This window comes from Enoplosus armatus, chromosome 7 (genome assembly GCF_043641665.1).
Source record: "Enoplosus armatus isolate fEnoArm2 chromosome 7, fEnoArm2.hap1, whole genome shotgun sequence".
NCBI classification, from domain to species: domain Eukaryota; kingdom Metazoa; phylum Chordata; class Actinopteri; order Centrarchiformes; family Enoplosidae; genus Enoplosus; species Enoplosus armatus.
Window position 1 is genome coordinate 26,629,339 of NC_092186.1, and position 130,214 is coordinate 26,759,552.

The window sequence follows — 130,214 nt, forward strand, 5'->3', positions numbered from 1 at the left end:
ACAGGAACCAGGAAAAGAGATCATATTTTTCCAGTATTAGCTTCTCTGCACCGCTCCCTGTAAAATCCAGAATAGAGTTTAAAATCCTTCTCCTGACCTACAAAGCTCTTAGTGGTCACGCACCATCATATCTTAAAGAGCTCATAGAACCCTATTACCCCACGAGAGCGCTGTCCTCCCAGAATGCAGGGTTGCTTGTGCTTCCTAGAGTCTCCAAAAGTGGAATGGGAGCCAGAGATACATATTCTTATCCCTTTACTAACTCAACATGTTCTCTGTAGCAGTTGTGTGCTTTCACATCTCTCTCTTCACTCTCCTGTTGCTTATTAGTCTTATTATTATTATTATTATTATTGCTATCATTATTAGTACTATAATTATTTACATTCATATTATTACCATTACCATTACTATTACTTTACTACTTCTAACCCTAACGCTAATCCATGATGCTGCAATTCTTTCAAAAGTTAGAAAAGTTGACAGTGAGTGATGATATTGAATACTTTCCTGTTTAGTGTTCTTGTGTTTTGTGCAAATGTCGTTTTGTTTTGTGAAATGTTGTTTTGACTGACCCTCCCTGAGGGTGGTCCTCAACTTGAGCTCAAGCAACATCGTTTTAGTTTTCTAGACGTCTTTCTTCTGTTCCTTGCCTAAAGTCGTTGCTGGGCCAACTCTGACTGCCCGGGAGAACTGTGCCAGCGATGCCTCAGCCAGGAACTTTGCCGCCGACTGGCTAGGAGACCTCATCCGCTCAATGACCTGCTGGGGACTGCCCATTGTTCCAACAGCCCATTATTCCTAAACCCCAACAGTCCGAAAAATATTCCATTGGACCGAAAGCCCATTTGTCCGACAGCCTGTTATCCCGAAAACAAACAGCCATTGTTCCAAAGGCCCATTTGTCCAAAAATACACACTTTCCCTGCACTTGTTAGTTCAGTGACTGCCGGACAGTGCTTAATTTGTAAATCATGAGTCCAGGAACACAGAGAGGGTGCTGGTCCGGCAGGTTAGGGGGGAGAGAAAAAGTCACGGAACGCATCAAAAATCCACAGTGTCTGGAGCACATTGGACAATGCCGGGGTGCTAGCTGTTCAAACTGACATCACAAATGAAGCATTATTTATTTACAGTTATTTATTAATTAATTAATAAGTGTTCACGATAATCACTCAAAATCAGCAGAGGGAGGCAGGTAGAAACAACACAGTTTTAGCAGGTCTGATGCATCTCGGACTCTCTTTGTTGGCCGGCCAGACAACTCCAGCAGAAGAACTGAAATAAAAAACAAAAAAATTAGTTAATGGCACTAATACAGCAAACTTGACAAGGAAAGGTAACTAAATGTGTGCACTTAAAACAGACAACTGTGCCGCTAATAAAACTGTGAGTGTGTTATTTGAAACCACAATCTTTGTGTCCATTTATTTATGTTTGTATATGTGCATTTTGAGTGTCTTGCTAAAAAAAGAAACCTAAACTATGAAACTAAAATTAAAAGAGTTACCCCCATATCCTTTGGATCAGTGTGGCTGCTGGTGTGGCCATCACAGTCCCCCACGCTCCACGGCAATCCCCCAGACAACACACAACAACCATGATCAGATCATAAAGCCAGTGCTTAAAGAGGACCTATTATGCGTTTTCTTATTTTCTGTCATATATGTAATGTTACAATGTCAGATATTGCCAAAAGTTGACAAATAATGAGATAAATGTATGTCCAAGTAATCCCTGTGAGCCAAAAGCTCAGGCTTCAGACTACTCTGAATGCTCCATTTCAGTTTTTTCAACCACGATGTCCTTATATGGTATCTCTGCACAGACGAGATGTTTATGTTTATGTCAACGTTGCTTAGTAACATCAGGTTTACAGTTTGCCTTTGGAAATTCTTCCAAAGACTTCCGGAACTTGGCCGGCCAATCAGAAGAAAATGAGCTCCGGTCTCTTTAAGGCCCCCCTCCCTAAAAGCCCAAACGGCTTGTTTCAGACAGAGGGTGAACTGAGGGGCTGCATGAAGGGCCAGTATTGGATAAATAAGGACTTTTTTGAACTGTGAATCATGTAAAGCTACTCTAGTGGAATCACAATATGAAAATATAGAGCTGGAAATAAGCAATAATAGGTCCCCTTTAAGTGTCTTAAGATGGCAGTTCCTTAAGTGGCCTCTAGATGCTGGCTCCCACTTCAATCCAGAATTGCAAAGTCAGTCATTTTTTTTCCATGAAGACGCTATAGCTTAATAGCTAAATTCACATGTATTCACATGATAGTCCATCCATGCAGTTTTTGTTTTGTTTTACAAATTTTGCTTGAAAGACCTTCTCAGGTCTATTTACACTGTTGATATCCCTCTCACACTGGAATGCTCACACCTTTATTATAGTACGTAGAGTTCGAATGCCCCACATACTTCAAGGCATAGCTTCAATTTGACTTGTGTCATCAGGGGGGGGGGGGCAAGGAGGCTGGGGAGTTGGATTCAACATCAGGCCAGCACAGGTGTGTATATCTGATAACATAAATCACTTGGCATGCTATATGACTATCTTATTACAAAATAAATATACAGTACATCTACAGTTTTAGTGACTTTTAGTGATAGTGTGATCTTTTTCTTTCTTTCTTTTTTTTTTTTTTACCTCGAATTGCATCGCGGAAATGTAATTTGATATACAATTTAGATTTTTGTGAAAACGCTTTTATTCTGAATGATTCGAGGCGGAAGTGTTTTTCCTGTTGCCTCTGGCGGAACACGGTTGACTTGACTGTGGTCCTCAGGAGCAGCAGCGTGGGCTAATTGGATGAGAGGATGCACTGGGAGAGAGGAGTGAGTGAACAGCTGGATGCTGGGATTTAACAGAGACACCTGCCCCGTTTCGCACCAGTTTACAACCGGTGTTGCAGAATCTACCGTCCGACCTGCCGTTGTTTGACGCTCCACCTGGTGTTCCGCTGCTCGTTGCATGATCCCCTTCTGTTTCCATCGGATCTGCTGGAGAATGCGACGGGCCCGCGGTGCTCTGCGCACTGTGGAAGCATCCATCAGCTGCTGTTCTGCTTCCAGATGCTCGGAGCTTCATCTTCAGCGCGGAAAATAAATCTGAATAATTGGGATCCCATCAGTAAGAGGGATTAAGAAAGCGTCGTGCAGGGCAGTCATCATCACCGTCTTCTCCGTCTTTCCTCAACGAGGTATGGAACAACAACAAATTGTCGTTGGAATTATTTCTCCTTGTATAGATACAGCTGGAGCGCTGTCGTTCTGCTTAAGGTTTTTTCTACATTGAGGTCGTGTAAGCACCGATGGGCATGTACAGTGCTGGGATCAGATATTGTTTACTGTTATTGTGTATTGTGGGCTCAGTCTGTGAAGGTGGCCTGCAGCACCGCTGGATATTCAACCACTTCAGCTTCCAGGATGTGCTGTGACTACAGCAACTGCATTTCTACCAATCTGAGATCCAACGGCACATGGCTTTATTGTACTAGTATCAGTCAATGGGAACGGTTACTACTATTCAACATATTATACCTGCAGGTCTGCCTATATAGGGCCCTAATCAGAATTGGATTCTTAAACACTTGAATAAACTGTGAGTGAACGTCAAAATATAAACAGTATAAAAACATAGTTTAATATTAAAGGAGTGTGTTTAACAGATAAATGATCAAAATAAGAAAAATGGTACAAAACAGGCACAAAACAGGCACAAATAAAGTAACAGTAAAATATTAGGTTTGCATTTTTTGTTTTATTATATATATTCTATTTTCATATATGATTTTCAATTTAGACTTTTCCTCTGCTGTAATTAAGGGATGTTCTAGTGCTGAAATGTTTGAATTGAATGTTTTCACTGTATTTCATATTCCATTTGCTTCCGTTACTAGCTTTATGTTATTTTTGTAGGCTGTATCTTATTAGGATTCACTGGTGCACATACCATGCCAAGCTTTTAGTTCATGTCAGACATACCTAGAACTGTCAGAAATAACTGAAAGTAGTCAAAGTAGGTTTAAGTACTTGCCTGTCATTATTAAAGTAATGAGACCAATCTCCAAAAAATGTAATTTACATGTACCACAGACTGTTATCTTAAATCTTATATATATATATATATCTTATATCTTATTTGACTATTCACTTCACCCTCTAATGTCACCAGCCCCTAACAGGTAACTGACACGTACAATTGGTGTAAATGTGTAAAAGGGAAGGACACAAACCATAAATTAAGCCAAAAAACTACAAACCTCACAAATTCACCTTTGAATGCTGGCATATCAAGATCTCTTTGATATCTTAGTATCATCGAAGCTGTCTGGCACATTACATCTCTGATGCCGCAGCTAAACGATGAAGTGAAGCGCCTTGCATGTTTGGACAGTTGTATGTGCATTTTTATCCACACACCAGTTCACAAAGTCATAGAGAATGTTGGGTACATAATCCTGACATGAGCGAAAAGACTATTATATATAGAATTTATAGAATATTTGAATTCCAAATCACTGCATCACGCTCCTTTGTTTCCTTTACTTTGAGTGGAGCAGCCTCCTTCATAGCAAGGCCAATGGATAAACTGGTTGAGCAAACCAAATCAAATTTTCCTTTGTCTTTGTAGTGGTTCAGCAGCTTCTCCTTTAACTTCCATGAAGCATATTTAGTCACGTCAATGAAGAAAATTTTGAGGTTGTTTTGTTGTTCTGTGGGGGAACTCACAGCCATGCCCTGCGATAACAATGTGTGATTACTTTCTTCAATGAGTGCATGGAAGGCCTCATGGGTGGACACCTTTTCCTCATTTAGACGCTTTCGTTTAGCTGTGGCCACATTTCTATCAGAGATGTAATGAGCCAGACAGCTTCGACGATACTTGGTATCCAAAGCAAAGAGATCTTGATATGCCAGCATTCGAAGCTGAACTTGTTCATCTGCTCTCTCTACTGCTGCATATAGCACTTTGTCTCTTGCCAGTACCGGTGGTGATTGAGGTAAGGCTTTCTGGTCTTATACAGTTTTTCCCGCAAATAAAGCAATCTCTTTCAACATTGACTGAAATGGTGTCCTCCCTACTTAGTCTTCCAGAAAAGGTGGTTGGTTGATGAAGCCTCACTCTGATTTCAGGATACAGAAGCTGAAGACATGAAGCACATAACTTAAGGAAGTGAACTTGTATATGTAGTGAAGGGTGATTTGGGAATGAGGTGTAGGTGGGGAAGCTCAAGTGACTGCAGGGCTGATGAGAAATGGGAACAGGTGTGTGGATGGGTGAGGCAGTCAGGTGATGAGAAAAGGAGGGAAAGTCCAAGGACATTTGGTGCCATCTTAAGACAGTTGTGAACATGGCCCGAGACTTGCTCACAGACTGGTAATCCTGATGCTGTGCTCATTTTTGCTAGAGACTTCAATCAGGCTAACCTTGCCTGACTTCCATCAACATATTGACTGTGCACATCAAGGGGAATAAACACTCTGGATCATTGCTACATACCATTCAAAAATGGCTACAGAGTGGAATCGCTCCACACGTTTGGGAAGGGCAACCACCGTCTTGCAGTACGTAAACGAACTAGAAACATACCCCCAGTGATGCGAGAGGTCAGGAAATGGTCAGGCCAACCAGAGGCCACCCTACAGTCTGCACTACATGACGCAGTCTGGAGCAGGTTCCAGGACCGCACCATTGACATCACCGAGGCGGATTCAATTTGTAAAACAACAGAAGCAGCTGTACCCAAAACTGCAGTTAAATCATTCCACAATCTGGCTGTAGTCTCACAACATGGACAATTATAAAGCAACAGCCAATAATGTAACATTATTGTTACAAACAAAGTGGAACTACAATTTCAGGAGGGCAATCCCAGAAGCATGTGGCAAGGTTTAAGATTACGAGCGCCCTCCCCCCCAACTAGCAGGTGAGATAACCACTTTTATGCTCGCTATGAAGCCATCTGCAGCCAACAAGCAAAAAGAGTTGAAGCAGAGGTTAACGGATGAGTGGATGCAACTTTCACGCCTCTCACCCTTTCAGAGTATAACATCAGGAGGGCCTTCAAATGTGTGAACAGCAAGAAAGCAGCAGAGCCAGACAGTATCAGTAGCCGGGTCCTCAAACTGTGTGACAGACTAGCGCCGGTGTTCAATCTGTCCCTGGCTCAGTCTGACATACCCACATGCTTCAAGAAGTCCACCATCATTCTTGTGCCCAAGAAAACAAAACCAGCCTGCCCACTACAGTTTGCCTACCGTCCCAACCGATCAACGCAAGATGCCATAGCGCACATCCTCCACACCACCCTATCTCACCTAGACAAGAAAGGGAGCTATGTGAGATTGCTGTTCATTGACTATAGTTAAGCATTTAACACCGTAGTTCCCTTTAGACTATTTCACCCCAGGCACTTAAGGAAATTATGATTATCCCCTCAAATACTGAGGAATTTCTGCTCCTTCACCATCGAGTGCGTCACTGCCTGGTACGGAAACAGCACCAAACAGGATGGCAAGGCCCAGCAAAGAGTGGTTAATTCAACTGAACATACAATAGGTGGTGCTTTACCCTGCCTGCCGGGCACTGCCCCCCCCCCCATCATACACATATATTTATTACTATTCCTATTCTTTTGAGTAAAGTGAGATGTAAAACCAATGTGCCAAGTCATCGTTAGGGATGATTTTGAACAGTGGCTCATTGGCTCATAAGTCTTACATTTAATGCACTCAATACTGACATATTGTCAATAAGAAAAAATAAATCACACAAATCTCAATTGTGCTTCATCGTAATAATTCGGAATTCTTGAATAACTGCTGCTTGCACTTGTTTATACAGGGCAGGAACAATGGACTGACTAAAATGCACACGTGAAGGCACATTGTAGTGGGGCTCAAGCAGTCAGACCGAGCACGGTTGTAGAGAATCTGTAGAGAGAGGCTGTCTGAACGTTTTTTTGTCTTGTTTCGCTAATCAACACATTCTGGTGATACCGTCATAAATGTCAAGTCAATTTTATTTATATAGCCCAATATAAAAAAATCACAATTTGCCTCAAGGGGCTTTACAATCTATACACCACACCCTTAGACCCTCGATGCAAATGAGGAAAAACTCCCTACAATTAAACCTTTTAACAGGGAAAAAATGGAAGAAACCTCAGGAACAGAATCAGAGGAGGGATCCCTCTCCCAGGACGGACAGACAGGCAGTATATGTCGTCTGTACAGAATAGATTCACAACAGAAAATCATAGTATATACAATTACAATGACAAAATGTAGATTGTTAAACATTAGTGAAGAGGATGGATCCAGGAGGACAACTGAGCAACTTCAGGTGTCGCCCACTAAGTAGGTTCTGAGCCACACCACCTCCTCTCCACCAGAGAGACCTGGAAAGAGGACAGGCCACACAAACACAGAAGAGAAGAACACCATTCACACGAAGATGAGAAACAAAAACACAGAGGGAGAGAGAGCCATGACAACATGCAAGCTAGGGAAAGAAGGGGAGAGGCTGAATCTCCTGGGGGATGGAGATCCAGATCAACAGCTGGATGCACAGACAGCTAGGAGAGAGAGGTCCCAGGACAGCTGATGGTCCAACACAGAGAGGAGAAGCAGGAGTGCAAGAGAGCAGAAGCAAGAGAAAGAGGGAGAGAGAGGAAGAGAGAAGGGGAGGAAGCAGGGTGCACAGCTTGGCAGCTTTTAGGGCACAGAAACAATCTCATCTCTTCTAACCTGGCTAACCAGGCTCACATGCTACAGCTGATAGACAACAACAGGTGTGAAAACGTTCTGGGAAAACTCGCACTCTAGAATTTCTGGTCTCAGCGTGCAAGTAGTCAAGATAGCATAAGTAAACTATTTTGAGTTGGGTTACAGGGCGCACTGAATTGAGGAAGAGGGAGAGTACAAAGCCTGAGACTCCCAGTTCATGGAGGGTGGAGAGGAGGATCTGGTTGTTCACCATGTCAAACAGTGCTGAACGTTTAAGCAGGATGACGACAGAGGAGAGGGAGACTGCTCTAGCAGTGTGGAGTTCCTCTGTGAAGGCAAGGAGGGCAGTCTCAGTTGAGTGACTGCCTTGTAGACTGGTGGGGGTTGAGAAGGTTGTTCTGGTGGAGATATGCAGAAAGATGACTGAAGAAGCTCATGTGTTTCAGAAAGAAATGGAAGCAGAGAGACAGATCTGTAATGCTTTACATCGGATGATGATTTCAGATTCATTACAAATCCCAAAACCAACGTAAGAACTGGTTACAGAGCACAAAACAACAAATACAGTATTTTAGCCACCTTTCCATACGATTTCAGAGCATCACAGCCTAGCTCACATTAAGCTAACACTAACTTAAATACACAAACGGTTAATTCAAGACACAAACCACATCTAAATATGACAGTATTACAACAGATACTAACCTTGTGCCTCTTCGGGGGGTGCTAATAAATTTAAATTTCACATAGTTGACTAGCACTGAGCTGAAACACTTATACTTGCTTTCATGATAACATGCACAATCTTTTCTGTATTGGCCACTCAGCTTGTTGTTCATCAATCAAAAAGCTGAGATCAGTTAATGTAGAGGTTTGATCATGATTGGCCTGTGTGTTCACTGTTTTCTCCTCATCCTCAGTTCTGTCTGGTGGTGTGATGGCTGTGTTGTTGGTGCTTCTTCTCTCCGTGCTCCTCCTGTCCCTCCACACTCCTAGTCGAGCGTCTCCTTCCTGCCCTGTGAGCTGTCGCTGCTACAGCCTCACTGTGGAGTGTGGCTCCACTGGCCTGAGGGACATCCCCAAACACATTCCCCCATCCACACAGGTGGGTTCATTGTACTGAACGTCTTTACTTGTACCAGATTTAAAGAACCAATGACATACAGTTCATGTCATAGTTCTTTAAAACATTCACCAAACTCTTCCCTCTGTCCCTCTTCATATTGTCTTCTCTCCATCCAGACCATCTTCCTTCAAGACAATGTGATTGGTCAGATCCATCGACAGGACCTCACTCTCCTGAGGCACCTGCACTACTTGTACCTACAGGTAACAAATACACACATACCTACAGGGTTTTGCATAACGAACTAGGATTTGTTCATTTGTTATTGATTCCTCAATAGAGAGTTTTTGTCTACATCAAAAGTTATATCATATACAATACATAAAATATACAAATGCATAGGCATTTGTATATTACATGTATTGTATAGTTTGTGCTTACGAGTGTGGCTAAGCTTCACAGCAGTGATACACTACAGTGAAATGCAAGTCTTTCTGGCATTTCTGACAAGGACTTCATGCAGCAGGTACAGTATAAGAATGTAGCATATTTGATGCCTCACATGCATAATGCGCCAGAATCAGCAAATGCTGGGGTGTAATACTATTTATATTATTAAAAGTATTTATTTATTCTTTATAAAAAATAAAATCTCTTATCTTATGATGGACTAAATCTGCTAGTAATATAGATGTTTTCTGCTCTCAAAATATTTCTCCTTCTTCTCTCACTCAAATACAGGATTTTGTTAAGAGAATGAAGTTACACTTAACACTTAATATAAAATAAAACTTGTTAAGAAATCATATAAACCGTTTATGCTAAAAGGCAAATCTGAACAAGACTCCCACTGACATAAAGAAAAATATAAAACAATATAAATATATATATGTACTTACTTTAATTAACACTCAGTCCAGGCAGCCCACTCTGCAAAGTCTGTTCTAAAATAATTCAAGAAAGGTTCCACATTCGTTTTCCAAACACTGATGGTTTGTCATTGAGCCAGTAGGTAATACCTTCCAAATGGATAAGTTCTATTATACTTTGTTGCCACTGTGAAAAGCTGGAAATCCACTGATATAAAATACACCTCCCAGCACCAATGTTTTGTGTTTTTGATGTTTGAACTTTTACTGTATTAAGCAATCCTCATTCAAAGGAATCTTAATGTCTCTTGAAGTCTAGTCTCCAACAAATTAATGCTTTTCTATACTAATACAACACAGGAAAACAAAAACACATTATTCAGATTTTTGGCAGTATTCCTAATTTGAATGGACCAGCAGATGTACTCTATCCTGATCCAAGTTTGAGGAACACCATCACTTACAATTCTACTGATTAGAGAGGCTACCAGTCATTTCCACAATGGTCTCACAATGGTCTCATTTGTTAATGGTGATTATACCATGGTTTGACACTTAAAAAAGAAATCCACTGATTTAGCACTGCATTCTGACATTGTTCTTACAACATTGTCGGACACACAATGGATAAAAAAGGATAAAAATAGATGCAGCAGAACCAGAGATATTGTCATTTTTTATTCCATGCATTCTTCTTTCTTGACAAAACCTTACACCTACATTATCCACAATGCATCTTGACCATAGACAGTTCAGTCAGAGATTTGCTAGTAGCGGCTAATGTAGCCTCGAGGCGCTACCCTCAAGTAGAGATTAGGAGTGGGCTACCGAGGTCAAAGCTCACTCGCGCCCCCAAGTGACATAATTTGAGGACATTTATTAGACTTCACACAAGCTCCATCTGGAGACACAAAAGGCTTTATACTTTTTTCACATATGCAGTTGTACTCCCCAACACCTGGAAACAGACAGTTCCCTCTATGTAGAAACCAAAATCGCTGGTATCTATAGTATGTGATGTTCAGATGGACAGACACATAGACACGTCCCTCTCCATATTTCACTGTGGGTAAAAAATACATTCTAACCAAGATGGAATCAAGTCAGATGTCAGATGAGGATCAAAAGAGAAGCAGTATCAGTAGTAGAAGCCGCAGTTCCTTAGCAATAACCAGCAGAGAAGATTTTTGTTTGGTCACCTTGGTTGCTTGGTCCTCCTCCAGAACAACACCATCTCAGCAGTGGAGCCTGGCTCTTTCCAGAACCAGGATCAGTTGTTGGAGTTGGCTCTGAACGGAAACCGGATCCACCTGGTGACAGCTGACATGTTTCAGGGACTCGAACATCTTCGCATTCTTTATCTGGCAGGAAATGACATCACACGCCTGCTGGACTACACCTTCCGTGGCTTACAGGTAAGGCATGTTTGTACAATTGTCTGATGTCCATTACATTTCACTTTCACACATTTTAACAATAAACAGCACAGCAGTTTTCTTCAATCCTGTATGAAGCTCCATAGATGATATGTACCATTCCTTCCATGACCATTTCAATTCAATTTCATTTATATAGCGCCAAATAACATCAGAAGTCATACACATACATACAAAAAATATATACAGTATGTATATACGTAACTGTATGTCTTCCTTGTTAATATAATTTCGTTTTCCTTTATAACAACAAAACTGAACCTGAACTTAAATGTCTCTGCAGCGTCTGCAGGAGCTCCATTTGCAGCACAACAGTATAGAGATGTTAGCAGATCAGGCACTAGTTGGTTTGACTTCTCTGGCTCTGCTGGACCTGAGCAGGAATAATCTTCACACCATTGGCCCTGCGTCCCTGCGACCTCTGGTCAGCCTGCAGGTGCTGCGCATCACAGGTGAGACTGGATCACTGACATACATGTGTGAAAACAGTAGGGATTTTTCCTGAGGAAAACTTGGTTACAGACAACTGACAGTCATGTTTGTGTTTTTAGTTTTCTTAAAACTGAAAACTGCTGTTTTTGCATAATCACATACACTGAGTTATAAGACAGTTACTCCTAAAGGAGCTGGTTACCATGGTAGCCACCATGTCCTACCAATTTAAGGGTTCAATTAAAGCAATGTAGTTCCCAATGACTGAACCAGGTGGGCAGACCCCTCTTGACTAATCACTAGTTATCTAATTTTTACAAAAATCATTTTATTGAATCAGTTTATTTCACATTCTTGCATTGCATTCTGCAATTGTTCCTTAGGCATTCAATGCGTCTCTTTCTATGGTCACTCCCAAACCTTTAATCCACTCAGTGCAGTTTCCTTGTTTTCCAGAGATCAGCCCAAAACCATTCATAACCCTCCTGTCAAATCCATATACATTCCTTATATACCTTATATATACCTTTTTTACTCTTCACAAAACATTGTCTTTCAGTACACTGAAATGTCTTCTTCCTACCACCACCACCACTGCCTAGGACCTCAACTGGTTCAGCATCAAGGGGTTCCAACCTAACCTCCTGTCTTCTGCTCTGCTGTAGACAACCCATGGCGCTGTGACTGTGCTCTCCACTGGCTGAGGAGCTGGATTGACGAGGAGGGCCAGCGGCTGCTCAGCTCTGCAGAGCGTCGGCTGGTCTGCACTGAGCCACCTCGCCTCTCCCACCTTAGCCTGGTGGAGGTCCCCCTCAATAGCCTGGTGTGTATCCCTCCACTGGTGCAGCTGGAGCCCAGGAGGCTAGCTGTGCGCCTGGGAGAGAGCCTCAGGGTATCCTGCCATGCTTCTGGCTACCCTCGGCCACAGGTAGATATACTTAAAGTGAATAAGTATCACTTTCAGCAGTCTCCACAACACTGGTACCCTTCAGCATCCAAAATAGTCTAGCAGTTTGCATGTTAACTTTACTCACTCACTGTATTTTAGGATGTGATGGGTGTGAAAGAACTTGAATTCTGATGTCAAAAGAAGGTCTAAGTGTGCCCAAATCATTGATTAAAGTATAATGATTTTGAAAAGTTTGGAAAATTATATAACCATTGTAGCTGTTTTGTAGTACTCCATTACTGTCACCAAAGAAGTTACAGATAGCTGGGTGACAAATGAAACCTAACCTAACATAAAAACTTCTGTCTGTAAGTTCCACCATGAACCTCCAGAACAGCTTGGAGCTCATCACTCCATCCTGATCTGCATCCTGATGTTGCCGCTACTGGGTCATATTTAAAAGAATCTTGACAGTACATTTCATTTCTATGCTGATGACACACAGTTGTATGTCCCCCTAAGCGCCTCATGACACCACAAATGTAGCCCAAATCAAAGAGCTGGGTGGTGCAAAACATTTTACTTTCTGTTTTTTTCAACTATCCCAGAACAACGATGGGTTGAGCCAGACCTTTCTCTCTATGAGAAACTACAACTATCCTTGCCTCCCTTCACTAGCTCCCTGCATGTTTTACAATTGATTTTAACGTTAACAGCAAGTTAGTGAGACATGGTATGTAGCCTACATTCCTTTTACAGCATGCGACAGGCTTGTAACCCTCTTTAGTTTGAATGGTGACCTGTTTCTGGGCTTGGGAGCTCTGTTTTTGTTTTTATTTGTGGTGGTAAACCTGCACCTCCTCTGATGGGAGAGAAGACAAGCCCAGCCGGCAGTGTACTTGGTTAAGGTCCCTCCATATTTTGTGGGCTATCAAACAGATATTACTGTGTTCTGACCACAGTAAGTCCAGCCATGTCCTATTTTATTTTAAGTTTTAATTTCTCAATTTGTCAACCGCACCAGGTGTATTTCGTAGTGAAGCCTCTCAGGATGCGAGTAACAAATTTGAATATGTCTTTTGAGAGTTTTTTGGCATTTCTCCTCCTTTAGGGGACTGTCCCTTCAGTTTCATGGACCCAGTATTTGTTTTGCACCTTTTAGGTGGTGTACATGGTGTACTTGGACACCCGTACTCAGGATCATGGAGCTACTGCTGGTCTATTATTTTTTCTGCTTATCATGAGCTGCATGTGTGCCTTAACCTTAAGGTATAAACCATGTGGTTCAGCGTCAGAAATGACATTCCTTTCTTAAGAAGGAAAGTTGTCAAATTGGTTTCCTTTAGGAGACTCATCTGTCAGATCTTAAACATGTTAAACTAGGCAGAAACTAGGTAGGTCTGGTATTCTACTACTCCTATAATAATGGCAGCTGATGAATGGCAATTCACAATCTTGCATTTAGGTTAGATAGGGAAATTAAAGACAATGAAGGGCATTATGTGTACTATCAGGCTTACATCTTTGGGGAACATATTGTAATTTTTAGAACCATCATTCTTTCTGAGGCTATTAGCTGATATTTCTTCACTATCGTCTTTAATAATATTAAAATGAGATTTTAACTGTATGCACAATCCCAATGTTGACCAATCCCCCCCCCCTAAAACCAGTAGATCCCAGGAAAGCTTCCACTTACCAGATTTTTGTAATGATATTTGTTGCATGGAGGATTTTATATCCTAAGGGACGAGATTTCACCTTTTTCTCACTACCTACGTCATTCTCTAGGATTGATTATTTTTATCATGATATTATCATGTAGGGGATTAGAATCAGTGAGTGCTCAATTGGAACTCAATTCATGTCAGATCACTGTTCTATTAGGATTTCTATTAGCCCACCATATAATAATTCTTCTTGTAGACATTGGCGCTTAAATCCTCATTTAACGAGTAATCCTCAGTTTAAAGAAGTCATTACTACAAAACTAGATTTCTTTTTTTATGGTAATTTTTCACAAGGATCAACTCAGTTTTATGGGAAAAATCTAAGTGTTAAGAGGGGCTATTATTTCATATAGAAGAGGAAAAAATTCATCCTGAAATCTCAGGAAGTTTTGGAAGCCATTAAAACATTAAAGAGGGGAAAAGCCCCTGGGCCTTATGGGTTCAGCCAAGAATTTTATGAGACATTTAATCTTAGGCGGGGACTTCATTTAGGATCCTAGTGGCCTGTGAAGTGTGAAGCTCTTCCTGAGCCTCTCAGTGCTTGCTTGGTGTATTCTGTACCTTCTTCCAGACTGCAACAGGGACAAAAGGCCATTGTAAATGGTCTCAAAAGGTTCCCAAAGCGCTTTACAGCTAAGTCTCCGCTCACACATTCACATACCGATGGCAACCGAGCTGCCATGCAAGGTGCTGGTTTCAATCGGGAGCAACTTAGGGTTCGGTGTCTTGCTCAAGGACACTTCGACATGATGGGGGGAGCCAGAGGTCGAACCCCCAACCCGCTCTAACCAGATTTACCTTCTGTGCAACAGTGCTAACCACTGCACCACCATGCCGGCCATTGTCCGAGTGGTTGGGGTCCTTAATGATTCTCCTAGCCTTATTCTTGCAGAGTCTGGTGTAAATATCCTTAAGGCATATTTCGTCAAGTGTCTGAGGTGAAACAGTCTCTGCCTTGCTTTTCTCATCACTGAGTCAGTATACAGCACCTTGGTCAGGCCCTCGATGATGTGCACACCAAGGTACTTGTTATTAGGCATAGTTTCTTCCCTGTCTGTCCAGGCTGTCCTTTCTGCTCCTGTATTTGTACTTAAATGCAGCCATACAGCTCAAATCTACCTCTCTTCCTCTACATTCACTTCTTTGTGTGAGTGACTTTGGAGAGCAGCAAAGCACAAACTGCTGCTGCTCAACACACTCAGCTCAGGATTTTGTCCAGACTGAAATTTCACTGCAAAATGTACTTCACAAATCCACAAGGATTTTGAGATTGATATATATACTGTATACCATGTATTGTATATATATAGTTTATTTGAAGTTAATATGAGCCTTCAGAAGTCTGAGTTGGATAAATGAAGTGGGTATCTTCCAAAGTCTTTTTTAGAATGAAATTCATTCTTTGTGTTACTATCCCTCCCCTGCAGCCCAGCCAGGAAACACTATCCAGGGAAACAAAATGAGAAAACTTTGTACTAGGACTGTAAACGCATTACCGAAGGATCTTTTAATGGTTTCAGTGTTCATATGGGCACCTGTCTATTGTTTTAGAACAGACTTGAACCTATCCTTTAAGAGCTTATGAGCTGTAAGAGCCCCATTCAGTAATCCATCCATAGTATCACTCTATATATTTAATATTTCAGTTCCTTTTTGATGACCTGATTTTAATTTCAGTTAACTTTTAGCTTTGAAAAAATATTGTAGTTTTCTTTATTTTAATTAATTGTATTTATTTTTATAGTGCCAAATCACAACAAAAGATATCTCATGACATTTTACATATAGAGCAGGTCTAGACCGGACTCTTTATAATAATTAACAAAATGGAAGAAAGTGTCTGACAGAAACATCATGGTGGACTATTCAATTCAGGTAGATAGCAGATGTTATATGAGTCTGACTTTTTGATTATTTATGTGATGATAACCTTCTTAGCAAGACCCCTGACCATGAAATGCTGAATACCTTTTCAGGTGACCTGGAGGAAGGCGTCCCAGGGTAAAGTGGTGCTTTCTCCCAGAGGCTTGGTTCAGGAGCTGGGTGCTGGAGGAGGTGGAGTGGGCGGAGCAGAGGAGCCCTCAGAGGAAAGCAGAGTTAGTCTGCAGAAGACTGATGGCGAGCGCTTTGACCCGGACACCGGCAGTGGCATGCTGTTTCTCAGTAATGTGACTGTGGCTCATGCAGGTTTCTACGAGTGTGAAGCCTGGAACGCAGGGGGCGTGGCCAGGGTGACCTTTCAGCTTGCCATCAACTCATCCACTTCCTCCTCCTCCTCTTCCTCCTCCATCTGGGCCTCGTGGTCCCAGGTGTCCTCACCGTACTCCCCCGCCTGGCCCCGACTGAGGAGCCACGGCCCTGCTTTGGGCTCAGATGTGAGCCGGGAGCCCCTGTATGCTCTGGGCAGCATGGCCTTCAGCGCTCTTGGAGCTGCCACTCAGACTGCCATCGCTGTGGGTATCTCCCTGCTGGCTCTGACCGCTCTGCTGCTGGTCGCCATGATCTACAGCCGACATCACCAACGAGACAAGGGAGCTGATGGAGCTGAGAAGGTGTGTGTCTGTTTGTTTGTAAGAGTAAATAGTACATTTTTTTTTTTAAATTAGCAACAACAAATGTTCTAATGTCCAACCTTGTAAGTGAGAGGAACTGCTTGGGGTAGATATATTTAGATATAATTGTTTTCTGACACATTACATGGATGAAGTTTAATCTCAGTTGGCATAGCCTTCTTAACATTAAACTCTTAAGATTTTCTTTGGAACTGAAATGAAAAAGGAAACCCCACAGATTTCAAAGAACAATCAGTAATATGGACCTTTTAGTAACACCTAATGGCAGCCAGTACAAACTACAACATTATCAGCCCATGTATGGCTGAGTTCAAATGTCTACCAAATGTCCCCGCCCCAGGTCCTAGGTTGCAAGAGAATAAAATATGCAGGGAGACAAGATTTTAGAATTGGTCTTGAATCCTTACCCAATCATGAATCAGCTTTACTGGCCATGTACAGTATATGTTTAAGCATACAAAGACTCTGGTTTCCTGTAGCTCTCATTGTACTTACAGCGCCAAATGTACATCTACAATGTACAGGAAAATACACATGGACGTACAGATAAATCAAGGACAAGAAAGCTAAAGAAAGAGAAGTAAACAAATAGTTATTTTGTACTACAACTAGTTATGAAAATAGATTTAGAACAACAAATTGATAACAGCATATACTATATGTACAGATACTATATACAAATTGTTTTCTGTTTGTACAGGATTACAAGAATGCTGATTGGAAATTGATTGGATAGTGAAATAAGTTACATTATTGACATATTACATAAAGTTATTACCTACAAAACTCTTCATGGATTAGCACCTTCTTACATGGCATGATAATATTTTCCAATGTCTTACCTCCACTGATTACACAGAAAATTCTGTACAGTTGTAAAACCTCAAGTTTTTCCATTATATTGTATATTGCTGTACCCCGAACCTGCAGGAGGAGAGCATCTTGTACGTGAATGACTACTCTGATGGCCCCACCACCTTTGCCCAGTTGGAGGAGTACCGTGACGAGCGTGGGAATGAGATGTACGTCCTCAACAGGGCCAAGCCGGTGCTGCCTCCTGCTCCACCCACAGCTGTCTCCACCACTAACCTGGGTTGCCCCGCTCCATCTGACACCTCCAGCCACTCCCTCTCCTCTGGGCCAGGCCAGACCATGAGTCCCACTCTGGCCCCCAACAAGCAGCAGCAACAGCAGCAGGAGGGCGACATACGGACCATGAGGAGAATGGCAGGGGAGGGAGGGGAGGCCGAGCCTGTGATCACGTCAGAGGCTGAAGGGATGTTTCTTAATCACACAGGCCTGTTCATGGACTCTCAGATCGCCTACGAGATCCACTGCTGAAAGGGGGAGAGAATCCACTCCAGCGCAGAGGGTTTGTGTGTGTGAAATAGCGGTTTACAGCAAAGCCTGTCACATCTTATCTGAAAAAAGTCAGGGTGCCACTGCTGAAATCTACCAGTAACTGACTACCAGTAGGCTACTCGTCCCTGTGGAAGGATTTACTTTCTACAAGACTCATCCACTCTTATTGGAGAAGGTTTACATACCTGGCAGACCGCACAATCTGGTTTATTGAATCAAGACTTTTCAATGGACATACTGTGATCTTGCATGCCAAAACATCAGCGGTGAGTAGGCCAGTGGATAGATTGCCATTCAAATGCCCTACACTCAAAGACAATTTTAACTGGATTGACTTTTAACTGGTACATACTGAGCTGCATACAACTGACCTGTCTTGTACATGAACATCTGTGTCAGCATTTATCAGAACTACTTTCATACCAGAAACCTTCTACCGTCATTGCTGTATAAGAGTTAGCATCGGTCTCTCAAGACCTCAGATGAAGCTCATTGGTTATTTGCAGGGTGAGTATAATTAAAGGGGGAAAATCCTGGAATCTTCCAGTTCATGAGCATGCGGGAACCCCAGTGTTTTTGTTAAAGTCTGGCCATGTTTCAATTTAATCTCAGACTGGCAGACTGGCATCTGAAGCGAGGGTGAATTTTGAAATTATTTGTTTAAAAGTGGGGGAACATGTTCATCATCACAGAGAAAGGACCTTAAAGGACAATTCTGGTTATTTTCAATCTGGGTCTTAATCTCCCATCATTTGTCCTGATAAACGTCCTGTCCAGTTCCAGACTCCAACAGTGAAACTCTGGGGTCTGTATTGAGAGGCGAGTTCAATTTACTCTGGCTTTAGTTGGGTTAGCTGATTTCACCGAGCCCAGCATTGGTGATTCTGGATAACCGGTATCATGAAGCTGGGTATTACATGGTCTCAGTCCCCTGGTGTTTTTTAGTCCAGATATCAAGTTCACATGAAAGAGGTGGACTTCACATGTAACATCAATAGATCAAGAGCAGAGTATTTAATATGAAATAACATGAAACTGTTAACATAGTGGGGAAATTGCAGTAGCAGAGAGTAATATTCAGAGAGGTAACCAATATAGCATATAATTACATAACTGAAACAGACTGAGAAGCTATAGAAAGAAATAGAATTTGAATATTAAAAGTGAGGCCAATATAAAGACTGACCGACAGTTTCTGCTGCCAAAGCAGAGAGAAATTTTGTGAGAATAAAGGCTTGCAGGATAGAAGAAAATGAAAGCCTAATAAGGACTATCTGACTGAACTATTGCACTTATAAATTACTGTGAGTGTGTGGATGATTTCTTTTCCAGTAAAAACGCTACAACAGACATATATTTTATTCAAAATTACATCACACCATTGAGCCTAACAATATTTAATATTTATATTCTGAATGTCTGCCTTCTTTTAAAGTACCTGTCACTTAATTGTACAATAAGGGGTGCTTTAGTCCCTGTCAGGATCCTGTAGGAATGATGACATGATACACATATGCACACATTGTAGTAATTAAACTAACCAGTTGATTAAACTATGTGCATATACCATATTTTCATTGCCTTCTTGTTTTTAACATACTGTATCTACTTGAGGTGCCATATTCAGACAGCTCATGGCAAAAGTGTCCAAAGTTTGGATTGGAGTCCAATTCTTTTTTATGTATGTGAAATTTTAATTGTACAAAGAAAATAAAATCTTTGTCCATCTCATTTTCTTCAAAACAAAGATGTCCTCTATAATATAATAATATTCAGTGTTCATCCAGAATATTTTTGTGTAAATACAATAAAAAAAACACACATGGCAAGTTGCTTTTTCTAATTCACAGAAATCACGAGGATATTCAATATCCAATCTCAGCCTCTCCAACACATGTTTTACTGGGTATATCTGCAGCACAATCCAGAAAGAGACTTATTTTACCTTATTATTAACACAATAATTATCACCCGAAAATATTTGATATATATCTGGTATATTTGTTTGAACACTTCTCCTTAATAATGTGTATTTCTCCTAAGAACATTTTAATGTGTATCTACAGCTGAACCATGAGTTGTAGAATTTCAAAAACATTGCAGTGCACAATCAAACACCACTGAAGTTAGCCATGCAGCATAGGTAAACATGGTGAACCATAGTCCAGCATGGTGATCTATCCCAGTTTAAAGTGAACCAACTTCATGATATCGGAAAACCTGTGTTAAGATCAAAGATAGGCTGGCTAACACACTAATCTGGCGTTGTGATACAAGCACCTGGTGTACGTCCACTGTGACTGCTAGAAATGTGGATTGGATGTTGCAGTCTTTTGTGCCATAATCCAGGATTCATTCGTAACATTCATAAATAAGCACTAATCAGATTCTCAAGGAATGGGGACTTACTGAGGCTTCACCTCACACATCGAGTCATTACTTTCAGACAGCTGTCGAGGACTTACTGAGTAAACTGAATCTGCTACCATTTTACATAATGAAATACAAAATTCCTATTTACCAAATTTAACACCTGCTCAAACGCCTTCTTGTTGCAAATGAATTCCACCTAGTTTTCGTCACTCAAGATGAAGGTCAGCCTGACTGAACTGTGACAGATGAAATGGCATGACTCTCCATACCCAACTAAAATAACACTGAGGGAATGACCCACATGACTCAAGTTCAAACAGGATAAAGCGTTGGCCTGCTGGTGCTTGCTGGAAGAATAGAGGAATGCTATTGCTCACAATGAGTGCTGAGCTAGGCAGAGTGGCATATGAGAGAGCTGTGTTTGAATTCAAATTTTACAATGTGTAGTGTTGGTAGGCAAATGTATGTGACATTTGTGAGGAAGTTGTGAGAAAGCATACAAAATGGAGGAAAATATTACTGTTGGTATGGAGTTAATGATCCCAAAACGGTTCAAATTGTCCTTGTCATCTCTATAGAAACAATCTGGTTTGGGGATGTTTTCACAACAATGGAGGCTTTTCATTGAATGTCTGTGTTCTTCCTCACAACGTCAGTACACAATGTGTACTGTAATTCTGAGAGTATTGTAATATTGAGTCCATACTTCAACGCTGCACTAATTAAACGTTTTCACACTAACAATAGATTAGATGACCGTGCGTAGTGTGAAAGGGATTGTCCGTAATGACCAACCCAAAGAGATTCAACACCAAGATATGAACTGGGACCCAAGTGGTGCTGGGTCCAAATTCTGCATTTAGCAGCTAAAAAGACAGTTGTGGAGTTGGTGGAGATCAAACAGAGATAAAAGGAGAGTAAAACACTGGACTTACATTCATCAGGTTGATAGAAGCACGACTGCAATGGGAGGATAATGTTGCTCTGTGTCAGCTCGGTGTGGTAGGCAACTCTAACAACCTTTTAAGGTGAGAACATGACAGATGTATTTTAGGCTTGTTTCAGTGCCCCCAAGTGGCCAAAAAAGTAAATTGTTGCATTTTTAACTATGCACCGTGTACTAAGAATTGACACAACTATTGATGCCAACTTGGGATAAACATTGAGGAGGGCAAAAAATGTAGGTAGCATTCGATGACGTCGTGTCGTGAGCATGCTCCAACCGAGTTTGGGCTGTTATTGGTGGTTATCGTTATAATACCCGGCAGGCGCTGGGAAGGTAAATATCAATAGCCAAGCCTTCCAAGGAAACAGCGTGATAAGTATTGTACAATCATGTCAGTGAGAAAGGCTCCGGCTAAAATCTATCAACAGACATTGGCCCAGCTAATTCTCACCGCACTGCCATCACATGGAGATGAAAAAAGTTGCTAACTATAATGTGTAATGTCTAATTTATAATAAAGAAACTTTGGTGTATCAAATGTTGCTAATTCACTGACTAATAGGACAGTCGGTGTTGGCTAAGCTCTGATCTGGCTACTGTGAAATGGTCGTAAAGGAGGAATGCGCATAGATACAGAAAATCCTTGTCTGCGCAGAGAGTGTGTAGTGTGTAGCTGTGTAAGTAAAAGGAAGTTTGGAGTTTGGAGTCTTTCATATGTCAATGGAAGTTATTAGGCTATGGCAATTTTACCGCAGAGTGTTTTCGTGCTTTACAACAGAATTCAATTCTCAGTCATTCTAATGGCCTGCAGTGCAGGCACTGCGAAGGTCAACTGTGTAGAAAACGTGATAATGTACGACAATTGAAGACAAAACCCAGGTCAAAAATAAAATAAACAGATCCTTGATGATGATCCTTTAAGGTATCCACTTTCCTGTGTCTGTTTTTTTTTTCCTGAAGAGACATTTTGTTCTTGTCTTGCTGTGTCAGGGTTTCACAGCAAGCAGAACTCTCTACTTCCTCATACAAATGAACCCTGTTATATATATAGAATCCACAGGTTAACAGGAATGGGGCATGGAAAGGTGCAGGCAGGTACAGATTCATGTTTGGGTTTAGGTTAACGTGGCTGGAAAGCAAAGGCAACAAACAACATTGCAACATTGACTATCTGGCCAGGAGCAGGTGGAGGTGGGCTGGTAGAAATACCGTGGAGGGGGTAATTCGGGGAATGAGGAACAGGTGAGCAGGTGGATGTAGGAGTCAGATGTCATCTACATATCAATAAATCAATGCTGTGCTGGGTGTGTAACAACAGAAAAGTAGTGTACCCAGAACAGAAAAGAGGACAGTCCCTTGTGTGAGATACAAACTCCTGATAGAGCATAAAGTACAGAAGAAATCATTTTTGCTACATCAGAGTTAACATAATCGATCCCTTGATGAGGACTTGCCATACATGGAGGACTTAACAAACACCATAGGACAATGTTAACCAAACACAGAATACTGAGGACCTGAAAGCATCAACTCCAGTTCATAGGTATGCATTACATTGACGCCATCATGGGCGTCAGTTGCAGCAAATGCCTACTATGTATTATTGTGTGTGTGCGCATGAAATTAGTTTTAGTTGTCTAAACTAACCATACAGGTAGCAGATCAGAGAACATATAGTCATTTTGAAAAATAACCTGTTTTATGATTTAGGTATGTTGGTTTTGACTTTGCTGATCCTCATCCTCTAGCTGACTTTCCCAAAGACCTACATGTTGAGGTCCATGCCCATGTGCAACCACACAAAATCAAATGTTTAATAAAATGGACCTCTCTTTATCACTTCAAACATGCTGGCTGGCAGTGTGATGCTGCTGTTTGTTCTTCACGCACAATGTTCTGTTTGCCATTCTGCACTTGACTTTAATCCCTTACCCTGAAAAAAACAAACCAGGGTTTTTTGCTTACATGGACATTCAGAAGCACAATTATGTCAGTGCATTGGTGCTCCCACAGTGTGGGCTGGAATGTTTTCTCTCGTGTGGCATACTGGCTACGTGCCATTAACATAGTAAGAGTCTACTAGAAAGTCTCATGGTAGGGACAGATATTTCAGTCTCCTCTGCGCTGATTTTGACTTCTCCTTTTAAAATATGGCTCTTGTACATCCCCCAACTTTATGGAATTGTCACCTATTCAGTGAGTTAGCAACTGTGAAATATGGTCATCAATTTTTGAGTTATGGCCAAAAACATGTTCTGTGAGGTCACAAAGCTTGACCATCTCACTGACTTTTGAAAGATTAGTAGTCAGATTTTCATATGGGTGAAGTACAAAGATATTATCAGCCTGTGACCAAAGACTCTCTTAACCTGTCTTGATGTGTTGCCCGCTCTTGGTTAATCATTAAATCCGGCAGCCTGCTGATTTCATTCCATCACTGAGTCACTGTTCATATTTATCTTTCAGTGTCCTGGTACAACTCCTAACCTTGACATTATATTGCATTTTGAAGTTCAGTGTGTGTGCAAAGCATGATCCTCCTGATTTGTTGTTTCAAGTTTTCAACAGAACCAAGACCATGCAATGTAGTGTGTTCTGTGTACATGGTTACCTGAGTTGACTTGATGTGACTGTTGATGTCTCAGGTGTTCAGACTGATTGTGACAACTCTATTCATGAAACTACACTATTCTTCTCACTGATGTGGCTACATCTTTTTTCATCTTTTTCTCTTTTTTTTACAGGCATCTAGTAGTACTTTTCTTTATTCCTCTTAAAGAAACCAAGATCTATTGATGATTGAAGGTTATAGCTTTAGTTGAATAATTAATTCCTTTTAGTTTACATAATTCAATACAAATTACAGTCACCTACAGTTACTATATTTAATACTAATTCAAACATTCCCAGTTTGTTTATTTTTGTCCTAAACCAAGTGGTCGCATCACTGTTCAAATACGATGTCAGTAAGTGTACACATCACCGTTCAAAGGCACTTCGGTGCATACATTAGTAAGCCAAAGATAGATATATACACATAGATGCTGCATCTGTTTTATAAGATCTAATTCAATTCAATTCAATTCAATTTTATTTATATAGCGCCAAATCACAACAAAAGTCATCTCATGACACTTTACAAATAGAGCAGGTCTAGACCGACTCTTTATAATGTTATTACAGAGACCCAACAGTTCCCATCATGAGCAAGCACTTTGGCGACAGTGGCAAGGAAAAACTTCCTTTTAAGAGGCAGAAACCTTGACCAAAACCAGACTCAAGGTGGATGGTCATCTGCTTTGACCGGTTGGGTTTGAGAAAGAGACGGAGAGAGAGAGAGAGAGAGACATAGAGAGGGAGGGAGAAAGAGAGAGGGGGAGAGACAGACAGACAGACAGAAAGAGACAGAGAGAGAGATAGACGTAGAGACACAGATAGACAGACAGACAGACAGGCAGACAGACAGACAGACAGGCAGAGATGTATGGCAGCACTAGCAGTAGAAATAGCAGCTATAATTATAATAATAATGGAAATATGACTGATAACAGTAGTTACAGCTGTAATAGTAGCTGAGATTAATAATAGCAATAACAGCTTTAATAGTAACAGAACTGCGACTAAACATAATAACTGTAGTGTTGAGAGTCAGGCAGGCCCATGGCAGCAGCACCCAGGCGTACCAGGACCACGATCCACAGGAACCTGCGAGACGACAAAGCACAAAGAAACTCCGGGCAAGATATAAAGTTAGTAACATGCATTGGACTGTGATGAATATGTAAAGATGAAGAGGGAGAGGAGGAAAGCTCAGTGCATCATGGGAAGTCCCCCAGCAGTCTAGGCCTATAACAGCATAACTAGGGGCTGGTCCACGCAGGCCTGAGCCAGCCCTAACTATAAGCGTTATCAAAAAGCAAAGTTTTAAGCCTACTCTTAGAAGTAGAGAGTGTGTCTGCCTCCCGGACCCAAACTGGGAGCCGATTCCACAGGAGGGGAGCTTGATAGCTGAAGGTTCTGGCTCCTGTTCTGCTTTTGGAGACTCTAGGAACCACAAGCAACCCTGCATTCTGGGAGCGCAGTGCTCTAGTGGGGTAATAGGGTACTATGAGCTCTTTAAGATATGATGGTGCCTGACCAGTAAGAGCTTTGTAAGTCAGGAGAAGGATTTTAAACTCTATTCTAGATTTTACAGGGAGCCAGTGCAGCGAAGCTAACACAGGAGAAATATGATCTCTTTTCCTGGTTCCTGTCAGTACACGTGCCGCAGCATTCTGGATCAGCTGGAGAGTCCTCAGGGACTTATTGGGACAGCCTGATAATAAGGAATTGCAATAATCCAGCCGAGACGTAACAAATGCATGGACTAATTTTTCTGCATCTGTTTGAGACAGGATCTTCCTGATTTTTGCAATGTTACGGAGGTGAAAGAAGGCAGTCCTTGAAGTTTGTTTTACGTGGGAGTTAAAGGACATGTCCTGATCAAAGACAACTCCGAGATTCCTCACGGTGGCGCTGGAGGCCAGGGCAATGTCATCTAGGGTAACAATATCCTTAGATACTGTGTTTCTGAGATGTTCAGGGCCAAGAACAATAACTTGTCTTGTCTTGTCTTGTCTGAGTTCAACATCAGACAATTACAGGTCATCCAGGTCTTTATGTCCTTAAGGCATGCTTGGAGCTTGGCTAACTGATGAGGTTCTTCTGGCTTGATCGATAGATATAGCTGGGTATCATCCGCATAGCAATGAAAATGTATGGAGTGTTTTCTAATAAGATCCCCTAAAGGAAGCATATTTAAGGTGAATAGTATTGGTCCAAGCACAGAACCTCGTGGAACTCCATGACTGACTTTGGCGTACATGGAGGATTCATCGTTAACATGTACAAACTGAGATCGATCTGATAAATACGACTTAAACCAGCTTAGTTCAGTTCCTTTGATGCCAATTAAATGTTCCTGTCTCTGTAATAGGATATGATGGTCAATGGTGTCGAATGCAGCACTAACATCTAACAAAACAAGTATAGAGACAAGTCCCTTGTCTGATGCAGTTAGAAGGTCATTTGTAACTTTCACCAGTGCTGTCTCTGTGCTATGATGAGCTCTGAAACCTGACTGAAAGTCCTCAAGCAACTTTTTGTCATATAGAAAATCACACAGCTGGTTGGCGACTGCTTTCTCAAGAATCTTGGAGAGAAAGGGAAGGTTAGATATAGGTCTATAGTTGACTAAAACCTCTGGATCAAGAGTGGGCTTTTTAAGAAGAGGTTTAATTACAGCTACTTTAAAGGACTGTGGTACGTAGCCTGTTAATAAAGACAGATTGATCATGTCTAGTAAAGAAGTGCTGACTAAAGGTAGAACCTCTTTAAGCAGCCAGGTTGGGATGGGGTCTAAGAGACGTTGATGGCTTAGATGAAGAGATGGGTTTAGTAATTTGGTGAAGGTCAATGGGAGAAAAGCAATCTAAATATACATCAGGTTTTACAGCTATTTCTGAGATTCCTGTGTTTGAAGGTAAGATACCACCTGAAGACAGGAGGTGATCAATTCTGTCTCTAATAGTTAGAATTTTATCATTAAAGAAGCTCATGAAATCATTACTGCAGAGGGTTATAGGAATACATGGCTCCATAGAACTGTGACTCTCTGTCAGCCTGACTACAGTGCTGAAGAGAAACCTGGGGTTGTTCTTGTTCTCTTCTATTAATGATGAGTAATAGGCAGCTCTGGCTTTACAGAGGGCCTTCGTATAAGTTCTAAGACTATCTTGCCAAATTAAACGTGATTCCTCCAGTTTGGTGGAGCGCCATTTCCTTTCAAGTTTCTGCACTGATTGCTTTAATTTGCGGGTTTGGGTGTTATACCATGGAGCTGACTTTCTTTGTTTTATTATCTTCTTTTTAAGAGGGGCAATAGAGTCAAGTGACAATCGCATTGAGCCTGCAGCACTGTCAACAAGATTGTCCATTTGAGAGGGACAAAGGTTAGCATAGGAGTCCTCAGTTGTATTGAGACATGGCATTGAATTTAATGCCGATGGAATCACTTCCTTAAATTTGGCTACAGCACTATCAGATAGATATCTGGTGTAGACTTTTTTGCCTAATGGTGTGTAGTCCAGTAATAGGAATTCAAAAGTTATTAAATAATGGTCCGATAACAAAGGATTCTGTGGAAAGACAATTAGATGTTCAATTTCAAGTCCATATGTCAGAACCAGGTCGAGGGTGTGATTAAAACAGTGAGTGGGTTTCTGTACACTTTGACAGAAGCCGATCGAATCCAATAATGAGATAAATGCAGTACCAAGGCTATCCTTATCAACGTCCACATGAATATTAAAATCCCCTACCCTGTCTGTTTTAAGGACTAAACCTGATAAAAACTCTGAGAATTCAGATAAGAATTCAGAGTATGGACCTGGAGCGTGATAGACTATAACGAATAAGACTGGCTTCAGTGTTTTCCATGTTGGGAGTGAGAGACTCAGAACAAGGCTTTCAAATGAGTTATAATCCAGTTTAGGTCTAGAGTTCATCAACAGGCTTGAGTCAAAAATGGCTGCAACTCCACCTCCTCGGCCGGTGCCTCGAGGGATGTGAGTATTAGTGTGACTGGGTGGAGTGGATTCATTAAGGCTGACATACTCTTCATGACACAGCCAGGTTTCTGTCAGACACAGTAGATCAATATGATTATCTGATATTAGCTCATTTACTAATACAGCTTTAGATGACAGAGATCTGATATTTAACAGTCCACACTTAATTTTGCTATTGTTTTGGCCTATAGCAGTGGTGGTCTTAATTTTTATTAAGTTTTTATTAATGACTCCTCTCCTGTTTAATTTTGATTGAATTAATTTAAGTGGTCGGGGGGCAGACACAGTCATTATGGGGTTTTGGGTGGGTAACGGCTCTAATGGAAGCACAGAGAAGCGTGTAGGACTGCGGCGGCGATCTTGCAGCAGGGTTCTGGCAGGTTCAAATAGTACAAAATGCCAGACTTTTGTGCTGTGTGGATCTTCTAAAGAAATGCCAAAACCACGTTTGTTGTAATTGTGTCTTTTTTGTATTCATAAAAAGTGGGACAGTCTTTCCGGTGCACTCTGGCAGCACAGTTAGCTGAGTACCCATGCACACACACACACACACACACACACACACATTCATATAGAGCATGTGTTGGCTTGCATTGTTTTAAAGTGGAGGCTATTGGTCATAAAATGTACAAGCATAGCAAATCGCAACTTGTTAACGACTCTATTAGACTACTACTATTAGAATCAAAAATTAATATGGGGTGGATTCCCATGGAAACCGCGTGTGGGACCCTCTAGATATGACAGCTTCATTAGCTTGGAAAATAGCAGTAGGGGACACTGAACTTACTGACTCAAACTGCTAACCCATAGTCATTCAGAATGAATGTTTCCCATTCTTCAACACCAGACACCCACTGAACATGTGGTTAGGAAAGATCACGCTAGCTAATTCTTGTCTCATTTTTGGTCTGACAAACAGTAAATTCATCTAATTCAGTGGCCCATATCTCTATTTTCCAAGCTAATGTAGCTATCGCTAGTTTTTTTGGAATATTTTATTTTCAAATTTCCAGTTTTAACAAGACATACACAACACATGCATAACTTCAAATCCCCTCCCTGTCCCACTCACATACAAACCATCATCAGCCAGGACCTCATAAAGAAAGCCCAACAGAGGATGTACTTCCTGAGGCAGCTGAGGAAGTTTAACCTGCCACAAAAAATGCTGGTTCACTTCTACACTGCCATCATTGAGTCCATCCTCACCTCCTCCATCACCGTCTGGTACGCTGCTGACTCCACCAAGGACAGACGCAGACTGCAGCGTATCATCCGCTCTGCAGAGAGGGTGATTGGCTGCAACCTCCCATCTCTACAGGACCTGTACTCCTCCAGGACCCTGAGGAGAGCAGGGAAGATCGCTGCTGACCCCTCCCACCCCGGACACCATCTGTTTGACCCCCTCCCCTCTGGCAGGGGACCAAAACCTCCCGCCACAAAAACAGTTTCTTCCCCTCTGCAGTCAACCTGACAAACTTACATTGACCCCCCCCCCCCCCCCGAACACAAACACTAGTTATACGTTATATTAACGTACATCACCCCTGTCCCCCCTGCGTTACATTAACGCACCCACCCCCTACTGGACACTTTACCTGGACACTTTACTTTATTCTGGTCACTGCACTGTTGTTGTTATTTATCTTATCTTATCTTATTTTTATTCTTATTCTTATTTTACCTTTTATATTCTACTTATTTGTTATCAAAACAATAGCACCTTCAGACTACAGCAAATTCCTTGTAATATATGTTACTTGGCAATTAACAGTTTCTGATTCTGATTCTGATTCTGAAAAGAGGACCTTACTCAAAAGGAGTAGGTAATAGTAAAAAAAATAACTATATAATAAATGATGATAAATAAAATAAAAGTAAAATTAATAAATACAACACAAAATAAATTAGAAGCAATATAAATAATCCTGTCTTAATCTGACGACTAATGGTGTATCAATCTGGTAGCATTTTCTATATCAAATCTGATGAAGGTGTTGGCGAAGTGTCAATATGGGTCAAGTAGGGCTGCCAAATCTTCAGAAAGGTGTTGTATTTATTTCTAAGAGTACACGTGATCTTTTCAAGAGGGATGCAGCTATTCATTTCCAAAAACCATCTGGCTATGGGGAGATGGGAATCAGACTTCCATGTCACCGCTATGCACTTTCTGCCAATGCACAAAGCTATTTCCAAAAACTTCTTTGGAACTTCTTTTGTGCACTAATGGTTAAAAAATTCCCCAATAAGAAAATGTGTGGATGCAATGGGAGCGTAAATGCTATAAATTTTGTCATGAAGTCGCTGAAGTTGTGCCAAAATGTATTGAGCTTTGTACATGACCAGGTACAATGCAGAAACGAGCCCTCACTATACCATATCTAAAACACGTTTGATAACTCAGGTTTATATTTACGCAGTCTCTGTGGTGTAATATAGAGTTGATGAAGAAACTTATAATGGATCAATCTGTACCTAGCATTAGGCAGACAATGGTCTGTATTCTGATATCAATGTAGTATCTTCCAAATCAATTTCCATGTACATAGATGTGAGACCAAATATAAAAATTACACAAAACATGAATAGCAGATCCTGTATGCCTTCATACTTGGCATGCATGACATAAACTGAACTCATATTGTATGTGTATTATTCAGTCTAGTTTGCCTAATTCTCCAAGCTTTAGATATTAAACTAGCCCATACATTGCCACTTAGTCCAACTTTTTATCAAACCAAAATAACTCTGGATTTTTGTTCTGCATTCTTGCTATGTCCTGCAAAACCACGCCCATCCAGGTGAAACGCCAACGTTTTAGAGAGTCCCTTTTAATATAGCAGTGGAACGAGGAAGCAACATATGTATATTACATGTATATTACGCCTGAGCTTACAATGGTGCTCTCAGTCACCAGTGAGGGGAGCTCCACCGCTAAAAGCCACTGATTCGTATGGCAATATTTAAGTGACTACATTGTTCAATGTGGCGTGGGGTGGGTAGGGTGGGTACGTTCTTGTTGTTTTTCCCTTCTCCTTTTTTTTCGTATTATTTGTTTGTCTCTCTTTGGTTATTTGTATGTTCTCTTTAAAAGCAAAATAGGGAACTGTCAATGAAAAAACTTTTCTCAATAAAATTCCATTTGTCAAAAAAAAAAAAGACAAGACAGAGTGAAAACCAGAGAGGTCACATTTTGGCAATATTTAGCTTACTAGCTTGCTAGACATGATCTAATTTTGAAATGTGTACGCTTGCTCTGGTTAATAGATGTTTGAAAGAGTACGCAGTTACCTTATGCATCCATTTTCCTCTGGTTTGTGGTGACAGCAGACTTAACATGGGTTCAGACCAAAACTGGCACTGTGCTAAAAACAAAAAACTCCAGCTGGGTTGGTGTGGGCGTGTTGAAGATGACATACAATGTGCAAAGATCAGTTTGTAATGTTATCAGAGTGAACAACCCACCATTTTCCAGCAGAGTGACATGGCCTCAGATTTCGAGATGCTGACTCTCAATGTGGGAATGCATGCATCTTGTCCATCAAAGTCACAAGCAGTATTGGTGACCATGCCCCACAAGATACTCCAAAGGGCACAGTCATAAACCTTCTGTCACAAAGTCCACAAACCACATGTACACTCGATGGACAAACACTCATCATCTCTCCAAAATCCTTGCAAGAGTAAAGAGCTGCTCCACTCTTGATTTTGCATCTCTTCCTGTGAATCTGAGACCTGTCAGTTTATCTCCCTCCAGCACCCCCGCATGACAACTTTGCATTTTACAAAATGCAATTAAATTCAGCAAAGTCAAGAAAAACATTTTTCCTAGATTCTGAGATTTTACAATTATTTCCCATCATGTCCTAGCCAAAATTATTATGTTCAACTGGAATGAAAGCTGTGATGCAGCTGATAATTCCTCTGATTCATTTTGCTTCAGTAGAAATGCTTGTACTGTATAGTACCACAAAAAGGTAGACAGTATAAAAGCTGTTATGAGACTGATAGTGTTTCAGTGGACATTTAAAAATAAGCTGCACTGATCTGGTTAAAGTCTCTGTTTGTTACATTGGCAGCTCTGTGGTTCTGTCCTCATGCTACACCTCTTTTGTCTCTTATCTCATTTGTCCTTTATTTCCCCTCCTGTTTGCCACTCTCTCTCCTTCCCCTCTCATGTCTATATAATGTCCCTGGCTGCAGCAGTCTGCTCCGTCTCTCTCCTCTGCACCATGAATGAACTACCCGTCCTGGTGCTGCTGTCCTCTGCTGTTGTGTTGCTTTGCAGCGCTGCTCCAGCTCTGGAGCCGGTAACATGCAACGGGGATAGTGGTGCTGCAGCGGCACGACTGGCAACTTTTCACATCAACGAGCACCACGACCACGGCTACAAGTTCAGACTCATTGAGTCGCAAGGCAACAAAGTGGAAAAGGTATGGGAAATGAGCACATGGGTTGGCTGTGGCACAGGAGGGAAAGCGGGTTGTCCATTAATCTCAGGGAAAGACACTAAACCCCAAGTTGCTCCCAGTGGGGCATAGCAGCTCCGCCACCATCGGTGTGTGAGTGTGTGTGTGAATGGGTGAAATTGTAAAGCACTTTTTCCGTTAAGGTAGAATATTGCTATATAAATGCAGTTGTTCTGGTATTTTGAGTATGACTTTATATATTTCCTTTTACTACAGCTCAGGGGAAATATTTTCTTTTTACATATATCTGACAGCTGGAGTTACTCTCTCTGAATAAGAGGCTTGTTTGTCACTGTAGCTCAGTGACACGATGACCTTTAAATATCATTCAAAGAATTTTACAGATTTTAAGTTTTCTTTTTTTCCTTTGCTTTTATGTTTCTTTTCTTCTGTTTCTTTCAATCCTACAATATTTTCCTTATAGTTTTTTTCCTCATCCTTGTCTTTTCTTTATTACGTTCTTTATTTACATCTGTCCATCTTTCATATTTCTTTCCTTCCTTTTTTACTTTTTTCTTCCATCACCAAAACCCTGCTACTGGTCATCCGTGCCTTAATCAGTGGCGGAGGGAGTCAAACAGGCAGCATCATGATCACATATCTACACTAGAAGGGATTATTATTGTTGATTCATTATCATTACAGTGCTTAGCCTACTGTGGCCTATAACTCGGGATATTTCTGGTCTAATAATGCCTACATGACAATTAAATCGGCCATTCAGACAAAAATTCCTCTCAGAAATCATTAAAACGTCTGAAAGTATTTCACTGCAAGGCACATATAGAGGTCACTTTCACTTTTTGATGCAGTATAGCTACTTTTACTCAAGTAAAATATCTAACTCACTAAAAGTGTATGTGGGTGTGCATGTAAGGAGGACTGGGAGCACCATACTGTAAGAATGTGTTTTGGAAATCCAGAGGTTTCATTTTTATCATCTGGTCTTTAAAGTGGAAAAACAACAGGTCAGTATTTTTTAATCACATCAGCTTTTCGTGACAAGAAAAATGCCTGTTTTGCAAAAACAAGATACTGTATAATGTATAGGGAGGTGTAAGGACATTACAAACCATAATACCATAATACCTCAAAAATTCTAATTTACGCTCTTACGTTGTTCCAGGTTGGAAATGGCTGTAACATTGAGTTGCAGTTGAACCTTCTGGAGACAACATGCCATGTTGTAAACCCCAAACACTTTGAGGACTGTGAGATCCGCCAAGAGCATGCCATGGTACATTTGTTTAATCCGGTTCCCTTTTATTAGCCCTGCGTCACATTCATCTACAGCCAGAACGTGGGCGTACTGATTTTGAAATCTTCTCTGTAATGGAGATGTCGGGTATCTACAGTAAAATGTAATCTCTGTCTCTGTTTCTCTGTAGGCGGTGAGGGCCAACTGCAGCGTACTGATGACTGTAAAAAATAGTGAAGCCAAAGTCACCAAATATGAGTGTGGCACGCAACAAGGTGGGCTTCCTGTTATGTATCCAACCTGAATTTGAACACACACACACACACACACACACAGATATGTGTATATATATATATATATATATATATATATATATATATATATATATATATATATATATATATATAAGCTGATATTATCATTTGTAATGAAAAAATAGTATTACAATCGAAACAAATGCAAAATAGAAGTATCTTGACTAGTGGTCTCAGACTTTTGGACCATACTGTACACTCCTTGGTCTTCTTTGGTCTTCAAGTAGTTCTTGCAAAGCTTTGAGGCGTCTTTGGGGTCATTATCCTGCTGCAGTATGCATTATATATACACTATATATACTCAATAATATAATATACTCAAAAAAATTAGGGGAACACTTAAATCACACATCAGAATCAGAATCAGAATCAGAAATACTTTATTGATCCCTGGGGGGAAATTATACAGTACCGGTGCTCCCATTCAAGAGTAGAAAGTAGCATAATTTAGAGCTAAAAGTAAGTACAAAATATAAAGATAAGAAATAGAAAATAAAAATATACACATTTACAGTATTTAAGTGAAAAATAAAGTAAAAAAATATATACAATAACAATGTATATGTATGTGTACATATATATGTATGTATTGCACTGTTGTGTATGACTATATATGTATTGCACTGAAACATTTAAAGAATAAATAGTGAGGTATATATATATGGTATATCTGAAGTAGGTCCAGATTTCCAGTCTCTTCCTGAGTGTCTGACACTCAGAGGGAGGAGTTGAACAATTTGATGGCCACAGGCAGGAATGATTTCCTGTGGCGCTCCGTTGTACATTTGGGAGGAATGAGTCTCCCACTGAAGGTGCTCTTGTGTCCGACCAGTACGTCATAGAGAGGATGTGAAACATTGTCCAAGATGCCCCGCAGCTTAGACAACATCCTCCTCTCTGACACCACCGTCAGAGAATCCAGCTCCACCCCCACAACGTCACTGGCCTTGCGGATCAGTTTGTTTAGTCTGTTGGAGTCCGCCACCCTCAGCCTGCTGCCCCAGCATGCAACAGCATAGAGGATAGCACTGGCCACCACAGACTCATAAAACATCCTCAGCATGGTCCGGCAGATGTTGAAGGACCTCAGCCGCCTCAGAAAATAGAGACGGCTCTGGCCCTTCCTGTAGAGTGTTAGTGTTCTTTACCCAGTCCAGTTTATTGTCTATGTGAACTCCCAGGTACTTGTAATCCTCTACAATGTCCACATTGACCCCCTGGATGGAAACAGGGGTCATCGGCGCCTTGGTCCTCCTCAGATCAACAGTCAGTTCCTTTGTCTTTGTCACGTTGAGCTGCAGGTGGTTCTGCTCGCACCATGCGACAATTTTGTCCACAGCAGCCCTGTACTCCTTCTCATCACCCTTGCTGATACATCCAACTATTGCTGAGTCATCAGAAACGTATCTCAATGAAGTTCAAAAATCTTCACTGTACATTGTGTAATTCATTGAGAACAAAATGACGTAACAACGGTCAATGGAAACCAAAATCACCAACCAATTGAGGGCTGGATTCAAAGTCACATCCAAAATCAAAGTAAAAAATTGAAATCACAGGCTGATCCAATCCAGCTGATCCGTGAATTTCATCATGGCAACTCATAATGTGACTCAGTAGTGTGTATGGCTCCCATGTGCTTGTATGCACTCAGAATCAGAATCAGAATCAGAATCAGAAACTGTTTATTGCCAAGTAACATACATTACAAGGAATTTGCTGTGGTCTGAAGGTGCTATTGTTTTGATAACAAATAAGTAGAATATAAAAGCTAAAATAAGAATAAGAATAAAAGTAAAAATAAGATAAGATAAATAACAACAGTGCAGTGACCAGAATAAAGTAAAGTGTCCAGATAAAGTGTCCAGTAGGGGGTGGGTGCGTTAATGTAACGCAGTGGGGACAGGGGTGATGTACGTTAATATAACGTATAGCTTGTGTTTGTGTTCGGGGGGGGGGTCAGTGAGAGTTTGTCAGGTTGACTGCAGAGGGGAAGAAACTGTTTTTGTGGCGGGAGGTTTTGGTCCTGATGGACCGCAGCCTCCTGCCAGAGGGGAGGGGGTCGAACAGATGGTGTCCGGGGTGGGAGGGGTCGGCAGCGATCTTCCCTGCTCTCCTCAGGGTCCTGGAGGAGTACAGGTCCTGAAGAGATGGAAGGTTGCAGCCGATCACCCTCTCTGCAGAGCGGATGACACGCTGCAGTCTGCGTCTGTCCTTGGTGGAGGCAGCAGCGTACCAGACGGTGATGGAGGGGGTGAGGATGGACTCTATGATGGCAGTGTAGAAGTGAACCAGCATTTTTTGTGGCAGGTTAAACTTCCTCAGCTGCCTCAGGAAGTACATCCTCTGTTGGGCTTTCTTGATGAGGGAGCTGATGTTCAGCTCCCACCGGAGGTCCTGGCTGATGATGGAGCCCAGGAAACGGAAGGACTCCACAGTGTCCACTGGAGAGTCACACAGGTTGATGGGGGCGGGTGGGGCTGCGCTCTTCCTAAAGTCAACAACCATCTCCACTGTCTTTGAAGCGTTAAGCTCCAGGTTGTTGCTGTTGCACCAGGTCACCAGGTGGTCAATCTCCCACCTGTAGGCAGACTCATCCTCTCCAGAGATGAGTCCGATGAGGGTGGTGTCGTCCGCGAACTTCAGGAGCTTGACAGACTGGTGACTGGAGGTGCAGCTGTTGGTGTAGAGGGAGAAGAGTAGGGGAGAAAGAACGCAGCCTTGAGGGGAGCCGGTGCTGATCGTCCGCAAATCTGAGACGTGTTTCCCCAGCTTCACGTGCTGCTTCCTGTCAGACAGGAAATCTGTGATCCACCTGCAGGTGGGGTCAGGCACGTTCAGCTGGGAGAGCTTGTCCTGAAGAAGAGCTGGGACGATCGTGTTGAAGGCAGAGCTGAAGTCCACAAACAGGATCCTGGCGTAGGATCCTGCGGAGTCCAGGTGCTGGAGGATGAAGTGTAGAGCCAGGTTGACGGCGTCGTCTACAGACCTGTTGGCTCTGTAGGCGAACTGCAGGGGGTCCAGCAGAGAGTCTGTGATGGATTTGAGGTGGGATAGGACCAGGCGTTCAAATGATTTCATGACCACAGAGGTCAGGGCGACGGGTCTGTAGTCATTTAATCCTGTGGGCCCTGGTTTTTTGGGGACGGGGATGATGGTGGAGGCCTTGAAGCAGGCTGGCACGTGGCATGTCTCCAGTGAGGTGTTGAAGATGTCCGTGAACACCGGAGACAGCTGATCGGCACAGCGCTTCAGGCAGGATGGGGAGATGGAGTCTGGTCCAGCAGCTTTACGCGGGTTTTGTCTCTTAAAGAGTCTGTTCACATCTCTTTCAAGGACAGACAGAGGTGTCGATGCTGGAGGAGTGGGGGGCGCTGTGGGGGGCAGCTGTGGTGGTAGGAGGTGTGAGAGTTCAGCCCCAGGTGTGATGAGGGGGTTGGGGCTGTTGGGCTGGAGCTGGTGGGTGATGGTGTCAGGACTGTCCCATTGTCTTTCAAAGCGACAGTAGAAGTCGTTGAGGCTGTTGGCGAGGCGTCGGTCGTTAGCAGAGTTGGGGGCTCTTGGCTTGTAGTTGGTGATCTGCCTGAGCCCCCTCCACACAGAAGCAGAGTCGTTGGAGGAGAACTGGTCTTGTAGTCTCTCTGAGTACAGTCGTTTAGCTTCCCTCACCGCCTTGCTAAACTTGTACTTGGCTTCCTTAAACTCTGCTCTGTTGCCACTCTTAAACGCCTCTTCCTTTTCCAACGTCTGGGAATTCTGCTGATGAGATGGCGGATGGTGTCCTGGGGGATCTCCTCCAGGCGCTACTTGGCGGCGTCGGATGCACCGATACATAATGTCCTAGAGGTTCTCAATTGGATTCAGATCTGGGGAACGGGCCAGTCAATGGCATCAATGCCTTCGTCATCCAGGAACTGCCTACACACTCTAGCCACATGAAGCCGGGCATTGTCCTGCACCAGGAGGAATCCAGGACCCACTGCACCAGTGTAAGGTCTGACAATGGCTCTGAGGATTTCATCCCGGTACCTAACAGCAGTACCGTTGGCTAGCACGTGGAGGTCTGTGTGTGCCTCCAAGTATATGCCTCCCCACACCATCACTGACCCACCACCAAACCGGTCATGCTGGATGATGTTGCAGGCAGCATAACGTTCACCACGGTGTCTCATGACTCTTTCACGTCTATCACATGTGCTCAGTGTGAACCTGCTCTCATCTGTGAAGAGAACAGGGCACCACTGGCAGACCTGCCAATTCTGGTGTTCTCTGGCGATTGCCAATCGAGCTGCACAGTGCTGGGCTGTGAGCAAAGGTCCCACTAGAGGACGTCAGGCCCTCATGCCACCCTGATGGAGTCTGTTTCTGACAGTTTGGTCAGAAACATGCACACCAGTAGCCTGCTGGAGGTCATTTTGTAGGGCTCTGGCAGTGCTCCTCCTGTTCCTCCTCGCACAAAGGAGCAGATACCAGTCCTGCTGCTGGGTTGATGCCCTTCTATGGCCCTGTCTAGCTCTCCTCGTGTAAGGGCCCGTCTCCTGGTATCTCCTCCATGCTCTTGAGGCTGTGGATGTGCCATCCTGGAGGAGGTGGACTACCAGTGCAACCCGAATGGGCTGCAGGTACCACCTCATGCTACCAGTAGTGACAAGGACACTAGCAAAATGCAAAACTAGAGAAGAATCAGTCAGGAAGGATAAGGAGAGAACAATTGTCTTTGGCCACCACCTGCAAAACCATTCCCTTTTTGGGTGTTGTTTTGCTGTTGCCTCTCCAGTGTACCTGTTGTCACTTTAATTTGTACCAAAACAGGTGAAATTGATTCACAATCGCTTATAGCCCTGAAGTTTAATTGATATACTGTGTTGATTAAGTGTTCCCTTAATTTTATACACATACATTAGTGATGTTAGATTCACAAACAAGTTAACTCCATTCACAAGCGGGAGTGAATCCAAAATCCTGCTTCTCTATGGTGCATGCGGAGTTGTGCACAAGCACCAACCTCTGGGTCTGAAAAGTGAAGCCAATGCGGAAGTGCCTTAAACCCGCATTCTTTCTAATGGCCAGCATGGGGTGACTCCACTGGTTGCAAAAAAGAAGTTTCATAGAAAAGAAGTCTATGAGAAAATGACCCTACTTCTCACTTGATTTATTACCTCAGTAAACATTTTCCTAATTAGTTTATGGTCCAAATCACTTCTTCAATACAAGTCCATCTTGATGTGATAGTTCAGGCAATGAAAACACTTCAGTCAGTGGTGAAGAATATTGCAGCAAATTAAAAGTGCATATAAGGTCACATTACAGAAGCTTTTCATTCAGCTCCACAACACTAAAAAGGGTTTTTCCACATGATTTGACCTTTCTGTGTCCAGGAATGCGACACAAATTCAAGCCTGTCTTTTAATGGCTCGCAGCAGGTCCAATCCAGTGCAATATGATTGAAGCAGAGGTCAGACACAAAAATTGCACTCTGTACTGATAGCTCCCGGCAAATTTTATTTGATAGAGCAACATTTTGATTGAACCGAGATCTTCGTCAGGCATTGTCAAAAATATGGTTGAAGCACCAATGACAGACATGGATGTTTTGTTTGATGTTTTAATGTTTACAGCAGGTATCTAGTCAAATGAGTTTAAAAATGTTAAGGCCTACCCAAAACCTCCCACATTCGTTTTTCATAACTCCAGGCGGCCTTTAAATTCAATCTATTTTTGTTCAGCTGACAAGGTTAGCCAGTTTAACCAGTATTTCCTGTATGGCTCTCCTCTGGGAAGAAAGCATCAGATCTTGCAATGTTTTGGTGTACAGTTATTCGTGATTCAGGTCTACTGAGAATGCTGTATTTATTGTTGTAGGGTGTAAGTAATAAGATGATGATGAATGGTTCTGAGATGAGAGAAACCATTAAAATGCTAAACTGCTCAACTGTCAGGATTTGGATAATTATTCTCAGACAGTGGAACTCTCATAAAGCAGGCTCACTCATAGCAATTATTTTCTGTGTGCGTAGCAAATACTGACATGGATATGATGATGATGTGCCCTGACTGTCCCAAGCTGATCCCACTCAACAGCCCTGAAGGTCTCAAGTCTGTTCATGAAAGTATGAAAATAGCCAACCAGAACACCAGCTGCCAGCACCACTACGTCCTGCAGGAAGTGGGACGGATAACATCTGGGGTACAGAGAATCTCTCTCTCACACACACTCACACACACAATTCAGGCATTAAAGTTTCTTCTTTTTTGTGTGATTATCACAGAGGGATCAACTATTTCAGCAGACAAAACATAACCAAACTCATCATGAATGTTTGTATCTATATTTGTAAATCCATATGGCTCTGTAACGTATGTGTCCATCATTTCACATTAAGTTATTCAAAATAACGTCCCGCATCCCATCCCTTTAAATCCTGCACCTTAACTTCCTTTTCCTGACTTGCTCTCTCTTTCTCCCCCTCTCTCAGTACATAATGATGGCAGGGATGTTCTACTATGCTGAGTTTGCCCTTGTGGAGACTCATTGCTTAATGGGAACCAAAATCATTCCTGAGACATGCATACCCCTCTGCCCTGACAGAGCTGTAAGTATAACTCATACATACAGAAGTTTCAGAAAGATTCGACAGTCATTCTGTTCAAATGCAACTTTAAACACAAGACACAAGGTCCAAATGATTTGATGAGTGAGCTCCGGTTGCCTGTGGTTCTTTAAAGTTGGCTTGCTGTGTCAGGGCCCTGTGGCTTGGTCTCTTCACAGCCACTCGGTTACCTTGTCTCACCATCATTTGCTGCTGACAGGCTTGTGTGAGCTTGTGAGTGGCTTCAACCATACAGAGTGGTGAACCAAAACAATATACCCTACCCTGTCTGTGGCACTTATCCCCAATACTAAAGGTTCCTACTAAGAAAATACATTTTAAAAACTGGAAGAGAAATATATTGTTTTATTTTTTAAATAAATGGCAACTGTTACTCAAACAGGACGAAATAGTGACTTTGTTGGGTACTATTTTCAGCCGCAGATTAATTCATATTTGGTTTTCTGGTGAGTATTTCGGGCAGAAGGACGGTGTATGTGAGATTGAGTCAACATAAAAACTATAGTATGTGTATTTATGGTAATGAAGATACATGTCACCGAGTTGATGTATTTTTAATAGTTTTTGGCGTTTCAATCAATCACGTTTGTTTGTTTCACATGTAATCATATAAAGGTACGGTCACAGTGAAATGTAGCTAGTATCCAGGACTGTGATCTGTACAGTAGTATGACAGTCCTGGATCAGAGCTAGTCAGTACATTGTGTTCAAGAATGGTACCAATCCGACTTTGGGTGTGATGTAGGATATTCATCCACTATTGGTCACACAGTTTCCTACTTGCTCTCATTGTCTCCCCCTCTTCTCTCGCTGAAGCATCATGCTCTGTGCCGTTCAACTTATTCCAATACAAACGGACTCAGCGCTACGGAGTGTGAATTCTATCCTCCATCGGTAAGTCCACATTCTAAATATATATACATATAGGTTCACCTAATCTACTTTAGGCTGAAATTGATACAACTGTCTCTCCAAAACTCAAGTAGTGTCTTGTTTTAATCATTATTAATGATTAATAATAAATCTGCACTTCAACTAACTCTCTGTTGGTTCTGTTCAAAATAGAACACTACTCCCCTTGGACCTGGTGAGGAGGAGCCTGTATGCAGGGCCTTTCATCACCCTCCTCATCCTCATGGTGCCCCTCCCCATGCTGGCAGCGGAGGACCCCCTCCCCATGGTCAAGGACCCCCACATGGCCAAGAAAGGCTGGAACATGGGACCCCCTTCAATGTCTTCCACCCCCTCCAACCCTTCCATTCCTGCCATGGATTCCAGACCAATTCCGACCCAGCTCTCCATCCCATTTGCCCCTGGCCTCACCCTGAACCCCACCCCAACCCAAATCAGAGCCAGTCCTGAGATATACACACAATGCCAAAGGAACCATGACTGTTTGTTAATGCTCAGAAAATTTCTCTAACAGTCTCCATCTCTGTAAGAAATGCTTAAGTCCTTACAGAACACGTAAAATAAACAGTCAATGTGTGATGCAAACTTCTTCCATTGAACTGCCATGTGCAGACAACGTAGCTCAGAATGGCTTGACTTTCATCAGCTCATACATAAGCCTTCCTTAATAGTCTCAGAGCATGATTTTCTATGGAGTCTGGAGTGTACCCCGGGAACAATTACACTTTTCCTGTGTTAAATTGTATCAATATCAATTCATTCATTGATTACATCTAAAGAAAGACAAACACTGAACAGCACCAATATTTCAAGTTTGCACATAATCATTTGATTAAGGCTTAAAGTGAGATTAAATAAATTAAATGTAAATTTAAATTCTGAAATTACTGTGAACACCAATAAGGATGGAAAAGCTGTTTATTAAAGACTACACATCATAACTGATATACAACAGAAAACACAAGATAAACACTTAAGGACGGCAAACAGGAAAAATAGAATAATTTAAATTTTTACATTACATTAATACATTCTCCATGATCACTGGCGTCCACCATATGTACATTTTAACACCATTTACTTGAACCACAAATTAGAAGATAGACATATAGACCATTAGGACACAAGCTAAAATTGCAACAATAGCTTCTTAGAACAAGTTTATTTAACACAGCAGGTCTGTAACAGTTTTGTACAGGAGCTGAAGACATAATACGAGATAATGCGGAAGTTTGATGGTTTGACTTCCATCTGGGACTGGAATGAACGCCATTCTATATGCTGGTCATTAAATCTTGCTGCTTTTGCTTCATGCAGAGAAGTAAGCAGAAGCTACAGAGGGCTTTGTTCGCTGAGGGAACTCTGAAAAGAAAAAAAGTATAGTAAAGTATTATATAGTATTTACCTCTTATGCTGAACATTCTGAAGCTTGTAAGTCCCCCCGCAGTGCTCTAAATGATGAGCGGTTTTACCTCTATGTAGCAGATTAGATGACAGACCGTAGATTGGGATGCCATCATCTCTTCTCTCAAAGTACTTAGAATCCAGACCTGCAGAGTCTCTGTGAGGACAAGAAGAAAAAACATGAGGTTGAAAAACACAGTGAAAATGAAACATGTATCTTTCAGTCTTGTACTTATAGCCTAATAGTAATGTTCAAAAACAAGATTCCCCCTCAGATAAGACAGACATGTTCAAAAGGAAAGCAGACTTTGAGAAAATTGGAAACACAATTTTAATTTAAAGCTAGTATCTACAATAAACCCTCTTTAGACTGAATATATTCCACATATACACCTGTATACTGTGTGGAATATATTCAGAGAACATACATGGGGAAAGAAAGCAATCATCCACTCACGTCTGTCTGTTTGCCAACTGCACTGCTCGCTGTTCAGCAGGAGTGATATCAACTGCCACTGGAGATACAGCAGGTTTGCCTGTCTGAGGATAAAACTGTGCCTGGAAGGAAGAGGAAATAATTGGTGAAAGGTGTAAAATTGCATGTAATATCTTGTTTTTCCAAGTGAGGCATGTGGTTTTAACATTACCACCCAAACATCGAGATATATAACATTAATTTACCCCAATTACGTTAAAGACAGTTGCATTCTATATTTGTAAAGTATAATAATACTGTTAACGTTTACAACAGTGTGTAAGTGGGAAGGTTAGAGCCAACAAAAAGGTAATGACTAAGTTTGGCTTAGGATGGCTATATGCACAGCCAGGAGTTATCTCCTACCCTCAGTCCTGTTGTTGTAGATAAAACTGAAGGATTCTCCAAAGATTCAGGAGACTGCGGCTTTCTGGACAGCTGCTTTTCATTCAGCTGCTTGTTAAGCCAACTTATAACTGTGGTAAAAGAAAAATATAAAAGAAGATGAGTGGTGTTGAAAAACTGGCAAAACTGACATGGTTGTTTTGATTCTCATACTTTTAGATGATAATTTATTGTCAGTGTGATGCTTAATGTCGGGAATTATTCAAGCAATGCAATTCACTGTTATTTTTTACAGCCATTTACATATGATACAACAGATTGTCCACACGTTTGTCCAAGAATTTTTAGGATATGAATTGTAGTCTCCAGTGGATCCTCTTAACAAAACTACAGCTAGTCCATTTATCATTGAAATGATCCTTACCATTCTCATTTGTTTTTAACACATCTCTGCTTTCGTTTAGCTTCTGTACCGTCATCTCCAATTGCTCCTTCAGTTTTGAAACCTGTAACATACAAATCATCATCATCATCATCGTCGTCGTCGTTGTCATACCATTTCTTTTGTATGAATTGGTCTAATAAGGTATCTAGCTTGCAAACTGATGTAAGCAGTGCATTTTCCCTAGTTCATGTTTGTTTGGTGGCTCGTTTAACAAGCTAAAGGTGTAGGACGTGTGTTCATGTTTGTAAATTAGGGAAGGAGGACTTAACAAGCAAGAAACCCAATGTGGGCTGTTGTTAAAGGGGAGCTAATATGCTAATTTCCAGCTCTATATATTAATTCTGGGACACCACTAGAGTAGCGTTGCATGATTCACAGTTCAAATAAGTCCTTATTGATCTTATTCTGGCCCTTCAAGCAGCCCCTCAACCAGCTTTACCTCCCGTGCGACAGTGCTAACCACTGCTCCACCATATCTTTCTGGTAGACAGAAAGCTTTATAAAGTAACTGCTAGCTGCTGCTAACTGTAGCTGCCATTAGCTCAGTTTGCTCTGAGCACCAGGGGAGTGTTGGTGTTTAAACCGCAGGAGCTTTGGACCACCAGGAGGAGGTGGTTTTCAGGCCCAGGCTCTGAGAGTCAGATGGTTAGAGTCAGCTAACTAAGAGCATGGATATAGCAGGTATAGATATATGTCTATGGCTAAGAGGACTTCCAGATCCACAGCTAACTAGCGAACAGCAGATAGATAACGATTACTTTAGCAACAAGTAAAGCCATCTGTCCATCAAGAAACCACCTACTACTGACCTATTTTCCTTCACAAAAGAAAACATAGGTACATACATAAGTTTACCTTATTATTTGGCAACGTTTAATATGAATATCCAACATTGTAACACTATGTATATGACAGAAAATAAGGAAAAGCATAATAGGTCCCCTTTAAAAGTCTGTGTCTCGTGCTGAGCAGGCTGCGTCAGTGTGACCATCTGTTCTGCCTATGATAGAATGCTGATGTTCCTGCTTAATGGAAAACTACGGATTAAAATGAAGCCATTTGATTGGCAGTATGGAAACAAGTTCTCCATCTAGGCAGACCGAGAACTAACAGTATTCTGACAAATTAATATAAACTTAGGGGGGGCTATCAAATAACAAAATATAATGTATAATTGATGTATTTGGTTTCTGATTTTTCCTCAAAGGAAGACGCAAGACAAGTAATTTACAGAACAGATATGTTTGCTGTAGCAGAAAAATAAAGCATGCAACTTCATTTCAGCTGAACTTTGAGTCAGTCAAAAATTACACAGCTATTAATTTACAATGACAATTACATGAAGAAAAGAAACATTCTCCCATCTGAGAAATGGGTCAAACACAGGAAATGTTGACTTATTATTTTCAGTTTTCAATCACAGTTGAATGTGTCAGAAAGCCTTCTGCAAGAGAGCCTTCTGGCAGAAAACCATGGAGGCAAACTTCTCTCATTTGCACATCGCACACGCCGCCTAGTTACAAAAAGTCAGAGGTGCATGAGCACGCACCATGACAACTTGCAGAGCCTTTGCCCTTGACCCAAGATGCACGATGACACTGCGTCACGCATAAACCCCACTGAGCTAGTGGCTACACCTTTCCCCTCCTGCTGTACTCAATTCCGAGTCCTCCTAGCCTCCAGCCATCGAACTACCTGCGCAACTGAGCACTGGACACTGCTGAGGCTAGTGGTGATATCATCTCCAATGGTACTATACCTCCATCTTCATACAGAAGTGAAACTCGACCACAATATCAAACCTGACCTGTGACTCTGAGCTTTGTTTTGATATACAGATCACCAAGATAGTGCAGCCATGCTTTCTCCAACTTAGGAACATTGCATTTATGCCCATGAAAAAGTAATTCATGCTGACATCTTGTCACGACTGGAGTATTGCAATTCCAATCCTTGCAACACTCCATTGACTACATGTTAGGTATAGAATTGATTTTAAACTGTTACTAATTACTTTTAAAGTCCTACATGGCCTTGCTCCTACCTATATCATAGATTTACTCGTGCCCTATGAATCTAGCCGCTGCCTGTACTCTTCACAACTGGCCTTGTCAAGCCCCACAGCTGTGGAAGTATTTGTACTACTACCCTATTTGAGGAACCTAGGCTGGCAAACTCAGTGCTTTCTTTTAAATTACTTATAGTGCATTTTTTTTGTTGTTTGTCTAGTTTCTATCCTATTATCGCTTTTATTTCACCTTTTTGATCAGGTCTTATGTTCTAAGATTTATTTGTTTTTGTTGTTTTTATCTTGACTGTGTGTACAATTTTATATTGTTCTGTAACTGTTTTGAAAATAAGTTACACAAATAAATGTATTATTATTATTATTATTGACAAGTACTGTATGTATAGGCTACAGAAAACATTAGAAAAACATGCTGTTGGACTGATTAATGGTTACCTAAAGCCCATGTTCTCATAGACTAGTTTAGAAAGGATGCAGGTCTTTCACAATGAACTGGCACAATTAAATAGCCCTGTGGCAGCTCTGTCCTCCTCCCTCTGGTACAAAGTTACAGGGGAGTTGACTGCCGGCAGACTGGGTGAAGATATCACAGTTAATATTCTGCTTGTTCAGCAGGTAGTTGATAAACTGCTGATACGTTTTTCTCAGCGACAGACCAATAACAATAATTTAATTTTCTTATTCATCAGCCAATAATATACCAGCCACTGATACACCAGCCACTGATGTATTGTGCATCAATATCGCCTGGCTGTCGCTCACATTGTCAGAGGACATTTGCATAAAGTCAGGCTTTTCTCAACTTCCCCTGTAGTGTTGCTAGACGCCTTTGGAACCTACGTAGCTCAGATGGCGGTGCCGGGCTGCAATGCCAGGTCTCATTCACAACGAATAGCAACCTATCACTGTCCCCTTAACTTGTGAGTGGGACAAGTGTTCTTGACACCAGCACCTCAGCTGGGCTCAGCTGATTACACTTTAACTCACCTCACACCTGTTATCCTCACTGTAATGTACATTTACAATAAATCCAAATCTAATATACACCACACTGCCTCTGTTTATTTTCATAGTTGTTGTATTTCAAGTATTTTTTTATTGAAATGTGGTGAGATCTGTACATAAAAGGAGCCAAAAGTGCAGAGGCAGTGCTGCTTTACAACATTAAGAGATTAAGAAAGGCCTAAAGACTGTTAAATGCAGTGTCTGCACTTTCTATCACATGAAGACATACCTGCTCATCCTTGGTGATGAGGTGCTGCCGAGCGTCCTGTAGATCCTTTTCAACATTCTGAAGTTTTTCTGACGTGTCCTGGAGGACCTTCTCCTGTGACACAGTCACAGTGTTTTTGACTTTTATTTTTCCAACTAGGCCTCGAACCTCCCCTTGCAGCTTCTTAATGATACCATTAGCCTGGATAAAAAATCAAATCAAATCAAAAGGAGGTAAGAAACTGGACTGGACCATATTCAAACTTGGTGCAATTATACACTCAGTAGCCAGTTTAATAGGTACACCAACAGGTGTTTCTGTTATTTTGTTCACCCCCATTTATAACACCTCTCTCTGTAATGTACCGTTCAACAGCATCACAAACTCCAACCTCGAAAATTAGCACACTGTTGAATCAACACTGACCAATTAATCGGCTGATATTGGCCGATCACAGATATATCAGTATTGGCATACGTTTTCCAATATGCACCGATAAGTACATTTTATTTATTACAGTGTCTGGAGTAATTGGTGGTGTCATGTCAAAGTTTGACCTGTAAAGCGCACTGCAGGGGTAAGAACCCATGAACATAGTAAAATACAGCTAGAGGCTGGAGTCAAGAAATTTAACAGCCACCTCACTAATGGTTAAAACTATAAACCAGCACAAACCAGTCAAACGTGGTGTGGATTGACACTTATATTCAAGTTACCGCTTTATGTGTACCAGCAGACGGGCAGCCTGCATGCTCCACAAACCTTTATCAGCTCCTCAGACAGTGATTTCACCGTTGCTTCAAGTTTTCTAATCTGAACTTCTTTACTTTCAGCATTTTCTTCCATTGATTTCTAGAAAACAAAAAACATATAGTTAAAAAGCATATAAACAGAATTAGACAGAGAACCTACTTAAAAGAAGAAGAAGTCTGGTGTTATTCTATATTTTTCTTATTGTCAAAAAATCCCACAAAAAGACCAAAACCAACAATGTGTTAGTTGTTTTTCAGTACTCTCTGATTTCCCCACCCCCAAGTTCATTGGGTTTCTACTGAACATGCAAAAATTTTAAAAACAAATTGTTTCATTTATTCATCACACAGTGCAGACTCAACTGGGCCTGTGGAAAAACAACTCTAACAATCCAAATGAGGAATTGTGCCTCAAAACATGTCTCAAGACAGGTGGATGTGATGATATTGTGTCTAGCATAAGGATCAGGATATGCTAAAAGTGTAACTTAAGCTGAGGGGTGCTGTTGTTTTTTTGCCCCCATCATGGAGTTTCAGGTGAAAAACCTGTGCATTTGAAGTTGCAGATCTTACCTTCTGCTGCTGAGTGGCTTCCAGCACCTCTTTTGTGCGGCGCATGAGCTGATCCTTATCTTTGATCTCCTGTTCCAGAACGGCCACTCTCATCTGCAGCTGGCTCACCAAACGCTCCTTCTCGTGGACCTCTGTGTCGAGAGTGCTGTTCTCCCTCCTGAGAGACAGGACCTGTTGCTTCGAACGCTGGCACTCCTAAACTCATAACAGCGGGATAATAATCCCACAACAGATGTAGTTACCAATAACACTGGGGAACACAATTTTTGTTGAGTTAGGTCTGACAGCTGTTTTTAACTAATTTTTGGGTGCGGAATCCAAAACTGATCTCAGTTTTTCTCTATCACGTCAAGTTTTTGAACTATAGGATCCCCGTTTTCTTAAAAAATATGAAAAATACTGTACTTAACAGATATGTGTGTGATAGTACTGACCTACTGGGAGCTGCACACACCTCTCACCGCACTGTCTCAATTGTGACTGCACAAACAAGTTGCCACGTAGCTGTAGATGAGTCCAATCCTAATCAGCTGGCAAGTCTTACTACAGCTAATCAGTGGAATTTTGCTTATCTGGAGGGTAAGCTGTGGAGAAAAAACTTGACGTGCTAGAAAAAAACTGACTGCAATTTTGGAATCAGCATGCCAATTTTAGTTTTAATCAGCATAAAAATATAACTCAACACAAATTTTTTTTCAAATTGTTCCCCAGTGTAATCAATATAATTTATTTCATTTTATTCATTTATTTTCTCAATGATATCAAGTAGTGTGGGATGCACCTCTATTCTCTGCTCTTGTAGTTTGAGTGTTTGTACAGATAATCAGTGTTCATATTGACAAACCCACAGAGAATGAGAGATTCTGATAACCGAATCTGCAACTCCCCTCGCCTTTACAGAGCTTTATAATGAGTTTCAGCTAATTGTTGCCTGCAACTTTCCTGCTTTGGCTCACTCACATTGCTCTTATAACATTTCTTTTTTGGCCGCAGAGGGCAGCTGTTTTCAGCAAAAAAGCTCTCAAAATCAACTCTGCACTACCTGCTCAGCACCAGATAGCAGACAGACACAGTTAGCAGCTAGCTGGTGAACATAGTGGAGCATTTAGCAGCTAAAGAGGCAGGAGACCAAAAAAAGAGCTAAAAAGGAGAGTGAATATTGGACTGGTGGCCAGAAACACAACTACGCTGGATGCATAAATTAGCAATTGTTTGATAATTAAAAAGGTGATCATATGTCAATGTTGTGTTCACAACTTGTTCCAGTTAAAATTCTAGTGATTCCTCATCTGGCCTCCTCATTCACTTACCTCCTCTGCACCCACTAGTTTAATCTTCAGGTCTCTGATGACAGACTCGTTCTTGTATTTTCTCTCTGTCAGCTCTCTGCTGGAGGCCTCCAGCTCCGTCAGTCTGCTTTGAAGCTGCTGGCTGCTCTTCTTATGCGTGCTCTCCAGCTCCTGACGGAGCTGCTCAGTCTGCTGCTGAAGCCTGTTCTGTACCTGAAAGACACACCAGAAAAACATCTCCTGCAGCATAATCCACCTCTTATCTGTTGATCAATATGCTTGGTATGTTCCAAATAAATGCCTGCTTCACTAAATACACTACATTTGGCAGAGCTTCAGGGCTATGACAAAGTGACAATATGCCACAAAGAGTGTTTAGCTAATACAAGGTCTTCTTTTTTTAGATTTTTATAATGTAATTTCCTTTAATGACAACCACATTAGAAACATAGTCCAGGGCAGATGAGGAGTCTTACCTCTACAGCCTTCTCTCTCTCTGAATGTAACTCCAGAGAATGACGGCTAGACAGACAACTGGTCTGACTCGTCCACTCTGAACGCAGTTTGTCCAACTCTTTAGTCTTCTCAGACAGAGTCTGCGGGAGAAAAGATAGTACCATTTCTTTTTTTTTTACCGAATCTGATAACAGCCATTGTTAATTTTACACAAATGTAAATGTTATTGTTTTGAATTTCATGATACCAAAGTACTGAACTATCTTGTGGAATCAGTAGGCCCAAGACATGATTAGTCTTAATGACAACAGCCCCTAGAAATGAGAACTTGTTGACACGTATGAAGACAAAAAACAGATACAACTGACATCTCCTAGACCAGTGATATTCGCTACCAAATCTGGTCCGCGATAGGGTGCCGGGTGGCCCGTCGACTATTTTCTAATTCAAATTGGAAATAAATTGATTCACAATGGGAATTTTTTTGTTTGTTTATACCAATTAGTAAATATTCAATAATGTCACTTGGCTGTTACTTGGGACATTGCATATTAGCCTATCAGCAATCTGTGCAGCAGTGACACTTGGTTTCAAAAAGTTAATGTACACCTGATCTGTGCTCGAAGAAAGCCTTGAAGGTAGGACTTTCACCCAGGAGACTAGATGTTTGTGTCCCATGTGAAACCAAAAGTCAGCATTGACCTATATATAACCCTAACCCTAACCCAAACCATGATCTTTCCCTAAACCCAACCCAGTAGTTTTGGTGCCTAAACCTAACCAAACTGCAACCATTTCACATCGTTAATCACATTAGAAAGGCTTTCTGGCAGAAAGGCCTGAGGTCTATTAATGTTTGTTTATTAACTGGCCTTGTGTCATCTTGCAAAAGTGGCCTCCTGGGCAAGGCAAGCTGAGTATCCCTGTCCTAGACTATGCCAAGACACTAGTCCCCAAATCTAAGTATCCATTATGTGGCACAGTTATTGATCCTATCCTTCTGACATGGTCCCCCCTCTGACAAGGGAACCACCATAATTAAGGCTATATTTTCAAAATTGGGCACATTCAGATTGAGGTGTTTTTCATTCTTTTTTTAATTTGTCTTTTTTTTTTATCAGGTTTTGATGTTATGTATGCATTTGTGGGACAGCTGTGGGCTGGAGTTGATATGGAATTTTTTTGCCGATTTATGTTGTGAAAATGTAATCAAAATATTTCAATAATTAAATCCGGGCAGGAACCCCGAAGGCAGCAGGACAGATATGCCGATAAATCTGCAGCCTCTAATTTGTGGCCCCCACTGGAGTGCAGTGCCATTACACAGTGCTGTCTGTTTTACTTTGATTAAAATATGTGACAAATCACATGCAACCTGGCTGCTGCAGAATAACCACGCACACCTCAGCAGACCTCAGAGTGGTCCTTTATAACTCTATGTGGGAGATGTTGGATTACTGGGGCTCTTTACAACCTGTGCATTGTTGCCTCCTTTCTAGCGTTTCTGGTAAAACTGACTCTTCATGTTTTGTTCTGGAAATGCTTTGCAATGTATAATATGTATATATAACATTTAGATCACAGTGTTGCAAAAATAAAACTAGCAACATGAGCATGACATGATCAGATTTCCAATCTCTCCATAGGCATAAACTCCACTTGAGAGATTTGCTGACTTGTGGTGCTGCTCCATTCAAACGCTATTCTCTGGAAAAGCTGTTTCTCCATTGGTTGATTTATTGTTGTTTGGATGTAGCGCTGCAGCACCTACATGCACTGCTTGGGGACGTACAAACAGTCCATGTGTCCAAGATCTACCACTTTGCTATGCTTGTTGCACTTAGATTAAAATAGGGTTCTAAATGCCAAGTCCAATGAAAAAAAAAAGCACACCTGTTGAGCATAACTCAGCTGCTTGGACAGATCATCTTCAGTCTTCTTAAGCTTCAACTCAAGGGTATGCTTTTCTGCCTGAAACATTCAGGTGACATGTCTTTATAAACATGGCTTTGTGGGAAAAAAAAGTTATGTGAAAAACATAATGTATGCTTTGATAAGACAATTCCACTGAAACTATAACTTTTAGGATTATCAGCTAAAGCCAACATTTTCCTGTGAAGGTTTGCATATCTGTTGGTTTTCCAATTAGAAGACATCTCCTCTCCAGATGTATTTATTTGTTTTTTGCTATGACCTCTTAAAAAGTAGAACAATACAAGAGTAACAATTAATTGAACTTCTATATACTTGTAATATACAAGTAGTGTGTACAATCAACTACTTCAGCAAACACCAGAGATATAAAAGCTCTTGTGATTGTTTGGATTAATGTCTCCCTTTGCAGAACTCTACAAGAAAAAAACCTCAGTTCGATCAGATACACGTTTTACAACTCAAAGCTCTATTCAAAAAGGCCAGACAGTATTATGATGATGAATTATGCTGAATGAGCTAACCTTCAGGGAGGAAAGACACACTGCCAGATAATCTTTAACTTCTTTGTCAGAGCCTTGAGCAAGCCGTAAAGACAAGTGGTTCAGGTGTTTGAATGCGTTTGTCTCTACAACACTGAAGTTGGCGGGGCCTTCAAGCACTGGAGACTGACATGTGACGTGCAAAAGAAACCTGTGGAAAAAGATAATAAACAGTCATATCGTGTGTGGTGTTGTTTTATCACGAAATATGTCTTGTGTCCACCCGACGGATTAAACTTTATACACTAACAAAAGCAACCACATGCATGTCTTTTTATGTACATTTTTTTTTATAATTATTATTAAGCTGAATTTATTAGATTGAACAGTGTGATGTCGTGTGGTGGTTTGCATTTCTTCATACCTTGGATTGTCCGACTCTTGCTCAGAATAACACATATTAAGCAGGTCAATAAACTTCTGAGGAAATGATGCAAAGTCTATCAGTAGCCCCTGCTGGACTTTCAAACTACAAAAACAATGACAAAGACAGCAAACATCAGTGAGAGTTGAAGAAAGTTTGTTTATGACATCCTAAATTCAAACAGTGAGCACTGTAATATAATTCTACCAATACTTACCTTTGGAAATCTTCTTCTGATATCGAGAGGTTGAAGAGAAAATATGGATCAATATCATCTGTTAGTTTTACAAGAAGATCCTAATATAAAGAAAAACAAAAGAAGGTTGAGAGCTTCCAATTAGCTAACTACTATAAAATTACAGAGAATACTATTCAAACTCCTACTCACCCTTTTGTGTACTGGACTTGTTGTCAACTGAAGCTCAATGGTGACACGAATATTTGCTTTCCTGTAAAATAAAAAAATTAAAACTGATAAACTGGCTTCAAACTATATGTATGATATGTAATCTTGGTTGGTCAAAATGTTATGACGCAACATGGTTTCTAATAAGCAACACAATTGATATCAAGTACTTCTTCTGGCACTCAAGCCTTTTTTTTATGAATTGAAAAGCAATGCCGAAGTCTATGGAGGCATTATTTACATGCATGAGCAGTCGATTGCACTTGAGCGGCTGTTGCCCCAACTCTGTGCAGTTCCTCTGGAGGTGCTCGTTGAGAAGAAAATGGTGTCTAAACAGAGGACCATTATGGATAGCATCTCCCATTCTTTACATGACATACCGGTCAGATGGGGCAAACACAGACTGGTTCTGTGGTTCATGAACTATGTGGCCTTGGACAGTTGGGATTGTGTCAATTCAATTCAATTTTGTTTATTTATATGGCACCAAATCATAACAGAAGTTATCTCAGGGCACTTTTCATATAGAGCAGGTCTAGACTGTATTCTGTATAATATAGGGATGCACTGTTGTATGTCCCATGTACTTATTTACTTACTTGTTAACATACATTTGCACACTCTGTATTGCTAAATACAGTATATACATAAACTATATTTGACAGTGCTTCTCACTTGAAGTCCATCCGTTTTCCATTATTCACTGACCTATGCCAGGTACATAAGCTGTACGCACATTACCATACCTTACAGGGTTTATTGGGTGCACTTTTGTTGTTTTTGTTCATACGTCACATTTTACATTGCACAGTGTATATTGTTTTAAATAGACGGGTCTGTGAAGCTAACATTAACTCAGTAGCTGAGTATCAATCAATGGTTGTCACTCAGTCATTACAAGCTTTATTGTCAGATGTCACCTGACAATTTGTCACTATACAGCAGATGACCACATGCTCTATGTAGTCATCAATACGTACATATTAAAAATCTACTTCAGTTAGGGAAAGCACATCATGTACTGTGGTCATATTAAAATCTTATATGTTCATAGACAAGTCATTCTTTGCTTTTTGATATTATATATTATATTATATTATACATAGCTCCATTAAAAGAAATGTTTTTATGACAGTTCAAATATGAGGCAATTGTCAAAATGTGTTACAATAACCTTAGAGGTGACTTGCCCTGTACAGTACAGTGAATTGACTTAAAATGTTACATGGTCATTCACTGTCCCTCTCAGCAACCCTATTATGGAAACGTTTTTTCTTTTTTTAATCACATTAGAACTTCTTTGGCACTGTCACATATTCAACAAGGATTATTTAATATGTGATAATTGGTAGACGAAATGTGAGAAATGATTGCTGAAATACGAGTCTCCTTTATGGTCGCTCCAAACACCGGTACGGTAACACAAACAAACGCGCATCAAAATCTGAAACTTCTTTATCTTGACACTTTACTTTATTCTGGTCACTGCACTGTTTGTTATTTATCTTATTTTTATTTTTTATTTTTATTCTTATTTTACCTTTTATATTCTACTTATTTGTTATCGAAACAATAGCACCTTCAGACCACAGCAAATTCCTTGTAATGTATGTTACTTGGCAATAAACAGTTTCTGATTTTCTGATTTCTGATTCTGATTTCTGAAACGCACGTCACTCTCTAGGCTATCACTATCGAATAAAAGGCAAAAAATGCCCAAAATATATCTATCTAAATTTCACCTTAGCAGCACCACCAAAATCTATTTCTGAACAAATTTGAGCTAGAAATCAGCAACCCAGTCACTGAATCTTCACTTATCTTAGATCTACAAGGCCTCATTTAGAAGTTTCGTAAAGCAGGGGCATAATACCTGCATGATTATTACTTCCACTTTCCAAAACAGAAACCAACTAAGTCTGGTCGGGCATACTGCAAATAAATCGATTAGACAGTTTCATACTGCATACTGATGTGAAAAGCAGTATGCTGTATATGTACTGCATACTGCATTTGTCAGTAGGATGTAGTAGGCGGTTTTGAATACAGCCTGTTTCCTCACTCTAAGCTCCTCCAGAAGTCTCCTCGAGGTGCATTTAAGGGATTGGAAGATCCTCCATGACGGTGGAAGGGGGAACGATTTCCAGGTTATGGTCCACCTGATAATATCAGGTAATAATGTAATAAAAGTAATAGGCTAATTTAATGAATGTCACATCATATTATGGATCATGAAATGTAAATAACAACCATGAAGTTAAAATTAGTCCAAAGTGACTAAATTACACCAAAAAAAAGTACATTAATATTTCGTGTCAGCAAAAATATTTTATATCTAGGCTTATTGGACAATGCATTTATCATTATTACTGTAGCTTATTGCACAATAACGTCTACATTTAATGCGGCACCTCTAAACAAAAGCATTACAGACTTAATAATAACTTCATGGGCTTTTATTGCACACATATGAGACTAAATCTGCTTGATCAGCTCCAGTCTTGAAAAGCTGCTGTAAGTTTTACAAGCCACCAGATGTCGCTGTTCTTGTGGTGTTTGAAGCCCCGAAACGTCAAATCTTTTTCGGCACAAAAAAACAAAGAAAGCCCCAAAGCTTTATAAGGCTCTTTCCGCCCATCACTACTAACTAGCTAGTTAACTTAGGCTCACGTCAACGTCCGCAATCTTACCTTTCCTCACAGTCTCTGCACCTCACGATCACTTGTAGTACTTTACTGAAGAGTTCCTCCATTTTTTTTGGAACAAACTAAACGAGTCTTTCACCGGGGAGTAAACCGACACGTTAGTAGACGGTTAACTTTAAAGGCTGAATGGTGAGGAGAAGCGTTTAATAATGAGATGCGTTGGCTTCCATAACAGACCCTTCAGATTTGGATTGTTAGTTCCTTAGTGTTTTTGATTTGCCGCTTTTCAGCCGCCAACTGAATCGCCCAGGAAACGGAACATGAACTGTCTTCTTCAGGCTGACTGATGTTAATGGCGGCTGGCAAACAAAAAGCTCTTTACCGCCACCTATCGACTGGGTGTGGAACATACACGTGTAACTCCGTTTTGGTGGAAATTGGTTGTGGGAATATTCTTATAGTTTACACCGCACTCAGAAAGCGGACACACGAAACGAGAGGGTCACATTCAAATAAATTTTTTATTATTAGTGAAGCAAAACACAGCAGACAGATGTGACAGAACATACATTGGGCAAGGCATAGGTAGGAGCTGAAGTTTGTGTGGGTATTTATCTAAAAGTATAAATAAATAAAGGTAGCCTATGTTTTTTTGTTTGAGAGTGAAAGAATTTCCTGTGGAAATCAAACCAAAAGTAGGTACACAATTAAATACAATTTGAGGTAAGAAAAGTTTTGTTCAGATGAGACAGTTCCCACCAGTTTTCAAAACATATATAAGAACTGGATACCGAACCAAAAGATGGCGCCTATTCAGTCCAATAAGAATTGCTCGCCTGATTCCTCAATATCCAAATATGTGAACCGCTGTCTATTCATGAACATGCACAAAATGGAATTTATGATATACCTGTCAAAACTGTGGTAAAATACCTTGGCATTTATGTGACATCTTTGTGAGCTGCTTAATTTGACAAACAAAGTAGATGAATGTAAATGTAAACTTAATGTGTGGTTACAAAGAGATCTATCAATTTTCGGTAAACATATCTCACCAAAATGGAAAGCATCTCTAGAGGTGTGGTATAGAGAGACCCATCTTCATTAGCACTTAGTTCAGACTTTCTATAAACCAACTCAACTTTAATTTTATGTGGAGGAATCGAACTCACGTGTCAAAAAAGGCTATCACTGTCAAAGACCTCTCTGAAGGTGAGCTAAAAGCAATAGACTTTGAATGTATGAATGGAACTTTAAAAATGAACTGGGTGAAACAAGGTGTTAAATCCCCATGCAGTATCTGGCACATAATGCCTCAAACTATATTTGACAAGATGGGTGATATAGAATTTATCTAAAAATGTGATTACAATGTCACCAAATTGCCTGTTAAGCTTTCTTAATATCACCAACAGGTTTTACTGTTTTGGAAATTAATTTACAATCACAACTTCACACCTCATAATACACATGGCGTCACAACTTGCAGAGCCTTCGCGCTTGACCTCACGCCAGGGACACTGCGTCAAGCATAAATCCAGCTTTATCACACATCCATGGTTTCCTGGTCCGTGTATCTTTTGGTCCAAAAGATATGAGGACCACATATGTATATGTATATCTATATACTGTATATAGACATAGCAAATTAAGTAGTAAAATTGAATCAATACATGTCAGTGTCCATAACATATGGTCCATACAGGTCAGTGTTTCTTGTATCACAGGAATGTACTTTCTCCCTCCTGAGAGGGATGAAAAGAGGAGGGGCAACAGGCAAGAATTGGCAGAACTTGCATTTTCTCTTATTACAAGCTATGATCAATTCACTTGTTACACTAATGTTTTGTTGTTTATATCTCTGCAAAGAGCCCAAACACATGGGCTGAATCTTTTCCAGATTAAATAGATCAGTGTAATCAGTCCCTGTTAGTTCAGGGTCTATTGTCCTTCATAATCAGCATGTTAAATTGTTAAATCAAAACTTCATACGTTTCCATAGAGTTCATTCTAAACATAACATATCAATTAGTATACATTCAATTCTATTCTATTCATGGAGGTCCCTTGGTAATAGTCATCCAAGGTGAAGACCGTGGTGATTTGTGTTTTGTTTTTTTTAACCATCAGACTGGAAAGCAGTTACTCACAGATTCCAAGTTTAACAGTAAAAGTATCACAGCTGTCCTCAGGATGAGTCCTGAATTACATCAAATCTGTCAGGACATTTTTATTGGAGGCGCAACAGTATAGACATCTCTTATTCTCCTATCAGCCAGCAGACACGTGTATGACGTGGGTCTACTTAACATGCTCAACCCACATTGGATCCATTCATATGAAACTGTCACTATGCTTCTCACTGTTACAAAAACTCAAGACAATACGCACTTGTTCCACATGCTTCACTGATAAACCAGAGAATTACACCAAATTTCCAGATAAAAGTGAAGTTTCAGTTTTAAATTCTTTCTGTCCTCTTTTTCTCTTTTTTCTCCTCTTGGTCAGGAAGAGGGTTGTGAAGGAGGATTGGCTGACGCACGTTGACCCATTCAGATAGATCACTGCGTCAGTCTAGGTGGGGTATTACATGAAGGGTGCTGATGATGTTCATGATGACACTGCTGATGTGTGTAAAACACCCACACCCATTGTTTTCTATGTAAGCCCACATTGTGTCTTAATCCGTGTCCTATGTGCGTCGTCACATTGAATCCTACTCTCACCCAAGCAAAGAGCAGCTTATTGGTGGCTTGACCAGGCCTTATATCTACATCATCTTGCATCTGCTTAGGCTAAACTACACTGACTGGCCAAACTGGCTTGATAGTAAGTTTCATCGGAATGCCATGGCCTGCTCAGTTGTCCAGCCACCATCACTAATTATCTAGTTCCACTAGTCCTACGAATAACCACTAATTAGCAGTCCTTCTGGTATCAGAAATATTTCCAAGCATGAATTGTGTCCCTTTACCTGTCTTACCAAAGAAAAAATAAAACATTACAATATAAAGTTGTGTGTGAGTGTAAGGCTGCTTTCAGACTGAATTTAGCTCTGCGTGAAAAAACACAGCCCGCTTTTTCATTTGAATGAGGCGTTTTCTGTCTGATCGCAGGCTAAGAGTGCAGGCTAATTCACACGGTCATCATGACAGGAGCAGATATGAATGAAATGAACAAACAGATATGTTGTCTGAGTTGTGGTATAGCTTGTTTATTAATGGTATATTTTTGCATAGGGAAACATACTCATTTCCAGTAATGAATTCATCAGCATTTGCTGACAGCAATGGCTAAATATGGTTATAATGACATATTATCAAAGATGTTAATATCCCCCACAGCAGATGAATAACATTAGGTCAGAAACACTGGTTCAGACAGCTGTCACTCAAACTATGATACATTCAAACAGGGACAGAAAGTCCAACCTTGAACAGACAACTGTCAGTCCATGACTTCAGTTTAGATGGCCATGAGAAGACATAACTATGCCACAGTGTTGACATCCTTTCTTGTCCCTGTCTGAATGCAGTCTTAGAGGAACACTTAACGTCATGAAAATAAAAGTTGATTATTGATATTTGCTTCAGCTGAAAAACATCCAAAGGAAAAAGCACTTAAAGCTCTTGTTAAAGCCGCTACAAACTACATCCAGTCCAGAGCAACAGCCCTTTCCACAGTGAACATCTCAGGCCAGGGTTAATGTCAGCACGCCAGCTCTCCGAATCTGGAACATAGACTTGGCATAAGAAACATAACCTGCCTCTACCTCCTCTATTGTTTTCTTATATTGGGATACAAAGTTGTGCATTATGGCTCATTTCTGATTGGCTGTCAGGTGTCAATTAAAATCATATATTAAGACAAATGAATTAATCAAGTTGGACGACAAAGTCCCAACAAAGTAGCAATGGTACTGAAGATTTTCTTTAATGTGTTCTTTGGAAAGTGACCATGGTATGGTAATGCACTCAGAGGTGTTCCAATATAGACAATAATAGACTCAGGTAAGGGTGAGACCTCATCATGTATTATTGATTGCCGAATATTTAGTGTTGTTATCCCATAGCTAAATGAACTATACAGTGTAATGTCCTGATGTACAGTTAATGTGGAAAGGGCTGTGGTCTGTGTGGATTGTAGTCATGCAATAACTGATGAAAGCTGATCATGCCTATGCTCTCTCTGATGTAAGGGATATATATCTGGAAGCAAGCAAAGCAGTCCTTTACTATAATATCTGAAAAATTATGAGAAAAAAATCCTTAAAATATGAGACTGCATTAAAATTTTCTCTGAGAAACAACTCTTTCGTTCATTACAAACTGTCTTCAGCAAATGGAGTAAACAGTGTCCAGAAGCGATGTACCCGCAGATACAGAAAGGAATCAATATGGCATCACCGTCAGAGGAAAACTTGTAGCTCTACAAAATCTGATTTTCAGTAACTGATAAAGGTTTTCAACTGCTGTGAGTCTGAATTACAGAAATGGTTTTGAAGGGCCATTAGAAAATAAAAAAGCAAACTTGCAATTCAAGTAAGAAACAGCAAAAAGAAACACATATTGAAGTTACAAGGTTTTCAGGCAACAGCAGCAGTAGGGTAGAGTGTTGAATAACATTAACAGTTTATAGAAAAGAGCCCTCTATGAAAACGTCCCCCCAAAACCTCCCCAAAAACTTAATTGTTAGATATCCAACAGTCCCTTTGTTCCTCACACAGCATTCAGCAAAACAGGAAACAGGAATCACCACCAGCACTACTGCTGTCCAGTTACAGTTATAACTGCTTACAACACTAACCATAACCTGCCAATCACAATTATAAAGCAGTTATGATTCTGATAAGACGCATCTTCACCAGAGTCTCCCAGAAATATTGTTTGGTTATTCTCTGCTAACAGGGCTAACAGTGGTCAGAACAGCACTTGGTTTGTACCACAGAGTAAAGAAAAATCTAGAGGGAACACCAAATCTTAGTCATGTTGTCGTAAACAAATTTAAAAGATCTTTGATGATGTACTTTTATAGAAACTGACCATCCCTATCGTGCATGTTTCCGTAAAAGTTAGCAAGATTGTTGACTTCTCAACCTGCCATCAGGGCAAAACTACAATCATGTCAGCTTAGCAGCTTCACACTTCCATCTCAGTGTTTTGAACTATCAAGTCGATTCAGTGGTTACTTTATTAAAAATGGGGATATTGAAAACTGCATGCAACACGCTGGCTTTAAATTTAGGCAACATTAAAGGTATGGTAGTAACACTAAACCGTAAGGTACACAAAATCATAAGTAGTTCCCAGCTATGAAATTAGGAAGTGCTAATTTACGTATAGTTAACTAATAACACCAGAATAAATCAAGGATTGTAAAGTATTTAATAAATCAAGAGTCAGATCTGTTAATGAACCAGTACGCAATGATTTGTTCCTATGGATAATTACTAAACAAATAGTTCCTGAATAACTCAAATGCTGAAACGATTCTGGTTCAAAGGCTAAATAGTACATAATTAATAACTAAACACTGCATCTTTATTATGTAATATTAGCCTCTTTCTATGTCGCCCAAGTTATGTAACGTATTATACTGAGTTGTTACTTGGCACACATTTTGTTTCATAGTTAATATGATATGTGGAATTAAGTATTGCTGTAAATGTGCACTGAATATAATACAACTGACTGGTACTGAGCACAGGCCATTTCCCTCAAAGCAGCATTCACAGCTAAGCACAACCTCAGATAACAGCAGTCATTTTTCTTGTTTAATGCTTTGACTTCCAACATTTATGGTACACGTTACATACTACAATAACAGTGACACTTAGTATCCAGATCATGTGGATTGTATTGTGATCATTCCATCAGCAAAGCCTAAAACTCTTGGAAGGTGGCTAAAGATATAGTCCTTGCCAAATTGTTCACTGAAAGCTGTTTAACATAGCAAGCAGTGACTAAAAAAGGGACAGGGTTGTTTCTAATGGTGCCTTCTCTGTAAAAACATACAAAAATGGTAATTAATGGTGAATTAATGATGCATTCCAAATAACAACTCAGTATGATGCAGCAATGTATTATACCATACTACAATTACTATCGTAATTAATATGAGTAATAATGCAATGATTAGTTATTTGTTATGTTCCTGATTTAGAGTTGATCAGCAACAGGCCTTTTCCACAGTTTGTCTTGTCATAGTGGGAAAATCACAGGTGTTACTAATATCATTAACAATAGCTCAGTTCTTCAAGTGTCCCAGTAAGCCGTGACAGTGAACCAGCATGCACAATGCAGGACCCTGAAACTGAAGCAGCAAAATGGAATTGAGCCATCATTCATTTAATTATCTTCATCTGCGCTTTTCCTAATAAAAATCAAAATATCTTCTGTGAAAGGGGCCTACGAGGTCAGTATGCTGAGTTAAAGATAAAGCAGACAAAGGAAGTAGAACTGGTTCACTACTGCTGATGCTTCAACACTATTCAGGAAATAATCAAAATGCAACCACTTGGTCAGTGTTTCCTCTAGATTTTCTTCAACTCTTTGGGTTGTTTTATGGCTTGTCACCTCAGGACCTGTACAGCCAACCTTCACTGGCCAGGGATGGCGATGTTCTCAATACTGAGCATCAAGCCCTAGGCTGAAGTGTCTCACACGACCCATGAAGTGTTTGAACACAACACGCACTGCAAGCATACAAAAAAACTCAAATTAAACTAGCAGTAAAATCATAGGCACTGCTTGTTGAAATCATTTTTGGTTTTGGTTTTTTTTTTTTCAGTTTCCATGCTGTTGACCTGCTGGTTTCTTTGAATAGAGCAGAGAAAGTGATGAGTTTGCATGCCAATGTTCTTTGACCCCGAGGAGAGGACAATGTTTGTCATGAGAGGCTGATGATGTGTACTGTTTTCTCTCTAAGTTCAATTTCATGACGAACAAATTATTCTCACCTCATTAGTGCTTTTGACTTGAGGTGGGGAATTTCCAGATATCCTGAAAACACTGAAGTTGATTATTGTTAATTCCTAAATTTGACTTTTCCAAATCTCAATTAGAATTGGCAACAGTGATACCATAGTTACTGAGAGCTGCATGGTGTTTTACCATGCTTGAGTGGGTTTGATGAAAGAGCATACTGTATGTCTTGTTACATGTAGCTGACACACCTTCAGAACACAGTGGACTAGTCTTCCACTTGGTTGGCTGGTGTTATGTAGGGAAGCTATTTGGCTTTCTTTTTGCATTTTCTGTTGTCAGACTGGTAGTCAGCGATGAAGAAAAATAGAGAGGAATAGAAATGAAGAGGGTACACACTTCATAACCTGCTTCAACACAGAATCAAACCCCTCTGAACATCCAGGAGCCATACATCCAAAATATGACCAAACTCTGAAAATACACAGCTTTTTATGTCATCTCTACAGATCAAAATCTCTTTTTTTTCTCGGCTACAGGTAGAGCTTCTGGTAGACAATATAGAAGCCTTAATAAGATTTCCAAAGTACAATGTGCACAGTGATCTTGGTCATCAGCTGGAGGAGACACAACAACCACAAAGTCACTACATCAGTAATCTACTACATTAGCCTGCAATATACATAACCTTTGCAAGTCATACAGTATTCTATGGCAATTTTTGACTGTAGTTTTTGGTGTTGTATTGAGTTGTGCAGTATTATATTATAGTATTATATTGTATCAAATTTCAACTTGGGTGACCAAACTAGAGAGACTTTAGTTTTCCTCCATTCTGTCCAGCCTTATTTTAATCTAAAAGTGACAAATCTTTTTCTGCCTGTGGGCCCAGAACTTTTCCCTTTTATTCCTGTAGTGCGTTTGCTAATAGGCAACCAGCACCTAATCACATACGCGCGCACAGACACACACACACACACACACACACACACACACACACACACACACACCACAACTGTGTCAGTCAGTCCCATCATGGGCTAATACTCTCTTTTTAACACATTTCACAGAAACAGCCTTCTTCCTCCTGCTTTGTAGTTTTAAGTGGCAGCCATGTGAGTAAAACGTTCCAGCTTTATACCTCGTGTTGCTGGTTACACAGTCTTGGATGTATCACCATGGTCATATTTATGACATTATTACAGCCAAAATATCTTTGATTGAAAGACAGGAAACAGGAAATTGTAATTACAACTTGGCCTGGTATCTATGAATCTAGCCAATTGCTAATCAGCACTAAAATACACTTCACCCCAAGCTGCTTGTCAGTAGACATAAAGCTCTGAATTATTACCTCCGGCAAGCAGCTTCTGTTTTTGATCCTGCACGACTGAAAAGATTTTAATAAGATTTTGTGGAAAGAAACAAATGTTATTTTCAGGTATGCATTTCTATAAATAGCACCATAATATGGCTATTTATAAAGAACTTTTCACTTTGGCTCATAATTTCTGACACCTAGCAAGGTCTTCATGGGTCCACTGAGTTGCTAATATCCAAGACCTGACCCAGGACCTGAGTCAGCCAGGTCTGGTAGGGGTCCCATATTGCTGAAGGTCTCAGGTGTGTGTGTCAATATGTCTAATACCTGAAGGATCCAAGCAGACTCCCCATCAGCTCTCACATGGTGCATCATCATTATCAATTCTCTTGGTCTGTTAAGGTTATTTTGGATAGGATCTAATTATCCTGGGGTTGACTCAGACTGGGGCTCACTGTCCATTTTGGATCATGTGTGAAATTTTGGAACAGACACCTCAACTCCTACCTTCCTGAACTGTGAACACTGGGTTAAGACAAATCAGTATAGTCAATGTCCATTTCTGATTAAACGTTTTTTTTTTTTTTAACCAAATTAAAAAAGATATTTGGCTATTCATTTGCTTTTTGATATATGATACCATTTACTACACAAACAAATTAATTTAGGTATGGCCTATTTGACGTGAACTTAAATGATTATTTAACTTAATAAATATCTATCCACACCCAAAACTGCAGCAATTCCGCAAATTTTGAGGTGGTGCAACAGCAAATAGAAACATTTAATTGGTCATAACTCAGTGTGTAATTTAGCAGAATTCATCCCATAAGGGACAGGACAGGATTTAGGTATTCCAAAAACGTTGCTGCCAACTGCTCATCAGCGTGATATCAGGGTCTACCACTGTGCACAGAAACCAGTTGCAGATTTTTCCAAACACTGTCTGTTATTAAAATAACACATTTAGAGAATTGTGCAGCCTTAGCGGTGGTATACACTCTTTGGGTGCATTCTAGTTCACCTTGGACTTAAGTTGACTTCCAAGATTGTCATCATAATCCCTCACATAGATAAACTATACTACAAGCCCACCCACAATGTTTCCCATTTCATGGGTCCCTTACTCTGTGGCTTGGCCACCACCTTAAGAGAGCAAAGAAACACGACGGACTTAAACATTCTATACATCCTTTTTATAACTGATAAGCACATGTTGTAAATATTTTAATACACACTGCTTTTTAAAACTATAATTCTACAAGCAACATGATAATAACAATTAGTTAGAAATAACTAAAAAAAATAACCTAAAAGCCAAGTTGAGTAAGAATAGGGTTAAATGCATGCATCCATATAAAACTCAAACTCATCTATACTCATCTAACACAGCCTTTTGTGGTATGATGGTCATGTGGTTTAAGTCATCATACAGGCAAATGGACGGTGTACTAATGGCCAATGATAGGGCTGCAGAGCCTTGAAGCCCTAACCGGAGCATGTTTAACATGTTTCCATTAGATGGGATTGAGTGGCTTGGCCACATTGGCCTGACAATTCACAATATAGTATAAGACTTTTCCCTGCAATAAATACTATCAAATGTGTTTGCACGTATTTAATACTTGATACGAAAACATGATGTAGACAGAGCTGAGCAGCGTCTCTTAAATGGCTTTTGTTTGTATTGTGAACACTTAGGTAGGTCTTACCACCAGACTTTACTTTGAGAACCAATGTTTTTGCTTTTGCAAAGTGCAAGGTAGCCAAACTGTAACAATACCCTAAAAAAAAGTGTTTCATTTACTACACACTGTTGTCCACATTTTAAGACAACACACGTCTAATTTTCAACACTGTGTGAGTGATGCGTCGCACACAGTGACACTGTCAACGTCAGTTTACCTCAGTCAACACACACCTATAAGCCAACACTATAAACAGCAGAGCCACTCAACCAGATCAGCTCTATGAGTGCTATCAACACCATTATGGCAAATTATGTCATTGAAGGAACAGTCCAACATTTTAGGAGCTACAGTTCTTGTCTAGTTTTACCCAGAATAAGATGGCGACATCCGTATGTGTACAGCTCATCCTTGACCTTGGAAACTGTAGCTTGACAAAATAATATTATCTCAGTGTCCACTTACTAGCATTTTCAGAGCTTTCCCACAATCTGAGTTTGCTTAGCTGTCATGGAGATGATTCAGTTGTGATCAAATTAAGTATAGAACTTCGGTCATGTGATATGTGTTTGTATCTGGGGGGCAGATCATAACCCAGAGACCAGGACAGGGCTTTAGATCTTCCCCTATGCATGACCACAAACAAGTGTATTTCCACAAGTGTCAGACTGTTCCTTTCACACTGTAAAAATTTGCTGTGCCTTTAATTGAATGGTAGTAGAGAATAACCACTGTCCCAGTCTCTGCTGTCATTGAGTTACACTTGAGATAGTATCCCAGCTGTCACTGTTTAACCTAAAACTGTGGTCCTGCTACACTGGTTAATGTCAAGCAATCACACATGCAGCTTTTTTTAAGTGCTTCAAGCTGTACCATGAAAAGTATGATCAATTTCACATAATGTATTATTGTTGTTTAACTAAAGGCAAGGCACATAATGTGTTTTATGAAATATCGTGCAAAATAGAAGTTTAACAACAGGGCTATTATTAAAATTTAAAGAAATACAGCCCTTCCATCCACTGCTCTCTGATGTAGTACAGAGTACAGAGTGGAGGAAGGGGAGAGGGAGGAGCGGGGGAGGAGGAGGAAGAGCAGGATAAAGAGGAAGAGGTATCATCAGTTTGAGCCATGCATTCATTAGGTCAGCACAGCGACCAGGGCAGCACCATGCAGTATACATCAGCTTTTAGCCAACTTTAACCAAACCTAAAACCTCACCCTACCAAAACCCAGCTCATATCAGCACCTTCAGTACAAAATCTGAACCCCTAGTAGGAACTGCTGTCAACTTTAACCCCAAACCCTGGCAAAGGAAAAGGAAAAGACACAGACACCTGTGTTCAGGAAGTGAACGCAAAGTGAATTGTGGGCCTAAAAGGCGCAAAAAATCAAGTGGAGACACTTCTGTGTGAGTTGAAAATGTTTCACCTCATCACACTTATTCCAATACTGTTTGACACTAAAATGTATAAATGCTAGGAGACAAGTGAAAAAAGTTGAAAAATTTGAGGAAAATATCGGACTGACCTGTGTGTTTTTGTCTGAGCTGTCATACAAAAACAACTCAACACACATTGGCAATGTGTATGTTGCAAGCTCTGAAAGTTTCTCTGTGAACCTTAAGGGGAAGAAATCGAAAGGTTATCTGTTACTACAGCGGGTTGCATCTTCAAAGGTATTTTTTGTGATCCCACAGATAACTGCTTTCTAAAATGTCTTCCCGGAACGAAACCAATGTATGAATCCAATATTTCTACAGACCGTGCCACACTGCTCTTCTCCTCTTCTTCACTGCATGAACATTAGGTTCCCTGCTCAGACCACGGCAGTGGTCATAAATATTGGATTATACTTTGTTTTTGTCCTAGGAAAACATTTTGTCTTTCCAGATCAGGAAAATACCTTTTAAGATACAAACCACTGCTGTACAACAAGTAAAATAATAATGTTTTGACTTGTCACCTACTGTAGTAACATCTGCAGACTGCAGAATTCGCTTGGCGTTCAATCTCATCGCACCTGAACACAGAAACACCAATCCACATCTCCAGGCAACAAATTTCAACAGACTGCTTTACAGCTGCAAAGCCTTGGAGATTAAAATATGGCACGTATTATTAAATATTAATCCCTAACAATTGGTGTTTTCACCACCAAAGAGATGGTGTACAAATATCAAAAGGTCAGGATCTTCTACTAATGTTGCATTTGGAGCATTGCATTTATGTTTGGATTCTATTGAATGTTAAACCTTTTCAAATGTTTAAAAGGATATAAGTTAAAATACAGCATGTAAGGTTTTAAAAGAAATAATAAATAATGAATGCCTTTCAAAAGACTATTGACTAAATGACGCTGTGAGAGTATTGGTTTGCCTCACTAAAGCACTGAAGAAAGCAACCTCATGGCCTATATACTCTGGTTTTAAATGCTTGATTTGTTGCTTGTTGCCAGTGATAAACCATCAAGGTCTGACTTGAAACCAACCCTGGCACTGTGGCTAACCTGTCCTTCTGTTCATTTGTCTCCAGCTCACCCCTGTTTGAACCCCAAACCAAACCCTACTGCTACTGTTCCTCCACAGATTGTTCAGGTTGGGTTGGGGTTGAGCTACACAGTGCATAACCTGCCAGGGACACCTTCTAGACCTCCACTCATTCCGGAGCTGGACAAGGAACCTGGATTTTGTGCTCAAAGTCAGTATGCACACTACCTGTTGTCATAACCATCGACTTCAAGAAAAATGCACTACAGCCTGCCAGCTTGGTAACATGCCACATCATCACACCTTTCTCAAAAAGGGATTTTAACTTAAGGATAGTGCAATGCCTACTATATCTCTTTCTAATCTACTTACATACAAGTACAAACCCCGTCACTGTGTTCTTTGAGACACAAACAAAATCTACACAGCATCTCCTCAAAATAGAGCAGGGATGAGTGTGGAAATGTAGGAACCATATTCACATGCACGCACGCACGCACGCACACACCACACCACACCACACCATGCTACAGTTTCACAAATTGAGTTCAGCAGCCAGTTTACTGTTGGCTGTGCTGCCACATGATTCTGGTTTTAGTGTGTCTTTGCCTTTTCTCAGTTCTATTGAGACGTTTCTTTGTGGAAGGTGCATTTGGCCAAACATTGTGCCTTTAGCCGTTTGGATTATTATGAAGTACTCTCACGACAAATTAATCTGCATCTGAAGGGAAGGAAGCAGCAGGACATTCATATAAAAAGATTCCCTCTGCTAATGACAGCTCCTCCTGATACCAGTAGCACTGGGCCTTACTCTATTACTGGTGTCCAACTGTAGCATTGTGTGTTGTGTTGGAGGAGGCTGGAATATAGCTCTTATATTCTACTATTACTCATTGTTTTCTGATTAAAAAAAAGCACAATCAAACAGTCTTAAAAACATGAGCTTAGCAAAGCAACTTAATGGTTTCAGGCAGATGATTGTCAATAAAAAAGACAAAGCCTCTGTCTTTTGGTGGGAAGAAGGAAAAAAACTGCGCTGTTTCAACTCTTAATTTTCTTCAGACGTATCAATAACATTAAAAAGTGCAAAGAAACATTACATATTAACAACAGGATCTCTCTTTCTAATCGGTCAGAAAATAAGGGAGGCTTATTTGCATATATTATAAGCAGCACCTGCAGCGGAGAGGGGCATTCTGGGTGTTGAGGGGAGATGAGGTCTATGTCTGTCCCAGGGAGGAGGCCTTATACTAGATTTAGTGTAGAGACCCAGGGTGCACAGGTAAAGGCTGACATCCACCCCAGGGAAACGGGCCTCATCCTGGGGATACAGTTAGGTTACAGGCTTCTTAGGATCTGGTGTGTTGAGGCCTGGTTCTGGTCTGCAGTTCATATGGACCAACCAGACATCTGCATCACTCCATTACTTTAACTTGAAAATCACAACTCATGTCATTTGTGAGAATCATTTAGTGTCATGTAGCATAGTTCATTCTGTAGCTGCAAAATGACTGAGTGAAAGCAGCATCCTTCTTCCATCCAGGTTGCCTCTTCTGGGAACATACATATATATAAATACATTACACTGTATATTTATATATATGTATGACCACATGTTATGCTTCTACAAAGCTGAATATATTTTTCCTCTGCCAATGTCTTGACAACATTGTTTCCTTTCCTCCAGGACAGTACTGCCATGACAATCACCTTTCCTCCAGAGTTCACTCAGTTGCCCAGATACCAAGACTGGAACAGAGACAAACACACAATTAAAATGTACTTCAAATGAGTCAGATTATAAATGTATAACCTCAGCCTGCATTTCAAACATTGTAAAAGAACATAGACCTTTGCTGATTTACCTCAGTCAAGCAATAATAAACTAAAAGCCTGTTTTTTTGCCAAGTATTTCACCCCAGAAAAGACGTTTTTAGATGTTAGGATCTTTAGATATGAGGTTTCTTATTATGGTCTTAAATCATGTCTACATCAGTCACTTGACACTCTTCATATTACCATCACATTTTGTATGGGTTTTGATGACGTACGCTGCAGTGCGTACGTAAGCATTGCTTTAACATTGGTGGGAAGCTAAGTTGTAAGCACTATACACCTAACCAGCTGAAATACATAAACAAAAAGAACTATTCATACTTATTGCTACATCTTAACACTGGAAGTCTGAATAAGCATCACCATGATATAGTCTCCCTTTTGACCAGTATAGGCCATAGTGTTGATGTAACTGGCTGCAGTGAAACATTGCTTAACGATACATCATATGGATATTCTTAACCTTGATGGTTACACGTTATACAACAGAAATAGATTTGACAGACCAGGTGGTGGAGAGTATCTATATGTAGATTCAGGACACTAAATATTTGTGATGACCTCATTATTGAAGATGGTCACTCAGATTCTCTATTCATTGAGATAAATGTAAACAATGATTAAAAACCTAATTGTTGGAGTGATTCATTGACCTCCATACCCTGACGTTGACACTTTCAAGATTGACCTAGATGAACTTTTATATTGCATAAATAAAAATAATAAAAAACAGTTTTATTCTTGGGCATTTTAACATCAATATTTCTTAAGAGGATAATGCTAAAAACTATTTTATTAACACTGTGGTAGCTTCGGCTATCTTCTATACTGTGGTCTGCTGGGGGGGGCGCAGCACGGACAGGGACAGGAGGAGGATCAATAGACTGATTAGGCGAGCCGGCTCTGTTCTGGACTGTCCGCTGGGCTCCACTAAGGAGGTGGGGGAGAGGAGGATGTTAGCCAAGCTGACATCTATCATGGACAACACCTCTCACCCCGTGCACGAGACTGTGGAGGCCCTGAGCAGCTCCTTCAGCAGCAGACTGTTACGCCCACGGTGAAAGAAGGAGCGCTACCGCAGGTCGTTCATTCCTACAGCTATAGGACTGTTTAACTGCACATAAATCTGCACAATCTGTACATACTTCATATTTTCCGTGTATATATTTATTTTTGTCCCCCACATTTTTTATATCTGCATTCATTATTTGTATATTGGTTTTCTTTTTAAAAAAATGCTTCTAATTCTTATTGACACAGTGCTTGTCTGCTGTGTGTTTCTGCACCTTTCTGTCTTTGCTGTTGTGAATTGTAAATTTCCCCACTGTGGGTTTAATAAAGTCTATCAATCTTAATCTTAAACTTAATCTTTATTCTTCATCCTTTTACCCCAGCATAAATACATTTACTAGAGTAATGTAATACAACAAAAACCCTGAGCTATGTGAAAACCTGCAAACCAAAACCTGGAATTTAGTCTGTAACTGTAGGTTCAGACACTGAATAATGTTCTGATTGATTAAATAACTGACTCCATTGATGGCACCATACCTGAAAAGATCATTAAACATGGTGCTGCAGGTCAGAAAGTATAGCTTACTATGGGTATTGTAAAATCCATCAATAAAAAAAACAAACTTCATAAACTCTATATCAAAATAGCAATCATTTTTATCTCCATAGGTGAAATTAGCCAACCAGAGGGTGCTACTATGAGCTTGCAAGCACTGATACTCAGCATTCAGCACAAAGAAACTTTCCATGTGTTTTTTTTTTGTTGGATTTGAACATGATGACGCTGTTCTGTAGTATTTTTAATTCAGCAGCCTGTTTCACCAAAATTTGAAATATGCAGTCAATTATTTACAACATAATTTCCTCTTTTGTTAATTTTGACACGTTTCACTAACCAAAACCAACATAGTTTCATTGAAACTGAGACTGGATTTCAATCACATTAAATATCCCCAACAACCTAGTTGTCATTACAAACCACTAAGAACTTATCTTACCATGTATTTTGTTGTGACAAACTTTAGAAATACTCAGAGACAGAGAGAGACAGAGGGAGAGAGAGGACTTCTGGCTCATCAGTATTAGCTGAGCTGATTCTGGAGCAGAGGCACTGCAATGCAGCAGCAACAACACAATCCAAACTTAACACAGAAAGCCCAACTCTCTCTCTTTATCACATATTGTATAATGTAGATACATTTCATAAATAACTAAATTACCTATTGATGCACACACTTCACTGCATACCTATTGTAGCCAACTACTTCTCCACCACCCTACTACTACAACCACATATCCGCAACCTGTCACCTACTGACCCACTTACCTACCTTACAGCTGCCTGACTGGTACAAGGTTTTCATGGCTCAGGCTATAGACTAATATTTTTGGATTGAAGCTGCCAATTGATGATAGTCTCAGTCAATATTCATCTGCCAACCAATGTGTTATTGTCACACAGAGTTGGTCAAATTTGATCCTTGTCAAGAGTATTTAGACAACAGAGCACTGACTTTTTTGAATGCTATTATACTAACAGCATACTCTCCCATGGAAGAAATCTGTTCAGAAATGTGACTTTTTAAAGAAATTGAATTGAAACAACAAAGAGCAGCGTACAAAGTATAGAGTGGATATATGAAATCATATGCAGTCATCCTAATTTAGCAGAAAGGGAGAGACAAAATTTGCGTAAGATACAATTGTTTTTTTATTTTTTAACTGACCTGCTGCTACGTTAAAATATTGTAAAATAATCAAGGCTTTGAGAACCAAAAACCAAATATTATTTATACTATCTTGTACTTTGGGAGTGGCAAAAGTCTCATCGAAACCTCAGCATATAGAAGCATCTTCTGCAACTATTTTCATGGCTAGATACCACTGTGAGTAAGTGGGAATTTATTTGGTTTCTCAACAGAACCTGAAGGCTCTTAATCGGCCCCTCTAATAATCTGGGTTTTGTAGGGTCATCTGAATCCTCCCTAAATTGAGCTTGACAATGTCAAATGAACCATACTAACCTGGGCTTGGTAGAGTCCACCAGGGTCTCGAGGGGTGACTCCAACGAAGGAGGTGCGATTGGCAGGGGGGGTCCCAGGGGCCGAGTATGCTGAGGGTGTTTGTGTTAACAACATCAGTCTCATAATGTGTTTTATAATCTCATGTCACTTTTAAAGCTGCATGAGGCAGTATGCTTTAACAAAATCTGTCAGAATCTGTCCATATCACAAAAGAGAATAACAACAAATCTCCCAATCTGAGTCACTGATTTATCCTGTCTGATACAACTCCTCACTGATCTAACTCTGCTGTCTGTATGATCACTGGTGGGGAATAAGTTCATTTCACACTGGACACTTCAATTTATCTTCTCACTCAGTCTTTGGTTGTTTTATATTGTACCAAGGGACACCAAATAGACAACAGAGGCAACAGATCTGATGTTGGTAAGTCTACCTTTCACTGGACAGAGTACTGCCCAGCACCTATTTTATTTTCTGTCTATTGTAGGTAGGAAGACAAACTCCACCCAGCTGATATGTTAACATCTGACCTGAGAGGTATTCCAGATTGTGGAACTGGCAAATTTTCTAAGTGTTATATTCACAAAATTCCAACACCTGATATATTTAACCCAGAACTTAATGAAATATAATGTAACGTGAATCCATTGTCACAGGTTCTGCTTCTGTGTCCTCTGTTTTGAATTACTGGACAAAATATGATAGTGATTGGTCAAGCTGTTGTGACATCACACCACAATAAGGACGACTACAACCAACACAACAACATTAACCACCATTTTATGTGCTGAACAGTACAACCAATACTTCAAGATTAAAGAAAAAATAAAGGATCACAGTGCGTACACCAAAGCAAATCAAAAAACCTACAATGTGCTGATACGCTGAACCCTGTTTAGGAGAACCAACAGGCTTGTGCCAGCCCCAGCAGGGACCTGGAGGATATTTGTACCTCATTTTCACAGAAACACAAAGAGAGCCTTCTATCAAAAGGTTTATAGGTTTATATCATACAATACAATTAAAAAAACATTTAATCTTAGTAAAGATAAAAGCTATTTACAATGCTTTCCAGCGCTCACATTAATCCTAATAATACTGTTCATCATTTCTCATAGCTCTGTTTTATCAATTGCTTGTAGGCTAAGGAAGAGGAACGTGAGGAACAGTGATTTTTTTTTTGTCACTCTCACTGCATTGCATATGAACAGGAACAGTTCTCTTTAGACCAGGTTTACAGAGGTTTTCGCGATTATTCATTTAGGGGAGCATTGTGGAAAGGTTACATGTTAACGGACATTGGACATAATGTATTTATGGATTTTGTAAGGTTTAAGTTTTGTGCGGAACATCTCAACAACACCACATATAAAGTGACCCCCCAAAAGTATAAATAAATATAGTCTATGACTACAATAACGATTCTTAATAGGAAAAACAAGCAATAATTAATGATAAAACAAATATATCATTCTATAACCAAACAAACTGAGGGAAGTTTGTCACAACTAAATGAATAGTTAGAAAAAGTGGTTTGTAATGACAACTAGGTTGTAGGTATATTTAAACGTGATTGCAACCCATGCTCAGTTTCAATTGATTTACTTAAAGGTATAGCAAACATCTTATTCCTTCTCTTTTTTAATTTCCCATAAGGTTTGTTTAACTTCTACTCAATTAGTTATGTAAGTGGTCCCAAAGATTGTAATACAATTTTATTTTAACTTTTTTACTCATGTAGTCTTTATTTATTTATTCAACGTGAATGTCATATATATACAAACACACCGAGGGATCAAGTTACTCTGGGAAACCGTCAGTCTGGAATACCCCCCAGGAGCCTTTACATTAATAAACCCTTTGCATTATCTTTCTTTTGCACTTCCATCTCAACATTTTCTGTATTAGGATATACAAATACAGGACTATAAATGTTAACATATTCTATTCTAACATCCTTCGGAAGGTTATGTGTATATATATATATATATATATATATATACATTATGTGTTATGCCACGCATGATTACTGTCGATGGAAGTTTCTTTGCGTTGTGACAACTTACTGGGTGATGTGGGGGAGTTTGCTCCCCCATCAGAGGAGGTGGTAGTGGCCTTTGACTCTGCAGGCAGTGTCAGCCTGGGGAGGGAGGATGGGGGAGGAGCCAGGGAGGGTGCTGGTCCAGGGGGTGCCAACATCTGAGAGGAGATGTAGTGACTGGGCACTTTCACCTGGTTGCTGCCATTCAGCTGGAAAAATCAGAAATCAGAATCAGAATTAGAATTAGAATCAGAATCAGAAATTATTGATTCCCAGGGGAAAACTACACAAGTTACAGACAGACAGTGAATGAGACTTAGCTGTAAAGCGCTTTGGGAACCGTGAAGGTTGAAAAGCGCTATATAAGTGAGATCATTTATCATTTACCATTTACAACCAAATATACTCCTATTTAACAATGCCGCTATACTTTTAACTTTACATTTTAAGCACCAAACACAGATTAACCTAAATGGTTAACTTTCTTTTAGGGTGGTGTTTTAGCTTCTGTCAAAATTGTAGTAGCTTTTACTTTCTTTGTCTGTAGATGGTGCACATTAGTGTCTACATCTGCAGTTCTAAACTGCTGCTGGTATTACTCTTCTTCCCTGCAGGTCCAGAACTGCAGGTGTGAAACTATTGGCACTATGCAGCAAATGGCTGGTATTCGCTTTCTTTGTTTTACAGAACTAGAGTAGAGGTGGACTCTCTCGTGTGTAATAATCTGTATGCAAAGACTTTTAATTATTTGTGTCGTAAAACTCTAGCTGTTAGCCAGCTAACATAGTAGTGGAGAAAGGGAACAGTATTTGGAGCTCTGTGATGTACTCTTAGAGGTGACCTTCTGACTGGTTGCACTCACCGAGCTGGGGGTTTGATTGGCAGGGTCGCAGGCCAATGAGACCAGATCTTTTAGTGGGTCCTGGGCCAGGTGAGGAGGATAGCGGATTGCTCCATGGGGGAAGTAGGAAGAGGACGGGAAATGAAGAGATGAGGAGGGATGGGGACTCCGAGACAGACCTGGACAGAGAGAGAAACGAGACAAAGAGGGAGAGAAACAATACAGTAAATGACATTTCTGTTCTCCTTATGGGAGTAAATTATGAGTGTGTGTGTTACTGACCACTGTGAACAGCTATGACTGGCCGGTGGTGCTGAGTGAAGGACCCCAGTCTTGGTGAGTCTTCCTGGGGAGAGGGACTGTCCAGCTCTGCCTTCTTCACGGGAGGAGAAAGACCTAAAACACACACAAAAACAAACGTATTTACAGACGTATTTATTGGTGTTGGACACCCTTATTTTGTTAACTTGTTGGTTTAAAGAGCAACTTAACAGCTGCTGTAAATCTCGTTTTTGCTGTTTTGCATTTTTGGCCTTTTATGTCAGTTAACCACCCTGAAACCAGATAACTGGACTGAATGTTAAAATTGCTGCATTATTTTGAAATGGTACTATGCAAGAGAGTACATATTAAACTAGTTGGAAGGCTTCCCACTACACTACTGGGTCCAAACACCCCAAAGCAGTCCCATCTCATGACAAACAATTGTGCTGAAAGCAGGTCAGAAATGACGACATACTATACAGTCAGGTGTGCATTGCTGTAAAGTGGATCAGTGGGAAAACTCCCAGAACTCCAGCCAGCCAGTGTACCCATGCTTTGAGATACTGTGAGATTTTGGTTCCTGACTGGTCAGAACAACTTACCTACTGGGCCATCAGTATTTGAATGTCATTCATTCATTTAATGGTAGGAATTTTCAAATTGCCTACTGTTAAACATTTTCCTTGTATCTACAAGCTAATGCTGGTGCGTTCTGTGGTGGTGGTGCATGTCACTACATTGTGGTTGTGCTTATGTTCTGTGTACTGTAGTTATATTGGTCAGTTTTGCATTCGTAACAGCTGTTTGAAATAGGACTGACACTAACATCCTAATGGGACAATATGCCATACATTTGCAGGGTTTTGGACATTCAGAGCAAAGCAGCTGCTGTTCCACTCCCCCAAAACTCAAGCATGTTATAAAGTGGCTCCTCCTAAACCCAGAATAACCTGACCAATCAACTTCAAGTCAAGTTTGCACTTATCAGATAAAATGATGCTACACTAAGCTCATGACCATAAGTGAGGGATGGAGCGTAAATCGACTTGTAAATTAAAAGTTTCACCTTCAGGCCCAGCTTCCTCTTCCCCATGACATTCTGGTACAACACAGAGTGGGTTGGTGCCAGTTGACAATTGTACTGATTATTGAGATTTATTAATTGGTCATTGGGCAAAATGTATTTATGAACTGTATAAACTCATATATATATATAAACTCTCTGAGTGGTCTGTGGTCAAAGGAATTCATTAGTATATTGCAAGTGAATTGCAAATTGTGTCTGTAAAGTGAGATATTTTACTTTAACTAATTTAACTAATTGTAATGATGTTATGTAAGTATTAGATCATATTATAAAGGCATATTTCCTGTGAGTGTCATTAACAATATATGAGTTCATATTGTAGTATATATATGTGTTTGTTTCTGCATTAGCAAATGGGTTGATGTTTGATGACATAATTCCATGACCATGGGGATTCTATATATAAAAAAAAACAAAATAAAAGGGATGCAAATTAACTTCTGCTTTGAATTTTGTAATTTAAGTTGTTTATTAACTCTCCATAAAGGTGATAAATATATTTAATATATAATGATAATGATAAATGTTTTTAAAATGTTGCGGTATTTCTTAAGTCACATTAGTAGTGATACAATGGCAGAGCAACTTAAGTTCAACAAACACTGATATGGTCCTTCAGAATGCATCATAAGGATCAACAGTGAATAAAAGACAACACTGAACACACTATTCCTTATCCTAAATGCTTAGCACACCATAGGGAGGATGTTAAACAAAGCTGCCAGACATGGTTTTAGTATGTAAGTAACATATTCAGTTATTCTCATGCTTTAGTGATAAATGCTATTTGTGTCTGCTAGTACAGACAATGGTCTTATTCTGTTACCTCCTTCCATGTCATCAGTCCAGTTCCTGGAGCTGCTGGCAGGAGAGGAAGGTGAGTGGTAATACTCCCCTCCTGGACTGTCAGCCTCTTCCTCCATAGAGCCAGACTTATGACGCTTACTCCTGCAGACACATATACAGATATTTAGGATCATGGTTTCATGGTCCACTGTGTGGAGTGATGAAAGCAGAACGCTTAGGAAAAAAAAGTCCAAAATGTCCTCTTAATTAGTTTTGTCGGTGATCAGTGGCTAAAAGTGCTTCAGTAACTACAGCACAAGGAAAATGGTGGAGGGCAAAGAGTGAAGTAAGGCCTGTACATGTACATTTACTTGTCCAGTAAATACAAGTTAATAATGTTATGTTAATAATAACTGACATCTCTGCAAAGAGATCATTGTAAAAGAAATAAATAAATCTTCAGAACTATTTAACCTACATTTATTTTTAAAGGAGTACTCAATCAATTTAGTGTTACACTTCCACAAAGTTGGGGGACAGACTTTAAACAATGTTCAAAATTGAAGCAGCAGAGGCCAAAATATCCTGACCTTTAGGACCTGTGTCCACCAAAGTCTTTTTTTCTGAGGCCAGCGTATTTTTTTAATTGTTTCCAATGGGAGCGGCACGTATTTATGCTCTGCAACAATGGCAAGAGCGTGACGAGGCGCTGAGCGTGTTTTCTGCTCTGAGCACTGAGAGTTGAAAAATAAGAGTTGAAATTTTGGGTGAAACGTTGCGCTCGTCACTGTCACTTTTTACCCAGCCGTCCAATCACAGTGGAGGAGGGGCAGGACAAATACCACAAAGACCAACGGAGACGTTTTCTCACACACAGCATAAGTTACATGAAACCAGACAGACTGTCCTCTCTCCCTACATGTTTCAGCCTTCCCTTCATCCAGGGCAAGGGCCAGAGCAAGTACTCTACCTTGTGTTGACACCTGCGAACTATCTGCGAAATTGGATAAACTACTTGCAACACATATATTTCGTATCATAGCAACCAAAGTGTCTCAGCTGAAAAAATGCTGTGCCTCCAGAGCACTCTCAAGCTCTCCCAGCTGGGCGTTTTCAGAAGAGCACCTGGCGTTTTGAGCTGGGAAAAAACACTTTGGTGCACACAGTCCCTAGTATATGTCAAGTTCCAAAGAACTGGATCCTACATTTCCCATGATGTGACCATTCAGACCATTCATTTCAGGCACTCCCTGCTCAAGTTCAAGTTCTTTATTTGTCATATGCACATTTACAGTAAAACAATTATTTTCAAGCGCTCAAGAGTTCAACAGTCTCATGGCCTGTGGGATGAAGCTGTTCCCAAGCCTGTTGGTGGGGGACCGGATGCTGCCGTACTGTCTGGCAGATAGCAGTAGGCCCAACAGTTTGTGGCTGGGGTCTCTGATGATCTTGTTGGTGATGATGGTCTTGTTGAGGTCATCCATGGGTGATTGATTTTGGAGCTGCCACACAGTCATGCGTGAACAGGGAATACAGGAGAGAGCTGAGCATGCAGTCCTGAGGGGCGCCCGTCAGGAAGTTCAGGGTCCAATCACACAGGGCAGTGTTGAGCCCTAGGTCTCTGAGTTTGATGACAAGCTTTGAGGGCACAATGGTATTGAATGCTGAACTGTGGTCAATGAACAGCATTCTCACATACTGCATGTGCTTCTCTAGTCCAAGTGGGAGAGGGCAGGGTAGAGGGCGATGGATCGAAGTGGATCCAGTGAGTGAGTTTTTAAAAAATATTTTTTGGGGTATTTTGCCTTTAATGGATAGTGACAGAGAGAGACATAGAGAGCGGATGGCATGCTGCACACATCTGCTCGGGATATTATCAGTGGGCAGGAGTCCTGGGCCTTTTGTACCACCTAAGCCTGGAAGTTGTTATCAAAGCTTGCATAGAAAGTGTTCAGGTCATCTGGGAGAGATGTAGACATTATCTCAGCACTGCTGGTTTTCCTTTTGTAGTCTGTAATAGTTCTTAGTCCAGACCACATGTTTCCGGAGTTGGAGCCCTGGTAGTTAGACTCCACTCTGTCCCTGTATTGTCTCTTAGCACTGCTAATAGCTCTCCGCAGACTTCATGGATCATGGTCCATGCTTTAAATTTGGCACAGTCTTCCCCATTAACCCAGGGCTTCTGCTTTGGGAATGTTTGTACAGTAATCCTCTGTACAACATCATTGATGCATTTGTCGATGTAGCTAATGACCGCTCCTGTGTATGTGTCTGTCTGGTCTGGTCTGACCAGAATTGAATGGTCCATGTCCTCGGTTTGGATGGTGTCGGCGTGTGGTGGAATTTACACACCTGTGAGAACGACCAATGTAAACTCCCTCGGGAGATAATATGGATGGCATCCAATCATTAAGTTAGGAGAACTGCCCGAAGAAATGATCTACACATCTGAACACCACTGGTTGTTGATCATGAAGCAGACCCTTGCTCTTCCCCAAATGTATTGTCTGGTCCTGGTGAGTCCTTTTGGCACAATGGCTGTGTCTGGGGTCAAAGGGTCGAGCCAAGTCTCTGTGAAAACCATAACGTTACAGTTCTTAGTGCCCTGTTGAAAGCCATCCTGCACCTGAGTTCATCCAGCTTATTATCTAGTAACTGCACATTTGCTAGAGGAATACTCAGTAAAGGAGGCTTACGTCTCCTCAGCCTGACCAGGACCCTGGCCCTCAAACCTCGCTTCCTTTGACTCCTCCATTTTCCAGGTACAGCAACAGGTAATCCAAGCCATGGATATTTCCTATTGTTCATTGATCTTGGTGAAGAAGCGTCCACCAACGATCTGATGTGCAAAAGTTGTTCTCTATCATATTGAATGATAGTGCTCGCTTGGGCGGTGTGCATGTTATGAAATAGTCAAAAATAAATAACAGAATAAAACAAAATAAAACAAGGGAAACGCAACGTGGAGGAGGAGCTTGAGACATGGCAGCTGTCCCCGGCACCATCTTTAGTTTGCCTGGTAAGTGCCCATATCTTTCAAACATCACAATGTCAGTTTGTAACGTAGAATTGAAATTTGTAGTCTCCAAGCCCAAGCTGTGATAACCCATGATGGGTTATTTTCTCAGACTAGTTCCTCCAGTTTGACCAGTAAACTGACCCTTAAAACACTTTGTATTCCTTCTTTATTTTCAGCGTCTCTCTAGATCTTGTAATGGCATGTCATTAACTACTCTTTTTATTGAGCATACTTTTCTGGTGTGAAAAGAACAATTAAGCAAATTTCCTAACTGGACAAATCGACAAAACTGTTGTAAAATAGGAGTTCAGCGTTAGGAACACATGGTAGTCATGGTAGTTTTGTGCATCCACCACACCCTTACTTTACATTATGTGAGCATCACACTACTCAGTGCACTGACTTTTCTGAACCGAATTATGGTCGTCCAACACCAATCGCCAATGCAGGATAGATGCATGTGAATGGAATAGAATGGTTTACATGATGTAATTGTAATGTTGTTGTTGCTGTTGGATGACAATCACTACCACAGATTACACAGTACGTAGTGAGAATATACATGCTTTTTTATATATCACACTGTCCACCATATTATGCACAAAAAGAGCGGTTAAGCTTTTGAATGCAAGGCACAAAAATAGCACAGGACATGACTGTAACTGCACAAAAGCACAATGCTTGACACCAGAAAAGCACTGCTTCACTTGATCATTACTGGGTGACACATAAAACCATTCACACCTATGGGCTAATTAGAATCACCAGTTGAATTAACCTGCATGTCTTTGGATTGTGGGAGGAAACCGGATAGGAGGAAAGGAAATTCACACCGGTAAATGATAAAATACATTCAGCGTGTGTGTTGAAGCCAGTAGCTCACAATCTCAGGTTTTCACTAAGATCCACAAGCCACAAGAGCCACAAGCTTTGTCTTATTTCAGGGCATCCTGCTTGTTTGGATGCTGCCTACACAGGTGTGGCTTTCAGAGGACTAAATTCTCTGAAGGCGTCACTGTTAAGGATTCACAATAGCATCAGCCTCACTCCTACCCACTCCTTAGTGACCCGCACACAATGGATTTGAGATTCTGAAGTCTGTAAAGGATCTCCACATTTGGGGGAAAATGTATGGAGCCTTTGGAATAGTTGTCAACTTGTTATGTCACATTTGGTTTTAAAATGCAGACTTCGAAGGAGGGGGATCCTTAAAATGGGAGGATTTCTTTGCCAGATTAGGACTTCCTTTAAAGTCTGTTTGACAGTCTTAATTTGTGTTAAGGGTTTACATTTGAACTAAGCTCAGTATATAGTATTTCTGATGTTCTGGTGGTAAAGGTTAATGCAAGGTAGTCAATGCAGATGTATTACAATTTGCAGTGTCTGTGTGTGTGTGTGATTACCCGCTGGATGAAGTGCTGGCCAGTGATCGTCTGAGGCTGACTGGCTGGTTGACAGACTGGTTGAGGTCGTAGGCCAGATGACCCTGGAGCTCCCCCATAGAAAAACTAGGTCCTACTCCTGTGACTACTGGAGCTACACACACAGGGAGAACACACTGTGGTTATGACCTGCACAATGAAAATTGAATATCATCCTGTCAATACTTTTTGTTTCTATCTTTCTGCCAATTTAATGCAAATTGTCACACAACACCTAATACTTATCAGATATCCTAACTAGCTTTGTTGAAGTGACTGAATCTGCTGTATTTCCATTGCATTTTCTTTCTTTTCCCATTTTGTAAAAGTGTGGAGCAAATCATTTTTTCATTATCCTGACAACACATATACTTTGAATCAATCCAACAGCAGCCAGTCTGTATTTGTTTTGGATTTTTGTATGTGTTTTGGAATTGGCATCATTTCTGAAGCTGCAGCACGTTTCTCATAATGGAAATGTCTTGGGCCGCGTTTGCCCTTGTCAGCCACCGTAGAAGACAGACAGCAGATGATTTCTTAGCTGTGGTGAACAATACTGACGCCAACATGCAAGACACTCTCTCACACTAAGACACACTTGATTATTTGATTTATTTGAAATAAATCAAAACTTTAAAAAGCCATTATCATTTTTGTAGGTTCTGTCGTCCGATGTCAGATGACGTGACACGCTCAATGTAACTCATAAACTCATAAATAAAATGTCAGTTCGGTAAAGGCTGAAGCTAATGGTAAAGTAGACTTACTTCTTGAGACCTGGACCAGCTCAGTGACACTGAAAACTCCTGATGTCACAAAACTCTCCTGGAACTCTGGACCATCTGTAGAAACACAACAGCACTTAGACACCAACGCTGTGTTTGTGTGTGTGAGTCTAGAGCAATCAATTCAGATGTTGATGGATCCCTTGAAATTAGGTTCTTTCACTTAGTTAATGGTATGTGGATGTACGGCAAACCCACCAAGGTGGTTCATACTTTTAGTTGTGCACTGTATTTCCCTGGTATAAAGTTATGAGGAATTCTTATCAGAAAATTGTGTGCTTTTGATGACTTGCTTTTATGTTTTGTTTCCCCTTTCTCTAATTTCTATTATTTCAGTGTTTGTTGGTTTGGTATGGTTGTTTAATTTTACTTCTAACAGTAAAACATTATGAGGAATGTTTTGTCTTTCTAGACAATAACACAAACAAAACTGAATACTGGATGAATAATTTGTAAGGCTAGATTCAATAGTAATTACATAGCAACTTTCCTGGTATAACTACGTAATTTGGTACTAACTACATATAAACATATATCTGAGAATTACAGTATGTAGAGTGTAGAGATAAGAGTTTAGTAAGTTGTTTATGTTGTGTACAGATTTTCATAGTAATTTCCTTGAAATATACAATTAACAGACATTAAATGAAGAAAAAAAGAAAATTGGTTTATACACAGACAAAAATTATAAAGATTATGCATGTGCATGTACATCACAGAATCATTTGTAACAAAATGGTTCTTCTTATGTAACCACAAAACAGAATGTTACTCTATGATGGAAGATCCTTTACATTACCCATGGTGGTGGTTCGACTGTCCTCCTGATCAGAGCCCACTCCTGTACGACTGGGACTGCTGCTCTGCTCTGCCTCTGAGAGAGAGAGAGAGAGAGAGAGAGAGAGAGAGAGAGAGAGAGAGAGAGAGAGAGAGAGAGAGAGAGAGAGAATTCCTGATTTCAGCTGATGCAAGCAAAAGTGAAGAACACTTGTCTCATATATACTTGGCTAACCTCACTGTCAACAAGCTTAATAATTTTGATATACACCTGAAAAAGTAGAACGCATACACATTTTTTGGGATGACTAACACTTTGCAATTGGATATTATTTAGTTTGTTTGTTAAAACATACTGTATACTTCACATTAATTGTAATGCTAAGTGTTGTTTCTGTAAATGGTCATTAACGGTAATCAGGTTTCTTTGGTGATTAGGACAATTTCAGAATAATTTTGTATTTTTGTATTTTTTGTTATCAGCAACAATAACATTAAGTTACACTTTTAAATTAAGTGGTTTAGGATAATATGCACAACTTGTTGAAGGCCCTACACACCTGCATTTGTTTTCACTTATTCTTAAATCATTATACAGTGCTTCTACAGCAGAGCCAAATAGCAACTGGCCAATCAATAACAGCAGCCAATTAACAGTTGTGGCGATAGTGGCAGCTTTTGACATTGTCTGGTCTTTATATCCTCCCTGTTGTGTCCTGCTAATTAAATATACACATTTTATGCCAGTAGAGGGCAGGGCATAGTAATACATTTTGCTATTATAGACTTTATAGACATTTTTACATTTTATCAAAGAGGTGTAACTAATAAAATTAATGGCTACATTCTCTTAAGGTGAGCCAGGTTATGAGCAGGTGTTGAGCACTGGTGTCTTACTAGGACACTTGAATGGAACAGAAGCCATTATTAATATGACTAGTTACAGTTGTATTCTTCCTTTTATGATGTCTGTTGTGAGATGAAAAGATGTGAATCAAGTCAAATGTATATGTCTCCACCTGTATATTACAAGTGTGTTAGTAGTTTCTCCAGTATGCAAAGCAAGTAGTCTAATTACCAAACACGCTTACAACAGCAGGAAACTCTTTGCATTTGTATTTGCAAATCCTGCAGACACAGTATGTGGAGATTGTCATGAGATGAGCATTGAGGATATGGTTTCATCACCAAATTACAGAATTACTAGTGCCAGTGTTCAGGGAATGTGCATGAATATTCTTTCAAACACACAGAGCCAATCAATATGTCTTTGATTCAGTAAGTATGCCATTAGACGTCAGTCCTTTGAGCTGGAGTTGTGGCTGTGCAAGATTACTCTGCTGTTTTCCCATTTGATCAGTGTATCAGTGCAGGAAATTTTCAACCGTTTGTAAAGGTGATCATTGGGGAAATGAGTAAAATATTTGCGACTGTGTAGCTCTGTTTGTGTAAAATTAGGTGGTAAACCAGGCTGCTCATCCAGATTGTCAAAGATGACTTAAACACATCGAGAGTAAATACTGAGATACTAGAGGTACTAGAGATATACAATACAAAAATGTCTCCAGTATACTTGCACATTAAAACCACAGTCCTGACATTGTAATACCACTGTGAGTCAGAGATCGCCCACAATAGATCCTGCTGCAAAACCTCCTCCGTTTTCTCGTCTGGCTGTGGCTAACCGACCAATAAGAAAGAAAAAAATCTGAAAACTCAGACAACTTCTGTGTCACTAACTGAGTATGACTCAAAAAACATCCAGTATTACTTCCATCCATACATACCTGCTTATACCTGCTTATCCTTTAGAGGGTTGCGGGGATATTGGGCGAAAGGCGTTGTACAATCAATCACAGGGCTGACACATAGAAATGGACTCACTTGCACTCACATTCACACCGACTGGAAATTTTCTGTATGTTTTTGGACTGTGGGAGGAAACGGGAGCACCCGGAGAACACCCACGCAGGTCCAGGAAGAACATGCAAACTCCACACAGACAGGCCCCAGTCAGCCAGCAGGTTTGAACCCAACTTTTTTGCTGTGAGGCGACAGTGCTAACCACTGCATCACCAACCGCCTTATTAGATTAGTACTGGAACTACTTGCCATAACAAAAAGTAGTATCTTAGAAAAATGTACTGTAATGCACCACTCCATCACTAAGAAAGCCCAACAGAGGATGTACTTCCTGCGTCAGCTGAAGAAACTGGTGCACTTCTACACCGCCATCACCATCCGGTACGCTGCTGCCACTGCCAAGGACAAGGGTAGACTGCAGCATATCATTCTCTTCGCTGAGAAGGTGATTGGCTGCAATCTGTCACGTCTTCAGGACCGGTACGCCTCCAGGAGGCGAGCAGGAAAGATTGTGGCTGACCTCTCCTACCCCAGACGCAAACTGTTTCAGACATTCCCCTCCAGTAGGAGGCTGCTGTCCATCAGGACCAAAACCTCACGCAACAAGAACAGTTTCTTCCCGTGTGCAGCTGGCCTCATCAACAAGGCCCGGGACCCCCATTGACACTTAACGTACAGTCTGTCTCAATGAATTACATTATGCACATCTTTTGGACTATTTTCTCTATACATTGCACATATTCCTTATTCCTTATACTTATTACTGTGAATTTTCGCACATTCCTTGGTCAATATTTTGCACATTCCTGCACAAACTGTTCAGCTCTTTCATTCTAAAAACAGATATATTGTACATACTTTATATTTTTTGTTTTTTATTGTCAAATTTTTCTATTTTCAATTTATATTTCTTGACTTTTGTCGTACTTTTATTTTTTATTTTCTCTTACTATGTTCATTGTTAAGCACCAAAATACCAATGCAAATTCCTTGTATGTATAATTCTGATTCTGATAAGCACAAATTTTGGCTCAAGTTGAAACATTTTCAATTCAGATGCATCGTTACCTCAGCTTGCTTCATCCTTGGTAAATTTGTGTCTATTCTATAACAATTAACCATTTCATGAACACTTCATCAACTATCTCATAATCCAATACGCATATGGCTATGGCATTTGCTGGGCACATTCATGCTCCCCAAATGAGGAACCCTTTTGGACTTAGTTATTCTTAGTATGATTGTTAGAAAAACAGGATTGTCCATATATTGCGTTTTTTCATTTTCATATTGCAGGGTATAATGAACATTGCAGCTTCTTGCAGCTGCTAACCGAGCTTTAAATATTTAACCTTGTTCAACCTAAGGAATTATATAATTGCTTAGTTTGCAATCAATAAGTGTTAATTAATTAAGTGGAGTAGACCCTGGGGCGATCACTGCCCACCGCACTTTCTGACCACCCAGCCAGACAAGACAGACCAAGTGCCGCTGTGGGTGGTGTGAGCGCCCCTGGAAGAGAGGGAAGAGAGCCAGGACAAGAGCAAAGCTAACCCAGCTAGGATCTAAGGTTGCTCCACTGCCAAGCCTACCCAGTTGCAGGAAAATGGAATGATGGACTCAGACTAACCCAGCATTGAGCGGTTGTGCCCACATCTTACAGAGACCTGGCTCCATCACAAGATCCTGGATCAAGCCATTGTGCTCAACAGATGGCTGGGTGTTCCGCACCGACAAGGCCGCAAGACTCCGAGAGGCGCACTCTGTGTTTACATCAATGATACTCGGTGCTCAAACGTAGTCAGAGTTGATGGACAATGTTTCCCAGGCCCAGATGTCGAGTTTAGAGTTCGAGTTAAGTTTAACATGCCAACCATATTATCAACACTTTCTTGATGCTGCTGTTTACATTCCCAAATTCTATAATTAGAAAACTATATACAGTATCTATGTAAATAACTGAATATATTGTCTTATTTATTCTATTTTTATTTTCTATTCTAAATTAAAATATTTGTATATATGTTCTGTGTGTGTAACATCAAAGGGCTACAACTTACATTTCATTGTTCAACCCTGTATTGTAAAATGAAAAAAAAATGACATTGGTTCCTTGATTGATTCCTTGATGTCAAGGAACCTATCAAGCAAACCTGCCCCTTTAAGACTCAAGATTACATGCTGCTAATGATTTTGCCAATATGTTTGAAGAAATGTAATGGCTGCATGGATTATGTTCACTGGCAATATGGTTTTCAGTCTAAAAAGTGCATCACACAGAAACTGCTGGGAGGTGGTCGGGTACATGATGGGTGTACAAAGACCAGGACTATGGCACCGGAGACAGGGGTTTGTGTCCTGAGTCCAGTGTGTGGTTAGTAAAAAAGCTAAAAGAAAAAAAGTCTAACAGAATAATGGGATGGTAATGAAATGGTTATTAAGCAAACATTTCTCTGAAATCTCTTAAAAGGTCCCAATGCCTCCTTCCCTCTGCTATATGTCCACTCTTTCTCTTTCTTTCCTTCTCCTCCTTTCTTTTCACACTTCTCCTCCTGTCATGTGCTCTGCTGGCTTTCCTCATGTTTTTGCTCTCAACTCCTGTGATGTGGAATGCAGAATGTAACGTCAAATGCACTTGGTTAAATAATTACAGTATACAATGTGTTATTCTTTCTCTCTAGTTTGTTTTATCATAATGTGTTTCAGCTATGTGGTAAACATTTAATTTTAGGGTGAAGCCATTTTGATTCTGATATTCACTTTGTTCTCGCTTCCATTTTTTCTTTTTCCCATACCCTCAGTATCCTAAAATCTGTATCCCATGGTTTGTGAGAAGGAGGATAGAAATAGGGGGCACACACGGTGGATAATGAGAATCTCACCTTACCTGCAAACCAGGACAAACACTGCTAAATCAACAGGACCATCAAAAGCATCCCAGTGGGACTATCAGAACATCTAGCCAGAGTCTTTAAGTCACAAAGGAAAACTGGAGTAGTGTACGGCATTATTATGACATCACATCTGACAGCTGTGGGGAAAAACTCCATCAGTGAAGCAGCAAGGACCATGAACAAGAAACTGAATGAACAATACCAGAGACCACCTTTGAAAGGTTCTGGGGGTTACCATCTCCACCCAGGTGTTATCACTTGACAGATGCGCCATACTTGGGTCATGTGGTCATTTGCCAATGAAGACTGTGGAATGTGGTTGAAAGCTCTGAAAAGCTAGCAAGTGTCATACAATTGTCATTGAAATCTTTTGCAGTACAGTGTTAGAATCAAAATGTTAACTGAGATGTCTTTACACCAACCAACAGTGGCTACATGGTGAAATTATATTTTACATGACGCCAACAAGCTAGACGCTATAATCATATGAGGTATAATCATACCTTTGTTAAACCCTCCGTAGATAATTTGAACTTTTCAAACAATTATACCCTGGTTTAAGCCTACAGGCCTCTAGTTTCATGGAGGCAACAGCAGATAATGTGACAGCAGTGTGGGCCAGTGCGGGAGAACACACGCCACCACAGCGTTGTAGGCGAGGGGGCCAGTCCAAACGGGCCCTGCACATGGAGTGTGGCCAGAGTGAGCCCTGCAGCCTCAGGTGAGGGAGAGCCCGGTGTGCCCCCGACAATCTGAGTTGAGTAGGCAGGTGGGCTTTTTACAATAACTTTGATAATGAAATCCTGCACTCTACGATGTTGAGTAATGAGAAGTTGTCAAATACGGAGTATCCAATGGCCGTAATCATGGCCATTGCAGGATCAGCACCTTGACAGTGGTTTGTAAGGTTAGAAAGCTCCAAGAGTTTAAAATTTACTCAATACAATTAACTTCATAATCTGTGTCCAGTGTTCTAAAGTGGTCTGTTAAATGTCGTTGTGCATTTGAAATAATATATATATCCTCACTATGAAAAATGTTAAAATTTGCCTGCTCTGACTGTGCTGCAGGAAAGGGGCCCACTCATGGTTAGCTGCGGGGGGGGGGGCTCCCATGTTTGCGTTATGGTGCTGGTGAAACACCAATCTCTATTTATTACTCAACATCAAAACAAAGCTACAGCCTGCAACCAAAACTTTGGGTGTCCTTTATTAACTGAAACAACTGCCAAGTACCACATTAGTAACCACTCCTATATGGAAAGATATTTTTCTCACATTTTATGTCAAAATTATACAAGGTATTAAAACAAGCATGCTCACAACCACATAGGTTTTTTACAGAGCCTCGGAGTGGCCATAGAGAGGCCACATTATATAGATCGCTCAAAATGCTATGCGTGGGCACAAGATACAATTTGTCCGTCCTGGACCAAGCACTGGTCCAGTTGTGCTTCATGGCAATCATTCAGGTAAAATAGTATGACACCAATCTGGCAAGTGTTAGCTGCAGTTAAACACAGACCATGCCATTACCTACCACAGTCCCAATGGTTAATGTGTTCGTTGTGGGTTGTTATGTGGGATTGTAATAGGGATTGCAATGTAAATGATACAATAAATATATATCAGAAATGGTGAATGTACACAAATCACAGGAGTAATTATGAGAGTCAATCATGTTCTATGCATCCATCCACATAATGTTACACATTGATGGCAATGAGCTGCCAAGTGCACCCATTGTAGGACTAACCTATAAAATCAATCTGATATAAATTCTTCACCCAAACGATGTACATATAACAGTTTGAAGAAAATCCTTAGTGTGTTTTCTGACAACTTGCCAGACAATCATAACTTCTACCAACCTTCTGTACTGAGTGTTCTTGAATGAGTTAACATGGTCTCGATATAAATATTACATATGTATGACAAATATATAGTATATATAATATAAGTATAAAGTAAGACATCCCCAACATAGTTAGTGACTAAATCACATTATTTGGATTTAAGGTATAAAGATCTACCAAATATCTGTGTGTGTGTGTGTGTGTGTGTGTGTGTGTGTGTGTGTGTGTGTGTTTGTGTGTGCGCGTGTATATGCATGTGAAAGACAGGGGAATTATATATGAATATTAATTATAATATTTATAATTTCTGTAATTAATACAGAAATGTGTAAGTATAATGTTAATGCAATGTTCTTTCAACTTGAATAATGACAAGTCTGACACTGACCAAGACATACAACATTTTCCTAATTTTCCATCTATTTAGGAAACTTACTGTGATAATATCACAAACAGGGACATTATTATCTAAATATAAACATTTCACATTTATTTCTAGAACAATTATAAATTGTGTGTGTACATCCAGTACAACACTGCTGTTAAAACCAAATAGCTTCCATGTTTGAGAAAGTCTGGCTTTTCTAACTACCCCATCTGCTCTGTGTGTGCAATGTCTGCAGATTTGTTAAGTGTTCACACTTGCACAAGTCGCTCTCGTCCTTGTGGAAGTTTCTATTGCTCTCCAACACTGTAAAGGCGGTTGTGGACAAATTTACAGCAAGCCCACAGGAAGCATGCTCTTGAAGTTGACAAAAACAGGAAAAGACCACACGTGATGCCTCTTAAAACCTAAAAACATTCACAATGGCCGCATTTTATCATTGTACGGCAGGTGTGTTGTTGTTCTTCTTCTACTTGCTTCCTAGATTTTTCCCAGATTTGATGTATTTGTGTATACATGTGCAATATTGACCACCTGTGTCTGTTAAAGCTCTTCATCCACAACAATAATACTCCCATCTATACCATCAGACACAGAAAGACCAACCAACTCAGTAACACTGCTACCGTCTTGTTTTTTCTGCTAAAAAATGTATTCCATATTGTTTTAAATTTAGGCATTTCTGCAATGCTTTAAATTTAAAGCAAATTATAAGCCTGGCACCAACATAAAACAGAGGAGACATTTTTTTTTATTTAGCTGTAGTCTTGCCATGACAATTTCATCTCCTATTGCAGGTCAGCATACCCACGTCAGGATGTATGTGTGTGTGTGTGTGTGTGTGTGTGTGTGTGTGTGTGTGTGTGTGTGTTTATTAATCCTCTTGGTTACATAATGGTGACAGTAGAACCAACTCTCACAGTCCCTGTAAGTTATGTCATCCACTAACGCACAACATCCCGATGTAGTAAGTCGGTATTTAAGTTTTACCTGAAGTATACTATATCTCAGTTCACAAATGAAGTATAACATAAATAACACACTTTAATGTTGCACAATAAAGAACAACATTTAAGTGTTTGTTGGTACATACCTCTCTCTTGCACATAGTAAGCGAGGTAGAGGTCGAGCTCTTTGACAGAGACGGAGATGTGTCGAGGCTGGACACAGAGGACTGGATTGGAGCACTGGCCTCCCTTCACCAGCCGCTCGCCATCTGTGCTTTCCAATGGGATCCCTTTAAACAGGATGACCATCACCAGGTCCAACCTCCACACCTTGGAAAAGACAAAACACAATCATTACTGACTAAAAACAACATGAATCTAACTCTAGCCAAGATTAGTGTAACAATATACCATGAGGGATCACTGAACCAGTGCTCCCCTTCATGTGTATGATACTGCTTCATTGAATAGTTTCAAGTCATCTATACTGGCCAAAGGTTTTACTGTAAATGTATAATTTCATTACTTGTTAACTAAGCCAACTTTTCTGATGCTAAAAGGGGAATTATGTGTGTTTCCATTAAGTGAGATAAAGCAAATAAAATTAGATGATCTAATTTGCAGAGGGGAAAATTAATAGTCTTCTGTATTTGTGTGTGACACCAGGGAAGCTTTTGGTCTTCTCATCCGGGCACATGGCGCTGCTTCAATGTTTTCGCCATGTTTTTATACTGTATATTGAGCATCTTCATAAAGATTGTTATCTGCATGTGTCAAAATTATTTCATGCCAATTGCTTACATGATGAAACAGATGTCTGTCTGTCCTTTATAACTAAAGCAATTACATGATGACTGAGTTGCATAACAACGTGTGATGGAGACTCAGAAGGGACTGATGTTCCAATGTTGTTGCTGATAATATTACCATTAATAATGATAACTTACAGTGGTGACGATTGTGACAACCAAGTCCATATTTAGATATGCCAATCCCTACAGCCCCCGACAAGGGGCCACCTCCACAGGGTCTAGGAGCAGTTTAGGAGGGGATCAAGGCCACAATGGGCCAGCTCCCTCCTATAAGGGTCTGGAGGTGACCTAAAGCTGGACCAACATCAGGACTCAGGGCTCAAAATCACTAGTGGGCAAAAGGGTCCAACTGCAGCACCTCAGGCCCCTCTCATTAACGTATTATTGCCCCCCACTGGTAAGAGGATATATTCTAATTATAAATATAGAAAGGCTATATATACTGTAATACATATTACAAATATTAAAATACATCAATATGAGTTATCAAAATAATTATTGATGACAACAAATACATGTGTATTCATATCATACTACAGGGGATAAGTATGAGCTCTGAAGCTCCAAAACTACCATTACATTGCTTATTGTCATGGCTACATATTTAATCATCAAATATTACAATAGCGCTGATAATGTATTCATATTCGTATTCAAATATGTTGAAAATGCATTTACGGATTTGACTGCTAGGCTCTTGGCAATGAGCTACCACAGGCTGTATGCAGTAAACTGATAATTAATGTTAGCTAACTTGCTAACCTCTATGGGAAATCATAGTAGTAAGCTAATAGGCTAGCAGTCGGGTCTGTAAATGCATTTTAAAGTGTTTATTCTGAATACAAATATGAATACATTAACATAGTTGTTGGTACAAAGAATGAGTATTTGACTAAAGTTAATTACATGAGCAGTTGCTTGGGGCTTTGTGGCATTGCTGCTTCATAACTTCGCTGCATCGCTTAGGCTAAAACGGTTTGAACTGAGGGGCTGCAAAAGGGCCATTATAAGATAAATGAGGATTTGGGGATTTTTTTTAACTGTGACACAAAGAACTGCGTATCTTGGTAGCCTATAAGTTCTGCTAACTGTGGAAGAATGGACGATAAACTGTGTGTGTTCAGATCTAACCATTCGAAATGGTAAATTATGGAACGCGGATTGGACCATTGCGTCTAGTTCAGCGTCCGCATTAATATGTCAAATTTGTACATCTTAAGACGACAGAAAATACCCTGTTAACATGTCCATTCTGAACGTCTTAAGGCATTTGGACCATCAAGGCTATTGGTTGGCATCAACATACCCACCCCTTTTTGACGTAGGGGCTGCGTTGGGTTGCACGTATGCAGACGCTATGGTCATGTGGACTCTTGCTAGTGGGTACATTTGGGTTATGTACCTATCACGTGTTTCATACGCAACTGTGATTTAGTATTTGGGCGGCGTGGATCAATTTGCACAAAGAACTTAAACTTTGAGCATATAAATAGAAGTGACTCTAGTCAGGGATTTAATTAACACGTACCAACATTTCACCAACTCTTCCAGCCGACAAGACAAGCTGAGCATGCCAAACTGTTCAGTCTCATTAATTAAAAGTCCCATATTATGCTCATGTCAGCTCTATATTTTTATTCTGGGATTCCACTAGAGTAGCATTATTAACTATTCAGAAAAGTCCTTATTTATCTTATAGTGGCCCTTTATTCAAATCAATTTAATTCAATTCAATGTTATTTATATTGCGCCAAATCACAACAAAAGTCATCTCATGACACAGCAGGTCTAGACCGTACTTTTTTTAATACTTTCATTATTACAAAGACCGAACAGTTCCCACCATGAGCAAGCACTTGGCGACAGTGGCAAGGTAAAACTTCCTTTTAAGAGGCAGAAACCTTGAGCAGAACCAGACTCTAGGTGGCCCTTCAGTTCACCCTGTCTGAAACAAGCCGTTTTAGACAAACTCCTCCAAAAACTTGAAGAGTAGTCCTGAGCAGAGCGGTCGAATAACTTAGAGAGACTGAGCAGATGACCCTGCTGCGGGTGGTGACAGTGTAATTGTGACATCACAAGCTTACGGAAGTCCTGACAGCTCATTTAAAGGCACAGTTTCTGAATACGGGTTGTATGCACTTCTCCATGGACTGAACGTTTTGATACTTTCACAGTATTTATATAGCACCTAGACCTGCTTTATAATCAAACAAGACATGGAAATCTCTCACTTTCTACAATATGGGACCTTTAAAGCGAGAAAGTTGTGCACCTGTACAGGGGGAACAGGGATAAATCACGCAAAAATCTGTAGTGTATTGAATCAAATGATTTCAATAATCTGGACAGCTCATGCTATTTATTCACCACAACAGCAAAAAATGCTAAACGAATGCAATTCTTACCAATATTAAATGAAGGGATTATTATCCACAAATTATGGAAAGTCTCTATTTTAGATTAAATAACAAGGAATACAACAAAAATACTCAAATGCGTGTGTAATGCACACGTTGTCTAAAGAAAAACATATGTGTTATAGCCTAAGTATAGGGACAATTACGCATGATAACAGTGTTATCACCCTAAATACCAAGGAATAGACTATGCCAGATATATCGAAGGTGCCTATCTGGGCGAGGGTGCTGCTCTGGCAATTCAACATCATGAGCGGCACGGGGCGAATTTGAGTGATATTTGAAGTGTCTGTTCTTATATATGTCAATGGTTCAACTGCGCTCCTTAAAAATTAAATGAATGGCTCTCCAACTCCGCTCCACTCACATGCTCCGATAGCCACTGTACTCTACATCCTCGACAGGATCTCATTCCTATCCAGAAGGTGAACAACAGACCATATGTGTGTTTTAATTCATTATTTAAGAATTTCTTTCTTGTTGTTGTTGTGTTTTAAACAGGAAAACTGTGATTCCTACAGTCTGTGCATGAAAAGACAAAAGTTAAATTAGATTTTTTTTTAACACAATAGTCACAATGTAAAATATAATTCACACCAGCATTACATTAAAAAAAATAATAATCAGAAAGGATCTTAATCAGTTTACATCAAAATCAATGGCTTGCAGAACACCAAATTCTTTTTTTTCCCCCCCATGTACTCAAAATTCAACAGGTTGCCATTTGTATTCTAATACTGCCATCTAGTGGGGACTTAGGTGAACACAACACATTGAATGAATATGTCAAGAATGACATTTTAGCCTACACAAGCTACATTTTTTCTCAATAGGTACCCAGTAGCCTACAGAAAATGCAGGTGTTAATCACCGTAAATCAATATTATTCAATCAATATTAGGCTATTTCTTAACCTCGATTAATACAAGGTAGGTGGAGTGGGGAATTCTTTTCTCTCTTGCAATGAATGACTGTATGTAGGTTTCCCTCTCAAGTGGTAGCACCCAACACTAAACGCCTTAAGATGCTGTGTGTCATCTTTAGACGTACAAATCATATTTAATGTTGATTTAAGACGTACAAATTTGACATATTAATGCAGACACTGGACTAGACACACACAATGGTCCAATCCGCGTTCCATAATAAACAGCCACGCCAGTCAACATGTTTCATTTAACTTCCATAAGTGGTAGTTGCCAACGTGTGATGAACTGAACTTTTTAACTAACCTTGTCAGCTTGTCGGAGACAGTCTATGCGTCTCATTTTGCCTTTCTGGTCAGGATTTGACAGGACACAGCACGCAGCTTTCTTCCCGGTGATTGACAGGACAAAGTCTTCTCTGCATTCAGGTCTAATGTCCTTTCTTAGCTTGGCCAAAAGACGACTGGCCCACTTCTGTTTCACCTAGGAACAGAATGATTTTGTAAAGGGAGTCTATCAATACATCAAATATTAAAATAGCTTTAAGACCAGTAAGTATAATTGTAAATACGTTGTAAAACACTGGTTTGACTACAAATACTATGTCTTCCGTTTGTTTAATCATCATATTTTCGCAACTTGATTTGAAAAACTAAATAAAAATGTTTATTTCTACTATCCACCACTCAACTTATCCGTCCCACCTCTGCCTTCTCCCCGAGCAGTTCGTCTTTGACAGCTCTCTCTTCTTCTTTAGTCATCCTTTTCTCATGTTTTTTGAAGTACTTCCTTTTCCTGGCTTGGAGGTTGAACCATGTGTAAGCAAAGGCACGGACCTGGGGCAGCAGAGCCTCAATGAACGGATGGAACTCATCCTACGTGACAGACAGACAGATACAAGTAAATACACACATACAGTACACGCGATTATCAGTAACCGAACCCACTTTAGCCACAAAGTCCTCAGTTTGGACACGTAGCATGGGCTCTATTTTCGAAGCAGTATACTGGCATAATCAGGCAACAACACAAGTATAGCCATGTTTTCCCTCCTGGTCTTAATGGAATCTTCCACATTGCTGGGTTTGGTAATCTTGATGTGGGTGTGTTATGAATATTCTGCCTAGTATGATATCATACTAATGTCATACTGATCATATGAGAAAAGAAGGGAGAGGTGTCAGTCAGAGGAAGTAGCAGTAACATGCTGTTTACACCAGACATGTTTCAGCTTTTAGTCATTTCAGTGGTAATCCATACACGATTCACTCGCTGTTTGTGTACATAACAACAACGCAAAGTGTCTTTTTAGGCTTCAAGTCTATTCTTTATGGATGTAACTACAGTGCTTATGTGTTGGGCCCCGAGTACTCAGGTGACCTACACAACAGTACAGAAGCTGAGCTTAACTTTTGAAGAACTCCTGCTTTGGTTTCTGGCTGAACAATCTTAACTCAAGTCAGTTTTTGACCATAATCAGCAGATGGGGTTTGCTCAGTTGTCATGGAACTGTAGATGTTATGTCCTATATCTGTATTTCAGCGCATCTACATGTATTCATAATTTACCCAACAATTTCCTTATCGGATGGTAAAAACAGTTGCATGTTATTGTATGTAATAAATACAGCACAATATCTTCAATTTATTCATCTGGAATCTGACAGGGGTCAAACAAACTTTCTTAGGTTTGTATTTTCCATTGGAAACTGTTTCAACAACACTCAATGACTGTATTTTAACATGTAGTAGATTTAAAAACCATGTTTTGTCCAGTTTCAAAACCTAAATGCCTTTTAGAGTCGAAGTGGACCACAAACATTTTTGCTCATTTTCATCCAAGGAGCATAAACTGCCACAGAGAGGGAAGATACAGCACAGAGGCTTACAGATTTACATCATGAATATTATGTATGGTAACTGCTAATCACAGGATTGGTTGGCTTTTTGTTTTTTTGGTACTATGCAAATCACTACGGGAATGAACTGCAACACAGCTTGAAGTTAGAGACAGGGATTCCTGAAGCTTTACTAGTTTCTATTTTAAATAATTACCAGCATTTGGCTGATGTTGGTTGACAATCGCAAAAACTGTCCAATCAATGAGTTACGCGTCAGTCTGTATATCTCATATCGAAGTCAGTGTGAAAACCAACAGGACCAGAACTAAAATGCTGGTATATATATAATATATTATATATTATAATTTTTCCCTTTGTTCCGGACCAAATTAACCGAGCCACAGCTGTGAAAGCACCCATAATATTAATATTTGCCTTTTTGTTTTTGTTTAAAATTTTTGTATATGATTAGGGTAATTTGTTTTTGTTTTATTTTTTTCGTTTTGTTGTTTTTGTGGAGGTCCTTTGTTTGAGGGTGACCTTTAAATTTCTGTATTTGCTGTCTGTTGGTGTGTCATTTAACAAACAAAATAAATTGTTTTCAATTATCATCATCAAATAACCCTTAACTATACAGAATGTATACTGAGACAAGTAAAGATCCATTTTGCAATCCATTGAAGATTACACGAAATACAGTGTTATAGCTTTAATTAAAAGTTTTAATTGTGTTTTAATCTGTGACTTTTGCAAAGTAGTAGTAGTACATAACAGAAGCATAACAGATATCTGAGCTACCTGACAGACCTCACTTTATTCTGGAAAATGTTTGCTGTGGCTCAGGAGGAGGAGTGTCTGTGAATGGTTGAATGAGCAAATATTAAGCCCTGTGGTTAAAAGCAGTATATAAATATATACAGCCATTTACAGAATGTTTGAAAGGCTGTAAATTCTATTAGCATGGGTACTGACATATGCACATGGGAATTTCTTAATAACAGCATATCTGCTTGGCTTGTAATAACTACGTATATAGTATCCAACACCCACCTTTTTTATAATTCACATCATTAGACCACTACCCAGTGCATGGCAGTGTACCCTCTGCTGGGAACAGCCTCAAATTAATTAATAAAAAAAAAGTCATCACATCAATTAATACTCCATACCACTGTACTCCACTGAATCAAAACATCAAAACCTATTCAAAGTATTGTTTCTAGATTTATCATCTAGTGCACATCCACACAATATAATTTCCGTTTATCATTGCTAAATGTAAATGCTCAAGAAAAAAATTTATTAAACAGCTTACAGAAATGGCTTACCCTGAAGTCTCAAAAGCCAATGGGAAAAGAGAACACAATCAAAAGTGGCCAAATATGTGAAAATGACATCTGAAACACTAACAAAACATTTATTGTCTAAGTGTTAACGTGTTGTTAATGCATCACATTTTCACGCGTTAACAACATGCAAACAACTTGTTGACAATGCGTGACCTCAGTCCCATAAATGAGTTGCTGTCTTAGTAAATCAGGCATTGAATACATGCAGATTGTGGGCGCAAACTCAATGAAAACCGCCGTGCACTTTGTGCAATGCCATTTTCTTAGTAAATCTATCCACTGGACTGAAACTTTCGTATGATGTGGACTGCATCAGTACAATTATTATTATTAGTCATATTTCTGTTATTATTGAAGTTGTTGTTTCTATTACTGGTCATATTTCAGTTATTACAGTTGTTACTGCTATTATTAGTCATATTTTTATTATTATTATAGTTATTGCTATTACTGTTGCTGCTACATCTGTCTGTCTCTCTCTCGCTCTCAAAGCAGATGACCGCCCACCTAGAGTCTGGCTTTGCGCAAGGTTTCTGCCTCTTGGGCGGCATGGTCATCTCCCGATGGAGACTAGCACCTTGCATGGCAGCTCGGTCGCAATCGGTGTGTGAATGTGTGAGTGAATGGGTGAGTGAATGGGTGAATAAGACTTAGCTGTAAAGCACTTTGGGAACCGTGAAGGTTGAAAAGCGCTATATAAGTGAGATCATTTACCATTCATTTACCATTTACTTAGGAAGTTATCCCCTTGCCACTGTCGCCAAGTGCTGGCTCGTGGTGGGAACTGTCGGGCCTCTGTAAATAATATTATAAATTAATTTGATTATATATTTATTGCCTTCACTGTAGCATAAAACAGCTGGCCTAATTATTTGATACATGTCTGACCCCTCAGCAAGGTGTGGACACAGTTGTAAAGCTAGCCAATAGGCAGGCAGCATACATTGCCAGATATTTCTCAATGAGAAAGAACTTGCCATTCAGTTGCATAATGATCTATCCATTTAATAGCGAACACAATACATTGGAGTTATAATATATATATACTATACTTCTCATGTGATTATCAGGTATAAAGCTATATATCAGGTGTAATAAGCCATATTAATGAATTAATGTTATTTACTATACACCATGAATGATTAGATTACTCCCCCTGGCCCCAACAATCATAGCACCCACTAACTGTAGACTTCTGATTTGTTTGCAAAACATCCCTGCTGTTCTGCTTAGTCTTGTTCCCATTTGTACATCCTGACACCGATGAGACCAAACGAATAGATAAAGCAGACTACTTGAGACTCTCTTTAAAGTTAAAATCCTTAAAATTTCATCAAAACATCAACTGCAGCAGAGTTTCCTGTGGTAGGTGAAGTTTCCCGTAGCGAGGTAATTATTTAATGTTATTACATTGACTGGCTATTGCAGGAAAAATGCCGACCATAAATAGAATCAAAAATGGGGTTTTAAAGAATTATAATTAGTTATAACTCTAAGTTTGTATCAATATGACATGGTTATTAGAATCAACTTAATCCATTTCTTTGCTGTAGCCTTTTATCCCCTAAAATGTTGCTTTGTCAGTAGTGTAAATCAGTAGAGTAAATCTTAAAATGCTACTGATGATCAATGGCGATCGAGGAGAGTGGGAGATGACAGAATAGAGGTTAAACTCAGCAGAGTAACTGATAACAGCACCGTGTCGACTTAAAGTCAGGGTATGAAGTCAAGAGGTAAACACAAAAACAAAACTTTGATCATCTTATCAACAACATAGAAACCGCCGCTGTCCTATGGATATGAAAAACAAACACAAAGTGCAGACACCACCAACAACAGCATTAACTGGAGTCCCAGGTACAGCACAAACTACAAACAGCAGAAATACAACAATGTTGACCATTCAACCCCCATAAACAGTGACTGAGTTGATCAGAGTGAGTGATCGAGCTAGAAAGAATGCCAAAGAGAGACAAACTGCCACCGAGACAGACAGAAACACAGAGGGAGAGAGACCTTGGCCCTTTGTATCCTCAACATGTCTGTAACAGTTGTAGTACTATGACAATGAAAACAATTTCAGTGACAGAATACTGCAGCAATTTAAATCATGCGTGTAATGTACACTTTACAGACCCATACCATTACTTTATCACATGTAACTGTGATAACTGAACTGTGTCATAATTATCAAATGTCAGAAAGATAATCAATTCTTAATTTACAGAGCTCATTTTGACTACAATTATTGAGATTTATAAAACAGAACAAATGCGTATGCATATTTCTGACTTGCATACAAAGTTTTAGTAGTGAGTTTTATGCATCTGGCCCCAGGTCTGAAGTATGCATAAGCTGCGCACATTCTTCTTTTATAAATACCACTTTATGTGTGGGAGCTGGCGTAAGCATGTTTTTTGTGTATACCCTGACTGTAAACACCAGACCACCAAAACTGCTCACAGCATCATCTGGAAGGGGTCAAGTGGAGAGCTGGAGAAAGATGAAGGAGGACATTGCGACATCAGACCATCTTTGAACAGAGACAGAGGTAACCATCTCTCCCCATGTAAAAGCGTGACTACACCTTCAAATTTTGCTAAAACCCTGTGTCTGTGGGGGAGTGTCAGTACACAGCCGTAGCCCTGCTGTTTCTTGCGGTTAACGTTATTTGTCAGCCATACATATCTCTGAACATAGCACAGTTATCAATGTGTCCGTGTGTGTTTACTGCAACTGCAATGAAATAAATGTACAATGATGTTTTTCCGCCAGCACTCATCAGGCTTGCTAAGCTTCGTGCAACCAGCATCTATGTTTCAGAGGCAGTAACTGGGGTTACGATTAGCAATGTCCTATTTTTTGTACTTGGCGCGGCCGCTGCTACCATAGTTGAGTCAACATACGTAATAGACCTCGGAGACTTGCCTATTTTGTCATGGTTGGGGAGGGGCGAGAGAATTCAGCTAAACCAAATCAAATCCAATTCAATTCAAATCCAGGCAAACACATACAGTACAAGCTAATTTTGAGCAAAACAAGCAGTTTCTACACAGTGTTTTGTTGGAAAAAATCATTTTTATTAATATCACATGCCAAAAAGAATGTGATTATGTGTACAGTGCAAAATATGATATAAATTAAAAAAGAAAACTCCAACCACTGGTGTCAAATGCTCGCAATCTGCTTGGACCCAAATCATTGCCCAATTTGTGTTAAGTAGCCATGTTTCCTGGAGTTGCACTGAGCAGTGAGTGATCTAAGTGAAGACCAGAATGTGCTGTGTTCAGAAGACTCACCTCTGACTGAAACATTAGGATGTTAGTGAATGAATAATTTACTCTTCCTTCAAAAGCCAAAAGTCTTCTCTATCTTAAATTATAAACCGGGTTTTAATGTGTTAATAGTATTTAACTTGTCAAAGTTACAAACTATTTGGACATACCGTGTGTAATCACAATGTATCATTTAATAAACACACAATTCACGTCAATGCAAAAGCATCCTTTATTTCATTTAAAGTTGTTTTTATTAATTTGATTAAGTAAATGTCAACTTCAATCTTATGTATTGTTCAATTCTGTCTGATGGAAGAATCACAAGAGTTTGTTTACTCACTGACTGTTTACTTCATCACTGATTACTACAAATCCTACAAACATTGTTTTCACATTAGAGCCAACTTAAGGGCCGGCTATCTCTTGGTAGGTTAAGTTAGGGACACAAAAAGCAGCTGTATGTTGAAATCCCAAGCATTTCTGTCCGTCCACAGCAGTCATCCCTGATGTCTGTCAAGCTCTCTGCTCTTCAATTACTCTTGTGTCGGTTTGATCACTTCCTCCTTTCCACATGTTGAAGTGTCCTTGGTCAAAACACTCATTCCCAAAATGACCAAATTGCACCCAGCATGGTAGCTCGCTGCTATCGGTGTGTGAATGAGTGGCACAAACCTTGTCTTTACAAGGTAAAGGTACGCTTTGGATAAAAATGATATGAATGTAGCCTTTTACTTGCTATATTCCCTAACTGAAACTGCAACCATCTCTGGCACTTCTGTCCTCAGTCTGATTTTAAGCAAATGAAACACCTGTTCACCTGGACTGAGGTCAGGTGAGTGACTTTGCTGCTTGTTGTAATATGGCAGTATAGTAAGTCCACAGAGCCAAATCGGCCAAAATGTGCCCCTAAACAAATAATTATGTACTGCACTGTACATGGACTTACTTAGCAGTTTCACCCTGGCTATTTCCAACTTATAAAGGTGCAGGTAAAGGTCAGGTATCTTCAGTAGTCCATGTTGTTGACGACGACTGTCGAGGTGGGTGTGTTTATGCATCAGTCTGCCCATGGAGGACCTAACCTGACAAACAGGCACAAGACAATTATTTGATTATTAAGGTTATATATAAGGTTGTAGTCTACATCTACCGATGACATATACATTTTTGATCAGACAGACAGCAATAAATCAGAAATACATGTCAAAACACCCCTAATCCAAAGCTAGTCCAAACTGTATGTATATATGTGGACTAAGCAGTACAGCTGCAATTTTGTGACTAGCTAATTTAACTAATAGTAAAGCCATACACAGCTATACATTGGCTTGTTACTTGTTTTGTTGAATAGCTTTTTGCCTCCTGTTATAATGTCCATAAAATGATTGGTTCAAAGCTCAGTTTGAGCTCACAGTCATAATTAATTGCAAGCCCAAATTACAGTAGCATCTTTAATTAAACAATATTGGATTCCGTTGACCAGCTCTTAATTTAGCGATCGTTATAGCAGATTTAAATGTTATCTATTGCCAACACTGTATTTTGTTACTGTTGCTGTGATATATCTAACTGCTAGTTACAACACTTAACTAGCTACTCTGTTGGCTGGACAAGAACACTAGGAAAATTCATGGACACAAAAGAGTGCATCATTTATATCTTCAATAATGTACAAAGCAAACACAAAAAGTTCAACTCACTTGAAAGGGTCTCAAATCAGACTTTGCAGCATTAGCTCCTGGCAGCAACACACTTCAAACATGGATGCATTTTAAGAACCGGACACCAGACTCAAAGGTGGTGCCTACTCACTTGAATGAAAATTGCTTGCGAAGAAAATAAACCAAAAAAGTAGCTAGCTTTCGGGTTTGCTTCCACGTTGTGTGGCCGTGCATGCGCATTAGTGTTTCTCCCGCACATTCTTGGGCTCTGGGAAAGTTTTACAAATATAAAACCTCCATGGATTAAAAATTTATAATAGAAAGAGTAATCATTGATGTTGTTTGCAGTTCAAGGTGTCCTGTCAACAGTTTTAAAGATGTCTCTTTTATAATTGTGGCCTATGTCTGTCTGTCTGTCTGTCTGTGTCTCTACGTCTATCTCTCTCTCTCTGTCTCTCCCCCTCTCTCTCTCTCTCAAACCCAACCGGTCAAAGCAGATGACCGCCCACCTAGAGTCTGGTTCTGCTCGAGGTTTCGGCCTCTTAAAAGGAAGTTTCTCCTTGCCACTGTCGCCAAAGTGCTTGCTCATGGTGGGAACTGTTGGGTCTCTGTAATAACATTATAAAGAGTCGGTCTAGACCTGCTCTATTTGTAAAGTGTCATGAGATGACTTTTGTTGTGATTTGGCGCTATATAAATAAAATTGAATTGAATTGAATCGAATCTATGGGGAAAATGCTTTTTGGGCCTCATCCCTGAGGGAGAACATGTCCCACCCCATGCAGGACACTCTAGCACATGGGTCTCAATCTCGCGGCCCGCGGGCCAATTGCGGCCCGCAGGACAATATTTTGTGGCCCCCACCTTGATATAAAAGTTTAATGTTAGTGCGGCCCGCGATTTTTGTTCGTCCAATGTGCGCTGAGAATGTGCGCACCTCACGGTAGATTGTGTTGTTATTTTTGCTACACAGCTTTCTGTAAAATTCAAAGATGCATTATTAAACCTTAATAAAGCATCATTCTTTTAATTTGAGCATCATCTCCCCGTTAATGATCACTTAGTTTAATTATTGTGAAGCACTTTGTAAAGTCCGTTTCAACGCGAGCTCTGTCAATACATCACTTATCGTTCTTCTGATGTTTAATAATGATGACTGACACTTTACAGTGGTGACGGTTTGCAGAAACACGTGATGAATTTTGGGTAAAGTCGCCCCAAATATCCACAGCAGCTGTGCGTACTGATCAGCTGTTGGAGAACCTGTGCGTAATTCTCACTGAGGTCTAATGAGTAGAGCAGACGTACAAACGGACGTTAAAAGACCTTTACATCCATGTTTGGCGCACTGTGTGACAGCAAATGAGGCTCGTATATGTGATTCCACAGTGTGTGACAGTAATGAAACAGAAACAGGCGTACCTGCTGCTGTGCCACACGACATTTGATTAGACAACGCCGCTATGCTCCTGCTGCATCCATGGAGTTATTATAGAAAACAAAAGCCAGTAAATAACGCTTCCATGGGATAACGGCGTCCCACTGTCCCGGCTTCATGCTTTCACTTGTTTCTATGACGACGTTTACAACAACAGCACGGTAGAATTCGCCTTTTTTTGCGCTCACTAACCCGGTACTTTCTACCATCTACAAATGTCATGATGTTCATATCATCATGAAAGACAAAAAGAAAGGCGACTGCTACCGGGCTGTTCTGTTCGGCTCAGCTATGTGAGAGGAAGCGCTGCCAGGTTTCTGGCAGCAAGGAGTAGGCAAGAGACGCCATGTTAAGAAGGAACGTTCATTTTCAGAAGAACCCATTGAAGTTAAATAACTGTTAGTAATGTAGTTTGAGAAGTTTGGATTTTTTTTAGCAAAGCTTTTTTTGTGGAATACCCAGCCTCACCCAGACTCTGCCTCCAGCGGACCCCAGGCAATTTGAGTTCGAGACCCCTGCTCTAGCAGCACTGGGCAGCTCCTTCAGTGACAGGCTGCGTCACCCATGGTGTGTGAAGGAAGCAGGTCTTTCTTCCCGGCTGCTGTCAGGCTTTACAATCAGCATTGCTCCCAGTAGATCACACACCAGAATGGACAATCCACATACTCTGAATGTAACAAATGGTGCAATACCAACACCTATGTGCAATACAGTACAATCTCTTTACCTTTATTTCTTTCTTCTGTGAACTTGTAACAGTCTTTACTGTTTTTATTGATTATATCTTGATTTTCTACTTATGTCTCTATTGCACTATCCTGTATGCCGCTGGAACAATGCACGGAGGGATCAATAAAGGATTATCTTATCTTATCTTGTGACGGGCTGTAACCAGAGCAATTTATATTTTATCTTATATCACAGATGGGACCTGTCACTGTTAATTCATCATCAACCCCTGCGTATCTCTCATGTGGAGTCCCTCAAGGCTCAGTCCTTAGTCCCCTCCTATTTTCCATTTATATGCTTCCACTAGGCAAAATTATTCAGAACCACAATATCTAATTTCCCCTTTATGCAAATGACACCCAGCTGTACCTCCCCATCCAACCCAATGACCAGACTGGACCCCCACTGGATGACTAATAACTTTCTACAATTAAATGAAAACAAATAGAGATCATACTGTTCCATCCCCCAAACTCCCCCAGCACCACTGCCCAGTCCCTCAATCAGTTATCCAATCACCTCAGACCCTATGCAAAAAACCTTGGAATAATATTAAACAATACTCAATACTCATTTGACAGGTTGACACGGTTGTCAACCATGCTCTAATATCGTCAAGACTCTATTCACTGCCTACAACTGGTACAGAATGCTATGGCCAGACTCCTATGCAGTTGTAAAAAAGGGAACATATTACGCCTGTACTAGCATCTTTGCACTGGCTCCCTATTCAGTATTGAATTCCATGCAAGATACTTCTGTTTGTGTTTGAAGCTCTGCATGGTCTCACCCCAACCTAAATAACAGAACTTCTATCCCCATACAGCACAGCTAGGCCCTACCGATCTTCAGATGGCTGTTAACCATCCCACAATCTCATCAAAAACTTTTTGGAGACAGGGCCTTCTCAGTAGCTGCACTAAGACTCAAAGGGAAAATATAAAAACAGCAGAATCTCTTGACTCCTTTAAACTGTCTTAAGACCCATTTTTACTCCCTTCACTATCCCTGCAATGATTCTTGTCATGATTTGCATTCTACATTGATATGCATGAATGTCTGTATATGTGTGTATGTCCATATTGGTGTGTCTATGTATTTATGCATGTATTTAAGTACTTATGTCTTGTGATAATCTTTTTGCTCAATTATGTTTGTTGTAAAGCACTTTGGCACAAACTTGGTTTGTTTTTAAAGCGCTCTATAAATAAATTTGACCTTGACCTTCTTAAATGCACATTTAATCTGTCTGATTTCTGCTTTCTGTCTCTGGCATCTCCTCTCCCATCTCTTACAAGATGGTCTCAAAGGTCTTTGGGCAGAGAAGGGGATTTTTGGCTTTGGCCTTTAGTTGTACTTCCTCAGCTGCTTCAATAAAAAAAATGATTAAGTCAAATACTGGCTAAATATATGACAGTAAATAGTAATAAATGTGTTAGGTTCAACATATATTAAGTTGAATTAAAAACGTTTAACCTACTCCAACAATGATTCCACACAAATAAAAATATATAAAATATAAAAAAATATATAATATATTATATAATATTGTGTTTTTGGGTTCCAAGCCCTTTAAAATTGAAGTCTATGGTCTCTATCATTTTACGTATTCAAATTATGATAACAAGACCAAGAGGGCTTGGGATGTTATCACTGCAATGCTTAAGGCATTTGATGTCTATCTTTTTATGGTTTTATTATTGTTTATATTATTATTTAAATAACTAAGAAGCAGTTTACTAAATGCTAAATTTCCAGTTGACTGACTGACTAAAAGACTATGTTAAAACAACAGGAGAAAAGGCTGTGTAGTACTCGCCTTGTCTAATCTCGGAAAATCCACCAATCAATCCAACAAACAAACAGTCTGATTTTTGGAAAACAGTCTCAAACTGTGGCATTGCACAGGAGGCTCAGTTAGCGAACTCTGGCGTGCTGGTTGCCATGGAAATCAAGTGCTCACTGACTCACTTAATATCTGCCCCAGTCTGCATTTAAACATACAACTGAAACCAATTGACATGCATAGAACCTGGGAATTTTGAGGCCCCAAGGGATCTGTTGCCCCCTTTGCCAGGTTGGTAAACCATCCTTGGTAGTGGCAGTAGCAGTTATAATAGGAGTAATCCAAATTGTAGCTGTAGCAACAGCACTAGTTATAAACTTTGCAGCAAAAGAAATAGAGGTTTTCTGTCAAGTCCCCCAGAAATTAAAGCACATGCATATACACAAAGCATACTGTAAACAGACAAGCTGACTAACATACTGTAGAGAATATAAATCTAATGCAGTCTTTGAAACACTCTCTTTCAGCATATTCCAGCCAATTACCACATGTTAATTCAAGTCCCAGCTCAACAGGCCTGGTGCAGTCAGTGTGATTCAGCTCTCCACTCCTTCACTCTGTGTACCTGCTCCTGATATGAATCTATGATCCATATCACTGCCTGCCCCATTCTGAACAGTGGCAGCAACTGGAACTGGAAGCAAGGAATTGTTGTAATTGTATAAATGAAGACATTTGTCATTAAATTGTTTTTTTTTTTCTTTTCATAAACACTCTGCATTATCAGTGTCATGGATAATTAGTCAACTACATGAGAGATAATGTCCATGTAGGATAGGCTCTCCTCTAGCAGTGCAAGTGTAACAACAGTGATTAGGAGGAACAGAGAAGCAAAGTGCAGTTTTACCTGAGACAGAGAGAGAGGAGAAAACATCATTTTGATGAGAAGGAGATGAATCAGACCAGGCTTTGCGTTAATATAAACATCCCTAGTCTGCTATGTATAATTTCCATAACGTCGTCATTTGCTTTTTTGTAGATTTCAACAAGCTCTTCCCCGCTGGTTCAGTAAGCAGCGGTACCTCCGGGTGAGAGAAAACGCTGCATTTCCTGGGCTGTTAAACAGTTTTTAAAGAATCCAGATACCGAGAGGGCTTTGGTCGCTTCGGATGACTCTGCCGCGTTAACTCCAGAAATGATGACACGCCAAAAAAGTTGAGGCCCCGGAAAAATGCCCCGCAAGGAGAAAAACATAGAGAAAGTTCGGAATAATCATTCTTGGGAGAATATGGCCGGAGGTGTAGCGGAGCACGGGGGACTGTGTCATTTTAGAGAGAGGGAAGGAGATGAGGGGGCGAAGAATAAAAGAAAGAGAATTGAAATGACGTTATGAACTGAGCCCATCCCAAACGACGGGCTTAAAGCCGCAGCAGCTGCTGTACTCTGCATCCCAAACTGGCTTTATAACACACTATACGGATCGTCTCAGGATCCGCTTTACATTCACAACAGTATATTATCGCCCACCGTGGCCTTAACAGGAGTTCACAGTCCTAATTTGCCCCGCAAACCAAAACAATGCAGCACATCTAGGTTATGATGTGCTTCTAAAAACCAGAGGTTGAATGCAACTAAGTAGGCTACATTTACACAAGTACTGTACTTAAACACACATTTGAGGTAGCCTTTTTGTATATTTTACATGAATATTTTCATTTTCTGCTACTTTATACTTCTACTTCACTACAATTCAGAGGGAAATATTGTGCTTTTTACTCCATATTATATTTTGATTGTACTAGCTACTTAACAAATTAAGATTTCACATATAAAAAGCAGCTTATAAACTATGATGCGTTGTTACAGATTGAACTACTCAACAGTAGGCTATGTAAAACATTTAAAATTAGCTCCACCTCGATCAACTTTAACACTAAAATGCTACATCAATGCATTGGTAATAAACAATTGTAATATAATTGTGTAACACTCATAGGGCACATTTTCTGCTCTAAATACTGCTCTAGATAGTATTGATAGTTTACATACATTTTGATGCATCTACATGTTAACAGTGTTTAATAGGCTATATAGTTGGTAGAGGGTAGTGGCGCAGTGGTTAGCACTGTCGCACGGGAGGTAAAAGCTGGTTAGAGCTGGTTAGAGCGGGTTGGGGGTTCGATGCCCGGCTGCCCCCGTCATGTCGAAGTGTCCTTGAGCAAGACACTGAACCCTAAAGTTGCTCCCAATGGAGACCAGCACCTTGGCAGCTTGGTCGCCATTGGTGTGTGAATGTGTGAGTGAATGGGTGAATGAGACTTAGCTGTAAAGCGCTTTGGGAACCGTGAAGGTTGAAAGGCGCTATATAAGTGAGATCATTTACCATTTACACTGTTGGGTAGTTAAATCTACAGTATATAACATTGCTGTCTTTCAAAGCCTGCTCTTGAAATACAGACCTCATTAACTGACCATTGGATATAATCCTACAACTGGCTTTTTATGGCAGGCTGTGTGGGTGTTTATAAACTGGTAGATAGTAAGAGGATAAATAGACTATGTATTCTTTTTTTTAAATATTACTTAGGCCTTTGCAGTTTTACAACCAGACCAAACAGAAAATATTTCTTTCTTTCTTTAAAAGTTTTGGCCACACATGTATGCTTATAAACTGTTGTCACTAACTATACCTAGCTTACATGTTTAATAAAAGCAACACATTTCACTTTTCAAGTGTAGTTATGCCAGTATGATAAGTATTTTAACTTATTACTCTTACTGTTATCAATTCAAAACTTAGTCTTGTTATGATCCTTCAACTGGGGAAGCAAAAACAATAAATAAACAACCACTGTCACACCAAGACATCAAGAGCAGTCTAATTTTATTTCAGTGTTTGTGGGTAATGCAAGCAGGAGGATTTAGCCACAGCAATCAATTAAACACAGTCTATTCTCAAATTTAATCTGTGTCTAATGGATCTGAGGGTGATGGAAGGGCAACATTTGAGTTCTTTCTTCTACTCAGTGGCATTTGAGCTGTTGTCAAGTGGCTCACTTCCCAACTTGAACTTAAATCTTCCAGTGAGTGTTTCCAACGGGACTGCAGGTAGAGGAGGTCTGCTTCCGCTAGCTGCAACTCTGTGTTTATCCTAGCGGCTCTCTGCCCCAGCTGTACGCCGGGACAGGAGGCCCTCTGTCGGCCTGTCATACTAACTCAGCCCGCTGGCTCTAACTGCGGCCATTTTCTGCTGACTAACACACACACACACACGCACACGCACACACAAACCGAGAAAAGGAGGCTTGAGCTGAACTTCGACTTGGCCTTCCGCCGTCCCGTGTGACGAACGGAACGGGGGCAGAGGGGCCTGTCGCTACACGCTCTTCTTCAAAAGCCCCAAACTCAACAACTTTCACCCGGGACAGCACGCGCTGATACACACATACCACTGCATGTTGTCCGCTTTCTCATGCGCCGCCAGGGGTCGGAAACCACATTTTCGGGTGGTATACAGCCTGTGTAACGCCAATACGCCCCGTTCTCCGACACGGAGGCGACGATGCTCCAAACTTCCTTCAAAACTGTAGTAGTTTAAAGTTGACTTGTTTAATGTCAGACGTACTTATTGTCTCGTGGAAAACAGAAAATCACCTCCTGCTATATGGTCTTTTAGCAAATTCGGCGCACATATAATCCTCAAAAAGAGCTGGGTGTTAACAAAACATCAAGTTTTAAAATCGTTTCATGATTCTGGCTTCCGCCCTGCACAGTGTGTTTGACGCAAGACGCCAGTTGAAAGAACGAGCGAACCGATTCTGAAAGTGAAGATTTTATTAAAGTATGTGGTGTTTTGTGTATCCTGTGTGTGCCGAATTTAAGGATGGATCCTGATAATTCAATATTGTGTTCAAGATGTGTTGTACCAGTTGTGTATATTTACCGGCGGTCAAGGGATATTTTATTTGCAAGATATTTGAATGAAATTTAGCGACAGTTTCTCTTCATAGGCAAACGTCACGTATCGGACTACAGTATAATGTTCGGATGCTGCTAACGTACACACAAAAAGACGGAGAGAAATAAAGAAAAGAGGCTTGCTGACATTTAGAGAATTGGATGCAACTACCGCTGCTTTCTGCTCCACTTTCAACTGCATAGCTAATGTTACTCGTTCAACTCCTCGCATTGCGTCTTTTTTGGAAAACACGGAACAGCACACCAATAGGAAGGGACACTCTACTACATTATTGTACCGGAACAGGTTTTGTCCTACCATTTCGAAGCTGAGCCGCCACCGGAGGAACTTAAAGCTGATCTCAACGCCTGCCCATCTTGCGCTGTCGGTCGTTATCATTCCATATTCATTTCCATCATCGTGCGCGTGCCAGGTGGAGTAAATCCGCGGTGCTCGAGACCAGAAACGTCCCGCGTCAAGCTTCGGGCTCCACGGCAGTAACCCCCCCCCCCCCCCCCCCCCTCCTCCCCCCGCCTGGTAGGCTGCGGCAGAATAGAACAGCGTTACATTCACCTTCTACCTCTCTTCTTTTCTACTTCTCTGGCTCTGTCTTTCACTGTTCCGGTCCTCCTCTCACACTATCAGCCTATTCTATTTTCCCTCTGCTTGCTTCTATTCCAGGCACTTTTTCCTCCTCACTGTCTCTCCACTCATTCCTGACTCTTTTATCAATTGAATTCCCTCTACCTTTACAATAACTTTCAATTTTGCTGTCTTTTATCTATTATAGGATAATAAAGTTACAGAGCCCATCCCCATCAATTCTACAGTATGGTGAATATGGTCCTTAATTTAAGGTGTCAGAATGTGCTGCAATGCCTCGCTTGGTTCAACTCTGATCCAGAGTTCAAAAATTCACTGCTTGCCAAATATTTAGGCCCTTTACTGCTGTTCTCTTTGTCTTTGAAAAAAAAAAGGAATGTGGACCTCTTGATTCCATTTGGGACCTCCAGTACCCTTACCCTGAGGATTTACCCTGTTGCAACTGTGTTATTGTAATGTCACAATTACAATTGATTACTTCATATATTACTTTATCCACCCACACAGATAGAGATGTGATTGAGAGCTCAGGAAAAGTTTGTAAGTGGATTTTGAGTTGCGCTTATTTTGTCATATATGCTGGTCTAAAGCCAAGAATTAACTTCCATGCTAAATATCTCTTGGATTTTTTATTTATGATTAGTGCAAATTTATTATTAATCATTGTAATAATAATAATAATAATAATAATAATAATAATAATAATACCTTAAACTCTCTGGTGGCACACCCTAAAAACAAGACCCCCTGCATGGAGTGAAGTGGTGTTTGACATCATTATGACAGCACATGTGACAGCTGTTGGGAGCACTACATCAGTGAAACAGCAAGGACTCTGGACAAGAGACTGAATGAACACCAGGAACTTGCCAACATCACACCAAAACAAAACTGCTCACACCATAGACTGTGAAGAGGTCAAAGGTCATCAACCAGGAATTAATGGACAACCAGAGAGAGATCAAGGAGGCCATTCATATCTTGACACCAGAGACCATCTTTGAACAGAGATAGACATCTCTCCCCCATATAGGACAACACATTGTCATGTGACCATCTGCTGAGGAAGACCATGAGATGCAGTTGAAAGCCCTGTCAAAAAGCTAGTAAGCAGACTTTGAGTTACAGATTTTCTCAAGCTAACCTTCTAAGAGGTTAGGAAGAGATTTGCTGATATCAGACAGTAGAGTTTATGGATTGGTAACATTCGGTTGGCTTTTGTGAACTTAAGAATGGCTGCCTGAGGTTTATATGAAATGCCATTATCTTGGTTTATCAAACTGGCAAACACTGAATAAACACAGCGTTTACTATAGGTAATAAAAGGGAGAGATCATTATTTCTTTCATTGGTAGCCAACTCAGCAACTACAAAGCTGGATATTATTATTATGATAAAATGTTAGCCACATGATAGTGCAAAAGAGCGGGGGCACTGAAAAGCCCCTCTAAATGGGCCCATTCATTTCCTTCATACAGTCAGAGTGCTTCCCTAGTTGATTTTGTGCTTTCAGCCATATTGTTGCTTTCATATATAACGCTTTTGTCTTTAGCTGCCTTTAACAAACGCTGTTTCCAATAAGCCCAAGACCATTTCAGATTAAACTTCACCAGCTTGAAGCTTGCTTCATACTTACATGAGGGTCAGCGTGACGTAAATGTCATCATCAGACAATGTCTGTGGAGTCTGTGCGGATGTCCGCATGCAGCCTAAAGCCTTGTTTATGCTCGCAGGAGACACTGACACAGGCCTCCGTAGATGTCTGTCACAATCTCATCCTCAGTTCCCCTCAGCCCCTGTCTCCAGCCCATGCTCACTTCTCCCAGGCCATGTTTTTTCCTTCTACTCGCCAGACCTACCATTCTCAAGCCATCCACCATTTGCCCTCTGACTTTTCCGGCAAACGTTCTCATTCACCTGCTCACCTATTCTCACTCCCATCATCAGCCACTCAGTGCAGGTCCACGTCCTTTGTTCCTTGCCAGTTTGTTTTATGTTATGTTGCTGTGTGTTTCATGTCTTGGTTCCCTATTTCCCCGTTTCTGCCTGCCTTACCAGTGTTTAGGAACTTACTTTATGGGCTTTGGATTTTCTGTCTGCTCCTTTGGATTTGTTTGCGTCTGTTGGACTGCTTTCCCGGTTTTGACCCTTGCCTCCCTCACTATTCTGTAAGTCTTTGTCCCCCTGGTTTTGTAATTAAATCATCTTTCTCTATCAGCTCTGCCTCAGTGCTCTGTATTTGGTTCCCCCATGTGCCTTGCTACCCTGCTTGCACAGCCGTGACCCAGTCATGGACCCAGCAGACACTATATCTGATGAACTATTTGAGCCGTTTTCTACCCTCATGTGCATCAAAGACTGTTGGAGGAAGGCCTGATATAAAGAGTACAAAGAGACAGCTCTGTTTTTGGCACACAAGGAAGTGTCCAAAAAGCCTTGGCTGAGCCTTATAAAGCCTTACCTGTATGAGTCACAGACTTCTTCAACACCCCTTGGCCTCAGCCCCAGGTTTCCAGCTATCAGCCCAAGCTCCAGCCCGCTGGCTTTCAGTCTGCACCCCAACCTGCTTTCCAGCTAGCTTCCAGCCAGCTTTCCAGCCAGTCAGCTTCCAGCATGCTTTCCAGCCAGCTAGCTTCCAGCACGCTAGCAATCAGCCTGCTAGTCCTCCACTTTCCTGTCCTAAGCCAACTAGCCTGCTACCTGCCTGTCCTGAGCTGGCCTTTCCATGATCATCCAGTGGTCACCTTTTGACCAGCGCCTCAGCTGCCCAGTACCCAGACACTCCCAGTTGGAGGCCCAGCTCCAGTCCTACTGCCCTGTTGCCGGCCTCATGATTTGCACTCCTGCCACCGGTCTTCGGCCCTGCACTCCAGATGCCCGATCCATATCCAGTAGCCTGCCCCTGCTTGCAGCCGAATGTTTTGGTGCCAGCTGCCTTCCTTTCCATAGCCCGTGGCCTGGCCGACACCTGCTCCTGGTCCCCTGTCGTTGACCCAACCAACTCCTGCTTCTGCAGCCTCGAGAACCCAGCAAGCTGCTGAGTCCATCTATCCATCCATCCATCCATTTCCTTCCACTTATCCGAGGCCGGGTCATGGTGGCAGCAGACTAAGCAAGGTATTCCAGGCATCCCTCTTCCCAGCAATGTTTTCCAGCTCCTACTGGGGGAACAATAGTGTATATACTCTCAGTAGTTCCTGTCGAAGTTAAAACAATGATAAAGGAATAAAACAGTGGAAACATATGCCTTCCTTGATCCAGGAAGCACTGACTGGGTCCGCACAGGGACATTAATGAACCAAGTTAAAGTCAGTAAAAACAAGCTTCTTACAGAGAACCATGGGTGAAAGCCGGTTGGTGCTTATGAGGTATTTGGCCTTGAAGTTAGCAGCATGTCTGAGGACAGGTTTTTCTGGTAGCCTAGGGGAGACATCATGCAAGATTTGGCAGAACATAAAATGGTGGTTCACTTATTTGGGGCTACTTCTTTACTTAGCTATGCCAGTTCCACCCTACGGAAGTGTGCTGAGGATCACAAAATGGTTCAGCAACAGCCGCAAATCCTCAGTTCAATTAGATAGATGATAGATAGATGATTAGATAGTGAATTGACTAATGAGGTAAAAAAAAAAAAAAAAAAACCTGGATCTCATACAAGACAAACTCCAAATGGAGAGAGCCTTCGATGCCCACTGGTGTGTAGAGTTAGACACCTTTCAGTTGAAGATCACCATCAAACATTGTCTTTTCACCAGAAGAAAAAAAAATGGTATTTTGGACTGATAGCACTGCTGTGTTTGGATAACTCCAAAATTAAACGACCAGATTCTGCACATATGTGGCCATTTGGATGCTATCCCGAAAGACTCCACAGTAGAACAATGGATATATCTGAACACTAATAAACGATAATAAAAAAAGACACGCACATCACAGTTCCCAATATGATGGGTGCTGGATCGAAAAGATACCTAGCAAAGATTAAATAGATAGATCCACACACCAAGTAGCTCCTGTATGATTTTTATTAGCTGTGACATTTTGAGCACAAACTCAGCTCAGACTTCAGATAAATACAGAAAGCCGCCATCTTAAATACCCATAATCCATATTACTAACACGTCACATACCACACCTGTTGCAAATTGCCATCAGTCAAATAGTAGGAAGAAATACATTTCATATTAGACATGGAGGTGGATTAATATATCTAGACTACATATATATAAAAGGTACATAAAGAAAATCACAGTATATACAATGTACCCCCAACAATTTGTATTCCAGAAAGGACTCAGGCTAAATAGCCATCACATATATGTACTAGATATCTGAACACTGCCACAAATATAGTAGATTGTGCATGAAAAGGACAAAATGTGGAGGCTTTCATGAAAAAATACATGGATCTCTGGTCCAGATTTTCTCCAGTGATAAAGAAAGTAAAAGTGAACCTCTTGACTGAGAGAGGATAGAGGATAGAAACAGTCAACCAGCTAATGAACCACTTCTCCTCGTGGACAAAGCTAAGATACAGAGTGGCATGGTGGCTAAAGCTCAAAGCTTTACTGTTAAGTCTCTCACAAAAGAAAAAGGAGCTACATGCAGACTTCATTCAATCGGATTTGAAAGTCAGCAGGTTCAACAAGTGAACACAGCCATGACGAAATTCAAAGTGGGAATCAAAAGAGGTTCCTGCTCAGTTGAAGATCTTTTTGAGTTGAGCTGGAACTCAAAAAGAGAAATGAGATGAAACAAGGAAAAAGCTTCTTAAGCCATCTAAGGAGATACACAGTGATCTTTACTTGCTTAGCTGTACGGGCAGTGCATATTGAAGTTGCTTTGTCCTTTGATTCTGACTCATGTATCAATTCCATATGTTGATTAATTGTCAAGAGAGGTAAGTGATGGAGATCCGCTCAGATAATGGGACAAACTTTGCTGAGAGAATGTGAGCAGAGAATGACCATTGATGAGATGAATCACGCAGCGATTCAAGGTTATCTTCATCAGAATCAAATGGACCTTTAACCCTCCAATGCTCTTCACCATGGGGTAACCTGGGAAAGGCTCATCATATCAGTGAGGAAGACTCTAAATTCCACAGTGAAGGGACAATTCTAGATGAAGAAAGTCTTCTGAATGTACTTTGTGAAGTCAAAGCGATAGTTAACAGTTGATCTATTTTGGAAATGTTGGACAAGAGAATACTTTCCACAGCTCCAGGAACAGCAAAGATGGTCAAGAGCTTCAAGGAACTTCACTCCTGGAGACATTGCTCTTCTAGTAGACATTGAATCGATTCCAGACAACCGAGGGCTTGTTCATAAAGTCCGCATTAAGACAAGGACCAGTGTTTTGGACAAAGTTCTGTCTCCTTTCAGAGGATGAATGGGCCAGCAAAACTCCAGTTATGAGTCATCGTATCTACCTCTGGCTCCAATATCCTTATTTTGTCATGACTGTTTTCCGAAAGACTGTTGAAAATGGACAGTGATCATTTTCTTTTGCTCTCTTTATTTAAGAAATTGTTTCAAGGACCTTGAGAACAATTCGGGGCCGGTTGCCTGGGAACAAGATGAATCTGCAAGCTCATGTTTTATTTATCCTGGCAGAGGCATCTGGTGCCCCTCCTGTTCAGACAGATTTCCAGCCAACCTGGCCTGGGTCGGGCCAATCACCACCATTTATCTAATATGGGGCGGGTTTAATACAATGACTGACATAGGTCTGCGCCCAGCAATGTCACGTTAAGGGGCTGGTGTTATAGGAGCCAAATTCAAATTTGGAGTTAAATATTATATATCGTCATTTACATGTTGATGTTTAGTCATATTTGCTTCTATTCTTAATGGCCGACTGTGACACTTAGGGACACTTTGTAGTTTGTAGCCGCGGGTGCAGAGTGAAGCTGGAGAGTTTTCCAACCGTGTTGTGGACTGTGTGTGTGTGTGTGACACTTAATAGTATAGTAACACAAAGCAGAGGGGAAAGCTAATCTTTATCCTCAGAACAGTTTATAATTTCATCAGTCAGCAGATGAGATGTTTCAGTCTTGCTCTGCATGACCTGCTGGGTGAACAAATACCGGTGGGGACTACTGAAATTAATGTAGATGGCTGAGGTCAGTCATCTAATAATGGACTTTACAGTTAAAAATATCTCCTTTAACTGTTGCATCTTGCATGGTCTCTGTAAATGCCTAAGCGGAACAAGATGTGAATTAGGGAATAACTGGACAATGTGGGAACTTATACTTATAGTAATAATAATAATTAAAAGTGAATGTGAAATAATTTATACTGTGGGTATTGTTTAACTAACAGGTAAGTGGCAGCTGAGAGATGTTTTGTATACCTATATAGTCTGTGTTTTTGGGATTAAGACTGCTCAGTTTTGGATGCAAGTTGGGTCCACTGGGTCCCCCTGTAACTTCCCTGAATTTTCCAAGAAATTTCAAGGAAGTTACTTGCTAATTATCATCAACCTACCAGGAAACAGACCTGGGAATGAAGCGTTTGTGTTACCTCATGGCTATCAATTCACTTCGTATTACTTTCCTGGAAATGTATTTCCTGGAAATTACCAGCTATTTATTACCTGCTTATTGGGAAATAGCAGAATATAATTATTAACTAATGTTGGAGTTATTTTTGATAAATTCCGGGGTAAATGTTGGGGTAATTTGGGTGTAATTTTAAAGAAGTTTCAAATATGTAACTATCTAATTATCACCTACTTACCATGAAATTTGTAAAAATGAAGTGTTACCTAAATTTGAACTTGACCATTCACTGAAAAATCACTAGAGGCTACAACTAAACATTTATTTTTTGTGTTAAGACGTGTGTATTTGGCTGCATTTACCTCAGTAACATATCAACAACATTTCCTCCTGCTCTATCTGTCCGTCTCCGTCTCTGTCCCTTCCTCCAGCGGTTATTATAATATCAGAATGTTATGAGTAATATATTGTTTTCCTCAGGTGGAGTTGGCCAAAGTAAGTATTTTGTAATCAACACAAAGTTATCATATATTTTCTGAGCATAGTGATCTCATAAAAATCCCACCTCTGAACTGCACTTATGAGCCATCACTCACAGAATGCGTCTAGAGGGCAGTGCCAGGCGCAGTCCAGGAGCTGACTGCCGCAATGAGCTGGTGTCTTGGTAAATCAGGCGCTACACAGATTACAACTGCAAACCCAATGAAAACCACGCCGTTTTCTTTCTTCTCTATAGTGATCAGTAAATTGAGTTTTCTGACACTCATAACTTACAGGTGTAAAGTCATTTTCGTGTTGAAAAATGTGAAAAAAAGTCAAATGAAATTGCTTTGTGGGATTGTTAGCAGAAAGTAGTGAACATGTCATGTACACTACTTTTTTCATTCCATTGTGGGAATTTTTGAGGGCTTCACACTCAAATAAAATGGCAAATAAAGTATAGAGGGTAAATATAGGGTTCTTTAAAGTGATTTCAGACACAGCCCATGTGATACAATCGGAAGCTCCAGAAGAGCTTCAAAATGGACTTTATAGTGCAATTGTTTGTCAACTTCTGCCATCTCAACCTAAACCCCTATAAAGGGTGCCTTATTTTAAAGCAGTGCTCTTAGACAACACAAGCACACTTATCTTGCACACACATGCATGGAAAAAAAACACATGCACACAAAAAAAGACCACTCTCCCCAAATCAAGGTTCAGACTATTCACACTTTCACTAAACAGAAATTGACTGATTTGGACCATTTCCTTATTAAGTTCAGCACATGCAGCAAGAAAGGTTTGGCAGTAGTGTTCAAGTGCCCAGTGTATACCTGGATCTCCTGACTAATATCAGTGTGACTAAGTTCTACTCGGAAGTAAACATGCCCCCATGCATTTTATTTTTTATTTTTGCTGCTAGAGGGCAGTCTTTCACTATTCATGGTGGATGAAAGCGGCAGAGCTTTATATTGGGCTTACCCTCTGCCTAACCTTCTGGGGCTGTGATAAGGAGGAGATGAAGAGGAGAGAGATGATGAGTAAGGCAGAGCTGTGTCTCTCTAAGCATCCAGAGGACAGATGTTGGTGCAGGAATTATCTGCTTTAAGACTGATCAGCTGGGCTTACAGAGCCCAGCCGCTTTCTACTGGATCCACACTTGGGTGAGTGAAAGCACCTAAAGAGAAGTTCAACTATTTTTTTGCTACTATGTGTAATTTTACAAACTAACCTGTTACCAAGCTGAAAATCATTGTTTCACTGACCACTTCTACTTGAAAGTTTCAAATCTGTTCCACCTCTGACCACACCCAACACTGTGTGTTGACCACACCCTGACTACACTCCAATATCACTGCAGCAAAGTGAGAACTTCAACGACTGGAGGTTATCAAAAACGAGAATTTCAGCTGCTGCTACTCCATGATAAAATGTATCTGGAGGAATCAACACATCTTCCAGGCTTAACAACATAATACATGGTTTGACATATATTTTAAAAACTACACGTCAGCATTTTCTGATCTTCTCTCCCAATGTCTGCCTGTTCCAAAATTGTTGGATGACTCATATGAACTGCCATCTCTATAGTTTGGTTTGGCTAGGTCTAGGAACACAAACTACATAGTTAAGGTTAAAGGAAGATTATGGCCATGGTTAAAAGAATCCAACATTTATAGGAAAGAGGATGTGAACTGCAGTCTCTCATGTCAAAAACTGACACTTTGTTGACCCATCGATCAACCTCAACCTCCTCCCTAATAGGTTTTGCATAGGACAGTGTCTGATACACAGCATTGCTGCACTGACCACAATGGGTTGAAAGGTTGAAGTCTGCTGCATTTCTTAGACAACCCATACTCACAGCCAGGAATCGTCAAGTGTTGGCTAACCTGACCCTCATTGAGGTTCTTGACTCTTGCCCTAAATTCCCGCGACACAGACATTTCCCCAAACTTCATTCAGCTACTGAGAGCAGTTAACACACTTATCACCCATGACATGCTACACAGTAACACAACTGTTCACCATAAATGACAGGGCATTCATGTTGACAAGGCATCTCAACTGTTAGTTGCCACTTTAATTCCAAACCGAGATAACAGACATTGGACTTCCCTAAAGACCAAGCCTTATTGTCCTGTAGTATGAAGCTGTTGAATAGTACAGTTGTTTTAGGGCAGAACTGAGTGTTTCCCTCTCCAAGGATTACCTCAGGCTTATAGATGGAAGTTACACTTGCTTATTATTATTATTATTATTATGTACGAGGCTCACCACCACAATATGTCTGGCTATCAGTGTGCAGCAATGTAATTAAGTACATTTATTCAAGTAATGTACAAATTTGAGTCAACTTGCACTTAACTTGAGTATTTCCATTTCATGCTACTTTACACATATACTCCACTACCCTTCACAGGGAAATGTTTTACTTTTTACTCCACCACAGGGATAATACAGGGAGGCCATCAGCAACTTTGTCAGCTGGTGTGAGCTCAACCAGCTTCACATCAACGCCAGCAAGAAGAAGGAGATGATGATCGATTTCAGGAGGAAGTCATCCAGCATCACACCGGTGAACATCCAGGGTTTGGACATTGAGGTGGTGGAGAACTACAAATTCCTGGGTGTTCTCCTGAACAATAAACTGGACTGGTCTGACCACACTCAGGCCCTGTACAAGAAGGGTCAAAGCCGCCTCCACCTGCTGAGGAGGCTGAGGTCCTTCGGTGTGTGCAGGAACTGGACTTTTTATGACACTGTGGTAGCTTCAGCTATCTTCTATGCTGTGGTCTGCTGGGGGGGGCAGCAGAGACAGGGACAGGAGGAGGCTCAATAGACTGATTAGGCGAGCCGGCTCTGTTCTGGACTGCCCGCTGGACTCCATTGAGGAGGTGGGGGAGAGGAGGATGTTAGCCAAGCTGACATCCATCATGGACAACACCTCCCACCCCCAGCACGAAACTGTGGGGGCCCTGAGCAGCTCCTTTAGCAGCAGACTGTTACACCCACGGTGTGAGAAGGAGCGCTAACGCAGGTCGTTCATTCCTACAGCTATAAGACTGTTTAACTGCACATAAATCTGAACAATTTGTACATACTATATATTTTCCGTGTATATATTTATTTTTGTCCTCCATATTTTTTACATCTGTATTTATTATTTGTATTATTGTTTTTCTTGAAAAAAAAAATACTTCTTATTCTTATTGACACAGTGCTTGTCTGCTGTGTGTTTCTGCACCTTTCTGTCTTTGCTGCTGTGACTTGTAAATTTCCCCGCTGTGTGATTAATAAAGTCTAAGTCACATTTATTTGACAACTTTACTAATTACAATTTTACATACAAACATGAGCTTATAGGCCTAAAATATGATGCATTATTATAAATTAAACTATAATAGTATACAAGACATTTACATTAGTAACATTTCAGTGCAGGGCTTTTACCTGTAATGGAGTATTTTTACAGTGTGATATTGCTACTTTTACTTAATTAAAGTATCTGAATACTTTCTCCACTACTGTTGGCTATGCAAACACTACCTCAGCACTACTTTAACTAGTTGGAGGTTGACTTAAGGTACTGATTAAAACACACTTTTGGTGTTGCTGATGCTCTTAACCCAAACAAGTATGTATCTACACTGGTCTGTCAGTTTAAGAACAGATGTTATGATTTTACTGGTGGAATTCAAAGTCCAGAGTAGCCTAGCACTACTCTGACATGTTTATCTACCAGAGAGTTCTACATAGAGGTTCTCTGTTCATCAACCACTGGCTTCACATGCCTACAACTAAATCTGATGAATTGGCCTCTAGCCATTTTACGACCAGCAAACAGCCGGTCTTCCACAACAGTAAGCCTTTTTAAAAGCTCAAAACCATGTTATTCCACTGGACCTACATCTGCACTGTATCACAGTTCCATTTTTTCTTATAACGGGCAGAGCCATATCAGGCTCTGTAGGTGTAGGCTATTGTTGCATCATGGGGGACCACATCTTAAAAACCACTAATTCGTTTTTTGTTTGTTGTTTTGTTTTTCCCTTTTTTAGCAGGACACCAGAATGACCCTTTCAAACTAATTTATCAAGGTTGTTTGCTGATAGTTTAAACTATTTTTGCATATATTTTCTTTCCTGTTTTGTTGGCAACTAGTAAAATAAATTTATTAAAAGAAGTAACTTTCCCCAAATCTGGTTCTTAAAAGCCGACATTAATATGAAATCGATTGATGAAGGGGTTTGGGGGCCCTGGTGGGTCACTGGTTTCATGGAAGATTTCATGCAAAATTTTGTATTCAAATCCTACTCATTTGTCCCTGTTTCAGGAACCTGAAGCTCATTTATAGAGCATTCAGTGATAATGATCATATCCTGTTAGAGGGACATAATTCTAGTTTCCAGAAAAAAAAGTCAAGGCTTAATACAATCAGAATTATTTTAGCACTGACTGAAACAAATTTTAATAAATTGTGTGAAGCATACATTTAAATTTCTATGTAAGACGTTCCTTGGTTGTCATCATGAGGGCTTTAAAGGCACCCAAATTCTGTGAATTTCCTTATTTAATCAGGTCTTAATAGATCACAGTAGCTCTCGAATTATAATTGTAACTAGGCTTAAAACTGATTGTTATACTTAAATGTTTGAGTTGCAACATATAGCAGATATAAAGAAACCCTATTTTTTCTGTCTGTATCTCTCCATAGAATTTGGATCAGTGCTGCTTTTTATCTTTATGTTGGTAATGAAAGGCTTATCCAGCTGTTTCAGTTCCTCAGCTTCTCTGACTGCTTCCCTCTCTCTGTGAACCCTCCTCTTCACCCCTCATTATAAAGATCATTACTGCCTGCTGACCCCCTACATCACTTGCCACCCAGTGAGTTGTTTAAACCTAAATGGGATGTGACTGGATTTAAACAGAGTACAAACCTCATGATCTTGTTGTCATCTCAGACTTTTAAAAATGAATGAATGAACAAACAAAAAAGTTCTAAGGTTTCTGTTATATCTGCAGTAACAATGCTGTTGTTGTGCAGCGTAGCCAACACTGCACAGTTCAGTACAGCATCACAGCCTGGTCATTAATCACTGAGGCGCACAAAACAAAATGAGAGCAGCACACAGCCATAATAAGTAAAATACATTGTGCCACATGTCTAGATTAATGATATGCCTCATAGACAAAAGATGAAGTCACATGCACAGAGGGTTAAAAATACGGAACTGACAGGAGATTGGATTTTAATTTGTTATTTTACTGTTATAAGTCTATCATTTATTGCACACTGTTCAGCTATAACAGTGCACTGTGACAGACAACTTGAAAACAAATCTCTTCTCCATCAGAGCCTTGATTGGGTGACTGAGAAAAACAATTGTTGAACAGACTTACATATGTTACTATGATAGATTAAACATTAAACGTAAAATTAGACAAAGTCACGAATTAGAGAAATATGAGTTATTGTAGAAAAAAGACATTAAATATTATAGTGATGTTCATGTAAAGTAAGCTCCTTGTTAAGTTAATAAACTCTACCAGAACTGGATATAGGAATAGGAATATATTACACAGGGCCTGATATGAAAAAGTTTATATTTAGATTTGTCATTATCTTACAATGACTGCGTAGCATAGTTGTTCAGGCTCTTTGCTTTCATTTTTTACACAGATGTTGAACAATATGAATAGTCTCTCAGCTGCTTGCTCTCTTTCTCACCAAAATACCCCATGTTGTATTGCGTACACATAAAAAAATCAGCAAACCAAGTAATTTGCAAAAAGCTTCAAAAGGACAGAGAGAAAAGTACATGTCTAGTGTGTTAGCACACATGTGCTTCCTACACAACACATGATTACAACTGGTTTAATTTTTGTAGCTTGGGTCATTGGTTTTATTCATTTTAACATTGTACTCGCCAAAGTAAACGCTGAGATCTCAAAATGCTGCAACATGGCTAAAAATAGGTTCAACATGCCCAAACAGTATAAACAAGCCAACAATTAATCCAGATTATCTAAACCACTTTATTTGGAGGTCACCTAAAACATGCTAATAATTCCTCATTGCACAGGAAAACTGTGTGCACAATTACAGTAAGTACAGTAGGTCCAAGTTGAAGGAGGAAGTGGATCTGCGTTTGGCATTTTTCTTTCAAATAAGTTTGGCTAAAGTGAGTACAATGTTACCATTACTGGTTGAAATGATGGCCAGAGCTATGAAAATAAAAACAAATAAAAACTGTAGTTTTTCTTAAAGGTGTGTTCAGACTAAATATTTAGCAAATGTTACAAGGGGTGTTATTGAATATAAAGTTGATGGAAAAACATGAGCAAAAAGATGAAAATACCCTCAGGCAGCACAAATTAAAGCCCATGTGAATTGAAAACACTGCAACCAGGGCTGCTGATTCTCAGTGTGACTGTTAGTATAGCCTACTAGAAAACTTTCCCCAGAGTCGTTTAATTCAGTGTTAATATCCAAACATTACTTGGGGAGCCCAGTGTTCTCGTTAGGGTGTGCACCTTTTATTTTATAACAATATTAATAAAACATAGTCAGAAATCTGCTCAAAATATTCCATTAGAATCAGTTTTAGTTTTAGTTCATTTTTTGAGCCCTAAAGAAGTCAAGAGTCAGAAGTGAAACTCACCATCCACCATGTCTTGGCAGTGACATCATAACACAGTTGCCACTTCACCGAGCTGTCTGCCTCACTGCAGCCTCCTGTCATTGCTGACATCGCCATAGCAACAGAGGGGAGCCGTCAAAATGTCACACAACCATGGCTTTGGAGGAAAAAAGCGGATTTGTGGTAAAACCGAGAGGCTTTTGCAGGAATATGGTGTTGTCCTTATGATGCTTTTCTCAGTATTTCCCAGCCTTTTTCCAGTTTGTTGGACGGAATCTGTTTTCTGTCCTGTGTGAGTTCAGTTCCAGTCCCTGTAGATACAAGTTGTAATTTGGCTCTGATTACGTGAGGAGGAAATTCTTTAGAGGTGCATTTTGCTTCCAAAGGGAACAATCTATTAAGCCTCGCTAAAACTAAGGTCTCATCTCCTATGTTTTACTTCCAAATAAAATAGATTAACATACATTCTGTTATTTTGATGAACATTTTAAGATGCATCTGAAATCTGTAGACAGTCTGTGCTCCTTGAATATGATATCCTCCTGGTTTGAAACATCAATCAAGTCTCAGAAACTCAGAAGACAAGTTATTCACTCAGAAGTTTTAACCACAGAGCCTACACAACTACACAAAAACACACCTTTGAACTATATAGCCATCCTGTGCGATCCAGCACCGTTTCTCCTCTCAGTCCTGCTGGACTCTAACTGAATCAAAAACACTATTGGTTAGAGACTTCCACTGTCCCAGTGAGCCCCAGACCACCATGTGTTCCAGCCCCAGTCGTCCACTTCTAGCAGTTATTTCTTCATACACTGAGACTCTTACCTGTGGTCCTCCTGTCTCCTGCACACCACAGAAGAATTATTGCTGTAACAGCAGCTAAACCTGGATGGATGTATTTCAATTCAAGCATAACTCCACGATATACTGCTTTTGTTAATTGTGCCTCCTCTGATCATCCCTGTAATACTGTCTTAGTTCTCTGAGTCCTGAATAGATTCCAGTGTTGTTTCTCCAGCTCCTCTGAGTAACTGTTCAACAAGTTCAGCACTGTCTTTACTGTCTTTAGGGACTCCCCGTTAAAAAAGTCCAATCAAGTTCAAGTTCCTCTGTATTATTTCAAGTGGGGAAAAAAAGCACCAGCCACCAACCAAACCAACCAGCCAGCCACCCCCTTTCTTGAATCCACTGAGTGGGCTGTCACTCTGAAGAGGCAGATTAGGAACGAGTAGACACACACACGGGCACACACACACATACATCAAATGATCCTTACCAGCTGTCTAAACACACACATATACAACATGTTTCAAATGAGTTTTATCACATATGGTTAAAATACAAATAAGGTCAAAACTGTTTTTATCATGACATGGTCGGTTTGTCTGTCCACTGTGACTCAGTGCCCATTTTAAAATAATGGCATTGGCCTTTCTCTGTTTGTCTCTCACTCACTTACTTTCCATCTTCCTCACACCCTCTGAACAAAAAGGGTTCTTCAGGGGACCCCAACTGTTTCTGCAACTTCTGGGCCCCAGAGGAACCCTTCGTGGTGCTGTTGAGAACCCCTCAAGAAAGCATGAGATGTTCTAAATGAGCAGAGCTTTTCGTAATGTCCTATGCCTTCATTCAGATCTCCCTTCTGATCTTAAGGACAGTCACTTTGAGATAATTCCAGATTTCAATTGTGAAAATCCAAGTGGGCATAAATGACAATATAATCTCAATTGAATAGTTCAACATTTTGGGAATTATGCTTTGATTTGAGAACTGAAAAGATGGATATCAATCTCATGTCTGTGCGTGAAGCACAAAGCCAGGGTGTGGTTAGCCTAGTTTAGCATAAAGACTCAAAAATTAAGATGATGTATCATGTTTGTTTAATCCATACACAAACGTAGAAATTATGTTATGTGCTGGAATTATTTATTAACAGTTTCCATCTGTCCATTCTGTGCTGCATCTCCACTGGTTACCTGCCAAGCTTTTGCTTAGGAGGTAGAGCAGGTCATCCATAACAACTGAGCAAGCATATTCTCAGATGAAGACAGTGAGATGTGGTTGAAAGTTGTAGTTTAATAGTGCATTTTTTGTCTACCGTAGAATTGTAAATAATCATGTGTTTTGGTCTCTACAGCACAGTACAACCATGTGCTCAGGAATGTATCTTCAGTAGGAGGGGGCCTGCCCTGTATATGTGCACATAAGCAGTCGTGCATGTGCACTTAGCCTCAGGAAAATACATTCCCAAGTGTGTATCAATGTGTAGAAAAAAACATTTGACAGATATACATTTAGTTCAATCTGAACCGTGGGTGGAAATAATATTACAGCGGTATAAACATTATTATCCACATAATAATAATTGTATAATCATAATGATTATAATATCCAAGAATAAAGGATATTTAAACCTGCAACAAAGCTCAGCTACTGCTGACTCGGTCAAAACTGCCATGCAAAAAGAAAAAAAATCTTAAACATACAGGCTTCACATGTACTGGCTGATTACCTTTTGTATTCAACATGTTAATTACTGATGCGTCACGTTTCAGATAGGTGTCCATCCCGACGGTACTTTCTCTGTGCAGACAGTTTGTATTTCATTTTGTGTCAACAAAATAAGAACACTGGATTTACAGGCAAAAAGTCTCCAGGAAGCAAAAGAACTAGTTTAAATTCTGAATAAATGTGTCTCTCACTATTGGACCCTTATCCACATATTTTTAGTTAGTTTTGGACTATTTAAAGTGAAGAAATATGCTCTTTATGTTATTTTCTGTGTCACCAATTTGCTATGGCCTGTTATGTTTGGCAGCTCTTCTAAACCTAGCTGAGGTGAAGACATGCTGTTACATCAGGATACTGAGGTAGAAAACCATATATATATGTTGATCCTTCAAATTTACCACATTTTTCACATACTTTAACTACAATAGATGCATCCACAAGCACTTGAAAAGAAACTATCAGAGATTATATGAAAAGGTAAAATTATATCTCCAATGTGTATCACTCTGGCCCGCAGCGGTGCTGCAGCCCCTACAGACTGTCCCCCCAAGAAAAACGCCTTAATTCAAATTATGTTTACATACAAAGACAAAGACCTCTATCACCTATGTGAATTAT

At 40.3% G+C, this 130,214-nt stretch overlaps 4 protein-coding genes across 5 annotated transcripts; 2 read left to right on the forward strand and 2 right to left on the reverse strand.

Moving 5' to 3' along the window:
- Window positions 1–8,667: 8,667 nt before the first annotated feature.
- On the forward strand, window positions 8,668–18,066 carry LOC139288212 (leucine-rich repeat-containing protein 24-like). Its single transcript, XM_070909479.1, has 7 exons — window positions 8,668–8,835; window positions 8,973–9,059; window positions 10,889–11,080; window positions 11,385–11,553; window positions 12,199–12,461; window positions 16,129–16,704; window positions 17,656–18,066. Exons 1-7 carry the CDS (start codon window positions 8,668–8,670, stop codon window positions 18,064–18,066), a joined length of 1,866 nt encoding a protein of 621 aa, XP_070765580.1.
- A 14,183-nt stretch (window positions 18,067–32,249) lies between these two features.
- Window positions 32,250–41,971, forward strand: ahsg1 (alpha-2-HS-glycoprotein 1). The gene is made up of 7 exons (XM_070908995.1): window positions 32,250–32,450; window positions 33,613–33,723; window positions 33,875–33,959; window positions 40,016–40,185; window positions 40,475–40,591; window positions 41,426–41,503; window positions 41,675–41,971. Exons 1-7 carry the CDS (start codon window positions 32,250–32,252, stop codon window positions 41,969–41,971), a joined length of 1,059 nt encoding a protein of 352 aa, XP_070765096.1.
- Window positions 41,972–42,564: 593 nt separating this feature from the next.
- On the reverse strand, window positions 42,565–56,498 carry sass6 (SAS-6 centriolar assembly protein). Its single transcript, XM_070909415.1, has 16 exons — window positions 56,437–56,498; window positions 53,729–53,789; window positions 53,558–53,637; window positions 53,341–53,445; window positions 52,959–53,127; window positions 52,396–52,473; window positions 50,523–50,642; window positions 50,068–50,259; window positions 48,758–48,952; window positions 48,195–48,284; window positions 47,454–47,633; window positions 44,170–44,251; window positions 43,767–43,876; window positions 43,383–43,483; window positions 42,994–43,082; window positions 42,565–42,883 (listed from the first exon to the last, which is right to left on the reverse strand). The coding sequence occupies exons 1-16, from the start codon at window positions 56,496–56,498 to the stop codon at window positions 42,831–42,833; spliced, it is 1,767 nt and encodes a 588-aa protein (XP_070765516.1). The 3' UTR covers window positions 42,565–42,830.
- Window positions 56,499–70,458: 13,960 nt separating this feature from the next.
- On the reverse strand, window positions 70,459–113,246 carry nfic (nuclear factor I/C). 2 transcript variants are annotated; one of them, XM_070908353.1, is made up of 13 exons: window positions 113,166–113,246; window positions 97,513–97,683; window positions 97,115–97,291; window positions 92,800–92,983; window positions 84,732–84,806; window positions 83,915–83,989; window positions 83,130–83,262; window positions 78,748–78,869; window positions 76,853–76,966; window positions 76,592–76,749; window positions 75,755–75,938; window positions 73,686–73,774; window positions 70,459–70,560 (listed from the first exon to the last, which is right to left on the reverse strand). In XM_070908353.1, exons 1-13 carry the CDS (start codon window positions 113,244–113,246, stop codon window positions 70,540–70,542), a joined length of 1,584 nt encoding a protein of 527 aa, XP_070764454.1. In that variant the 3' UTR covers window positions 70,459–70,539. The 2 variants fall into 2 exon arrangements, with proteins under 2 accessions (XP_070764454.1, XP_070764453.1); XM_070908352.1 differs by lacking the exon at window positions 70,459–70,560 and having other exon boundaries at window positions 73,681–73,774; window positions 75,709–75,938.
- Window positions 113,247–130,214: the final 16,968 nt, after the last annotated feature.

Excerpts from the sequence above, each read along its gene's own strand:
- LOC139288212 (XM_070909479.1), top strand. The coding sequence starts at position 8,668 with ATGGCTGTGTTGTTGGTGCTTCTTCTCTCCGTGCTCCTCCTGTCCCTC. Across the intron at positions 11,081-11,384 it reads ACACCTTCCGTGGCTTACAG|CGTCTGCAGGAGCTCCATTT; the intron begins GTAAGGCATGTT and ends ATGTCTCTGCAG. Across the intron at positions 12,462-16,128 it reads CTGGCTACCCTCGGCCACAG|GTGACCTGGAGGAAGGCGTC; the intron begins GTAGATATACTT and ends ATACCTTTTCAG.
- ahsg1 (XM_070908995.1), top strand. The coding sequence starts at position 32,250 with ATGAATGAACTACCCGTCCTGGTGCTGCTGTCCTCTGCTGTTGTGTTG. Across the intron at positions 32,451-33,612 it reads AAGGCAACAAAGTGGAAAAG|GTTGGAAATGGCTGTAACAT; the intron begins GTATGGGAAATG and ends ACGTTGTTCCAG. Across the intron at positions 33,724-33,874 it reads TCCGCCAAGAGCATGCCATG|GCGGTGAGGGCCAACTGCAG; the intron begins GTACATTTGTTT and ends GTTTCTCTGTAG.
- nfic (XM_070908352.1), bottom strand. The coding sequence starts at position 113,246 with ATGATAACGACCGACAGCGCAAGATGGGCAGGCGTTGAGATCAGCTTT. Across the intron at positions 84,807-92,799 it reads TTACTATGTGCAAGAGAGAG|AGGCAGAGCAGAGCAGCAGT; the intron begins GTATGTACCAAC and ends TCTCTCTCTCAG. Across the intron at positions 78,870-83,129 it reads GCCAGCACTTCATCCAGCGG|GAGTAAGCGTCATAAGTCTG; the intron begins GTAATCACACAC and ends ATGTGTCTGCAG.
- sass6 (XM_070909415.1), bottom strand. The coding sequence starts at position 56,498 with ATGGAGGAACTCTTCAGTAAAGTACTACAAGTGATCGTGAGGTGCAGA. Across the intron at positions 48,953-50,067 it reads AACTAGTGGGTGCAGAGGAG|GAGTGCCAGCGTTCGAAGCA; the intron begins GTAAGTGAATGA and ends TTATGAGTTTAG. Across the intron at positions 42,884-42,993 it reads ATCTAATCTGCTACATAGAG|AGTTCCCTCAGCGAACAAAG; the intron begins GTAAAACCGCTC and ends TTTTCTTTTCAG.